The sequence below is a fragment of the Balaenoptera musculus genome, chromosome 12 (genome assembly GCF_009873245.2).
Source record: "Balaenoptera musculus isolate JJ_BM4_2016_0621 chromosome 12, mBalMus1.pri.v3, whole genome shotgun sequence".
Lineage (NCBI taxonomy): Eukaryota > Metazoa > Chordata > Mammalia > Artiodactyla > Balaenopteridae > Balaenoptera > Balaenoptera musculus.
In genome coordinates this window covers 47,083,607-47,227,785 of record NC_045796.1, presented here as the reverse complement: position 1 = coordinate 47,227,785, position 144,179 = coordinate 47,083,607, and the positions used below count along the sequence as shown (strand labels likewise).

Here is a 144,179-nt window from a genome sequence, read left to right as displayed (position 1 = left end):
AAAAGATGTCACTTTCCCAGGATCACAAAAGTGATCATAAAAAAGTGGCCAGGTCAAGACTCAAACACAGATCTTCAGATCCAGAGTCTCTCCAAAATTCTCTCCATAGTTGTGTTAAGAGGCTTATTCTAATAATTATGCCTCAATGATATTTTCTTTATGTGAGGAAATCATTTCAGATGAAAACAGATTATTGATTTAGGAGAGTTATCTTCTGCTAGAAAGACAACAAAAAGCAGAGAGAGATTCAGCACTCAAGTATGTGAAATTGAGGGAGAGTGGGAAATGAATCAGGGTACAAAAGTAGCCGAAAACAACCCGCTTAGGGAAAAGGTGCGGGGAGCACATATTTTAAATGCTTTTCCCTTAATTTACAATCATGTCTCCTGCAGGACCCAGTGGGAAACAGTATATTAAAAGAACTGTGCTAAATTTTGATCATAAAATGTTCTCATTTTATTGTTTCTCTCACATGAGACCCTTCCTTTAAAAACCCCAATAATTGTAGCCTGGCAGGTGACTCTGGAAATACAAGCGAGAAACAAGCAAACATTTGGTTCTCAAGAATCAAGAGCATTTCTTATTTATCAATATCCGTTTCCTCTTTCTATATTTAGTCACTGATATTTAAAACAGTTTAAAAAAATGAATGACTAATGTAAAAACAGTTTTTCAGAAAAAAAAAGAAAAAATCTAATGCTGCTTGAAACACACACAAGTCCTGGAAACTTATTGTTGACTATCCGTTTTCTTTTGCCTTTTTCCATATGCACCTAGCTGAGCACTAAGTCAGTCAAGACAAGCACCTCAATCAAGCGTCTTCAATTAGGTTGAAGCAAACTTAATTTATTCCCAAGAATGGAATTAAACACCATTAAGTAAAATCAGTAGCATCTGAATTTCACATTATCATCTGTATAATGCTATTCTTTATAATTACTGCCATTTGTCCAAAGTACTCAACTACGATTTCAAACAACATATGCTTGATACACTTTGATTAAATACTGGTGACTTATCATGCTCATTCCTGCACATGGAGGAAATTAGAGTATATACCAAACCGCATGGTTTCTCCAAAAGAGTTTAGGCAAACTAGGGTGGCTCACTCCATCAGGAAAATGGACACTGGATCTCTCAGGAGAAAACAGCTTTATCCTGGGGCAATGTTTCCTCTAGGACTCCATATTTGCCATTCTTCCACCGCAAATTAGAGACAGGAATTGAGTCAGAGCCTACGTCAGCAGCACCCAATCAGAACCAACCTTCTGGTTAGCAGTCCAAAACAATTACAAATTCTAAACTCATCAGCACCCTCTTCTTAAACATCAACAATGTTTCATCTGATTTTCCACTCTCTATCTTACTAGCCTGGATCAGAAGAGATGACCAGAGACTACAGAAATGGAAAGCTTGCTTTTCTCCTGAGATCTCTGTTGGGTTTAGCAGCTTGATGGTTCTCTCCTCTGTCAAAGCCAGGCCTGAGGGCTGAGTACCTGGAAAGTGCTGGATGCTCTAGGTACACCTTTTTCCTCAATCCTCCAGAAAATCAATAAGACCATCACCAGTATCTCTATGTTACAGATGTAACAAATGAGGCTCAAAGGGGTTAGAGGATTGCCTTAGGGTCATACAGCCTGTCTGGTCTCAAAGCCTCTGACCTTTCCATTATTCCATGCTACCTTTTGGTGATTTTGCTCCATGGGTCAGGGAATCTCTCCATATGCGCTATTCTATCCTCCTTTAACCTTATTTCTCAGTTCTGCTTTCCCCCGTTTCCATCATGTTACCTCACAGCAGAATTCTGCTTGTAGAATTGACAACAACACTTTGGAATTGACACCCTAGTTCAACTGTTTACTTAGTTTTCTCTATCAATTTCTGCTTTACACACTATACTTTAGAAGCTCCCGGGGTTTCAGTCCTGTACCCAGGTCAAGCCCCTAGGACATAAGGCTTATGTCTGGAACAGAGTTTGGATGAGTATATGGTCATCTACTCTCCCATCCTCATCTTCAAGCATTATGATGAAAGTCTTGCAATAGGAAAGAGACAGGAGAGATGTAAGTGCAAAGCGAAGGAGAACAGTGAAAAAGTCTGTCCTTAAAATGCCAATTCTCACTCAAAATGGGTCCTCTGTTATTTGTCATCCTGTGAAACTCAGTGTCATCTGTAAAGTTGGGCTCAAAGTCAGCAGGAGGCTAAGGTCAGATCCTAGCACCTACAAACACACCAGGGCACATTTGAAAACAAACAAAACTTTTGGACCAAAATCACACAACTCTGCAGCAAAGTTGTGCCTCAGGAGCACATGGTCCACTAACAAGAGAGACAATTTATCCACTGCTTACTATGTGCTGAGAACCATGGAGAGAATTTTGCTGACATTTTCTAATTTTCTAATTAACTCTGTGAGGTGGGCATTATTGTACTCATTTTACAGACAATGGAACTGATGCAAGAGAGGGGTTCAATATCACAAATCTCGTAAGCACCAAAACTAGTTTTTTAACCCAGGTATACTGATTTCAAACAGCACATTCTTAGCCATTATGCCATTTTATTCCTCCAACCCACTCTACAGAGCTAACACATTTCAATCAAAATGTTTACCCAGTCTTTAAAATAACTGCATTCAATACACTTTGGGTAAATACAAAGAACCTTAGTCATTTTTCTTAACATTGCCTCATTGATCGGCTTAGGATTTCATCATCTGATTCAATGGTTGCAAATACTACATCATCTCAGACTAAGGACAGGACTTCACATTTATTCAGCAAACACTTGAGTTGACTATGTGTCTGCCTTACCTAGAGCTTGGCTCTGAGGATCCGGTTGTGAAATAATCACAATCTATTGCTCCCGAGGTGCTCACAACCTAGTAGAGAAGACAAATGTGCAAAGAGATGGTTATTATTCAGTGTGGTGACTACCTCTGAGCTACACCCAGTGTGCTGCTGAAAGGAGGTAGCAGCTACCTCTGCAGAGGCAGATCTGAACGGGTTTGCTACAGAGCTAAGGTTTTAAAGATGAACTCTGCTTCACCCAAGAGGCAGAGAAAAGGGCAGTTCATGTAGCAATCTCAGCAGGACCAAAGGTGTGGACGTGAGAAAGGAGGTAGTATGTTTAGGGTCTCCTATCTTCCAGTCTGTGTTTTAGCATCTATTATCTAGAACAACAATAAACACGGATATGGCTACACGCAGCAAGTATTTCCAACTGCACTGTGTGCTTTGGCTCAAAATATTGTTCCCCATCTGTTTTATTTGTCTAGTGCACACAAAAGACATAAAAGATAAGGTGGGAACTTGCCCAGGTGAGGTCATTAACTAACCAAACAAGGCCTCATCTAGAAGCCTCCTTTCTATACGGAAGAAATAGGGATCTGAAACAAAGGTTTAATGAAAGAAAGAAAAAAAAGTGGGGGAAAAGGAGGTAAAGAAGTGATTGCTCAGCTAAAACCTAACAACAACTCAGGTGAAACAATTAATTTTATCTCAGTATCTTCTGTTGTCAGTCACAACACGAATAAAACTGTCTTAGAAATCACCATATATACATTTATTATTATAAATAACAATATGAAACAGTCTGTAAACCAACAAACTATGAGTAAAACTTTGTAATCCATTTCTTTTCTTTCTCCTCACTGATCATACACAATAGGGAAGTGGTTCATATTGGATTGTCTTTGTTAAAAGAAATCATAACATTAGTCCAAAATGTCTAATGAGAACTGCATATATTAGTTAAGGACCAGAAATTAGACTATAATTGATTTAGATCCAGCAGTTACTTGAATAAAAATTGAAATGAATAAAATGTGATTCTTTTTCTACTTTGTTTTTGACTCTTAGAAGGGGCGTAGAAGAGCATGGCGTTTGGAAATTAAATCTTAGTTCTGCCACTGCAGAAGCCTGTAAGCTTGCGCAAGTCACTTCACCTCTCTAAGCAGATTTCTTCATCTCTAAATAGGGTTAATAATAATATCCACAAGTACAGTTGATAAATCAGACAAGGCCACAGCCCTAGAGCCCACTGGTGAGCCTAGACTCTGGACTCTACTGCGAAACAACCCTGACATTAATTTAGTTCAATCTTTTGTCAGGAACATGGTGGCAAGTGTTAATACAGAGACATGTATGGGGTGTTAAAAGGATTTGGAGTCTGGGCACTTAACTCAGAGAGGAAGGCAAAAGTTAGGCAAATAGAAAAGGGTGAACAGGTATTGAAACCAACCTGTGAAAAGAATGCCTGCCAGTCTGGCCCATTCTGAAGACTTCAAGTCATTCATTCATCCATCCATCCAATCATTCATTCATTCATTCAATTTTTACTTCATTACAATGAATTACTCAACATTCCATTCATTCAAGATACACATATTGAGACATAGCATGTATAAGGTATATATTATATCCAAGAGATAAGAATATCTTATAAGAAGCCCGAGGGGCTTCCAGGCTACTAGGGAAACTGGAAATGAAGTCAATGAGGAAAAAATGATGTAATCCATGCTATGGCCATGCTATGCACATGGCGATGGAAACCACAGTGGAAGGAAGGGCACTTAAACCAGGCTGGCTCATCAGGATGCCTTCCTAGAGGAGAAAAAGCCTGAGCTGACTTTAAGGGAAGTCTGGGGGTTAACCAGATGAATCAGAGGAGAATGGGCAGAGTCTAAGGCATGAGAACCACACATGGGAAGCTAAAGACAGTCAGAGACTTTCAAGAAAATCCAGGTGTGATTTGTCGTGGGGAGTAGCAGGAGTTAACTCTGAAGAGATAGTGGAAAGCGGGTCAGGAAGCTCTCCACCCACCATGCTGTGGAGGCAGACTTGACTGTGAACTCTCCAGGGAGCCACTGAAGAATTTAAATTGGGTCCAGACAAGATTAGATTTGCATTTTAAAACTTTATTTTAGCTGTAAGTGGATCAGGGAAACTGTGACAATGATCCAGTCAATAAATAAGGAAACCATGAGACTAGATGGAGGTAATGAATCTTAGAAAATTTTAGAAGGTTAAATCAATAGCACTTCGTGAACAGTTGTATCATGGAGTTTAATTATAGGGAGAAAAGGGTCCAAGATGACTTCTAGCTAAAGAAATTAGGAACAAATTAAGAAGAGCCTAACACTTAATAAAGGTTTTCTATGTACTAGGCATTGTGCTAGTTGTACATATCCTTGACCTTATTTAATCTTCATAATAACCTTATGACATAATTGTTACCACCTCGACCTCAGATGAAGAAGCTTAGAGTCAGAGATGTAATTTTCACAAGAGCACCCAAAATGGCAAAGACAAATCTTGGATCCAGGTGTGTCTAACTGTTTTATCTATCAGACAACAATATCATACCATCCATACCATCTTGGGTGGATGGGTCCTCTCACTAAATAAGACAGCAGATCTTGAAGAGCAGGTTTGAGAGGCAACCCAATATAGAAGCGTTGAAGAAAGAGGACTATCCATGGGGTTAAGAGGTAAACAAACACTGAATGTTAACAGAGGAGCCCAGGGGATGGAGTGAGTCACAATGTTGACAGCTTGTGAACAGACAAGATACTGATTGACAAGTGTTTATTGAATTTGGTGACAAGAATTTCGATGGTTGGTAACCTTGAAAAGAACAATTTGGGGGCAGTCGTAGGAACAAAACCATATTGTGTGGTTTGAAAAATGGCAATCTACAAAAAAACTAAATCCAACTTGAAACTCTTAAGTGCTGAGGGGATGAAAAAGAATGAGCTATTGTTAAGGTGTCAGCCTCATCAGGGAAGGCTCCCTGTTGGACTAGGGTGGCAAGCACAGATTTATTGCATCTTGACCCCTGAATAAGGTGTTGATATTAATCTTAAAGGAAATGTGGGAAGGTTGCTTGTTTTGTACAGCTGAGGAATGCCAAATACACTAGACATATGGATTTATCCCAAGGATTCATCACCAAATGTAGCCCCAAAATCTTCCCCTTCAACTCTTACATGGTTTATACTACATGGAATCTCAGGGAAAAAATAGTGTGATCAGGTTCACAACACACATAGAGAGAATCAAAAAGAAATGCTAATTATAGAAAGAGAAAAGTGTGTGTAATTGCATGTGTATGTATATCCATATATATGTACGTAACATCTACTTGTACCTTTAGTATATGTCACCTGCAAAGGTCACAATGTTGCAAATAAGCATCACTTCAAACTTAAACCTCCTGTGTTACTTGGATCCCCAAGCTTTGAGTTTTCTAAGCTCTGCCCAATCTAACAGCAGGTGCACACAAAGAAAATAAGAAAGTTTTGCAATAAACAGTATTGCTTTGAGTTCTTTTAGAAACATCTATAGAGGAACTGCTTTAAGTAACAAAACAAAACAAAAAATTCTTTCAAACACATAAGTTTCAAATAGGTTTACAAATGGGGATAACAATCCTATCTACTAAGGTCTCCTTAAACTATGAAAGATGTCATCATCACCAAAAATTTCAAAATATCTTGTTTAGAAATTGAGCTATAGAAATTGTGACAGTTTTGCATTTAAACTGTTCTTAGTAATATATCTTAATATAACTAATTTTAATAATTTCTATTTGGTTGCAGAAATAGAGACACAGACGTAGAGAACAAATGTATGGATACCAAGGGGGGAAGGCTGGTGGGATAGACATATATACACTACTATGTATAAAATAGATAACTAATGAGAACCTACTGTATAGCACAAGGAACTCTACTCAGTGCTCTGTGGTGACCTAAATGGGATGGAAATCTAAAAAAGAGGGGACATATGTATACTTATAACTGATTCACTTTGCTGTACAGCAGAAACTAACACAACATTGTAAAGCAACTATACTCCAATTTAAAAAAATAAAATAAAAAAATAATAATTTCTGTTCGGTCACCTGAGGTCAGTGGCTTTAATCTCTATTTTAACAGTTATAACTGAGAATTTTAAAGTACACTTCCTTAGATTTCATTTCAAAGACATAAAGTAATACCAACTGAGCTTTGTGGCTTATTTTATAAGAAATTATGTAACAAACAACCTTGAAGATGGCAAGAAAAAATATTTTAATTAGCAATATTTGATATGAGAGAGCAAAGCCTGATTATAGTGAGAGAACACTGTCCCATTGTTTGACACTCTTGATGCTACAGTTTATGTATAAAGTGAGTCAGAAACAATAACAAAACTACTAATCCCATGGAGTGTTTTCAGAGTGTACATTTTCTGATTAATTAAGGGCCTTTTTAGATTATAGGGAAGAGTCCTAGAAAGACAATAAAAAAGAAAGACTTTAAATCAGGGTTTCCTTGGTTTTATTCTTTGTACCAGTTTTGATACTAAATCATGCTCATTTTGTCCCCAGAGATATTAAGTTAGTTTTTCATCCTTTTGTGAACTACCCACATACATTTTCCCACTGTGTTCTGGACATACTCTGTGTCTTAGTTCAGACTGGGTGGCTTAAACAACAAGCATCTATTTCTCATAGTTCTGGAGTCTAGGAAGTCCAAGACCAAGGTGCCAGCAGGTCTGGTGAGAGCCCTATTTCTGGCTTGTAGACAGCTGTCTTCTCGTACATATCCTCATATGGTAGAGAGCAGAGAGAGGAAGCAAGCTCTCTTCTTATAAGGGCACTAATGCCATGCATACGGGCTCCACACTCATGACCTAATTACCTCCCAAAGGCCCCACCTCCTAATACCATCGCATTGGGTTAGGATTTCAACATATTAACTTGGGATGCATATAATCATTCAGTCCATAACACCCTACATTATTTTTATTTTATTTTAGGCTGCCTTAAAAAGAGGCCTAAAGCCCACAAGGGGCTAGCACCATGGAGACTTGCCAGATCTGCTTAGTGAATCTCATCCACCCCGTCACCTCAGAAAGCCTGCCAGGAAAGCTGGAATGTTCGCATCTTTCATCTTGCCACCTTTATGTCTTCTTGTGCCTGTTTGTTCCTCCAGAGAGAGACCTTCCCTAGACCTCTGCAGAGGCTGCCAACATTCCTCTCCAGGAGGTCAGCTTGTACTGTGAGGGGTCACTAAGTCTTCCGTTCCCTGAGTCAACCTGGGTGATAGCCCCTCCAGACCCTGTGATGTCACCCCCTTTAATTCCTCACAAGCTTGGGAGCCTCAGGAGAGACTGAGATTCAGGAGCACTTACACAGCCAAATAACACGCTGCAAAGCTTTGCCTCGGCATCCTAGCCCCAGGGCCTGAACAGCTCTTTTATACTTGCGCGATCTCCGGGTCTTGGAGATCTGATGGAGATCCACACTCCATACCATGCTCCCAAGGGGTGGCTGCAGCAGTAGCCCTGAGGCATTAACCAGAAAGTGGCTTCCCAGAAGCCACTGTCCCCACGGGCAATCTCTATGAGGAGGGCTTTCTTTTTTTCATAAACATTAGTTTTTAAATTTCTTAACTCTGCAATTTTTCCAAATTTTTCCAAATTTTCTATTCCTTTATCTCATTTTGTCTTTAGAAAGAAAATGAAGAAGGCAACTTGCGATATTTGTAAATATTGATTCCCCAGATACCTAATGGAGATTTTGAGGATAGCTGTTCAGTTGATTTGATAAAGCCCATGAGGAAGTGACCAGAAGTGACCTGACACTAGAGAAGAAGTATCTCCAAACTTCTGACTTGTCACTTTCCAAGCTCCTAGGAGACGTACCGATCATAGCCATAACAATATAGAGACAGGAAAGAAGTTCATTTGGGTCACGGACTAGTCAGATCAGTTTCCAAGCAGGGCACTGTATTACCACCACATTTTTAAAACATGCATTGACTTTCTGTACTTGAGGAACAGTTTTTCTTTTCCGGTTTCCAACAAGCCCCAAATGAGCAGCCATGGACCTTCTATTTTCTCGTTTAGCCTATTCTGCATGCCTCTTAAAGTACAAGTCTTCTCCGGGGCTTGAGAGTTTACCAGCAGCTTCTCTTTGGCGCTAAGAGCCACACTGCAAGAGGTTTGGGTTCCCTTACACTTTCAATAAATTTATGTCCAGCTTTCCTTTGGCTTAATCCTTTTCCCCGACCTCTGGTTATCCATACTATTTGACCACACCCTAACCGAGCTGTTATCTGCAGGACATACTGCATTCGTAAGTTCATAATCTATTATAATTACAGTGGTTTGCATATCATGATAACTCAAACTCACGTAAGAAGTCTCTGGAACACCTTATAAAACAGCAAGTGACAAGATCCCTACCCTGAGGCACTTACAATCGAGGTATATAGGTCAGTCAAAAATTAGAGTGGCTAACAAGTAAAGCAGAGTTGCAGAAAATTGTTCAGGAAATGAACATTAGAAAGATGTAAAAAAAAAGAGACTACTGGATATGTAAATGAGAGCTACATTTTCTGTGAGTAATATAAAAACAAAGCATGAAAATAAATATATGTATATAAAAAAAACAATAGTCCCAGAAGCTGACACAAGGGTAAAATCTATGAAATGAAGTAGAAGATCAAGCTGGATTCCAGACTGTGCAGAGTCCCAATGAGAGCAAAATCACTGAATTCAATTTAGAAAAAGAACTAAGTTAAAGAAGCATGTCACGGAGCAGAGTGACATCTTATTTGTAGGAAGAAAAAATAGCATGCCTGACACAGAGATTTAGATAAATTTTTAATGTAAAAATTTAGAAGTTGAAAATTCACAGTTCCAAATAGATTTAAAATTGCTTTTACCTCATTGTAATAAAATTTTAGATAACTGTTCATTGTTCACATTTCATAGATGGTGGTATATATCTAAGGTAACAAGGAAACATTAATGGAATCAAAATCACCATAAGATTTTATATAGTTTTTTTCTCTCAATTGTTCAAAATCCCTTGGTAACTAGAAGACATACTCTCCTTTGGATTTTGTTTTTAAAATTATTTTAAAATAATTGTTCTACATCAGACTGTACATGTTTTAGCTTGGAAAGTCAGCTGCCTTTTTATTCTTTTTGTTTTACAGATGACAATTTCAGACTTTGGCACTGGGTGTCTTTCTTTTTTTTTCTTTACTTTCAATTATCCCACACTGAAGTTGGCAGGAAAACCAAGTCGATAGTTTATAAACACAGATAAAGTGCCACAGAGTAAATAACACACTATGAGAACACCCAGCAATTTACTGTTGAAATCCAGAGTAAGCATGTGAAAGCTGATCGGCTCTATGATGGCTCTCCTCTTCTGAATTGATGATTTGCTTGGCTCTGTGTGTCTAAGGCGGTGCTGCAAGGGCGTGGGTCAGGTGGGACCTCGACCCTCCCCTGGGCTGGGAATATTACTCATTAGTAATTACCCTGTGCCTCTCCCCCGGCACAGAGAGCCTGAGCCAAGCTGGAACTGGCTTTGTTGGGGCGGAAACGGGGAGGGGGAGTGGATTTTCTCAGTTTGCCTCTGGCGATGATGGCGCTACCCCTCCTGGCTCCCCTGTCTGTGATTTCCCAAAGGAGAGTCACATTTTTCTAGCCTTTTCTCTGTGGGGTGAGGAATGAGTTTCCCCACAAGTCTCCTCTGGCCACTGCAGAGACCTGCCAAAAACGGGTCATTTCCTCTCAGTGTGTCAGGAACCAGTGCTTTGGCTCTGGTAGGAAAGTCTCAGAATCACTTGTTACACCTAGGAGAGCTGACCATTTAGTCAATACCTAAGATGATCTAACATGAGGAAGACCCAAAAGATCACAGTTATGCGCTGAATTGTGTCCCCTCCAAATTCACAGATTGAAGTCCTAACACCCAGTACCTTAGAATGGGACATTATATAGACAGAGGGTTTTTACAGAGGTAATCAAGATAAAGTGAGGTCACTAGTGTGAGCCCGAATCCAATAGGACTGGTATCTTCATAAAAAGGGGAAATTTGAACACAGAGACACACACAGAGGGAAGACGACATGAAGAGACAGGGAGAAGACGGCCATCCACAAGCGACAGGCGGAGGCCTGGAAGAAACCCTTTCCCTCGCAGCCCTTAGAGGGAACCAACCCTGCCAACACCTTGCTTCAGACATACAGCCTCCAGAACTGTGAGACAATATATTGATATTTCCATTGGTTAAGCTGCCCAGTCTGTGGTTCATTGTTACAGCAGCCCTAGAAAACCAATACAATCACTAAATACAAAGGTCACCTAATACAACTCTTCTTGACTGTAGCCGAGGAACCCTTGGCAGAGAGATAGAAAAGGAGCTGTTCTTGTCACACAGCCTGTCAGCATCAGTTCCAGGAGTGGATCCCTGTCTCCTGACACCGAATTCGGTGTGCCTCACCGCCCCAGGTGAGTGACCTCACCATCAGGAGGTCATTGAAGGGTCACTTTAATCAGTAGAGGTCACACTGAAGGACCCACACTCACTCAGCAACTCCGCACCATGATGGGAGCCGAGTGTGGATGGACCCAAGTGTCCACCAAGAAGATGGATCCTCTGAGCTCTCAGCACTTCACTCGCCTTCGTGAGGTGAAGCACCCACAGCAACGGCCCTTTGGGGTAAATCGCGAAACGATGGAGCCGTGGGGGAAGGTTTTAAAATAAATGTACCCATGGTTTATTTTCACACTCCTATTTCAGACCCGCAACTCCAGGGCCCAGGACTAATCTTCCACCAGCATAATGTAAGCAGTCTTTTTTCACCCTCTCCAACTCAGTGTGGGAGGCCATGGAGGAAGCTTGTTCCAGGGATCTGGAGGATGAACGGTCCAAGAGGAAAAGCTGCTCTGAGGGGTGACCAGATCTCACATCCAACACCTGTCTGCAACTTCACACAATCAGTCTGTAAGGTGGGCAAGTAAGAGGTCAGGCACCCAACACTGCTCTAGGGCAAACAAGAGTAGCATCTTTGTGTGTCAGCTGCCCTGCCATGTGCTATATTCAGTATAGTCTTTTTCTCTAATTTATTAGGAAGAAATTTCTTAGTAGTGACATATTTGAACTGGGAAGCAACAGAAGTTTTTACATGACTACCATCTACCTCTTTTGACAAGGGCAATCTTAATCTTAAGTTCATGAACTCCCTGATGAGGAAAAAAAATCACATCTTTATTTTTGATAACCTCTAACTAATCTTTAGCATTTCCTTCTACTTTGAATGTAGGCAATAAAGCAGTGGTATTAGCAATACCAATAATAGAAATAGAAATCATTAACACAATCACAGATACATCAATTGTTAAGGCTATCAAATTTTCATTTATGCTCATCACAGCATTGAAATGTTGGTAGTTATTACATCTACCACTCAGTATTATCATTTTATATATTCATTAAAAAAGGCAGATATTACATTTTTCCTTTGGTAACTGCGTTTCAGTATAATTGATTTTTGGTAATCCTATGTGTTTTATTTATGCATGTATAAACACTATCCTAAGAAAGGAGTCATAGACTTACCAGACACCCTGTGGGGTCCATGACAAAAAGTTAGGAACCCTCACTGTGGCAGCAAGCACAGTCACTGGGAAAAACGTGATTGGCCAGAACTGTGGATGTTCCAGCATGTCATTTATAATTAGAAAAGAATAAAAAGATCCACAGTACACTACTGAATCATGGGAATCTGATTAAAAATGCAGATAGTAGGGGAAGGTTGGGTGGAGGAGGGATAGAGTGGGAGTTTGGGATTAGCAGATGCAAACTAGTATATATAGAATGGATAAACAACAAGGTCCTACTGTGTAGTACAGGGAACTATATTCAGTATCCTTTGATAAGCCATAATGGAAAAGAATATGAAAAATGTATATATACGTATAACTGAATCACTTAGCTATACAGCAGATACTAATACAACATTGTAAATCAACTATACGTCAATTAAAAAATTTTTTTAATTAAAAACAAAAAATAAAACAAACAAACAAAAAACAATGCAGATAGTTATCCCGGAGAGTTGAGTTCAGGTAGTCCTGGGTGGAGTTTGTTTGTTTGCTTGTTTGTTTTTTAAAAGAGATTTTGAAGCAGGTGGTGTGAGGCCCACACTTTGAAAAACACAGATGTTGATGTTCTCCTAACCTAACCATTTTATGTTAACACATACCTATCCTGGATTATTTCTTTTTCATCCCTGGCTTCTAAATCCATGATTAAGTAACATAAGCAAAAATTTCTTTTACTTTTTTACTTTACTTTTGGCAGCAAAAATAATTTTAAAAGTATTTTCACAAGTAACACGGTTTAGAATAGCATTTATGCTTCAGCACTTTTCAAAGATAGAGGCAAACAACGTCAAAAAGAGAAAAGTTAGAGAGGCATACACAGGTCAGGGACCTAAAAGGGATTAATATCTTTTTTGAGCATAATGTACTTTGCTGATGTGAAAGATGAAGGAACCAAAGGCTGTAATGCTTGCAGGCTTGTCTAGCTCTTTGAAAGTTTGCTTTTGCAAATTCTTCTACCTTTCTTGAGTTACATGATTCATCTTGTGTTCACATTGACAGCTGACTGCCATTTTGCCAAGAAGTTGACAGAATTTGCAAAGCAGTAATTGACATCTCTCCTGGAGAGGTACACAGCCCTTAAGTGATGGTGGCTTTAGTTAGCGGCCCTGTAAACTCGGCTCAAGTGTTCCAAGTAAACAGACTAATTACAGTAGCCCTGGAAGGACCAGCATGTTTGCTCTGGGCGTGAAGCAAGCATCGTCTTCTCAAAGCTACTGCAGGACCTTGGAGGCCTCTTAGCTCAGCAGCTACTATAGTATGAAGTACCAGAAAACACAAAATAAGCTTTAAAAAATGATTTGCATAGTGTGTATTTTTTCACCCTGGTCCGTTTCAACTGCATATCATTGTATCTGGGACAAAAATGCATCCAGCTAGTAAAAAATTTAAATTGTAAAAGTTTTCCCAACTTACTTTATTGGTAGCTTTATTATAGACCTTATTAGAGCCTACCTTGTACTCTCTCCCCCTGGACTGAAAGCCCCTGGAGGGTAGGAATATCATTTCAGGGCTGGCCTGGCTCAGAGCTTTCCTGATGCAGCTCGATGTTGGAGACCTTTCCACAGCAGGGGCTTACGTGGAGCAACTCAAGGACCTTACTGTGATCTGTCCTCCTGGCCCAGCGTCTCTACTCATCAGGGCTGGGGCCTGGGCTGGAGTCCTGGCTCTGCCACTTACCAGCTATATGACCTGACTTTAGGCCAGTAAGTTACTAGAGATTTCCAAACCTCAATTTCCTTGTCTGTGTAAAGGAGATAATAAGGGCCTCTTCCTCTCAGATTTGTTGTGGGGATCACAAGAGAGAGATGATGTGTGTGAAGCACTTAAGACAGCACCTGGGAAGTGCTCAGGAATTGTTAGCTACTATTATTTTCAACCAAAAACATGGACAAAACATGAAAATGATGCTACTGTGAAATCTTGAACGAAGGAAGCCTCAGATAATGGCAGTCAACAATCTGAATAATAGAACCACATGACAGAGTAGCTCTTAGCCAGGGCCACTCATCAGAATCACCTGGAGAGCTTTCTCAGTGTTCTAATAAGCCAGAGTTGCTGGGAAGCTGTGAGAAACCTCCGCCTTTTGAACACTTATCTTTTTGTGATAATGACCCTGGAGCAGTATTTCTGGGCAGATGGTGCTGGGAGAGTCTGGGATCTACAAGGCCTCTGGGAGCCGCAGATGGGGTCTCCTAAGAACAGTTAATAGCTTGCTGCTCGTTTACAGAAGAGTCCATGTTAGCAGGTCTTTTCAACTGGTCTTTTATATTTCAATTCTTTTTTTCTTTTCAGATTCATATTTACAAGCAAGAGATAAGTCACAGAATTCCCCTGTAAAAGATGATTTAAAAACTCTGCATTCCATATTCACTTAAAAATGATCAAAATGGCAAATTTTATGTCATATATGTATATATCTTGCTACAATTTAAAAAAAATAATGTAATATGCCAAAACCCAATATACTTTAAATGGGTGCATTGTATGATATGTGAATTATATCTCAATAAAGCTGTTTTTTAAATCTCTATTCAAAATAGGGGAAAAAAATTTCAATCATTTTTGCATGAAAGAGGCCCCAACAAATGTCTTTGTCCTCAGTAGCTAGAACTCATAACTAACTTCCTCTATGCATGTTTTCAGCCAAAGCAAAGCTTTTGATCCCTTGGGACTCAGGGATTTTCCTTAGAAAATGGTAACTTAGGTCTCCTAAGAAGAAGAAAGAGGGGAAAGAGAAGAAGGCGGAGAAAAAACTAAAAATAAATATGTAATTATAAGGTGTTTCTTCCTATCTAACTCAGTAATCCTATTTTTATCATTAGGAAATAGCAAAATAGCTCTTTTGCCATTATTCTTCTCCAATCTCCTTTTTTCCCTTAATCTTGCTTTCTCTTCCCTGAAATAATAAGGTTCTTCCTTGGGATGCCCTTGGGGAGGACAGAGCCTTTGCATCAACTCCCCACTGCAGCTTGCCCTTTCCTCAGTCACACATAAGATTGTTCTTCTTATCTGCATCCAACAAAGTCACACGAAGGTGTGAGGGGTTATCAAAAAGAAGCATCTCTGTATATGTATATGTATAACTGATTCACTTTGTTATAAAGCAGAAACTAACACACCATTGTAAAGCAATTATACTCCAATAAAGATGTTAAAAAAAAATTACTAGCAAGGCAACGCCATATCCTGTTTAATATTATTTAACCAGTAGCAAGGAGAGTCTTGCATATAATAGGCCTCCAATAAATATCGGCATGATCACCATTTAAAAAAAAAAAAAAAAAAAAGAAGCATCTCTGGGAAAGTTAACTACAGTGAGTTAACTTTCCCAGAGATGCTTCTCTTTGAAAAGTTTAGCTCCTTACCTGAAATGGATGACCGTCTGGGGGCTGTATATATCCAAGGTAAATTTGATCAGATGGGCTTTTCCATCCATCTCAGATATAACCACACTACACTGTGTGTGTGTGCCACAGGCTGTCACCATCTATCTTTCCCTTGGAGTTAAAATCCTCCATTCCAGGTGGATGCCACTGAGGTGAATGATATAGTTGGCCTTGCCTTCAAACTCAGTCTGCTCGACCTGAAGATGGTATTTTGGAAAATTTGTCTCACTGGAGAAACAGCAAAGCCATTTGTAGATCATGTGTCCATGTCCTTCACTGTTTACAAAGCAGGGATGGAAGATTAAAAGTTTTTTAAATGCATTGCACTCAGAAAGTACTGCTTTAGTGTTTTAAAGGTTAAGAGATTCATCTATGGTCAGCTGGTCAACTAATGGCCAACAGAGCTGGAAATGGAAACACCCAGTTACTCAAGTCCTCAAATCACTGCCTGGGCTTTAATCTCCTTATCTGTCTGTTAAGGTTGAGAAGCCAAGAAGGAGATTATATGACTTTCAAGGTCCTTCCTAGGTCTATGACTACAGTTTTACATCAGGGAAAGTCTCATCAGCATAGTGACAAATTAACCAACATTGCCCCACCTAAGGGTGACTCAGGATCATTCTGCTTTTTTTTATCTAGGGTAGTGGGTAGAAGATTCCTCCCTCTTCTGAATACAATATTAGATATACAAATGCACAGATCAGAATCTGTGATCATCATAGAAAAACATCCAAGGAGTGACTCAAATGTGTGTAGTCTTATATAATGATGTCATTGTACCAATGGCAGATTGAGAATGGCTAGGCAGTAGGGGGTGACAATCTGGTTGTTAGCTGAGAATGGCCATTACAGTCAGCTTTTCTTTCTCCCAGCAACCCCCGTGGTGGTCTCACTTGCATCAGGAGAACAGGAGTCACGTTCTCCATTTGCTGCTTGAGAAAGAGCACAGGCTTTGGAATCAGTCCACCCTCCACTGATCTCTTGTAAGTCAGAACCCTTACTTGAAATAGCCCAAATCTCTCCCACCAGTCCCCCATCCATCCTCTCTTTTACTCATACTTATCTTTTGAGCTTCCCTACTAGTGTTTCCACCTCACCTTCCCTTCCTTTGGCGCCCCTCCAGCCCCTACACAGATCTCACTGCACCCTGTGCCTCCCTACTTTTCCCTTGGGAGGTAGTGACTATTACTATCTTCATCTTATGGAGGAGGGAGCTGAGGCACAGAGCTAGTCTAGTGATATTGACTTGAAACAGTAGTGGGGATTTCGAAGTGAAAGAAAGTGTGATGAGGCTGGAGAAATAAGGAGGTTGACCCAGAGGGCAGGAAAGGGGAAGAGACTTTCTTCTTATTGCCTTTTCTCCACAGCAAGGCCCACTTGCCCTGGAACTCAGGATCCCTGGAAGGACTCAGTCAGTCAGTTAAGAAATCACTGAAGGTACATCTTTTATGTTGCACGGCCCAGCTTAAAATGAGGATTTGGCAGTTTGCTGCTGATTCCACACTTTTTTTGCATCATTCAAGGGGTTCAGAGGCTGCTTTGGGCACACATGTTATGGAGACAGACTCATGTGGCTCAGTTCTGTGCCTCTTGCTGTCGATATTCCCTGAGATACGAGGAGCATAGCAGCCCTTGGGTGATATTTTCCCAAACTCCCATAAAATATAGGTTTGTAACTTGAAGGGAAAACCCACCGCACATGCTTCGTATGTGAACCCAAAATTATACCTCATCCGTGGTCCTTAGGTATTCAATTAATATACATAATTTTCATTTATGAAATCCTGGCGATGATTGAACTGAGAAATGAATTAGCTTCTTCCTGTTGTATCATCTTTGTTTGAATACTGACCCTGCCACTTTCAAAATGTGTAACCTGTACTAATTACTTAAACTTTCTGAGCCTCAGTTTTCTTACATGTACAATGAGGATAAAAATAGTTTCTGCTTCTAGGTTGGAAAAATTAAATGAGTTAATACATATAAACTGCCTAGTCCATAGTAACATTCAAATATTGCTGTTATTTTGTTGTGTATTAAACATACATTTATTGAGTATCTTAGTACTGTCCAGGTACCAGTGGTATGTTAAGCCCTAGGAATACGCAGATGAATATTTTCCTTACTAAACCTTCCAAGTTTAAAATTTTTTTCAGAAGATTTACTAAGATATAAACAATGCTGCCAGATAACAGGAATTAGAAGTAGATAAGATAGATAAGGCCAAGGGAAGAAGAAGGGGCAAACTTGGAGGCAGGAAAACTTCCCTGAAGGGTCACATACTTGCTAAGGGTGGGCCACCTTTCTGGCTCTGGACTTCCCTGCAGCCAACAGGAAGCTGCAAAGTTGAACAAGACGAGATTTCCGACCTCAGGGAGCTCTGAGTCTAGTTGAGGAAACAGATGTGTAAACAAACAATTACGGTGCAATGTGATGAATGCAAAAGTGGAAGTTCTCTGGCAGGCTTTACAGAGGAAGTGATATTTGAGATTGGTTTTCAAGGATGGAGAGGGTTATAGATACTAACCAGGAAACAGGACAGCACAGACAAAGGCTTGGAGCCTTGAAGAGCACTGTTGTCAGCTTGGAAAACGGGGTAAAATTTATTAGTCTCATCAGAGAAGTTCTAGAAGGCATCCAGGTGCTTAATAATTTTTTTTTCCCATGAAATGACAGGGCTCATGATAAGTGTTCCATGCCAGCAAGAACAATAAACACAGCTTTATTAACACAGAAATCAGAGTGAAGTTTAAAAATCAGGCAAAATGCCAAGGAAAGAAAAGAAAAGAAGCCTTAAAACTCTACCTCTCTCACTATATGTCCACTAAGATTTGGATTTCCTCAGGAATCTGTTGGGAAGGAGAGGGTTCTATGCTTAGATATAAATATTTAGCAATTCACTGTCATCTAAAAACAGCATCAGAAACAGAGAACTAACAGGATAGAATTTTGGAACGGTGTCAGATCATTAGAAATCAAAGAAAAGAAGCATAAGTAATTAAAAAAAAAATAACCGGATAGTGGTAAAGCCGAGATGAGACCACTTTCCTACTTTCATTTTGAGTCTCTTTCCAGCTGACCACGTGGATTCACCCAATAGTCAAGTACATTACAATGTTTTCAAAATTCTTCCAGCTTGACATAAACGTGTCCTCACATCTACAGATACCCAATTCAAAAATAACTTATTTTCAAAGAAGAACAAATGACTGAAACTTGACAGAAGTTTTCTTTTTGCACATTGCCATGCCATTGACCCCACTGGCTTAAACTGTCTTCCCAGAAATCCTTTATCTTCTTGGTTGATTAATGATCTTTTAGCAGTGAATCCTAACACCGTATTATGGGCTGGTTCCATCTGGCTCTCAATCAAGAGACTGAGAACAAATTGAGAACAAATCTGGTGAACAAATTGTAAGATAAATGGTCAGGACTAGGGCAACACAGGTAAGTATGGGATGTGTATCTTTGGTAACTCCCAACTTCCTTCTCAGTTTTGGGGGGTGTTTTTTCTCTCCCCCTGAGATATCAATTACACATTGCCCAACAGCTGCCCAAAGCCTCCACTTTCACTTTTCACTCTTATGAACATCAAACACTCTCCATTATTATTAGCAGTATTAACATATACTACTATACAGTGTAAAAAATCCTTTCTATTATCTCCTTCAAGCCATAAGACAAGCAAGGATTACTACCGGGACACACGCACAAGGAAGCCAGGAGCAGGAAGCCTGAAGGACCTGGCCATTAGCACATGGTCTAAGTAGCACTGGTGTTCCCATCTTCACGGCCCTTTGCCCCTTATCCTCGTTCTACAAAAGTAGCCCTTATTCTACGCCCTACTTTCACTCCACATTAAAATATCCATAGCTTAGCTAAGTCATTCAGGAGACTCTTAAGATAAGGAGGTACAGCTTAGTTTCAAATCCATTCTCTACCACATACCCAATTGCCTAACCTCTCTGAATCTCAGCGGCCTCATGTATACACTGGGTTCATATATAATTTCTTGTTACAATGAGCGTATATTCATTCACCATCTCTGCAACTTAAAACATTTGAATACAAATATAAGTAATAAATAAGTGACGGTTCATTGAGATGTCATGTGTAAAGTAGTTGGCAGAGAATAGGTCCCAAATGTTTGCTCTCCTCCTGCCCTGAGCAGTTCCATTACCTCGTTAACAAGACTGATAAGCTTCGCTATGACACATTTGTTGCACAAAGATGTCCACAACTGAGTGACTTTCTAGTTGGTGGAATCTGTGAGAAATAAGCTCACCTGCATTCCCTCTTACCCTGTCCTCTCTGCTGGGAGGAGGGTTGGCCTAGGGGACTGCCTACGGGGAAGAGTGCACTGGGATTGGGTTGATCTCTGGGCAAAAAAGCGAAGTAGGGTACATTGGCCTTTCCTGTCCTTTCACTTTCCTCTCTGATTACCTTCTCACATTTGGGTTTTTCCCCTCCACCCACTCTACCTACTTTCCTAGATCCTGTATTTTAGCCTTCCCCTTGCAAACTAATAATTACAAGTTTGTCCGTTTTTAAGGCTAACCATTCCACTGCATTAAATATCCCATGTGCCAAGAATATATATTTGGTTTCTATCCTTTAATGCCTAGTCGACAACTAACTATAAATGCTGAATCTAGGGTTTAGTATCGTAACTAATATATATATACATATTTAAACTTGGCCACAAATAATTCTTTATAGCTAATGATTATAGGTACAGAGCTTCAAGACTCATTCTCTTTCAAAAGGAATATATCCTTCTACTTCAAGAATGTTCAATAGCTTTTATTTATCATAGATAATTATTCTGGTCTCTCCACCCTGGGATGGCAGTCAGGAAGCTGTACTCTGCTGTGTGCTAAGGCCAGGATTTTTACTGATACTTCCATGGCATTATGACTTTCATTAAACGGCAAGGCCCCTCATCTTCCAGAGAACACAGGGACGCATAAACAAACATGCCAGTGAGTATGTGTACACAAGAACACACACACACACACACACTGACCCTGAAATAAGATTTCCTCCTTCCTCTGATTGAAATATATTTCCCCAAAGTGGAAAAGTCAGAGAAGGGAAAGTATTTTTTTTCCATTTGGTGGTTTTTAGTGATTGTCAATTAAACCTTAACTTTGATGAATAATGCAATGCTATGTCTAGTTCTATCTAAATATCATATATCTAAACTTTTTGTAGATGTATATTTTTATATACACATAACCTGAGGAGAACCTATCCAGATCTAAAAAGAGTTGGATCATTCTTTGTGATTTTTAAATATGGAAGAATTGACTCCAAATCTATGACCTGTCTAAATCTATGCTGTCCAAAATGGTAGCTACTGCCCACATATGGCTACTGAACACTTGTCTGAGTAAATATAAAATACATACTCTTAAGTATTGAATACACAGTGGGTTTTGAAGATCTAATATGAAAAGGAATATGTAATATTATAATCTTTATATTAATTACATGCAAAAATGATAAAATTTTGGATATACTGGGTAAAATAAAATATATTATTAAAATTAATTTCACCTGTTTCCTTTTCCTTCTTAATGCCTGTGTAGCTTAAACTTGTAGCCTGCGTTATATATCTATTGGACAGCACTAGTCTAGATGTTAATTTAGTCCTGAAAAAGGAATGTTTTCTTATTCTAGAGTATATGGGGCTAGCTGAGAAATAATCTCCAAGTGGCCATGTAACATCTGACATATCATATATTCACTTGCCTATTTGTTCATTATATCCCTCTCTTCCCCCACTAGAAAATAAAGTTCATATAAATAAAACTTTATGGTCTGTTAACCCACAGTGTGTGAAATAACTGAAAATTCAAAATGCATCTGCCCTCCTCCTTTATGAGCAAAGCTTTGTAGGAAGGCTTTTCAGCTTTTGCCCTTTGAGACCTGTGGGTTTCCTGCATGTGGATGCATGCCATACAGCAGTTGTGTGAATGGTGCCGTGCCGGAGTCTGACCACCATCAACTTCTTGGAAAAACTGCCACCTGTCACAGAGTGTCTGAGAAATCTGGGGGCCAACTTTGGAGACTGTGATTCAGTTTTGGTTTATGGCTTTCCCACTGTTCCCTTCTTTCCTCCTTCCTTTCTGGTGCTTAAGCCAAAACCCTCTAAGTTATTCTTGACCCTTCTCTCACTCTCCACTTCTAGTTCATTAGCAAATCCTGTTGGCTCTTCCTTCAGAATATTCCAAACTCTGCCACTGCCACCTTGGCCCAAGTCACCTGCATCTATGTAAATGGAAGTCAGATCATGGCGTTCCTCCCTTTAAGAGCATCCGATATCTCTACTCCTGTCAAAGTAAAAGTTCTTACAATGACTTCAAAGGCCTATCTCACTCCCAGATTACAGCTCTCAATCCCCTAATGTTCTCCCACTGGCCCACTCTGTTCAAGCCTTACTGGTTTCAACGTTGTTCCTCACACCCCAAGCATGCTCCTGCCTCAGGGCCTTTGCACTTCCTGTTCCTGTTGCTTGGAATGCCCTTCCTCCAAATCTTTGCCTGGCTTGTTTCTTCACTTCTTTCAAGTCTCTGTTCAAATGGCATGTCTTCTTTGACCACTTGTGTAAAATACCATCCTCCCCCGTTACTTAATTCATTTTTCTCCATAGATCTTATCAGCATCTGACATATCATATATTTACTTATTTGTTTGTCTATTATGTCTCACCATGAGAACTTTAGGTTCAGAAGAGTGAGGATTTTGCATTGTTGTATCTCCAGTGCCTAGACATAGCTCATACCATAGGTGCGCGATGATATTTGTTCAAAGAATGCATGCAAAATAAATATTTTGTAACTAACTCCCATATTTCATACTTTTAAACATTCATACCTACAATTGGCAAAGTACACCAGAGGTTTTCCCAGAACCCTGGAAAACAAACCATTTCTTTTAATATTCTCCCCCTCACTGATAGTCTTATAAATTATTTCATGTACAAACTATGTATATATATACACACATATATATAGTAATCTGGTTCAGATTACAATACATATATGAATGCACTCATACATATACAAATTATATATATTCATATATATATATATACTAATCATGCTGTTAAAGTTACATTTACATATTAGACTTCTGTGAGTTAGTTGGAAAAAATAACATGGCTAGACATTTCCAGTCTTAACTCATCCTGCTAACTGGACCTGGAATACCCTTTCATGGATTAGAATTCTATCCATTTTTCAAACTGTACATTGTCTATATTTTAAAGCTCCAAATACCTTTTAAAATACATGTTAATTGTGGGACTTACCTTCTTTTGCCCTGAAATAGAGGTTTTGGGTGAGGTCTCATTTTTTCTTACCTCTGTTTTTTGCAATTAGCCTAGAAGCACCTCAAGAAGGCTCTGTCTTATTCATCTGTATTCCCTGCAGCCGCTAGCACAATTCTTTGTGCATAATAGGTGCTTAATAATATTTGTTGTATAGGATTTAAGTATAAGAATATTTCTATTTAAAAAAAGTTTCATCAATGTTTCTTAAACAAAATTTGAGGCAAACTTCTTAGACAGAAATAATTTCTAAGTTAGAGTCTGAACTACATAAACCGGCTGTGTTTTTTAAAATTTTTATTTGTTTATTATTTTTGGCTGTGTTGGGTCTTCTTTGCTGCGTGCAGCCTTTCTCCAGTTGCAGCGAGCGGGGGCTACTCTGCGTTGCGGCGCACAGGCTTCTCATTGCAGAGGCTTCTCTTGTTGCGGAGCATGCGCTCTAGAGCGCGTGGGCTTCAGTAGATGCAACGCGTGGGCTCAGCAGTTGTGGCTCACGGGCTTAGTTGCTCCGCGGCATGTGGGACCTTCCTAGACCAGGGCTCTAACCCGTATCCCCTGCATTGGCAGGCGGATTCTTAACCACTGCGCCACCAGGGAAGCCCCCGGCTGTGTTTTGGTATACTTAAGTTTATCCTGTCAATTTAAGTTTCCCACTTGGGAGAACTTTCCTCACCTCCACTACCAACATCTCTTTTGGGGGCTTAGCACCTCCAGCCATAGCATCCCTTTAGCCAGTTTATTTACTCTCTTTCTCTCAGAAGATGTTCTGTTTGGTGAAACTTTACTGTACACCACATGGTCACACACAAAGACAGTGTCTAGGGCTGAACCAAATTACTTTCAAATTACCTTCCTTCCTTATCCATCCCTGCCTTAACTAAAGTATGTGTTTTTTATTATTAAAAAAATAAATTCAGCTCTAGAGAAGAACCTATTTCTTTATTTTTATTATTGAAAAGAAGTGAAGGGAAAAAAGCACAACTGTCACGCCATCAAGGTCTTCATCTGTTAAAATTGTTCTGCAAGCAGAAAATTTAGGATTTTTTTTTTAAGGACCTTCCCAAAATTGCTTCTGCTTAAGAGAAATTGAAAATGATTCCCAGCCACCTCTCATTGTCTTACCCATCATTCAGGCTTTCTAACTTCATGTCATCACCACCTTTAAATGAAACAAGCTTATATGAATGACATGTTACTGGTCTAACTCAAAAAAATCCTTCTTAGACAGGATTTTAAAATGTGTTCTCTCGTTGGGTAAATGCTCAAAGAATACACTGAGGTCTTTTAAGCTTAGCTGGAATCAATTTATTGGGCAAGTAATGAATCTAATTGTTATGCTAGCTTCCATGTCAGCAAAATAACAGATGTAGAGTATAATGGAGGGGAAAAAAAGTTGCTTTGGGATTGCTAGAGCAGGTGCGACATTAAAAAAAAAAAAAAAAATCACATGGAACTTTATCAAGTGCATTTGGAAACAGTTGGAAATCAGCCAGGAGGAATGTTCTCCTTCAATCCCTTAGACATCCAGTTGTGGGCTGGGATTAGGCTCCTGAACAGCTGAGTCAGGAGGACACTGACACCTTGTCACTTCTTCAAGCTCTTTATTCCGTCCTCACCCTCCAACAAAAGCACCCGAGATTGCCCTCCCCCAACTAGACACACACACACACACACACACACACACACACACACACACACAGTCCCGCTGCCAGATATGGCTTTCAGAGAACACTAGACAGCGTTGAGTCCAGGCAAGTTACCATGGTTCTCTGGCTATTATTGCATCCAACACATCAGGGAATGGAAAGAAGTGTGCACATGTTCTAAAACGCCCTTTGGGAAAGATCAGTGGGGCTGCATGGGGGACACAATGGCAGGCTTTGTCACAGAGAAAGGATTTGGGCTGGCAGGCAGCAACAGTCCTGCTGGACACAGTGTTTGTCAGTAAGGGCAGTGGGGGAAAACCACGTGCAGGTTTACAGAATATCCTCATTGGGAAAAGTAGGGCATTTAGTGTAATTAAAAGTCATCCTGAAGACATCAGGTAAGAGGCTGCTGTTTTTAATTAATTGCTTCCGTGATCCTGTGACCTTAAAAGTGGTGCCGCTCAGAGAGGTTTAGAATTATTCCAGAAACACAAGTTATTCAGATGAGGGCAAAGCAGAGTGTATCTGAAAGTTTGATAAAGGCGAAAGAGGAAAGAGAAGGAAAACTATGGGGGAGTGAGAAAGAATTGAAAGAACTGAAAAGTATAAATAGCGACCTATCTATAATTTGCTAAAATAATCGAGTTCTCTTTTCATCTCTGTGCCTCAACATCCTCACGTCCGAAGTACACCTCCCCATTGACCTGCATCCTGCCTTGATATATAAATTATTTGGGGGAAAAATTCCCAGAGTCAAGGTTAACAGAAAACAGCTGGCAAACAAACTGAGAGCCATATGTCATAGATTCCTCCAAGTAGAGATTATTTTTTAAACTCTGTTTTGAAGAGTCAGCGTGTCCACAACAAGCAGGGTGAACCAAGGACTTTACATGGTCTCCATGATCATGAAAATAAACATGGTGAGGACTATATAATTGTGTCAGTTAGGAAAAGTGAGACTGGACAACACAAGAAATCTGATCTGAAATGTCTTTTCCTTTCTTAAGTATAAAATCCCCAACTAAGTTATCTAGGTAGTTACTACTGCTCTCTGCTTTTCTTGCGCATCTCCTTAAATGGAGAAATGGTTACATTTTAAAGAATACATCACAGCTCATGCCTTTAAAATTTATAAGATATATAAGCCTCTACTCTTTACAGATCTTTTGGATGAAAGAACACTGGTGGCAGTAGAATGGCCTCTGGATGACATCAGGTCCCACCACCCATCAAAAAGAAGAAATCTGGGACCTAAAACAGCACCGTCTGTGTCTTTTCTTGAACTGTCTACCCTGCTTTTTTTCACAAATCATGATAATAAAACAGTTATTCTCAAAAAAAAAAGAATACTTTTACTTAGACTTCACTATCTATAAGGTACATTATATAAAGTAGTATCAGCACATGAGATAGAATTTGGTTATATTAAAGGTTAGAAAGGAAAAATAGGAAGTTCCCTGGTGACCTACTGGTTAGAATTCCATGCTTTCACTGCCAAGGGCCTGGGTTCAATCTCTGGTTGGGTAACTGAGATTCCACAGGCCATGCAACCAAAAAAAAAAAAAAAAAGAGCATTAACTCACTGACTAAATCAAAATGTATTTTTTAATTTGTATATTTTCTCCTAATTTTCTTCCATAGTTTTGTGTTTAAACTTGTATTCTTCTTTTCTCACTTAATATAGCAAATATCTAACAAACTTGAGGACACGGTGGGGAAGGGGAAGCTGGGACGAAGTGAGACAGTAGCACTGACATATATACACTACCCAATGTAAAATGGATGGCTAGTGGGAAGCAGCCGCATAGCACAGGGAGATCAGCTCGGTGCTTTGTGACCACCTAGAGGGGTGGGATAGGGAGGGTGGGAGGGAGGCTCAAGAGGGAGGGGGATATCGGGGTATATGTATACATATAGCTGATTCATTTTCTTGTACAGCAGAAACTAACACAACATTGTAAAGCAATTATACTCCAATAAAGATATTAAAAAAAAACAAAAATAAATAAATAAATTCTGGACAGTGTAGAGGATACTCCATGCAAGATGCCTGAAAATTATACCTCCCTCTCCTCAGAAGCCTCAGAGTTTTCACCAGGCTCAGAGCTCTTTGTGTGTGTGTGTGTGTGTGTGTGTGTAGCCAGGCTCTGTGTCGTGTGGACCTGCTTCCACAGCCTGGTTCAGAACTACAGTTGACACTGTACTCAACACAGACGCCTCTGTTCTATTAGGATTTGTCAAATCTGTCAGATTTTCTGTTACAGGTTAGAGAAGGTAAGAGTTGGTGGTTGGTGGAGTGATGCGGAAGCCCAGAGAAAACCACAGAAAAGGCAACACAACTCATAACATAGACAGTGGGGTAGAGAGAAATTGTGGCTCATTGATTTAAGCTGAGTCACCCTGTTGTATAAACTACTAACAGAGCCAATAGTCAGTTACTTTCAAAAAATGATCAAATAGTTGAGTCGGGAGAGATATATTAAAATGTCAGTAATAATAGTTAACATCTAAATAACACTTACTGCAGGTCAGGCATTGTTCTCTGTTCTCCACCTGTGTCCTTCGATCTAACCTTCCCATAATTCCTATGGTGCGGGTTCTATTATCATCCTTATTTTAAAAATGGGGAAACACCTGAGCAAAGCTGTTAAGTGATTTGATAAAGAGTCAAACTCAGAGGAGGGGTAGTTCCATGGCTGTAATATTGTTTTTTATAATAAATATATTTGGTCTTCATCCCCTTTGCTGGCACAGAGCTCCTAAAACTCTTGGAATTTCCTAAGTGATAAGAGAGATTGGAGGACCTTGATATTCATAACAAACCCCTTTCAACCACAGCTGAGTTTATGTTAATGAGGCAATTTTGAGATGCACCTAAGGATGGGGGCTGGTTGCTGGAGGAACCAATCATGTGATTAGAGGGTTGGAAGTTTTAGTCCCACCTCCCTGACCTCTGGGGAGGGGAGAAGAAAAAAGGGTTAGAGACTGAGTTCAATCACCAATGGCCCATGATTAAATCAATTGCACGTATGTAATGAAGCCTCTATAAAAACCTAAAAGCATGGGGTTCAGAGAGGTTCTGGGTTGGTGAACACATGGAGATTCTGGGAGAGTGGTACATCCAGAGAGAGCACGGAAGTTCTGCATCCCTTCTCACATACTTTGCCCTGTGCATCTCTTCCATCTGCCTATTCTTGAGTTATAGCCTTTTATAATAATCAGGTGATCTAGTAGGTAAAATGTTGCTCTGAATTCTGAGCCACTCTAGCAAATTAATGGAACCCAAGGAAGGAGTTGTCGGAACCTTTCATCTACAGCTGAAACCTCATAACCTCAGATGGGATTCGAACCCAGCCAGAACTCAGACTGGGACTTGAACCCATGGGCTGGGACTCAAAATCACTGTCTTTTAATTGAAATCGCACACCTGGTCTCAGGACTTACTGAAGCTCAAATTCTTTATGTCTCAGAGCAGAAGGAATTCAGTGAGAGGGAAAGTGATAGGTAAGAAGTAGATTTATTGAGAGACAATACACACTCCATAAACAGAGCATGGACCATCTCAGAAGGCAAGAGGCCCTGGGAGATACACATTCCATAGACAGAATGCGGTCCGTCTCAGAAGGTGAGAGCAGCCATGAAATATGGGGTGGCTAGTTTTTATGGGCTGGGTAATTTCATAGGCTAACGAGTGGGAGGATTATTCCAACTATTTCAGGGGAAGGGGTGGCGATTTCCAGGAATTGGGTCACCACCCAATTTTTGGCCTTTTATGGTCAGCCTTGGAACTGTCATGGCACTGGTGGGTGTGTCGTTTAGCATATATGCTAATGTATTACAATGAGCATATAATGAGGTTCAAGGTTTACTGGAAGTCAAATCTTCCACCATCTTGAGCCTAATTGGTTCTAACCAGGTTTTGTCATATCCTCCATGACTACGTCATTCTTCTGAAGGTTGTGCCCTACTCCCTCTCCTCCTGTTTCATAGTCAATGGGTCAGAATCACAGATGACAACCTGGACTTGCCATAGGAGTCTGCAGTGTGTGTGCTGGGAGGGGAGCAGGGAGGGGGAGTCTTGTAGGACTGAGCCCTTAACCTGTGGGATCTGATGCTACCTCTAACACCTGAATGCACATGAATGCCTGAATGCCTGTGTCTCCATTTTTGCCATCTAAAAGAGTTTCTCTCATACAAAGTCTTTGTACATACATATAAATGTACATATGTGTATGCACGTATTGTGTATTTGTGTGGATGTCTATATAGAGACAGACAGAATGTGTACATGTTTATATATATATAATTAATCTAGTGCCCATTCCGGTATGGGTATAGCCCATACCCATTCCAGAGAGATAGAAAGATAAGTGGTTGCCAGGGATGGAGATGGGGGAGGATGAGGAGTGACTACTAACATGTAAGGGGTTTATTTTGGAGGTGATGAAAATGTTTTAAATTAGTGATGATGGTTGTGTAATGCTGTAAATATACTAATACAATACCATTAAATTGTATTCTTTAAAAGATGTGAATTTCATGTATCTAAATTATAGCCAAATAAAGCTGTTATTTTTTAAAAGTCATCCTACGCAATCATTTCTCCTGTAAATAACATTTCCTACCTCTGCACATCAGAAGTCATACCAGAGAAATGGAGAACATCTTGAGAGGTTATCTACTTGCCTGCAGGTAACCGACTGCTCAGTTCCCGGCAGAAGCTTAAAATCCTATCAAACTTTAGAATAATGTCAAAGAAGATGTATCTTTCATCCTCATCACTCTTTAGTGAAATGTTCACAAGTATGTAGCCCATGATTTGAATAAAAGGAAATAAATAATTCTAGTTAAAAGTTGATCTAAAATTCTGGGGACTTCCCCAGTGGTCCAGTGGCTAAGATTCCGAACTCCCAATGCAGGGGGACCAGGTTCGATCCCTGGTCAGGGAACTAGATCCCACAGGCATGCAGCAACTAAAGACCCCGCATGCCGCAACTAAGATCCCATGTGCTGCAACTGAGACCGGGCGCAGCCTAAATAAATAAATACTTAAAAAAAAAAAGGTTGATCCAAAATTCTCTCTAGATTTATAGCATATATCTCCTGATGGAAAAAAATATTTTTAATATATTTTATTATTATATATTTTAATATATATATACTTTTTTCAAAGCTAAGCAATGCTAATAAAGGAACATGGATAAATGTGTTGCACCTTTGATTCTACCTACATGTTGTAGGGCTACTAGCTGTGAACTCTAAAGTCATCTTATAATTTATCTCCAAAAAGAGAGGGCAAATGTTAACTCATGGTTCATTTCATCACTCCCCAAAACAACCTGTTTTCATCAGATGGAGGTATAGAGCCGGGATTCACTGAGACCCACTTCTATTCACACTCATCCACAATGGCCAATAATACATGCTCCTGTCTGTGGAGTGTTCCAAACCACTTCCCGTGTGGAGCTGCCCACTTTGAATGGATGTTTGCTCAAGTAAACTCTTAAAACTTCTAACATGCCTCCATTTATCTTTTAGCAAAGTAAACCTCGCTAGCCTTCTGTGAGATATTAATGGGAGTTTCACAGAAGAAAACAAAACAAAACCTTCTCAGCATTAGCAATATTTCCTCTCAAATTACTCTAGAAGATGTATAAGAGAAATATCAAACACGTAGGTATCCCTTTTTTGTGTGTGTGATAATTTCCCTTTAAAAAGAGTGTGGCAAGAATGTCAAACAGTCAAGTGAAATGACGTAACCGTCAAGATCATGTGATGTCAGGTCCGCCATTGCTACACAAGCTATACCTACCCAGCAGCTGGTGCCAAACTCTGTCTTCTATTATTATTACCAGTCTATGTTAGGTATCTCATAATTTCAGCATGTATTTTTGATGTTACCCAACATCAATTGTATATTTGCATATAAATCAAATGCTGATAGCTTCTAATTGAAATTAATTTTTTCATGAGACCCTTTTATGATTTCTGTTAATCCAAGTCTATTTCTCATGAGCTCCAGTGGCCGTCCCATCACTATGTTATACTTTTAAAAGTATTGTACTGACAAATGAATTTGGGAAATTCAGACCTAAACATACAAGAATATTTGAGCTTAGAGAATCCAACAACTCTGGGTTTTAATCCAAACTCCATCAGTTATCACCTAGTGAAATGAGATAATCCAGTTAACTGTAACCAGCTATACCTGTCATTCATCGTATCCTAGGCACTCAAAGGAGCAGAGATAGAATGGAGATCCCTGCCTTTAGGTCATCAGAGTCCAGAAGCAACATTCCTTTCTTGTAGCCAGATTCTGACAGCAAATAGAAATGACTATTTCCCAGAATCATAGAACTTCAGAACAGAAAGGATGATGGAGGTCATTTAAGTCCCACATTTAATAGCTGAAGATCAGAGAGAGTATTGTGTTGCCTATTCAGGAAGCAGTGATAAAATTATGATTAGAACTTGGAATAGATTGTACCTCTGTTCCCAAATATTCATTTCCCTTTCATATGAAAGGATTAATTCATTCCACCCATTGCAATGTAACATGCAATGCCTCGTACAGAAGTATATGCCTCTACCCCACTGACATTGGGCTTGGTCATGTGCTTTGGCCACTGGCACGTGAAGGGACATGGCTTGCATATGCTGTGGCCAAGCAGAAGCTTTAACAGTCATCATGTGGTTTTGCCAGCTCCCTATTCTTTTCCCTCTGCCACAGACTCACATGTCCTGGAGGAGTCAGCTCCTTCAGCCTGGAATGAAGAGGACACTGGCAGCAGACATGCATATGATCCATCTTCTCACATGTCAAGAATGTGAAAAACTGTTTATTTTCTGTTGTTGTAAGCCACTGAGATTGTACAGTTATTCGTCCCTAGAGCAAAGCTGAATAATTTAGAAGACAGAACCAAAAAGGATAAGTGATTTGCTCAAGTTTACACAACTAGGCAGCTAAATAGCAGAACCAGAATTAAATCTCAGTTCTTTTAACATGCAGTCCAGTGTTCTCTCCATATTTCAGAACTCCTTAAATGCCCATCTACACAGAACATCTACACAAAAACATCTACACAGGAACTTCCCTGGTGGTGCAGTGGTCAAGAATCTGCCTGCCAATGCAGGGGACACAGGTTCGAGCCCTGGTCCGGGAAGATCCCACATGCCGCAGAGCAACTAAGCCCATGTGCCACAACTACTGAGCCTGCACTCTAGAGCCCGCAAGCCACAACTACTGAGCCTGCATGCCACAACTACTGAACCCTGTGCGCCTAGAGCCTGTGCTCGGCAACAAGAGAAGCCACTGCAATGAGAAGCCCGTGCACTGCAACGAAGACCCAACGCAGCCAAAAAATAAATTAAAAAATTAAAAAAAAAACTAAAAACATCTACACAGAATATTTTACTGAGATATTTAAAACATCTGCAAAAGCAATTTACTCCAAGACTACACCTTTGTCCAGTTAATCATTCCTTACATGCTGAGGGCAACTAACAGGCTACTAACAATGCATGAAACTCATACTCGTTGTGGTCATTAGTGACCATACCAACCAGGAGCCATTCCTCCTGAGTGAACTGGGTGGTGTGCAGTTGCAGACTGAGTGAGGTTTGCCCTTTTCATCTGTTCTCGTTGGCCTGGTCATCTTCAAGTGCCTGTTATCTGGGGTGAGATACAGGATTCTAGCAACAGCTCCATTGTATAGTCTTATCTTTGGAACATATGGGCTCTTTCACACTTGGTTTCCCTAAGTAGGCCTTTAAAAGTGATGGCAAATTCTGTCAACAAGTCACACCTGTTTTTTGCCCCCTCCAGTAAAAATCTGTCCGGGAGCTTCAAGAAGCTCTTTCTACTACAGGCGCACTTTGTGGCCCTGTTCCATTTGCTCCTGTAGCCATCTCCCTCAGAAGTATTGTCAAAACGTATGTCTTCAGTAAGCCCTCCCAGTTACAATTAGAACCTTTTATCTAATGATTATGCTCTTTTTTGGACCTTTATACCCCATTTGAACTATATGATATAGTTGTTCTAGATCTAATTCAATGTTCTGTATTCACTTTTGGGTGATCTTGATCTTAGTCTAATAGTCATGTTAGACTATTGGAATTTGAATATGGAGCTCAAACTAAGTAATTTATTGTGTTTAGTGCTATAGACCTTTAAAGGCATTCATTATATGCTGAAAAATTATATAATATGATTAATTAGGTTTGTCTTATGAGGGGCTACTCCTCTTTGTTAATTCAAAGTTGGAATCTTGAGTTTGGAAAAGTTGGAAGTTATACAGATAATATGCAGTAAAAGGGATTTTTGGTTGAGTAATCATTGTAGACAACCAATATGAGCCATTATTTAGTAAACAGATTCAGTTTTTATTCCAAACTATAGGAAGGTTTTATCTTAGTTTTCCTGATTATGTCAAAAGATAATTTATTGACCTATATCTGACACTGTACACCCAAGATAAATTCCAAAGGGATCAGAGATTTAAATATGAAAAATTAAACCACAGAAGAATATTTTTAACTTTGGAGTGTGGAAGGCTTTTAAAATATGGCTCAAAATTTAGAGACCATAAGAGAAGCTGATAAATTCAACAACATTTAAAAGAAATTCTGAAACACAGACACACACATATGCAAGCCAGTCATTTAACAAACTGGCAAAAAATTTTTTCAAGTTAAATTGAAAAATAATTTTTCTAACATATAAAGAACTTCTAAAAATCAATAATAAAAAAAGGCAACCCAAAAATGGGCAAATTATATGAACAGTGTGTTCAAAAAGTAGAACTATAAATTACTCTTAAACATATGAATAGATACTGACCTCACTCATTATGAGAGATACAAATTAAAATTACACTCAGATATTATTTTTCATCTAGGAGATTGGCAAAAATTCAATGACTTGAAAATATACCTATAGGAGTGTAAATTTAGACAAAAATCTCTATGATGACAATTGTCAATATTAACAAATTAATAAATGCACAGAGAAAATTTTCCAGTAATATTATTTTTGAAAATTTACTTGACTAATATACTTGCCAATTTGCAAAATGACATTTGTACAAATTTATTCATTGAATAATTGTTTATAATACTAAAATAATGGAAACAACCTAAACGTATACCAATAGAAGACTTTATATTAATTGTGGTACATCCTTACAAACAAATACTCTGTAGCAATAAAAGAGAATGAGAAAACTCTTTATGCACAATATGAGAAGATTGCTGAGCAATATTGTTTAATGAAAAAAAAAATAGGGGGACTTCTCTGGTGGCACAGTGGTTAAGAATCCGCCTGCCAATGCAGTGGTTCGAGCCGTGGTCTGGGAAGATCCCACGTGCCACGGAGCAACTAAGCCCGTGCACCACAACTACTGAGCCTGTGCTCTAGAGCCTGTGAGCCACAAGTACTGAAGCCCGCGCGCCTAGAGCCCATGCTCTGCAACAAGAGAAGCCACCACAATAAGAAGCCCGCGCACCGCAATGAAGAACCAACACAGGGCTTCCCTGGTGGCGCAGTGGTTGAGAATCTGCCTGCTAATGCAGGGGACACGGGTTCGAGCCCTGGCCTGGGAAGATCCCACATGCCACGGAGCAGCTGGGCCCGTGAGCCACAACTACTGAGCCTGCGCGTCTGGAGCCTGTGCCCCGCAACGGGAGGGGCCGCGATAGTGAAAGGCCCGCGCACCGCGATGAAGAGCGGTCCCCGCACCGCGATGAAGAGTGGCCCCCACTTGCCGTTAACTACAGAAAGCCCTCGCACGAACCGAAGACCCAACACAGCCAAAAATAAATAAATAAATAAATAAAGTAGCTAAAAAAAAAAAAAAAAAAAAAAAAGAACCAACACAGCCAAAAATAAATAAATTAAATAAATACACTTACTAAAAAAAAAAAAAAAGAAACTACTTCTTAAAAAAAAAATAGGGATGGGGGTCAGGAAGACAAGGATAAGGATAGGAGACATCACCAAATAGTTTTTATACCTTTCAGTTTTTGAACCATGGAAGAGTGTCACCTATTTAAAGGGTCAGTGAATTAAGAGTTAGGAAAGCAAATTAGATGAGTTAGCTTTCAAAGTCTAGTTGGCATTAATAAGTAGAGCCTTAGACATTTTTCTTCTTTTTTTCTTCTTAAAACTCACTCTAGAGAAATATTGTGGGTTGAATTGAATTGCATCTCACAATGCTGCTAGGCAAAAATCCCAAAAAGCATGTTCTAACACATTTTAAATATATGGGGCCTGAACACTATTTCCTGGTACCCTCTTAAGAGTAACTATATGAGAAGAATTTCAGGATATAGCAATTTATATTTTGGTATTCTGATACATTTCCCACAGTGTCTGAAGAAATAACGGCATTTTGCATTTTTGGTGAGGGGGAAGCTGTATTGGCTAGAAAATCTATTTCCAACCACACGGTTTCACACTTGATGGCTGTATAGGAGGAGGACTGTTCTGTGTTTCTTTGGAAATTATTGTGGAACCATGACGTGATATATTTTAAACACTAGGGGTAGAGATTATTTTCTAGTCAGATCATTATCCAGGTACCTCATAGAAGAAACTATTTGGTGAAAAAGAAAAAATAAGGGGGGCAATAAGTAGAATACATACGTACATACATACATACAACAAATAGATAAGTCCTACGTATTGAATTTCTATGGAGTGCAAGGCAGAATTATAGGCACAAAGAGATATAGAAATTAATAGAATATGATTCCTACCAAAAAGAACTTAAATTTAATACAGCAAATAAGTTATGTAGACAGTTCATCAAAATACAAAGTAGAATGTAGTAAGCTGTTAAGGAACAGATTTGCAGAGCACAGAGAAATCACTTCCACCTGGATAGCTGCACTGTCAAGAAAACTAAGAATTGCAAAGTAAAAATTTACGAGTATTCCTTCAGCATTGTGTAAGGAAGAGGGACCTTCTGAGGACTTCAAGTGACTTCCAGTCACTTATGAAGACAGGACAATTTCCCTGGCTCTACAACTGCCTGGACAAAATAGCCCCTAAGATTGGCCAGCTTCCTTCATTATGTGGTGATTGTTTTCACCATCAGAAATCTTCCGGTTACTGACCTAGGATGTCTTGAGACCCAGGAATACTTTTTTGGAATCCCAGACCAATTCCAAAAACGAACTATCTATCTCCATTGCACAGTACAAATTACTAAGTCTGTATGAACAGGTCTGTCATGAGTAGACCAGCATGAGAAAGGGAGTCACCTCAAAGCCCTACCGACTTTCTATCAACAGAAAACCTCACATTTCAGAACCTGGGAAGATAAGCTCCAGGAACAATACCTGCTGGGACCTCAGGGAAGTGCCAGCACCAGGAGCAGCTCAGCCAGAAACAAACAGGAGGCCACGCCCAGCCCCATCCTCTCTGACGTCTTTTCATCTGATAGTAAATTTCAGTACTTTGGAAAATAAAATTCAGTGAGCCAATAAATATGAAAACAGGAAACTACTTTCTGAGGCAAATGCATGTTTTTACAACAGTGTGAGCAAGGCAGTTATACTAAGTCCCAGGGCACGCCATCTAAAATATTTGCCAGGAGAAGACTGTCCAACTTAAAAACACGGTTCAGTGAAGCTCCATTTTTTAATCTCATCATTAAATATTGATGAACTAGCTTCGGGTTGTTTTTTGTGTGTTACTATTTTTTTAATCGGAGCATATAAGCTTATGTATAAATATAGCTTAAGCAGCCGTTTCACAAATTTCTATAACCATAAAACACCTCTAAAATTGTTATATGGTGGATTAGAAATTTACAAAGAAATGAGTTCTTGGATTAAAGTGGATAGCAAAATAAAGGTCTAATCTGATCTAATTTCTGAAGTAAAATACATAGCATTATGCTAAAAGCAATCTAACTTCATACAAGAGACGCATTCATGCGGGTACTTCTGACATTCACTTCTTAGCACTGGTCTTCCTGTCTTTGAACATGTCTGGAGGACACTGTGGTGATAGTTGAAGTTCTTGTGCAGAGTCTCCTCCAGAGAACTCATCTTCCTTTCCCTCCCCTTCGCCCTTTTCTCCCTGCCATCCCTCTGCACACCCTCTCTCTCCATTCACATTCTTCTTCCTGTGTCAGCATTATGAATCCTCAAACCAAACTTTAAATTTTTAAGAAATATTTTCATTATTAGGTCTCTGATTATACACCCTGCTCAGAGTTACATTTTCGTTAGAGAGTACAGGTTACTAAAGTTCAACATGTGTTTGGCATTATTTTAAAAGGCGTTGCTCTCTGGTAAGCTACAAGGAAAATTTAAGACTGCAAACCTGCAAGCTAGCAGCCCAAGCATCTACTCCATGGATTTGTTGCTTCCTTGCAATAGAAGCCTTCACTTTCTTTCCTTCTGCTTTTGGTTACATCAGCTTAAAATAGGAAAGGACCCATAACACCATCACCAACAGCAAACTTCAGTTATGAACTGAGCACTTGTGCAAGATGTGGTCTCTGCCCTCCAAGGAGGCAGACGACATCAAAATGCCTTCAGCCTACAAAGATTCGAGGAGATCCTAGAGCAGCGCGGGGAGGATTCTAAACCCTAAGAACGTGTGGTGGAAGAAAAGTTTGATACCAAGCCTAATATGAAACAGGGAAGCAGTTTTCATTCTGGCCCTGGTATATTCTCTCTTCCTCCCCACCCCCCTTTTTAAAAAATATTTTTTAAAATTTCTAATTGTGCTGCCCTGGTATATTCTCTTCCTTTAGCCAGAGACAAATCATTAAATGACTTACAATTCTCTCTCTCTCTTTCTCTCCCTCTCTTTTTCCTTCTTTCTCTCTTTCTCCCTCACCCTCTTCCTCTTTCTATTTTAATAATACTTAGCTACCTCAAAGTGTTGCTGGAAGGATTCTTAAGTATATTAAGTGCTTTGAAGATGAAAAGCAATATATAAATGCTCAAGTATTACTATAAAAGTTCAAGTAAATGAGCTCAGAGCATGTGATTTAAATGGAATGCACGTGAATATACAATCCACAGACAGCCAAACAACTAAAGAAGCTTCAGCTAAGACTAGTAACCCACATGACAATAAGCCTTAAATATCACAGAATGTTTTCAGAGCTGAAAGGTTCTCAGAGATCATTCAGTGCAAGGCCTTCCTTTTACAGGCTGAGAAAAGGGAAGTCACAAACGACCCGTCCAAGGCACATGGAGGGATAGGGACAGACTTGAAGAAACCAAGCCTCCTTAGTGCCCACCAGTGTTTTTTATACTGCTCCAGCTAACTACAAAATGTCAAATATGGGGAAGAAAATAGCATGTGCAGTTGAAATGTTGGTATTTGTTACCACACATCTGGATATTGGTAAATATACTGATTTAAGATTAAATTCTCTTTTATTGAGAGTAAGTGTTCTTCTATAGATATATCTTGACTCTTATTTGTATATTTGAAGCTGTTTTCCCATTAGAAGGCTAGTTACAAGGATCTATAACTATACTCACATTCTAGTGACCCTCAGAAAATTGGTAAATGTGAGTGAGAAAGGAAGTGAAAATATTTTCAGCTGACACCAAGCACAACAACAGGAGCAGTTGGTAAGAGAGTAAATAACCATTGATACAATCCCTAAACTGACAGATATTCTGTAGCAAACTTTTCAAATGAGACTCTCCATGCTACTTTGGAATTATAGCTTTTTAAATGAAATATACCAGAGTATCTATTAACAGGGTAATGATACCCAGCACCATTTGGAATGTCGCATAACCAAAGCGCTCTGGCTCTGGATGCTGGTAAGGTATTCATCTTATTACCACCCCAGTAGATCTGTTCTGGTTTAATGAGGCTGCCTTAAATTCTCTTCAAGTAAATTGGGGCCCTCCAACTTTTAGTGGGCATCAGAATCACATGGAGGGGCTTGTTAAAACAGATTTCTGGCTCCATTCCCGGAGTTTCTGACTAAGTAAGACTGGGGCGGGCCATCTGAAATTAGCCCATTTGGGAAGGGCAAGTCTAATTTGTATTTCTATAAGTTCCCAGAAGATGCTAATACAACTTAGGACCTCACTTTGAGAACCAGTGGGTTAAAGGAAAGCCATGCAAACAGCAGTCAGTAATTTGTTTGGCTCTGCTTCAATTAGCTGCCTGGGTAGAAACCTACTCAGAAGGCAAAGAGGAGTTGGTGATTAACCAGGAAAAATTAATTCCTGAAGACAAGTTTTCAAATTAGCAAAGCCAAATCTGGCCCAAATCTGTTTTGTTTGACTCACACAGTGTTATTTATTTTAATTGAATTTGTTGTCAACATTTAAAATTCATAACATTTTGTATAAAAATTTGCCCTAGCTTCTCTCAATAAATCAACTATCTGACAGCACAGGGCCACGTGCTCCCCTAAGACAAGGTGCCATGTCAGGGGACCACAGTCTCCACCTGACTTTCTTCATTTGCTCAGACTGCCTCCTGCTTTTGATTTTGTGTTCCTGTGTAGATAATGAATCTAAACATTTCAAGCCTCTAAATCATTTTTTCAGTTTAGTTATCTACTGTACACAGTTTTATTAAATAAACCAGACATGTCACCCCTCATTTCATTTTACTGTATTCTGTTTGAAAGCAGTCTATGCATATACGGAAGAGCCAAATGGAATCTCACATCATTAGCCAGTATCCCTAGGATTGGCCAGGCAATTTTCCTTTTTTACTTTACTTTAGAGCAGCTAAATATTATATTATCTAAGTTTCAAAGGAATTCAGAAGTAAGAAAAGCTCAGGAATGATATAAGATTTGCTATATAGAACTGATACTCTCAAATGTATATTTTGTTAAATAGTGAAATATATCTCATTTTCTGTATCTTACTTTTTAAAATACCTTTTATATGTATGTGCTGTTTGATTTTATTTTACTACTCAAACTTTACTTTTCACCCAAATTTCCTTACCTTTTTTTTAATTTAAAATTTTAACCTATTATGTATACTTTTAGAGAATTGTTCAAATCCATTTTGGAATAAAAATAATACTAAAGTAAATATTCACATTATTCTTCACAAACTTATAATGAGCTTTTGGGGAGAGGTGTTCAAGTTCTACTTTAGTTTGCTGTGGTCCCAGGACCAGCCTCACCTGGGAACTTACTAGAAATGCAAATTATTGGATCCCACCCCAGAGCCATCAAACCAGAAACCACAGGAATGGAGCCCAGCAATCTGGATTTTACCAAGTTCCCTGGGTAATTTAGATGCACAATAAAGTTTGAGAACCACTACTTCTTTAAACCATCAAATGGGTATGGAAAATAATTGTGCCTGTGCGAATAGTAAAATATAAAGCCAAAAGATTTGTGAAGGTGATTCCTGAATCATTTAAAAGTATGGTTTTTGGTCAATGTTGTTCTCTATTTGGTAGTACTCATCAGAACATAGAGATTTTTCTTTCTCATCTTTCTGAAAGAGATTTCTGTTTTAGAATTTGCTTTCATAACTAACTTTGAGAACTATAAGGCATATTTTATTTGAGACAGGTATACGAGACCACAGTGCCATTGGAAAGGGCAAGAAGATAGACCTACGCTGTCATTTTGCCTTATCTCTTTTTGATATTCTTAAAAATCAAACGTCTGTGGATCATTTGGACAACGGAACTGAAGTATTTTCCATCTTTTTTATACTTATCATCATCATCATGATAATATCCATGATGAATCCAATGATTCTCAACCATGGATGCTTTCAAATCACAAGGGGGCTTTTAGAAAATATCCTGGCCTCAGCTCCAACCCCAGAGATCCTGACTTGGTTGGCCTTATATGGGACCAGGGCCACTGGTACACTTTTAAGAGCTCCCTAGGTGATTCTCATGCAAAGCTGGGGCTGAGAAGCCTTGTTTGCATCCTTCTTCAGTGTTGGCAGTGACCTAAAAACCAAATCTCTGATCTTAGCCCTTCTCTCCCAGTGGAACATGAAGCTACCTCTCTTCACATGAGCAGAGACAAGTCTAGGAAGTCTTGAATAACTATCAATTGAAATGGCCTAAACACAAAGTCACTCTGTTTATATCAAGCAAAGATAAAAATATGTCCAAATAATTCAGGTTTCCAAACACTTTCTACCAGATAATTAAAGCCAAATCACTTTTTCTTTGACTTGAAAATTTGGATAATTGGCTTATCTCTCCACCTTGCTCTGGGGTGTAGACAAAGTCCACAGCAAAAGTAGTGGATTCTGCGGCTTGCTTGACCTCAGGAGAGAAGGGGAGGGGTGTAATCAATTCTTAATTTTACTTTGTGGGTGGAGTGTTGATACAATCAAATCCAAAAGCCTTCAGTCTTTTGCGGGATGAATTGTTATTTGTGAAAACATTAGATTTGGATCAGAATTCAGAAACAAAATGTTAATTTCTTCTCTCCATCCCCTTCAAAACCATTTATTTATTTATTTATGCAACTTCTGGTGTTTTTGTGACAATACTCTCTTCCCACTATTTCCTCATGGATCTTTGTTTTTTGACCTTCTGATATGAAAACAGGCATTACAGCCATGTTTCGTGGCTCTTTTTTTCTTTGATTTAGGGAAGTGACAAGAATGTGTGGAACAATCACAGAAGTTAACGTTTCCTCTTATAAACAAATGAAAAGGGCAACTCACCAAAGTTTCTCACTGACTTCAGGGACCTTTTCTTTAAAAAGAATGAGAAGAAAATTTAGAAAATCTTTAATTTTATGATATCCACAAAGACCATGACATTAGGGAAGATCCAACATTTACTTTCAAAGTTTCAGCAAAATTGTTCTATTGTGTTTAGCAGCATGAAGATCTGAGATGGAATTTTAGTTCTATCCACAAACTAATTGTGTGATTTAGGGAAAATTACATAACTTCCCTAAACCTGGTTTTGTCTTCAGTAAAATGATCTCATGGGATTCTTATGTAGATTAAATTAGAGAATATGTGTAAAGCATTTGCATAGTACCTGGAAAGGAGTATAGAATCAACAAGTGGCAACTCATCATTATTATTACTCTGGACAGATTCCCTGAAGCCTAGCTTTGGCTACATTTCTCAAACTCTTCTCTGTCTACATCAAACTGAGGTATTAAACAATTAAGAAACAGTGACTTGAGATGTTTCCGCAGTAGATAAAGTTATTAAAAAATTTTTTTTAAAGAAAAGAGGGAACTAGCAAACTCAAAAGCCACAGGATAACTGGATAAGCAGGCTTTTATACTGCAGCATTCACTTTGGAGAAATAACCCATAAATATGAGGGTACTCTATCCAAATGGACCAGTAATTACAGAACATGAGGGCTGTGTCATCAAGAAACTAAAGGAGCGTCTTTCATCCTAATTGCTTTGGATTCTATAGTGCCTGGACTTGGACTGAAACACCTGCACGATGCATACACCTCAGCAGACAGTACAGGGCAAGCCTGCGTAAGGCTGTGTTGCAGAAGCCTCCCAGAGCACCGTCAGAGGAGTCAGCCCCACTGATCTATCGGCTCCGAGGCTCTGGGCAAGCAAGCAGCAACCCCACTTCCTGTTACACTCCGGATTCCTCCCCTGGGCTTGCATTCCAAGCTGCCCTGACTCTCCCTCCCAGGGATTCCTCCAGGTCACAGCCTGAGGAATTCTACGGCTGCAAGAAGACACTCCGAGAAGACTGAGGATGGGAACTATTTTAACTCACAAACAAATCTAAAAGGGGGATGGGGCTCTGCACTCCCAGATGAAAGAGATTCAGGCTTGTGAATCACTGAAAATAGCAGGAAATCAGACAAGAAGGGCCTTGTCCCAGAGTAATAGCCTCACTCAGAGATTAAAATAGGTCTGACCTTTGTCTATGGGACTGTGTTGTCTCAGTCACATTTAGCTGCTCCAGCTGAGGACTTCTGGAAACCTCCATCTGCGTGTTGCAAAACCACATCTCTGGGTCAGGGGGTGGTCTCTCCCTCAACACAAAGGAGCCACTTATTCAGGGTGGCACTTAACTGGAGCTTGTGACTTCTAAGCCAAGAAAATGGAGTTCACTGAAATTCCAGTTGTCTTTTCTCCCTGCTCAAAGGAAGTTAGAAACAGAGAGATGTGACAGTGAAGGAAACTGAGGTTCACCAGCCAACACTGAAGTTATGTGATGGTCATCCACACATTTGCTAGCCTCTGGAGGGGCCTAAAGGTCCCAGTCTTCTTGTATGGCTTCTCTGCTTTAAAAGCTTATTTGGGGAGCCAACTGTTGCCATGTTTGGGGACATTGGGGTGCAGCTTTGTTGGGCAGGATCAACAGAACAGAAGGCAAGCTATTTATAGACAGGAGGCCCGGAGATCAGGAAACTAAGCCTGTTTTCTATTCTACCCCTGCCAATGAGGCACTGCTTCAAACTCAGATTACTTCTCTGTGCCTCAGTTTCACCTTCTATAACTATAAACTGGAGATAATAATACCCATTCCTCCCTGGTTTCTCAGTATATTGTGAAAAGAAATGATTGCATATGTGAGCCCTGGGGAGAAATGGCTTAATTCAAAGCATCATTATTGCTATTTCTTATTGCCCAATAGTCTCCAAAGTAATCATAGCTTTCTTTTACTAATATCCCATGCCATCTCTGGCCTGGTAACCTAAATGTCAAAAGGTGGATATTCCATTGCAGGTTTTGAAGGTTTCTGTTCTTCCCAACTTTGCTTTTAATTCACATGACATCCAATTTGCTTACTTTATTTTGCCAAACGTCATTTTGCACAAGCAGCCTCCATTAAGATGCAACAGGAGCTGAAGTGAACATTCAGATCTTTAAACATGACGTAGATGAGTTGGGGATGTAATCTCTCCATCTCAGAGGGTACCATCTAATTAGACAGTAGTGGCCATTTCCTTTTCTGATTTACTCTTCTGTTCCTCTCTTTGACCTGGAAAGAACAAGGTAATACTGCTTAACCATGTATTGTATTCAAACCACGCCAACCACCAAGCATTATTTCAAAACTTACCTGGGATGAGCTAGAGCATGTGGCCCATGCCATCAGACTCTAAGTCCCCTAAAATAGCTCTCTGTTATTTTATATGAAGAGTGATGTGTAACAATCAAACTTGAAATTCTATTTTTCAATTATCTTTTATTGTGGTAAAATACCCATAATTATTTTTCACATGCAGTTTTCTGGGATTAAGGTGTATTATGTTGTCAGATTTTCTTTTTTTACTGAGGTTAAAAACATGTAACGTTAGATGATTTATCATCTTAACCATTTTTAAGCGTACAGTTCAGTGGCATTAAGTACATTCATATTGTTGTGCAATCATCACCACTATCCATCTCCAGAACTTTTTTCATCTTCCCAAACTGAAACTTTGTACCCATTAAACAACAACTCTCCATTTCCCTCTCAACCTAACCCTGGGTAACCACCATTCTACTTTCTGTCTCTGAATTTGGCTACTATAGGTATCTTCTATAAATTAAGCTATACAATATTTGTCTTTCTGTGACTGGCTTATTTCACTTAGCATAGTGTTCTCAAAGTTCAACCAAGTCATAGCATGTGTCAGAATGTCCTTCCTTTTTAAGACTGAATGATATTTCATTGTGCGGATATATCACATTTTGTTTATCCATTCATCCATCAACAGACTTGGCAGCTTCTACATCTTGACTATTATGAATAATGCCTCTATGAACATGGGTATGCAAATATCTCCTCCTTGCTTGCAATTCTCTTGCCCAGAAGTGGAATTGCTGGATCATATATTAACTCTTTTTTATTTTAATTTTTTTTTACATCTTTATTGGATTATAATTGCTTTACAATGTTGTGTTAGTTTCTGCTGTACAACAAAGTGAATCAGTTATATGTATACATATATCCCCTCCCTCTTGAGCCTCCCTCCCACCCTCCCCATCACACCTCTCTAGGTCATCACAAAGCACCGAGCTGATCTCCCTGTGCTATATAGCAGCTTCCCACTAGCTACATCTATTAATTCTTTTTAAAATTTTTTTAGGAACTGCCATACTGATTTCCATAGTGGCTGCACCATTTTACATTCTCACCAATGGTGCACAAAGGTTCCAATTTCTCCACATCCTCACCAACACCTGTTATTTTGTTTTTGTTTTTTTAGTAGTAGCCATCCTAATGGGTATGCTGAAATTCTATTTTTGATAAGAGAGTAGGAGATGGAGGGGCCAAGATGAAATAGATTACAGGGCATTCTCATATATTTGTATGAGATTTCTCTTGGACAGAGTGACGAGGGCTAAAACAGAATGGCTAAGAGCCATCTCGGAGAATTGTACTTCTTGGTTACCCTTGCTCTAACTGGAGAGGAAGTGTATAAAAATGCCTACAAAGGATGTTGGAGGTTTCCCTGCTGACTCTAAGTCAGCAAGAGAAAACTGAGCCTGAGAAGAGAAGCATGTCAGAAAGAATTTAATGCAAAGTACTCCCTACTTGTACCACACATCTGGCATACAAATGTTCCACATGACCTGAGATGCATTTTAGTGTTTCACCATTATGCAGTTTCACCATAAAATTTCCAGATTATTGACAGAAGCAGATAAGTCACTGAAGGAAGAGGAGGAAGGGTTTTCTCAGGAACTGAGCAATAGAATGGGGAAAACATGTACGGCTAACCCCGGTCAAAGGTAGAAATTAAAAGAATGAGATGGGAAGTTAAGCCTAGAGAAACTCTCTTGCTTCTGCTCTTCCCACCAGCAGCCCATGACAATCACCGACAGAACAAAACATCAGTTCTTTGTTCTACTGCTCACTTCCCCTTCTAAACTGCTGATGTCCTTGTTCTGCTGCCCCCAGGGACCTGATGCTGGCCTGCTACTGTCCAATGCCCGCAGCCCCCTTCTGAGGGATTTCACCCATCCTCCACTCTCTCTCCTCGTTAGGCATTCAAAAAATATGTATTGGATACCTGAAAACCATGGAAGTCAAACTATAATGGATAACTTGAGATTTTTAACTTTTTTTTTTTTTCAAAAATTTTGTTCAAAGCAAAATTAGTATCCTCCACAGTGGTGAACCCAGGAGAGGGAAATGGGAATGGTCTGCCCCAGGTGCAAGCAAGTCATCACTGTCTATAGAGAAATTTAAAATTTTTAAATACTATTAAGAATTTTTCAGTAATAATCTAAAAGAAAAAACAAGCTCAAAGGCACACTGCTTTTTATTTTCCCTATGCTCTGCCAACTCTAAACAATGTCAATGATAAAATACTCCTCCCCACTTAAAATATCTTTCGCTGGTCCAAGTTCTAAGCAATTGCTGTGGTTACTGTTGAGTTTTAATAATACATATGTAATCTTCATATAGATAGAAACATATTAGTCTTAAATAAACATCGTATTCTGGAACCTCCATTTGTATACCCAGAGACTCAGCTGTCCACATCCACTTAGAGAGTAAGTTCAAAATGGTTTGGAATCCTTTGAGCTTGCCTAGAGGGCAGTTAGCAGCTCCAATTCCTAGGGTACTACAGCTTCAAGTGTTTAAAACAATAGACTCAAAACAAACAATGATTGTAAAGGCAAAGAAGGCAAACTTAAGTCACTTCAATACTACCTCTGGAAGCAATGGAATAAATGGCAGTATAAAATATTTTCCTTTTTCCCAAGAAATCATTAATGTATTATATTTTAATTTATATGTATATATATAAAACTAAAATATTTTTATTCTGTAACATTTGTTTTGTTTTTATTTTTAATTAATTTATTTGCATGATTATCTGTTAAGTTTAATAATATTTTATTGTCTATATTTCTCTTCTGGCTGTTATTACTCATTTCATTGCACAATTATTACTGAAACACATTTTTCATATAAGGGTATTGAAAATGATTGGCGCTGGGTGTCAAAAATACTAGATTCATGGCTGCTCTCACTACTTTTTTTTCTAATTAGTGCATAATTCACTGGATTCAACTATCTAACAAAGCGCTTGATATCTGCCAGGCACGGGCTCAGCCATGGACATACAGAGACCAATAAAGCACAGATCAAGCCTCAAGGTTGGTGTCTCTGGGATACGGCATATTGGAAATCCCAGTTTACGGCTAGAGCATGAAGCTGAACTGAACATATTAGTACAAGTCTAACTTACTGGAGAAGTTCTAGACAATCCAAGACCAGACTGATCTGGTTGTTTATTTCATTCATTTTCCCATAAATGAGAGACCTGGCATATGCCCAAAAGAAGGGGCCTAATATTTTTTATACCTACTTAAAAGAATATTTATGAACTTTTTCTTATCCAGTTCTGTGATTATGTTTAAGAATCACCCACTATCGTTATGCCTCCTTAGGCCATGTCAATAAGCACACAGTAAACAAAGCAGACTTATGCACATCAAACATAAATGGACCCAGATCCCTTTAATTATTTTGAGTATTCCTATCAAAAGGAGCATCCTGCAACCTTCTGTGAAGAACCGTACAGGTGGTCCAAGGGGTAACAGAATGAAATTGAGCAAAAAAAAAAAAAAAAGTTTAGGTCAAAAATCAGGTAAAAAATATACCTGCAGCAAGTCCCATTATTCTGTGGAATAACCTCCCAGGGGAACCTGTAATGGCCCCATCATTCGTGTACATCATTCTAAACAAGGATGGAAAAAATACTTGAAGATATTCTGTAAGGAAAGCAGCCTGTATTGGAAAAGGAAAATGACCTAATTTTCCATCTGTAATTTTCATGATTCTGCCTTGAATGGCCTGTTCACACATAATATCTGACAATTTGAATATAAGAGACTAAAAAACAAAAAAATGATCTTTGGCCAACCCTTTAAGGCAAGAGTTTAAAAGCTCTTAAATGGAAACATTCTTGACAATAAAAATCAGACTTAAAATTATGATAAGGCACTCGTACTTATTTCATATACATTTACATACTTATTCAGCGTGTGTGGCTTATTTTAAGATCAAAATTCAAATGTGTTACAACGTGCTAGTCACTGCTGCAGCATCTCTGTCACTGCAGCTGATGCTGTTACTGACACTTCCTGTTAAGAGTCAAATCCCATTTTTTAGGCTGAGACAGGAAATACCACTCAGCACTGGAATACATATGAAAATCAGGACACTTTCAAAGATGTAATGCAGGAAATCAACCCGAGAGAATATTCAAATAGTCACAATGGGCCTAACATTTTCAACATTTTCTTCCTCCTTTAAACAAATGTTGAAGCAAAGCTTCCTGTGACTCAAAAGCAACATCAATGGACTCTCAAAATGGCAAGTCCCACGTACGTATTATTCCTTCTCTTTACACTTAATTTTCCTGGCTTGATGTGAGGTTTCTAGGGCTTTAAAGATGGCCTATAGAGCACATCTATGTATTTACATTTAAAATTCCATCTTCATGGAGTAGACAGAAAGTAAAACCGGCCATTAACATCAACAATTTGCTCCTTTGAGTTCCTACTGCATGTGGGGAAGCTAAGATACCAAGAGATAAGAAACCTGTTTGCAGTTCTTGAGAGGATTACAAGTTAGATGGGGAGAGGTGATGTAATCTAATAACATAAATAATAATACAATGTTACCTGTGTTTCCTTACCTGTAAAATGTAGGTAACAGTACTTACCTGGTGCTAAGGGATTAGAAGGAATGATTATGGCAAAGCACTCAGCACAGAGCTTGGCACCCATAAATGCTGTATCGAGGTTATTGACCTTACAGGAGAATTGCCAGATAAGCAAATTTTTTAAATAAAGGTGAGTTAGGGAGAAGCAGAGGTCAAGGAGAGGTGAGGCTGTCCGTGGCAACTCAGGAAAGTTTCTTGGACAAAGCAGGACTTAAACTGGGCTTTGAAAAATGAAGACGACCAACCAAAAGGCAAAAAAAGTCCCCATTCACTTCCGAAAATGGCAATTGGCAGGACTATCCGAGGTGATGACACATTCTTTCAAACTCCTTTCCTGAGTGAACCGATGGCTCTATTTCCTGGATCTTTTAAACCTGTTTTTCCAGGTAAGTACAAACATCTGAGCATTAGCTTATTTACAATTTAGTCCTCATTCAATTTTGTTCCATTTCGAACTCCTCTGTAGCACAACCTAAGAGCACTCACCAGCCAATGTTTCCTGAAAGACATCTAGGAGACAATACCAGAAGACCCTTGGAGAACAACAGGGAATGGGGTTTCAGAGTGGACTTTCGCTACCTTTTCAACGGAAGTCAAAGCAAACCAGGTGATTCCTTTCTAGTCAGTATGGACCAGTGACAGCCCCACACCCTTTGAGTCAGTGGGAAATGGTTTCTTAACTCACTTTTGGGAAATGCTGCCGGTGATTCAGCACTACAGGCTGGCTCACTGGGATACCATAAGGCATATTTCCCTCACAGCCTCCCCACCCCCTCGGTGAGAGGCAAGTTTCCCAGGCTCCAGTGTTACCTGTAAGCACTGCTGCTACAATGGGAAAGCGTATCAGAGGGTCAAAGGCAGTCTTTCCTTTACCAACATGATTGAGACTCTAGAAGGCTCTTTGAGTAGATACCGCATAATTTATCATCCAAACTGGTAACTTTTTGAGAATAAAATGTGGCACTACTACTAACTGTACTATAACAGCAGGTGTAAAAGGGAAATGTCCCAGGAAAATTGGATGCATGATCAACCTATCTCAGGGTCTTGGGTCCTTGCATGCTAGAGATACTGTGTTGATTGTCTTTGCCCTAGAAGCCTCAGATTAGTAGGGAAAATAAACACATACATGGGCGTTCATAAAGCATTGTAGAAGTCAGGGAACCAGGAAACTTCCTGAGGCAGCTTTTAAGAGTGAGAGAAGACTTCTGGGGAGAGGGGCTGAACTATCTCCATCTTCATCAGACAGTGAGGAATAGGACCCAAATTCCAGGCAGAAATGTCATTGAAAAACAAAAATATCTAATATTTATCAACCTCTTACTGTGTATTAGCCCCCTTATAAAATATGCATTTAACCCAGACTTCTAGTACCTCCATTTTACCTCCAAGGGGAAACAGTTTTAAAACATTGAAAGAATCTATGTCCCTTCCCTTGAATCTTGCTACCATCAATAGAGTACAGTGGACGTGACACTATGTGACTTCTAAGGCCAAGCAGCTTCCACCTGGTTTGCTGAAACAAACATGTTGGATCCCTGAGCTGCCAGTAAAATGTCCAGCTACCAGCAGAAACCATTCTTCAGCCATCAGCCCAGGCACCAGACATGTGAGGAGTCATCTTAGAAATGGATCCGCCAGACCCAGCGTTCAACTGTCCCCACTGGTCCTTTCCTGAATCTGGATCCACAAAATCTGGCTTTAAAATGGTTATTGTTTTACATCACTAAGTTTTGGGTGGTCAGTTTCATAACAATAGTAACTGGGTCAGAAAAACAAAACAAAACACAAGCTTAATTAGGCAATGAAAGAGAATTCAACTCCAGAAAGCTTGGTATCAAAAAGCACTCTTTTAATGACTTTTGTATCCATACAAGCACCTGTAGTAGCTGACATAGGAAGTTCAGAAAAGAAAGTGCTAGAGATGGATTTGGAGAGAAAACAAGAATCTATCAAGTTATAGATTTCCTTATAAACCACGTTGATGAGTCTGGAGCAATAGGGAAGCCACTGAGAAATTTTAAAGCAGTAGAATGTTGTACTCGGCTTTGTGTTTTAAAAGGATCACTCTGATGTTTATGTGGAAGATCTTCAAGGGAACCAGATCTGTGGCATTTAGGAGCCTGTTAAAGCAATTCAAGCAAGAAATAAGCCAACAGCAGTGGCAGAACAGATGAGGGGGAAGGGGGATAAAATGAGGAAACAGTAGCTAGACTGAGGACAATTGTTGAACGTTATTCTCTAATTCCACAAAATATTCTATAATCATTCTACTACCAAACCTGGAGGTGGAGAGGAACTGCAAGACAGGTAAAATGATTAGGAAATACTTCTAGAGATGCACTGTACTGAATGCTCAGGGCCACAATTGCTCCATAAACTGAAAAGTATAGATGCTTTCATTTTCCTTCCCTCCCCTTGAAGATGGTGGAGGAGGAACAAAGCATGATAGGAAGGTTAGTTACAGACAATCACTTTGAGAAAATGTAACTATATTGTCAATAATGAGAGCCAGGTTCCTCACTGTCAAAGGAAGTGAAAGAAAAGAGAAAGCTAGAAATAACCCTGAGATTATGAACTGGAATTAGAAATATTAGAGTGAACTTGTAGTTTTAGATAATAGATGATAAATATAGATTTGTGTGTATAAATATATATACATACATATATATGCACCTGTATGTATATATATACATATAGAAGTTCAGCTCTGTTTTCCAAGAGAGTCTAGAAGCAATGACACTCCAGTAGCAATGAGAAGTCTGAGAGCAGATTTTGGTTTCCAATAACATTTTCCACTAAAAGGAACCAGGACTCCTTAGATAAACAATTGATTCCAGCACTTGGGTGGGGAAGATACAATATGGGCTTGGATTATCTTTTTGTCATAGAACAGAAGGAAGTGTTCAAAGAATGATATAAAGATTGTCAAAAAGACTTGGGAGCAAGTTTACAAAGGTTCCAACTGGACAATTCTGGAAAACTGAGCATCGGAGTAATGATAGTAACAGATCACAATCCATTGAATAAAATAGGAATCCATAAATCTATACTGATATGAAAAAATAACTATTAAATGAAGAAATAACTGAAGGAGAAGGGAAAAAAATCTATCCAACACTAGAGTGCCAACTGATAAATAATGGAAATAGAAAATTGCCATTTGACAGTCATATAATAGTCATTAATTCAGGCAGGAATTAGGAAAAGATGCTAAGGCTGGTGAGTGGAGGCTTAATGAGTTTGAAGCCTTTGGCATAGCCCTGAACTAGCTCAACATAAAATCTTTATCAATTACAAAAAGGGGGAAATGGTGATTTTAAGGTGGAGAAAGCTGGCAACTTGACCGAGTGCTCAAGGTTGGCATCACCCAGGGCGGGATAGATGCTCATCCTGAGCTTCCATTGTGCGACCAACTTGGGAAGAGCACAGTGTCATTTCTGAGGTCTTCCTGCCAGGAAGGAATGATCTGAGTCTGGTCATAAGAAAACCTCATAAAGGCCCAGGTTGAGGGACATCCTATCACATGAAATGTCTGTACTCTTCAATCTGTCAAGGTCATGAATCACAGGGAAAGACTAAGGAAATGCTCCAGATTAAAGAAAAGTAAAGAGTGGTAAAAATTACCACAATGCATGATTCTGGTTCATAAAGGAAAAAGACTGCAAAAGCTGTCAAAATTTGAATGGATTGAAAGGTAGCATTGTATCAATTTCCTAATTTGGAGGCTTGTTTGGGATTAAGAGGAGAGTATCTTTGTTTTTGAGAAATGTACGCTGGAGTTTTAGGCATCGTGTCTACATGAGATATGGAAGTTTTTTGAACTGTTCATGCAACTTTTCTATAAGTTTGAAATAGTCATTTTTAAAAAAATCTTAAAGAAAAGTTTTTAAAAAACTGGGGGGGAGAAATTTGCAACACAGATGGAAAAAATAAAGTATAAGTGCTCAGAGGTTCCTTCATAACAGGAGCTAAAATAAAAGGGTTTTAATTCATTATTAAAAAAAAATTAAGTACCATTCCATATGAAAATTACCAAGTACAGATGACAAAATGCTTAGTAGTTTTGATTCACAAATATCACTGGCATTTGAATAAGTAAAAAAAAAAAAAAGTAAGGTTATGCTTTTCAAACTGTCTTTCTGAGAATTTCTGGGAGGTGACTCAACTGTTCTATAAATACTGAGCTCAAATTTCATTATAAAAATATGCTTTCAAATAAATTAAAAAATAAATAAAATATAATAAAAATACATTCAATAACATATAAGAATTATAATTTAAAAAGAAAATCTATACTACACTGAAATATGTTCTATACCAAATAAGAAACCATCAGTATGTTCACTTGACCCACTTTCTCTTGCCACCTCTATGTAGATATTTGAATTTACTGCAAATGTGTCATTTATTAATAATTAATAAATGTGCCTGAATTTTTTCTTTTAATTCTGGAAAGATTCTGGCTGTATAGCTAAAAGTGTAAATTCAGATATTAATCCCTAACAGTATGAACTATAACTTTTCTTGAGTCAATTTTTTTTTTCAAATAAAGAAAAAAATTGGATGGTAAAACTGATATAAACCTGCCACAGTCTTTCCTAACTTTTTTTTTTTAATCTTTCCTGTTCATTTTGAATACCAATGTTCATAGGAACAGTCTCTTAACATGACTGACTATAATAAGCAAATAGTACAAATTGACCTTACAGCTGAGCATATTACTAGGGTACTGTTTTCATCTATTTTAAATGCTAATTTTTTTCCAACAGATGTCTAAGGAAGAGAGTTCTGCTTGCTTAAAAAAAAAAAAGTTGAGGGCTTCCCTGGTGGCGCAGTGGTTGAGAATCTGCCTGCCAATGCAGGGGACACGGGTTTGAGCCCTGGTCTGGGAAGATCCCACATGCCGCGGAGCAACTGGGCCCGTGAGCCACAACTACTGAGCCTGCGCGTCTGGAGCCTGTGCTCCGCAACAAGAGAGGCCGCGATAGTGAAGAGGCCCGCGCACCGCGATGAAGAGTGGCCCCCGCTTGCCGCAACTGGAGAAAGCCCTCGCACAGAAATGAAGACCCAGCACAGCCAAACATAAAATTAAATAAATAAATAATTTAAAAAAAAAAAAGTTGAAAACAACAGTGTAAGATATTGTTTTAAAATATGTTGTGGGACAAGATACATTTCCTCTTTCATTTTGTTAGGTGATCAATAACAACAAAATATAAAGTCAGGTCATCCTGGAAAAGTGGGCTCCTATCTTTTTAAATGGCATATTTTGCCTGATAATCTGGAAGAGGGTGCAGTTAATGACTGATAATGAAACACAACTGTATGTCATTTGATGTCTTTAGCTCCTTTGTAATACAAAAACCTGCATTGTTTGTATCAAAGTCAACTGATCAGCTGTAAATAGAGTCTTTCAACATCTGAGAATCATGTGCTCAATTAATTGGTTTCTCCAACACCTGAAGATATAATATAGCAAAAGAAAACAGTAAAGACCAAGAAAAAGTATTTTGTTAGGGATTTGGACCCACCAAGCCCTCCCAGAGCTTTAGAGCATTGGTTTTCTACCAGGGCAATTCTGCATCCTGCCCCCTCCCGATATTTGACAATGTCGAAGACACTTTATTGTCATCACACGGGGGATGCTATTGGTATCTAGCAGGTAGAGGCCAAGAATGCTGCTAAATACCCTACAATGCACAGGGGATCGCCTCCCCAACCCCCAACAAAGAACCATCCAGCTCAAAATAGCAACAGTGCTGAGGTGGAGATATTCTGACCTATAGCACATATTCTCTTACAGAAGAGTCAAGGGTAAATTTTTAGACTGTTCTAGATTCACACCTGAGCTTCTAAATGCCTTTTCTTCACTCTTCCCTGTTTTTTTTTTCTTTTTGGTCACACCACATGGCATGTGGGATCTTAGTTCCCTGACCAGGGACTGAACCCACGCCCCCTGCAGTGGAAGTGCAGAGTCTTCACCACTGGACCGCCAGGGAAGTCCCTTCCCTGTTTCTTCATAGTTCTCCAGTGATGGATTGATCTTCCAACTTCACTTCCTGGTTAACTCAGAAATGGGATTTATTATACTATTGTTGCCGGAAGGGGGACCCCTTCCAGGGCCTGAGAGTGAGCTCTCGTCTAACACTCGGAAATGAGTTGTCTGAGGAGACATACATACTGACAAAGCAAAAGACTTTATTGGGACGGGGTGCTAGAGTGGAGAGCAGCAGGGTAAGGGAACCCAGGAGAAAGGCTCTGCCGTGTGGCTTGCAGTCTCAGGTTTTATGGAGATGGGGTTAGCTTTCTGGGTTGCCTCTGGCCAATCATCTTGTTTGTGACCATATTTGGTCTGACTCAGAGTCCTTCCTGGTGGCGGGAGCATCTCTCAGCCAAGATGGATTCCAGCGTGAGGGTTTCTGGGAGGTTGGCAGGACATATTATGGGCTGGCATCTCCTCCCTCTTTTTGGCCCCTCCCAAATTATCCTGGCAGCACTGTGTTCCTTATTGGGACCTCCTGTTGTGAAACAACTCATGCAAGCAGTTCTTATCCTGCCTGGCCAAGGTGGGCAGTTTTGGTCAATGGTTCCCTAATAACTCCCCCCTGAGAGACTTCATACTCAAGATACTTCCCGGGAATTGGGGCAGAGGTCTTTTTCTTCTGTAACTACTGCCAGTAGGAGTGGGTGCTGTCCTATCTAGTAGAGTAAAAGTCTCTCTCCACCTGATCTAAATGGACGTATTCTGTATCTAAACCAGCTTCCACCCACATAGAAACAACATCTTAGTCTGAAACTGTTGGACCCTGTCAGACATAAACTTTGTAAGCAGCTGAAACAGGCAGTGGCCAAACGGGAGACCTAACAGGATGGTCACCTCCAGATCCAGGGAAGGGAGAGAATGCAGAAACAAGGGAAGAGCAGTCAAAGGCAAAATTTGGGGTGAGGGCTGCAAGGTGTGTGACTTTCTTCTGATTGGTTGGTGGTGAGGTAACAGGGCGGTGCTCTAGGTATCTTGGGCTCAGCCAGAAGTTACCATCCTCCATGGCTGTGGGGGGGCCTTAGCTCTGCGGAAGAGCTCAAAGATACTGTCATGTATGTTCCTTGAGGAACCAGGACCCTGCCCCAAGTCTGCACTATAGTTTATTGACTGCTCGTCCCTTGTTTCTGCATTCTCTCCCTTCCCTGATTAGCAACTGTTTGAATCTGCCCTTTGGAACTCAGGGAAGGTCAAGGAGGCTAAAAGAAGCCGATTTCCTACAAACAAGAAATAGGGTGCACAGAAAGGATTTGTACCCAGGAGTCCCACAGGGTCCTGCTCGGTTTCAATTATACCTAATTAGGTAGAGTGGTTGGCTTACTGGTGTCCAGATCCTATGGCAGAAGTATTTAAGAATCCTGAATAGAAAATGTAAGGTCATCAACCTGTATTTAATTTTGTGAAAAAAAGTGTGTAAGTAACTTAAATTTAAAAATATATAAAATTATAAAAAGGCTATCAATGCTGTGCAAAATCAATGTTTTATTAAAGGACTCCGCTTGCACTATTAAAAATACTTTAGTATAATTAAGATTTTTTTGATGTCATACAGACCCAGGTTTGAATTCCAGCTCTCCAACTTATTAATCACCTTGGATAAATTATTTAGCTACCATTTCCTCATCTGTAAAATGAAGATAATAGTGGACTTTTTCCTAAGGTTTTGGTAAAAGTAAAGTACAGATATATATGAAAAGTATTTAGCATAATGATTAGTATGTAGTAAATGCACAAAAGTGATATATCATTAACTGATATTGTTAAAGAGAAGTGCAAATATTCTTGTGCACCTTTCTGAAAAAAAATTTAATTTTGGTAGAAACCAAGACAGCATATTTGTCTCTTCAAGAGATTACTGTTGACCTTAAGCAAGTTATGTAATCTCTCTAACCCGTGGTTATCTTATGTTTAAAATGGGAAAGTAGTACTAGAATGTTGTGAGAATTAAATAAGTTATGAAAGAAATTCTAGCATAATGCCTGCCACAAACACAGTTTGCTTTAAAATCATTGTGAATGCAATTTATCACACTTAGTGAAACATTATTTACGTTTAACTCTTTGAGGTATAAATATTTACCCATTTTTTTAAAAACATGAATAGATGAATGTTACTTAGGGTTGTCCTTGTTTTTTTAAGGGAAGAGTAGAGCAGAAGAATAGGCCTGTGATTTGAGAAGTGCTAGAGGATGGCTCTGAGTGATCCAGAGCTTAATCTACTTTCCCTGATGAGGTCATCTGTACAATAAAGAAAGCATCTGCTTGTTTGTAAAGTGATCAGATTGAAAGTACCAGGCATTGTTTGTTGAAATATTTCTTTTCACTTGTAGATCTCCAATCTCTGCCTTTATATGCAGCCTGACAAGTGAAGTGGAATGCCAACAGCCTTCTCTCAACAAACTAAGAGGCGACAGAGCAGAGAAGAAAAGGAATGTAGTTAAGAGAAAGGGTCCAGGACTTCACACAGATGACACCCACTTAGGAAAAAACAACAAACTTTAGCCTTAGCAGAGGCACGACAAGCCCGAGGGCTTCTCAGAGTGAGAAACTGGGATCTATCCCAGGCTGGATCCAATTAATATAACAAATTAATCCTGATTGGTTCACTCATCTTACCTAGAAACATACAAAAGTCAGTTGCTTAGAGGGCTTACCTAGCTAATTGTTCACAGGTCATTAAATAATTATCCAAGAGTAGCAAGTACATCAAAACCACCACTAATGTGTGTAAATGTGCAATAATTTTTAAAAAAAGAGTAACCAGCAAGATTGTTAGATATATTATCTATACTTCCTTAGTTAATTGCCACTGCTTCCCACAAACTATTCCCCCAACCCTGCTACTGGCACTAGAAAACAGCTAGCTGTCTCTTTCACCTACGAAATTCTCGTAACTGTTGCTTGCCTTTACCCAGGTCTTTATTCTTTTGGCCTTTGCTCTCCCTTTCCCTACTGTAAGCAAGCGAAGAGATTCAGTAGAGCATAGAGCACTGAAAAGAATCCACGAATGCTGTGTGACCTTAAACACATCACAAAATTCTCATCTGAAAAATGAGTATAATTCCTACCTCATAAGGTTTGAGAATTAAGCAAGTTAATTCATGTAAAGTGTTTAGAATAGGACCTAGCACAAGATAGGTGCTGTTTCAATTGGGGGATCACAAGTCCCAGTTTGCCTGGGCTGGTCCAATTTATGACTGTTGTCTCAGCTTCCCAATTAGTTTGGCATTTGTCATTCTCAGGGGGTCCTGGTTTGGATGACAATTCATGTGTTCAACCTGTGTGAAAGTGGTAAAGCTGCTATTATTATTGTTATTAGTAAACTGTAAACTTTTTTTAGTAGTTTAGTGAAGTCGATTACAAATGCACATATATGTTGAGATATGTGTTGAGATATTCCAGAATCATTATTATAAATGATTATAATAAGAGTATGATAAAAATAAAATAAAATGAGTATAATAAAAAGAACTAATTCTTACACACTCACTTGCTGTATGATTTGATGGAAGTTACCTCACCTTTCACAAACTCAAATCCTCTTCAGTAAAGCCAGATAATAATAGTCTCTGAATGGTTTTAAGAACCCAATGACATAATATATATGAAAATACTTTGTCAATTATAGCACTTGATATAAATGAAACATAATTCTTGGACTAAAAGTTGACTTAAAGTATCATGTTTCCATAAATGCCATATTTAGAAGCTGGCTTAATATTTCCTCAAGCCTTCTATGTACCTAGTAGTACAGATGTACTACTGGATTTATAATATTGGTTTAAAAAAAAAGCATGAAGAAATCAGATGACCTGTTTGCTCAACCAAGCACTAGAAACTCTAGAACTTAGTTCTTCCTACTTCTTGACTTGCTTTGGGCACCTGAAGAGGCACAATAGAATCAGTAGTTAAGTGCACGGTTTCAAGTCTTTGGTTTGCCATTAATGAGCTGAATAGGATTAAGCAAATTCCTTAATGAATCTAGGTCTCAATGGGGGTAACATTATTACCTATTTTAACAAAACTATGAGAGATAAGTAAGATCATGATTATAAAAGTCTTAGCATAGTGACCTTGCTGTGCCTGATACATGGTAAATCTGAATAAATGTATTGTATGTAATTTTTTTCTTTTTTTAATTTAATTGTTATTTTATACTGGAGTTTAGTTGATTTACAATATTGTGTTAGTTTCAGGTGTGCAGCAAAGTGATTCTGTTTATTGTATGTAATTTTAGCATACTACTGCATGTAAGTAGTTCTTAGCAAAGCACTGAGGTCAGTTCAATCTATTTTAGATTGCATTTTATCATTGTGGAGTGGGAAGAGGTCAACAAGCAGATGACTTAGTTCCTGACCCTAAGAAAATTCTAAATTGTATCTTAAGGTTGGCAGGAGGGCAGCTGTTAACTGAGGTCAACAAACGTTTATTAAATAATTGCTATATGCAAAACCCTCTGTTAGGAACAGTGGAATACAAGAAAATGAGTAAAAGGTCAACAAAAATTATAATACTGAGGTCTCATGGAAACAGGCCCATGGATGGTGACCTTTTGGATTGGCTCTGAAGGTTGGGACAGGCAGGGGGGAAGGCAAGAACAGTCTAGGTGGGGCTGAGGAAAGAAATAAGGATTTATTTCCACACATTCAGCTGACTGTTGGAGTAAAAGTGCATACATGAGCTATTGGTGTGAAACTTAAAAACAAGACAATAGATTTTTAAAGTCTCTGTATCAACCTTCCTCACGATAATCTAAAAAATAGTAACTATTCACTCACTAAATTTACTGTATCATGTTTAGCTGTATTGGGTGTTTTAGAGGTCAAAGGCATTTGGACCATACTGAACCTATGAAAACCATTTCAAGTAGGATGACCCAGCTTTTTATATTATGTTTTATTTATATAAGCCCATATTATAATCATGATACCTAATTGCCCTTTGCTCTTACAGTGACAGAACAGAGGATGTCTTGAAGTGTCTTCCAGCTTTAAGATTTGGGCTCCCCACTTTTCAGAATGTCAGAGATCTTTGGGGAGTAATGAACAAAAGAAGGTTGCAGGTGTAGAAAATACAGGTATAGGAAGGGGAAAAACTAGTGTTCATTATCTTCTGGTTTATACGGGTTGAAACCTGCTGAGCAAATAATATTTACTCTAAAAGGCACTTTGGAATAGAGAGAACTAGAGCAACGTCAGTCGTACTACTGCTTCTTCCAGCAACTCTGTAATGTGTAGGAATACAGTCGGCCCCCGATCTTGGAGTTCCATATCCACAGATTCTGCGTTTGGTTGAATCTGGGAATGCTGAATCTGCGGATGCAGAATCGGAGGATCCAGAGGGCCAACTGCATTACACCATTTTAGTTAAGGGACTTGAGCATCTGTGGATTTTGGTATCCGCGGGAGGTCATGAAACCAATCCCCCCCCCGCGCACACCTATATACACACTACACAGTCTGTGACCCTTTTCTCTCAGTTTCAGTGGCCTGTACATTCAAATGTGGTGGGCACTGACTGCCATGGTCTTTTCCTCCACTCTATTCTGTTTCCCTTTACTCAAAGGGAAAGCTAGAGACACCCCTCCCTGACTAAATGGCCTCTATATCCAGCAAAACATATAACTACTGTAAGGAGGGAATAAAGACCCCAGTGTGCCTCTATTTCTGTATTTACTTTTTTTCTAAAATCTGAACTATACACTCTGTGAGCATAGACATTCCAACATCAGAGTTAGGTTCTTTAATTCTGTACCACTCTATTACCTGCCAAGGAATTCAAATTTAATGTAGTTTGCAGCTTAAAAGTGGCATAAAATAAAATTCCAGAAAATGTCATGGCAACACATCAGACATTTAATGTCAGGTTCCCTTACGTTCATTGCATTGCAAAAGGCAACCACCAATCATGCAATTTTGGAATGATATTTTACTTCGTAATTAAAAACCAGGTTCCTTGTATTTGGTATTCGTAGAGCATATGTGCAAGGCAATTGCTCCTTGGGAAGGAAAGATGGTATGCTTGAACTCTGAAAGAACTCTGCCTGCAATGCTGTTGTAAATAAGCTGTTCTCCTTCGTTAGCATTCCTCACCTAACTTCACACTTAGAGGTGTTGTCGCAGAGTCACCAAAGAGTAGGCAAACGTGAGCCCATGGTTCAAAACCTGGGGTAAATTTTGTTAGACAGTTTCTTTGTTCAATATGACAAACATTACCTTCGTTTAATTATAATACTGAGAACTTCATCTGATATGATCTCGGCCTTTGTTTTTCAATCCTAAACTGACATTATTGGACTCTTTGAATATAATTTGAATAACAATGCACCAGTTGATCTGATGCTGAGAGAAAGAAGATATCTGAAACACTGCTGAAAATATACCACCTTGTTTATGGTCTCTTGCTTCTCCTTTAGCTGTAGAGCTCCAAAAATGAGAGGCGTACATTTTAATAAAATCTCTTCACTCGAAATCCATTCATCTTGGTGAACTTCTCCTGTATGCTGATATTGTGGGCGTCCCTTATTCTGCCACAATACAGCTTTCAATGTGCCTAAATAAATAAGAGTACTACAAACATTTAAGTATTGCTTCATAATTTATTTTCAGACAGTGGAATAAATGCCTTGTCTTATGAAGTAAGGTCTGATAAATTAAGGTACAATCATAAATGGAGGCATCTTAGCAAAGGAAATACTTTAATTGGGGTATTAATAAAACCTCAACTATGTAGAGACCAAATTTTTTCCTATTACTAAATCTTTTCCTCTGAAAGTGCCAAATCCTTTTGATATTTGAACTTTTTTTTTATAAATTTAAAAAAAAATATTTATTTATTTATTTATTTTTGGCTGCATTGGGTCTTTGTTGCTGTGCACGGGCTTTCTCTAGTTGTGGAGAGCGGGGGCTACTCTTCATTGCAGTGTGCGGGCTTCTCATTGCAGTGGCTTCTCTTGTTGCGGAGCATGGGCTCTAGGCGTGCAGGCTTCAGTAGTTGTGGCACGTGGGCTCAGTAGTTGTGGCTCACAGGCTCAGTAGTTGTGGCGCATGGGCTTAGTTGCTCCGTGGCATGTGGGATCTTCCCAGACCGGGGCTTGAACCCATGTCCTCTGAATTGGCAGGTGGATTCTTAACCACTGAGCCACCAGGGAAGCCCTGAACAACTTTAAATGGAAATCATTCTTAAATATATTATGCAATTTTCTACCACCTTAAACAGGGCATATTGATCACAATAATTTTTTTTTCAAAATGACTCAGGGCCACTTTGAGCATCAATTATTATATCACACTCTAATATAAAAATGACCTCAAGACCTAAAGAACTCTTTTTTCTGTTATTAAATGACTCCAGGCAACTGTTTTCAACTTACTGTAGCACTTTATCCTTTTTGGTTCCCTCCTAGCCACTGAGTTTTTAAATTTTCCTTCTGAGTCTGGTCATCGTGCATAGGAGGAGTAAAATGCCCCCTTCTTTTTATGACTTTTACTCTGCTTTGGACTTAGGAACTACATCAACAAAGTTGTTGGAACTATATACAAAGCGTGAGTACACAGACATCAGCTGAGGACTCAGGGACATGTCTGTCAATAAAGCTTTGAGCTTTCTTGTGTGGACTTTGTAACATTTGTATTGTTTATTCAGAGGTCTTTATATAGCTCAAGTCCTAGACTATTATATTAGGTAGGAGAGCTGCTGGTTCACTGAGTTCTCCATCAAAAGGGTATCACTCTGCTAGAACTGACTCAAGCTTCATATAAGGCAGATAATTTATTATTGACTCCTAGGAAAGAGTTTTAATATGATGTAGTCAGTTGTTTCTTAACTATAACAATATTTGAAGTAGTAAACAAAACAAAATCAGGAAAAACCCCAAATGAGAGTAGATTTTTTAAAAATTCACTCTTGGTTGGTAATATACTAAATTCTAAACATGTGACTTAGTATAGGATGGAATTTAAAATAACAGGCCTACCTATTTCATGGCCTATCCATGGTGTTGCAATAAGAGAAGTGTAAGATCCTACTTATTGTCCCACAGCACAGACTCTAAATGTGATGTTTTAGCAAAACTACAGTATCAGGCTGGAATCTTATTCAAGTCTGTACAGTGTAATATTAAGAATCCAGCACTGTAAAAATACAATGCTAGATTTCAAACAGCTAACCACTAGGGAGGTAATTAAAATTGGGGGAAGAGGAGTGAAGAATGACTCTCATTTTATATTTTATATTTATATATAGTTTAATTTTTTAAAACAACATGTGTGTGAATATATATGTATATGTCATTGTTTTTAGTTAAAATTCTTTTGATTACAAATAAAAATCACAAAAACTCCCACTAATTCCATTTCAAACAAATAAAATTTCACTTTACTCTGTGGAATGACTCAAATGCAATCAGGATTTCTGCTGCTTATTTACTCCTTAAATTTATTCAGGTTGGGTGTTGTATTAATTTGCTAGGGCTGCTGAACAAACTACCACAAACTGGGTAGCTTAAACAACAGGAATTTATTGTCTCCTGGTTCTGGAGGCTAGAAATCCAAAATCAAGATGCTGGCAGGGTTGGTTCCTTCTGAGGGCTGTGAGGGAACGATCTGTTACAGGTCTTGCTCCTTGGCTTGTCGATGGCCTTTTTCATGTTCACGTGGTGTTCTCCTTGTATGTGTGTCTGTCTTCAAACTTCCCCCTTTTGTAGGAACACCAGTTATACTGGATTAAAGCCCACCCTAATGACCTTGAACTTGATTACCTCTGTAAAAACTCTATCACCACATGAAGTCATATCCTGAGGCGCTAGTGGTTAGGACTTCAACAGACAAATTTTGGTGGCATTCCGTTCAACCTATACCAGGTGTCAACAATCTATAGCCGTCACAGGGCGCTGGTCAATCAGACCATTTTCTGAAGCAGTTTTGGGCCCACTCCCTCCCCAGCCACACTGTGACACTTCCCCTGTCCTTCCTCAGGTTCTGCTCTCAACTCCAGCAAAGGCGGAAGCAGCCACAGATCACCTCTGCCATCAAGCAAGTCTTGTGACAATTCCATTTTCATAGCCTTTTCATTCTCAGGGGAGTAATTCAAAGGGTAGCTGGAAAATATCTTTCTATAAAGACAGAAATTTTCCTGAAAGTTAAGAGTCCTGCCTACACACTTCCTACACAGACAAAATTGGCATTTAATTTTTTCCTTAGGGAAAACATTATTGCTTGAAAACTCATTTTGTTAGTGCTGGCACAACGGTATATTAAACCATGTTAAAACCAAAAAATACACAACACATGCAGATACTGAGGCTGGGATTCTCATTTTACCTCGTTCTGAGTGAATATTTTTATGATGAAAGCGTATATCTTAGGGTAACACCCATTTATATGTTCCTGATTCCTATTTTCTTAAGTTCTTATTCTAAAAGATCCCAAATTTCCCACATTTCTTATTTTAAAAGGAAATTTCAAAGATAATTGTCTTTATATAATCATAAAGAGGATCTTTAGCAATTAGCCATTGTAAACCTTCAACTCTCAGATCAGGAAACTGAACCCAAAGGGTACTGCTTGGTGATGCTGAGTTAATCACCAGTAGAAAAAGGTCTTCCTTAGATGGAAGATCCCCATGCTCTATGCATGCTTTCATAATATTTACAATAAGAAGGAGACCTTATAGAATCTTTACAAAAGTAATTAATTTGTGGGAAAAAAAAATACTATAGCATATATGCCTAAAATCCAGAATGTATTTGTTAGTTTTAAATAAGTCCTGGTGTAAGAGGAAGGTGGAGTTTACTGCCAATAAGTGCATGTTCATATACGGAGCTTGTGCATGAAAATATTATAGAAGATTACCAAAGGACATATAGAACATAAAATATAGATATATTCAATGTTAATACAGACCACATAAATCAACTTAAAGAGATAGCTCCTATTTTTAATTCAATGTTTTTATCAGCTTTCTATATAGATAGTATATTTTAAATGTTTTTTGAAAATATCTACTCATTTTGACATTCTGTTCTTCAATCTGTAAAACATCTTCTTCCTGTCAAACCTGTCATCCACACCAAATCTAGAATGGGATGCCTGGCTAAATTTCCTTTGTTATGGATATCACAAAACCAGGCAGATAATATTTTTCCAGACATTTGGGAACTTCCTTGTTGAGTGAATTAGCACTGATAATGGTAAAAACAAATAAACAAACAAAAAACAGCACATACAGTATACACAGTATATACATGATCATTTGATCATGACTACATTTATAATTAATTTGGGAGCAGTTAGTTTAAATTCCATGACACTCTTATTTTGAAACTTTTAATTTTTTCAGAATTTCAGGAAAGGGTTCTAGTAATTCCTAAATAGATTATGCTTTTAGCTATTGAAACTCATTTCAGAAGTAGCAATACCTAGACCGAAACAAAATGGAACATTAAGTCAGTGATTTCCTGAAGTTAGAGGAACAAGATCTTCTAAATAATGAAAACCTCAGAGGGACTCAAATGAAATCCTGTTTTTGTTTCAAACTTAGTGGTTGATAATTTTTCTAATATTTTTTAATAGATTCCCTACTTTAATAAACAGAGTAAAAATTGCTTTAATCCCTTTTATGACTGAAAATGTTACAGTGCGTTAGAGTCATCGATGACAATTACAATTAAATGGCTGTGCAGATTTGACTGGGAAAGTACAACATACTGATGTTAATCTATGTTGACCCCAAGAGAAACCCTGCAATTATTCTGTTGCCTTTTAAGGTCTTTGAAGTGAGTTGTTTTTTCTTGTTTGTATTTTAGAGCTACTCATAGACCCTTAGCAGAAGTATGGTGTAGTCACATTCTTTTCTCAATTGGACCACCATGCATCCTGCCAATTTCTGTGATTTGTCTTTCTTCTTCTTATAGAGAAATCCTAAGAAAGCAAATGATGTTTCCTTCACTTTACTGAATTCCAGTTCATTAAGGGTTTCTAAATCCAAATCAAGATAATATACACATAAAATAAAAGGTTTCTTTATTGGTTCATCCAGTTGAATCCTATTGTACAATTACCTACACTTATTATTCAAGTCCTTTATATAAAAATTAGGATAGCTCATTCCCTTAAGTCCTGAATATTTCCCTCATGTTTTTCCTTTGGTTATTAATAGTTTAAAGAATAATTGTATTTTTTTCAGATATTAGAAATAATCTTTTATGTATTTTGACATCTAAGAAAGTCTAAGTTTATAGGAGGTCAAAAGAGCATTAAAGGAAAGAGTGCTTGAAATAAACAAGCTGTCAGAACAGTTTCATCCCGTAGAGATCTACAATCTAACCAGTTTTATTGCAATGGACTTTCATATACAGACATACATACATATATGCATATACATATGTACATACATATATACATGCCTTGATTTAATGGGATTAATCCTGAGCACAGTCTAAAAAAAACAATGATATTACTCAAACTGTGCCCATAAAACACTTCAGAATAGCAGTGGAGGAATCACCATGCTAAGTGAGAGGTTACTAGCATATTGTGACAGAGTACCCTGACTTACTGACAATACTACTTAGCTACAATTGGAAGAAAATGTCACTTAAAAGATAAATATGTAAAGTAAATGACCCCTGGTTTCATTCCCCTGACACAGAGAGGACAGAGCTTGCCTTTATCACTCCTGTTGATGGTAGGTTCCACTGACTGCAATTAGAGGATGCAAGGACCCTGATGGAAGAAATGCACACACTAGTCTGGTAGCGCTTGCAGGACACAAGATGACTCCCAGGAGGGCAGGCACTGTGGTTCCACCAGCCACATGTTGGTAGTGCCAACCACCCCAGGGCCAGGAATGCATTCTCAGGCTTTGTCCTGAGCTTGTTCATCAAGCAGAAAGGTTTCCATGCTCCCATCATTCACTGTTTTCTCTCTAGTCCTGCTCCACTTGTGTTCGGCCTCACAGGTTTTCAAATATTAAAAGATTGCAATAATAAACATAGGGGCTTCCCTGGTGGTGCAGTGGTTAAGAATCCGCTTGCCAATGCAGGGGACACGGGTTCAAGCCCTGGTCCGGGAAGATCCCACATGCCGCGGAGGAGCAACTAAACCCGTGCACCACAACTACTTAGCCTACCCTCTAGAGCCCGCGAGCCACAACTACTGAGCCCGTGAGCCACAACTACTGAAGCCCACGTGCCTAGAGCCTGTGCTCCACAACAAGAGAAGCCACCGCAGTGAGATGCCCACGCACCGCAACAAAGAGTAGTCCCCGTTCGCCGCAACTAGAGAAAGCCCGCGCACAGCAATGAAGACCCAACACAGCCAAAAATAAATAAATTAAATAATGTAAAAATAATAATAATAATAAATAAAATGATAAATGTATTTCAAATACTAAAAGATTTCAGTCCTCTGCCAAATCAAATATTACTCAATGTCATAAAGTCTTGATGAAAATTCTCAGCCACAGAAAATTCATAGTTTGAGGCCTTTGAAGGGTTAACATTTTCCAAAAAGCTTTTTTCCCCAATTGGGTAAAATAATATCTTCTCTGCTTAGTTTCAAAGAAACATTATTTGAGGCAGACTCAAACATTACTTTTGTTACTTATATTCATGACTTTTCACTGGCCCAACTTTTCATTTCAAACATGTGCCAAGAACACCGTGATATGCTCTCTGGTGATGTATTTGGCATATTCTGTGACTTTGCTCAATCTGATTCTTCTGCCTTTGTGTTCCCCAAACCCATTCCTGTCTGCTAGCCATAACATTACTTGCCACATCAAATCTTCTCTTAGAGCTATCTGTTTACATATTATTCTCCCCTACAAGACTGACAACTCCTTAAGATAGAAACAGTCTTTCTTATCCTTGTACCTTCTAAGTCTTATACTTAGTAGACTCACAATGAACCAGAAGACCTCTTTCAAGCTTGTACATTTTGTTATGTGACATCTTGCCCTGCTTACCTTCAGGGATGCTGTGGAGATCATGCGAGATACAGATGTGAAAGTATTTTGAAAATGGGAAGAAAACCTCAATCCAAAAGCAAGACACAATATTAATCTATAGCTAATAAACACTGCAAACTGCTTTCTTTGAACAATGTTTAATTTTTAAGGATGATTTCTTAAGTCAGTTATTATAGCTCTGTATTGATGTCTTAAATATATTAATCAATATGGAAAACAGAATGAACATTTCTAAAAACCTTTCTAAAAAACTGTATGTGTCATAGAAGAAAGACACAGAATTGAAGTAGAATATTGCTTGTTGGCTCATGTTATGTGAATCTTAATAAGCAAAATTAGTCAACTAGTAGCATGTTAGATTGGTGATAATATGGAGAAACCAGCTGTGATGGTTAATTTTATGTGTCAACTTGACTAGCCACAGGCTGCCCAGATTAAACATTATTTCTGGGTATGTCTCTGAGGGTAGTTTCTGGATGACAGTAGGATTTCAATCAGCGGACCTAGTAAAGTTGATCACCCTCCCCAATGTGGGTGGGCATCATCCAATCCATTGAGGTCCAAAGGCAGTGGAAGGAGGAATTCACCCCTTCTTCCTGCCTAACTGACTGAGTTGGGACACCTCATCTCATCTTCTCTGGCTCTCAGACTGGGATTTACACCATCTGCTCCCCTGGTTCTCAAGCCTTTAGATTCAGCCTAAATTACACCACTGGCTTTCCTGGGTCTCCTGCTCACAGACAGTAGATCACGGGGCTTCTCCGCCTCCATAATTATGTGAGCCAATTCCTCATAATATTATAAAAACTTCTCTCTTCTTCTCTCTCTCCCTCTATCCCTCTCTCTCTCCCTCCATCCCTCTCTCTCTCTCTCCCAGTTTTTCAACCAACACTAAGCTAGGTGTGGCTATGAAGGGATTTTACAAATGTAATTAAAGTCCCAAGTCAGTTGACTTCAAACTAATACAAAGAGAGATTACCCTCAGGGGACCTGGCTTCAACAGTTGGAAGACCTTTAAAAGAAAGCTTAGGACTTCCCTGAGCTAAAAGACTTCAAAACAGCAGCTGGATGTGCAATTCCTCTCCCTTTCCCCTAGGTCTTCCTTCCTGAGTGCCTGCTGCCTAAGGACAAGCTTCAGCCTGTGCTCGCAGGGCTCCAACCTGCTCATGACCTTTCCTTCTTGCCTGCCTGTGCTGTGGACTTCAGGCTTGCTTAGTGACCCCCACGAGAGCATACGTAGGTCAATTCTTTGTAAATAATACACACGCACACACACGCGTGTGCACACACACGCGTGTGCACACACACCTCATATATATATTCCCTTCTGGTTCTGTTTCTCTGGGTCAACCCTGACTGATGTAGCAAGTGTTAGTGAACATTTGTCAAATGAAAAAATAAATAGAAAAACGGGAAGAATATTCTACTACTTATCTATTGTGTAATGAATCATGCCAAAACTTAAGGGCTAACAACAATAATCAATTATTATCTCTCATGGTTTTTATAAGTCAGAAATTTGGGAGGAGTGGAGTTTGCAGTTCTTGCTGATGTTCTCTCATGAGGTTGCAAGCAGATGATAGCCAGGACTGTAGTCATCTGAATGTCTGACCAGGGCTGGAGGATCGACTTCCAAGGTGGCTCACTCATGTGGCTAGCAAGGTGATGTTGACTGTTGGCGGGAGGGCTCAGTTCCTCTCCCCACAGGCCTCTCCAGGGTTGCCTGAGGATCTCCAAACATGGTGGCTGGACTCCCAAGACAGCAAAACAGCAGCTGTGATTTCTTTAATGATTTACTCTCAGAATTCACACATAGCCACTTCCAAATGATTTTAATGCTCACACAGATCAGCCTGATTCCACAGGCAAGGAGACTACACAAGGGTGTGACTATTGGGAGGTGAGGATTGTTTGGTGCCATCTTGGAGGCCAGTCATGAATACATAGCAAAATAGTAACATCAGATATCTCTGGACATTGGGATAAAGTGTATGTTTTTCTTCTTCGTGCTTTTCTGTCTTTTCTAAAATCTCTACACTGAACATATATTTTTTTAAATTATTTTTATTTTTATTTTTTTGGCCAGGCCACGAGGCTTGTGGGATCTTAGTTCCCTGACCAGGGATCAAATCCGTGCCCCCTGCAGTGGAAGCATGGAGTCCTAACCACTGGACGGCCAGGGAATTCCCATACATATATTATTTTTAAATCAGAGAAAAATATGTGCTTTTATCTATCTTATGTAGAGGATTCACCTGGTTGTGTTTTAGAAAAGAAAATTAATGCATTGCAATAAAATAAAGTTTCAAAGATAAACTCATGTTTTAAGGTACAGAGTATTTTTAACAATAATATCATCTATACTCACATAATCAGATGACAATATAATTAAGAAAATATTTGGGGAGCGGATCTGGGAAATGGAGAGGGCAACATTTATTTAGAAACTAGACACTGATTTTCAAGTCTACAGAGTTGTTAAAAATAATCACCAGTTAAAATAAGCCACATGAAAATTTCTTTTAATTTCAGGACTTCCATTGTTTTATCTTGAATCAATTTTTTAAGTTTGAGCTCATTTTTGAAATTGTTTGTTATGGACTGATTTGTGTACCCCCAAAATTAAATAGGTTGAAGCTCTAACCCTGATGTTACTGCATTTGAAGAGAGGGCCTTTAAGGAGGTAATTAAGGTTAAATGAGATCATATGAGGGGGGTCCTAATCCAACAGACTAGGGTCCCTATAACATAAGGAAGAGACACAAGGAGTTGCAAGCACAAAGAGGAAAGGCCATGTGAGGGCACAGAGAGAAGCGGGCATTTGCAAGCCACGGGGCAAGGCCACAGGAGACACCAAATGTGCTGACACCCCGATCCTGGACTCCCCACTCCAGAACTATGAGAAATGAAATTCGGGTTTAAGCCACCTAGTCTCTGGTATTTTGTATTAATCCTAGAAGATTAATACACTACAAAAATTAAGACCTATGTTAACGGAGTAATATCTTAAACAATAAAATATTGTGAGTACTGATGTCAGCCACATTAGCCTCTATCTGAAAATATTGAAAATTATGAAAACAGAAAAAAAAATAATGAAATAAAGTCATTTACAATCCACCACCTACTCTTCACTTTATAGAATTTCCTTCTGTCCTTTTTCTACATATATATACTGTTAAAAAAGTAAAATCAGAGCCACTCCCTTATGTATGTTTTTTAATTTTAGTTATATATGCTTTGTATGTATGTGTGTATATGCATATGTATATATATATGCAGAGTATATATATGAGTATATGTGTGTGTATATATATATAAAATGTGTGTGTGTATGTAATGAGCATATAATGATTCTTTCCTCTATTTAGAAATACTCTTCAGAGATGTGATTTAGTAGCTATGTAGTATTTCACAAATGTACATATAGATGCTCATTAATGGCTGCTGAGTGTTCATTGTATAGATATGCAGTACGACATGCCACGTCCATGTATTTATATGTATTTGATATAACACACTTCTCTCCTACTAGACTATATCCTTTAAGGTATAGATGTAACTCTCCTCCTTTTCCGCCAGCATATAACATTGTTTCTTTGCACAAGGATGGCACTTAATAAAGTTGAACTGAGCTGAACAAGATTACGGTTATCTTCTCATTTCAAGAATCAGTGTTTAGGGACTTGCAATTGGTAGCTCAACCCTAATTTCTCGATCTCACTTTAAGGAGGTGCATCCTTGGACCACGAGAGACACAGAGCACATGGGGCAGTGCCTTGCAGTGGTGCTACCAGCACTGAGGCTGGGGGTAAATCTGGTCACACAACTTCTCCTGCCGGTTTCTCCCATGTTTTACATAACACCCTCTCCTCCAGAGAAGGACTGAATCTCTTTTGCAGATCCAGTTAAAAAATTCCCGAGGAACAAACTGTGGGAAGGAGAAGGTACATAGCTTACGTGGGGGAAGGACACTTACCAGGAAAAGGGGAGCTGATTCTAAAAGGGATGGAAGGGCAGAAGAAAGTGTATGTTCCCCTACAGAAGATCTGGACAGGATGATACACGAGTGCCTCTTGTCCCTAAACAGTCTTTCATTTCTCCTTCACACATTACCTGAAGTTCTTACCAACTTTCCAATTCAGTAAATTGAAGATAGTTATGGTTTCTGACATTACTAAACTAAGAGCATCAAGTGTAGATAGAGAAGAGGGAGGGAAATTGATTCTCTGACAAAGTGATTTCTTTGGGGAAAAAATATGCTAAGATTTTTCCAGCTAAGATTTTTCCAATCTGGTTTTAAGTGTAATTTTATTGACATTTAATTAATACTGAAGCCAAAAGTCAGGCTCAAACCTTGATTGGTAATAGACACTGGGATCGGGTACTGAAGCTGGTATGTACCTGCTCTAAGAGCCAATTGTTAAACTTTGGCAAGGAATTTGGTGAGCCAGTTTTTAAACACAGATATTATTAAAAATTAAACTACACAAACTTACGGTTAAACAAATGACATTAAGAACAAAGGTAATAAGGGACTTCCCTGGTGGCTCAGTGGTTAAGAATCTGCCTGCCAATGCAGGGGACACGGGTTTGAGCCCTGGTCCGGGAAGATCCCACATGCCGCAGAGCAACTAAGCCGTGCGCCACAGCTACTGAAGCCCGCGCGTCTAGAGCCCATGCTCAGCAACAAGAAAAGCCACCGCCATGAGAAGTCCATGCACCACAACGAAGAGTAGCCCCCGCTTGCCACAACTAGAGAAAGCCCGCGCACAGCAACGAAGACCCAATGCGGCCAAAATATAAATTAATTAATTTAAAAAAAAATAGTTTCTTAAAAAAAAAGGTAATTCAAAACTCTCATCACTTCCTAATAATTTGATTATGTTTGACTATTACATATGCTCTTGAAGTTATTTATATTTATTGTACCTGCATGGTAGAAATACAAAATGGTAGCAAGTTATCATGCTTCTCTCCCCATTGGCAACTAGAAATCAACCAAGGCAGGAGTATGTACACCATGGAAATTAGCAAACACCACAAACAGGATTTTTTTTTTTCTGAGAAAGCTGATTGCTAAATATTTACCATCACACCACTGCACACCATCTTTGAACACTAAAGAAATAAATTTGATTTGAAAATCTATGGAAGGACTTTTGGGGGGCTTAGAATGGCCTGAAGCAATCTAAAATGATTTAAAATTATTTGCTCTGGTCTCCACTGGCCAAGTTCAGGGAAATTTGAACACTAAAATGTCCAAAACAGATTATAACACATTAAATTAAAAAATTTTTTAAGAGTCCATGATACTAAAATAGAGAAGGAAGAAAGAGAAAAGCACTGTTGTGCAGAAGAATACAGCTAATAATAAGTATAAAAAACAGGACAGAATTACAAAAATCTCCATTTTTGTAACCATCACTGTAATAAATGAGTCAGGTAAGGATCATTAATAAATGTCAAAGCTATCGGATGAAGGGTTGGACACAATTGGAGGACACAATATTCATATGATCACCCTACTGATTATTTTTTAGTTTCAAAGAATGATCTGGTGAAAATATATTAACCAAGAGATCAAGATTAACTTCACCAGCAAAGGAATAAACTGACATTATATAAGGCAACACATTATACACATAACTTGTAGTATTCTCGCCAAAAATGTTAACCTGAACTTAATCATGAGGAATTAATCAGACAAATCCAGGCTGTGGAACATTCTACAAGACAATTGTTTTAGATCCCTCAAAATGTCAATGTATGTCAAACAAAAAAGGTAGAGGGACTGTTCTAGAGTAGATTAAAGGAGACTAAGGAAATAACTAAATGCACTTCATTATCTTTGTTTGGATCTTGAAACAACAACAACAAAAAGTATAAAGGAAAGTTTGGGGTCCATTTGGAAAATTTGAATATGCACTCTATATTAAATAATATTATTGATTCAATGTTAAATTTCTTGAGAGTAATCATTTTATTGTGAGTTTGCAGGATTTTTCACATGCTGAAGTAACATCTGCAACTTAAGAAAATGTATGTGCCTACACACACACACACATACACATACACGCACGCACACATGTGCACACAGCATGCAAATGTAGCAAAATGTTAAGAACTGGTGAATCTAGGTGAAGGTACACAGGTATTCATTATACTCGTCATTCATTTTACTTTTCTATAGAATTAAAATTTTTTTAAATAAAAAATTAGGTAAAATACACAAAGTGGGGGAGTTCCCTGGTGGCCTATTGGTTAGGATTCCAGGCTTTCACTGCTGTGGCGCAGGTTCAATCTCTGGTTGGGGAACTGAGATCCCGCAAGCTGAGCAGCATGGCCAAAAAAAAAACCCAAAAAAAAAACACAAAGTGGGAGAGAAAGAGAAGGAGGAGGAGGAGGAGGAAGAAGGAAGAAAGGGAGGGGGGAAAGATTCAGCAGGAAACATCTAATGATGAAAGACCATTAACCTTCATTACCTAATCAGGAACACCAGATATCCTTGAATTAAAAGCTTAAATATAATGTTCCTATGCTCACAAATGCACACAAAACAAGATGCTTAGAGATAAAAGAAAATTTACTCATGCTTATTATAAAATTTGAGACTAATCTTAATATTTATAAATTAAATATTGATATATTCATATCTTGATATATAATTTTATTCATATCATGATATTTATATTTGTATGGTGTCAATATCCTGAAACAATATGTAGCCATCAAAACACTTTCTCAAAAAGTAATAAAGGGAATAGAAAAACACTCACAATGTAATTTTGGTCAAAGAAGCAGTAAATAAAACACTATATGATCTTCATTTTTATTTTTTATTACAGCATTATTAATACAATAAAATGCACAGATCTTAGGTGTTCAGTTTTATGAGTTTTGGAAATTGTGTACACTAGTGTAACTACCATCCATAACAAGAAATAGAGCATTTTCATCCACCCCATAAGATTCCCTCCTGCCCATTTCCAATTGATCCCTTTCCTCCATTCTCACTAGGCAATCATTTTCTTATTTCTGTCTCTATAGATTAGTTTTGTCTGTTCTTGGACTTCATATAAATGGAATCATACAATATTTACTCTTTTATGTCTACCTGCTTCTGCTTAATAATTAATTAGATTAGGTAATTACATTTTGAGATTCATATTAGGAGTTCATTCTTTTGTATTGCTAAGTAATATTCAATTGTATAAACATACATTTTGTAAGCATTCCACTGTGTAAATTTGTTTTTCCTTCTCCCTGTTAATAGACATTGGGTTGTTTCCAGTTTTAAGTGTTTATGAATAAACTTAATATTGCCGTGTTTAAGGCTTTTTGTGGACATATGTTTTACTTCTCTCACGAAAATACTAGAAGTGGAATGAGTTAAGTGTAAACTTTATAAGACACCGCTAGGAAATTCACCAAAGTGTGTGTACTATTTTACACTCTCGCCAGCAATGATGAGAGTTCCAGTTGCTCTGCATCCTCTCCAACATTTCGTGTGGTCAATCTTTTTCATTTTTAGCCCTGCTAGTGGGTTGAAATAATATTTCACAGTGGAGTTTATTTGCATTTATCTTATGATTAATGAAGTTGACCACTTTTGTTCCTATACTTATTACTCATTTATATGCATCTTCTTTTGTGAAGTGTCTGTAGTGCTTTAAATTTGATACTCCTCCATTCAAAAGGTGAAACCAAACTTCTTAAATCTGGATTGTACTTAGTGACTTGCTTCTAATAAACAGACTATGGTGGAAGTAATGATGTGGCTGTCTCAATTAGAACATAAAAGGCACCGTGACTTCCTCCTTGCTCTCTCCCTTGGATTGCTCACTCTGGGGGAAGACAGCTGCCATATCAGGAGGACGTTCAGGCAGCCTATAAAAAAGCCCACGTGGCAAGGAGCTGAGGCCTCTTGCCAAGAGCCATATGAGTCACCTCTTGGAAATGAATCCTCCAGCTCCAGTCAGACCTTCAGCTGACTACCGTCCCAACTGATATTTTAATTGCAGCCTCATAAGCAACACTCAGTCAGAACCATTCAGCTAATTTGCCCCCAAATTCCTGATCCTCAGAAAGTATGAGATAATGTTTGTTGCTTTAAGCTAAGTTTTAGAGTGATTTGTTATACAGCAATAAATTGCATAGTAAATACATTGTATAGTATACAAATATATAAAAGTATATAAAAGTATATAAATATAGTAAATAAATTGTATAGTATTATTTTATTATTGATTTTGGGGGTTCTTTATATATTCTGGATGTAAGTCTTTTGTCATATATACATGCTGACAATATTTTTTCCCAGTTTATGACTTGCCTGGTCATATCTGGATGGTGTCTTCTAATGAGCAGAGAAATTTTGCACAATTCAGTTTAACATTATTTCTCTTATGGTTAATGCTTTCTGTGTTTTTTCCATGAAATCTTTTTCCCAAGATCATAAAGATAGCCTCTTTTTATTCTCCTTGAAGCTTTATGTTTCTGGTTTTAAGTTTAGGTCTATGATCTATCTCAAATTAATTTTTTGTGTATGGAGTGAGATATGGGTCAAAGTTCATTTGTTTTCCTCCATATGGATATTCAGTTGTTCCAGCAGCACTGGCACATTAATTGATCTTGATTTATTTTTTAAAAAGATAATATACACCCAAAAATGCTAAAAGTGATCCTAAAAATGTTAACAATGATTATTAAGTGGTAGAATTAGAAGTGGTTTCTTGTCTTTTTTTTTAAACATTTTTTTTAATTTATTTATTTTATTTATTTTTGGCTGCGTTGGGTCTTCATTGCTGTGCACAGCTTCCTCCAGTTGTGGCGAGCAGGGGCTACTACCTTCGTTGTGGTGCACGGGCGTCTCATGGTGGTGGCTTCTCTTGTGACGGAGCATGGGCTCTAGGCGAGTGGGCTTCAGTAGTTGTGGCTCGCAGGCTCAGTAGTTGTGGTGCACGGGCTTAGCTGCTCTGCAGCATGTGGGATCTTCCCGGACCAGGGCTTGAACCCAGGTTCCCTGCATTGGCAGGCGGATTCTTAACCACTGTGCCACCAGGGAAGCCTGTTTCTTGTTTTCTTTACAGTTTTCTGTATTTCCTTAATTTTTTTTTTTTTTTTTAAGGAAAGCCAACGTTGGGGGAAGATGTGGAATCTTTTTTTTTAAATTTATTTATTTATTTATTTTGGCTGTGTTGGGTCTTCGTTTCTGTGCGAGGGCTTTCTCTAGTTGCGGCAAGCGGGGGCCACTCTTCATCGCAGTGCACGGGCCTCTCACTATCACGGCCTCTCTTGTTGCAGAGCACAAGCTCCAGACGCACAGGCTCAGTAGTTGTGGCTCACGGGCCTAGCTGCTCCATGGCATGTGGGATCTTCCCAGACCAGGGCTCGAACCCGTGTCCCCTGCATTGGCAGGCAGATTCTCAACCACTGCGCCACCACGGAAGCCCTATTTCCTTAATTTTTGACAATAAACCTGTAATACTTTATATCTAAAAATGAATAAAACATTTAATTTTCATGTTTATTTTTCCTTCTTTAACTGTAAAATAAAATTTATAAAATTATAGCTTAAAATGCATGTAAATAAAAGTATCTTTAGAAAATTTGTGTGTATCACTCAAATACAGTAATATTTTACTAATTCAGATAAAAGACCATCTGAATAAGTGGACAGATTGTAAAAAGTATTATAAAAATTGCTTTATATTTAAGTTCAATTTTTATTACTTTCATTTATATTGAATAATTCTGAAAGTCCATAAAACTTGCCAAGTAAAAAACTTTGGACTCTGCTTTTACATATAAATATTTTGTCATTTTGATTTTATAATTATTTATATTCAAATTATTTCTGGTAAAGTGTTTTACAAAGGCCCAGATATCCCTTTTCTCTTACATGGGTTAAACATTTATCTCACAAGCTTGTACGCCGTTCTTTGGAAACTCTTTCTCGTCGGGGCAAAAGTAAACATCAAACTCTTTGGGTATCACAAATGCAGTCAAAATGAAAGCAGTTTTACTGTAACGTGGTATTATTCCCAAAGAGATAAATATATTCTGGCAAAAGAGGAAGACAAGCTAAGAATCAACAGTAAAAATGTATAACTCATCAGTTTCCATCAGAGCAATGTCACATAAAACTTTCTTCTTTCTGTTTGAATCGGTTTTGGATTCCCTAAGTTTTGCTTGAGGTTTAAATTTCAGCCTTAAACGATCAAACACCAGTTCTTTCGGCCTGGCTTTCTCACTTTTACAGCAATTCAAGCCAGCTTAGAAAATTTAACTTAACCAAAATATAGTCAAACACTTGGAAAACTCTCAACACACCTGGCCTACATTTGAGCTGTATGACAACCTGGGTTTCAAGCTTCACTGCATTAATTTGTGGTACAGCAGTTAGCCACATGCTTCTGGGGGTTGCAGGGGGGGAGCTGTATCACCCAAATGCTGAGAATGGGGGTACAGAGGGGGAGTATAACAGCAGTTCTTCTATGTAATCAAAACATTTCAATGCTAAAGTTATTGTGTCAACTGAAATGTACTGATGAAACTGAGTAGAATATTTTAATATTTTTTAAAACTACTGTATGGAAAGCAGCACTATCAGAAATATATCTAACAGGAGGGACCTTGTAACATGGAACAAACAGTTAACATGAATAAACTCTGAGGGGGAAAAAGAATCCTGGAAAAGCCATCACAAAACTGCAAAACGACTATTTAGGACTGAAAGATTTTATGTGGAAACTTCTCTGCAGCTGTGACCGTTTGTCTGTATTAACAACAGACCTGTTTTGTTTTGTTTGGGGGTTTGACAAATTACAGTATCCTGTGCTGTTCTCCTGTCTTGTGGAAAAATACAGGGAACTGTAGCTCTATAGATTCTTCATCCTGTATTTTTACGTTTTCCCCACTTTTCCTTAAGCTCTCCCATAGCTGTAGACTACATGAGAAAGCCTTTGACCTTCAATTGCAAAGTCAGAGGGAAAAAGGTTTGATCTTGGCGACTAAGTCATTCACTAATGGAAATGAAAGCTGTTGGCTCTGGAAACCCTGGCTTCAGTGCTGGGGGATCATGTGCAAACTGCAGAGTAAGTGGTGAGGCTGGAATCTGGACCAGCGTTCCCAGGCCTTTGCCCAGTCTCCCACTCCCACAATTTCCATAACTGCTTATCCCAACCTTACTTCTTTGCTTGTTCTCATCCAATACAAATTCATATTCTCATCAAAAGTATTTAAGTGCCTAATTGGTGAAGAAGGCAAGGTACTATAACAAGAAGTGAAACAGTTCCCTCTCTTCCAGGACAAATGTAAAGTGACAAGAAAACTGAAATCAGTTCAGAAAGTATTACTTTTCAAAGACAAATAGATGAGATCCTTTCTCTTTCTGCTGTTTTTTTGCTTGTTCTTTTGAAGCTTAAGGAGGTTTGGTCTGATTTAGGCAGAAAGGAGAATATTCTTAGTGCTTGACCCATGCCCCTCAAAACACACACACACATGCACACACATGTACTTTTTTTTTTTTTTTAAGAAGATCTTGTGGTGATAACTGGTTTGAAAATAATTGGAAAAAACAGAGTGCACCTCTACCACCTTCTATTCATTGTTATTAAGTGGGATCCAGAGGGCAGAAGAGGAGTTTCTGCATCTTTCCTATTTCTACTTATGAATACCATCCTTATGTTTTTCATAGTCACTGTAGTGGGTTGAATGGTGGCCCCCAAACCACCAGAACTTGTGGATGTGGCCTTATTTGGAAAAAGAGTCTCTGCAGATGAAATTAAGTTAAGGGTCTTGAAATGAGATCATCCTGGATTATCCAGGTTGCCCCCAAAGGCAACAAGTGTCCTTAGAAGAGGAAGAAGAGAAAAAGGGAAAACGGAGACAGATTTTGAAGTGATGCAGCTACACGCCAAGTAACAGCTGGAGCCCCCAGCATCTGGAAACAGAGAGGAAGGAATCTCTCCTAAAGCCTCCAGAGATTGTGCGACCCTGCCAACACCTTGATTTGAGACTTCTGGCCTCCAGGACTATGAGAGAATAAGGTTCTGTTGTTTTAAGCCACCAAATTTGTGGTCATTTGTCACAGCAGATTTGGTAAACTAATACAGTCACCCAAGGTCTTTATCAGTTGCTGTTTCCTCAAACTCTGTTATTCATTCATTTGTTCAGAAAACAAACAGGCAAATGTGTCAGGCACTGAGCAATGCACAGGGACCCTGAGTTGGAAAACTAATTTTGCTCTCAAGAGCTTTATAAGCCGATAGAAAGAATCAGACATGTAAACTAAGAAGTACAAATAAAGGATAGCTGATGTCATTATAATGTGTGGGCACAAGAAGAAAATGGTCACTGCTTCCTGGCATGGTCATCCAGGGTTCAAAGGGGAGGGACATGTGAAAGTTGAGAAGGTGTCTGCTGGCTAAACGGATATGGGAAGGAGGGAATTGTTGGAAGAGAATGGAGCATGAACAGAGGTATGGAGGCATGAAGTCATGTAGTCTCTACTGAAATTGGTTGTTTTTAAGTATGTCTACTAAGATTCCAAAGTAGGCGTGACAAGAGGAAAGGGTAGATAAGAACTAGATTATAGAGGGCCACATTAGCCAAGCTACAGAGTTTGGAATGCATCCAAATGGAACAATGGGAACAAATGGGAAGCTACTAGAGGGTTTTAAGCATAGTGAGAATATCACCACTCTTGTATTTTAGAAAGATCACTCTGGTAGAGGAGGGAAGAGGGGCTTAGAGACTCAAGGCAGAGAGATTCATGATAAGAGCACTGATGTGGTCTAGGTAACAGAGGATAAGAGGCTGATGTCAGGCACAATTGTGAGATTAAAGCACAGGAGCGGATAAAAAGAGAAACTTACAAAGGAATCTGAGATAGAATAGAGTCTGAGTTAGAGAAGTAAGAAGGAAACAAAGAAAATTCTATGAGAGTAACCAAGAGAGATGAGGGTATCACGAGGGGAATAACAATAGTCAGAAGCCACTGAGAAGCCAGGTAATGTAAGACTCAGAGAAGTCCATTGGATTTGTCAATGAAGAGACCATTGGTGACTTTGTCAGAGACATTTAAGGGTAGATCTTAATGACCAGCAGTGTAAACTTCTGGGAAGTCAATGAGCATCAGCAAAATGAAGAGGTTGGTCAGCAGATTAGCAGTTGTCAAAGTGTGTTCCCTGCACTTTCCCCAGCATCATCTGAGGACTTAGAAATGCATATTCTCAGGCCCCACTCCCATTAAACCCGACACTCAGGTGTAGAGGCCAAAAATCCGTGTTCTAACAAGCCCTCCACTGATTCTGATGCTCGCTAAGTTTGAGAACCACCCTCACACACCATACAGGGCCTTACTACTGAAAATGTGAGCAGCAAACTGGCAGCATCAATATCACTTGGGAGCCTGTTACACATGCAGAATTTAGAACCCAACACCTCACCCACTGAATCAGAACTGGCATTTTTAACAAGATCCCTAGGGATTCAGATGTACATGAAGTTCAAGAAGCACAGCTGAAGGATTTCAACTCAATAGCTTCCTTGCCCAACATCTCAGATTACTTATTATAGACATCCAGTAAATTGCTAACCCAAAGAATGAGAGAGAATTCAATGTAACACACCAAAATATCCTCCTTTCAAATGGGATCACAAATACGAGACAGAAAATGGGCTGTAGTTTAGATGAGACCAGAAGAATTCCAGGTGTAGTCAAAGAAATACAGGTGCTTTCTAGTTCTTTGGCATTCAATTCCAGATTACAGAAATACATGTTTTTCTTCAAAAAGCTAAAAAACTTACTGAAGTTCATTCTGATGGAAAATAATATCAGGCCACTAGGACTTTATTCAAAAAAGTCTCTTGGTATCCTTGACAGAGACAGTATATGGGAACAGGTAGATATTTTTATGACCTAGTAGGGAGTTACTTACGTTAGGAAACCAAGAACATTAATATCCTTGCGATTTACTGTATGTAAAATATAACTAAATAAAAATGACACTAAAAGCTATTATACTTACTTTGTGTGAATACGGTTTAACCCAAAGGTTCTCAGTGTCCCCAGACAAGCAGCATCAGTATCACCTTTCAGCTTGTTAGAACCTGCGTTACTGCATTACTGGCCTCCACTCTGACCTACTGGATCAGAATCTCTGCCGATGGGACCCAGGAAACTATTTTAACAAGCCCCGCAGGTGATTCTGATGCACATTAAAGTTTGAGAAGCACGGGTTTAGGCATCAGAAACACTTCAGATAAAACAGTCTCCTGTTTGCCTAAACTGCCTCTTAAAGTCTCTTCTCCATTTAAATGTTTTCATTTATCTTTCATGTCCTTTCATGGCTCCTTCTTTCTTCCTTCCTCTTTTTTCTTCCTCTATCTACCTATGTCTTTCCGTTCTACTTTTTCACTTCCTGTTTCTTTCCTAGCTCACTTTAGCTTTGAACTGCCTCATTCTTGAAGATGCATACAAATCTAGCACTTCTGCTCACAAGTTTGCCAGCCTAAGCAATTCTATCAGATACCCATGCTCAGCATTATGAAAGAAACGAAACAGAACATCAGCCGCTTTGTCCTTGAAACAATGCAGCTTGCAGAAACGACAGCATAGAACTAGTCACTGTACAGCTCTTTGGAATTAATGAGACTTTAATTAGCAAGAGCACTCATGACAGTCATGTGTTCACCGTCCACAGAACGTCTGCAGGCATGGAAGAGGCCAAGACTTTCAGTCTACAGGCCACTTACCGGAACATCTGGCCCGTTTTAGGATTAAGTATTCATGCCTTCACCATAGGAGGTGGCTCAAACCACAGCAGGAACAAATATGAAAAATATTAATAAATACAAAATTTTAAAAATATTAATGAAAAATGTTCTTTTATTTAACTGAAATAGTCTGTCTTTATTACACAGCCTACTGCTCATAACAGTAATTGCTCATAGTTATTTAGTACTAAATACGGTCCAGGCCCTTTTCTGTGAGCCTTACCATTATTATTACATTTAAATCTTCCCATAACCCTGTGAGTTCAGTAGTATTGCCATCTCCATGTTACAGATAAGGAAATGAAAGCATGGAAAAGTTAAGTAACTTGTCAGGGGTCACACTGCTGGGAAGTACTAGAGATGGGATTTGCATAAAGGCAATCTTGCTCCGGGGTCCTAGATCAGATCCACTCTGTTACACTGCTTCTCAAGTGAGAATGCATTGTCATACAAGGTGCATTTGAATTTCATACTCCACATTTCACACTAAGAGATTTATTAAACATCTTCATGTCCTAACACTTTCAGTTGGAAAGAGTATGGTGTAGTGGAACTACTGCTAGACTGGGAGCCAGAGCTCCTCAGTTGCAATCTTAGTGTTATAGGCAGCTAGCTGGATGATGATGGAGAAACTCAGGGTTTTAATTTCAATGGGTAACGATTTCTTCTCTTGTAAAAAGACAGTACTAGACTTCATTAGATTATATTTATGCTTCTCTCCAGATCCAACATTCTATGAATTCTAAGAATAAAACATAGTCCCAGGAAGTAAACTTAGGAATATAATGGTACACAGAAGCATAATTAATTAATTTTCTAATTAGTCCTTTAGCTGTAATATAAACAAATAGCTCAATATAGCACAATTCTTGGTTATTTAGGCAGAACAGTGTTTGCTACTATGTGAACAACATGATAGAAATATGAGTTTCCTACCACTGCTTGTAACAAATTATCACAAACTTAGCAGTTGAGAACAAAACAAATTTATTATCTTACAGTTCTACAAGTCAGAAATCTAAAATGTGTCTTATGAGGGTAAAAATCAAGGTTTCAGCAGAGCTGCATTCCTTCTGGAGGGTCTAGGGGAGAATCCGTTTCCTTGGCTTTTCTGGCTTTTGGAGGCTGCCTGCATTCTTGGCTGAGAGCACCCTTCCTCCATTTTCAAAGCCAGCAATGGCAGGTTCATCCCTCATATCGTATCATTCTGACCTCTTCTGCCTCCCTCTTTGACATATAAGGACCCTTGTGATTAGATTTTGCCCGCCTGGATGATCCAGGATAACCTCTCCATCTCAAAATCCTTAACTTAATCATATCTGCAAAGTCCTTTTGTCATGCAAGGTAACACATTAACAGATTCCAGGGATTAGGACATGGACATCTCGGGTTGTGGAGTATTATTCTGCCTACTATGGGGATATTTTATAGTTCTCCAGGAAGCCTTCTATGTCATATATTTAAAAACAAAAGTACTTCCCTGGTGGCGCAGTGGTTAAGAATCCGCCTGCCAATGCAGGGGACACGGGTTCGATTCCTGGTCTGGGAAGATCCCACATGCCGAGGAGCAACTAAGCCCGTGCATCACAACTACTGAGCCTGCGCTCTAGAGCCCGCGAGCCACAACTCTGAAGCCCACATGCCACAGCTACTGAAGCCCGTGCGCCTAGAGCTCACGCTCCACAACAAGAGAAGCCACCGCAATGAGAAGCCCACGCACCGCAAGGAAGAGTAGCCCCAACTCGCCGCAACTAGAGAAAGCCCGCGTGCAGCAACGAAGAACCAATGCAGCCAAAAATAAATAAATAAATAAATATTTTTAAAAAGTAAAAACAAAAGTGTTCAGAACAAAGAGGAAAAATATTCAATTCTGAAATATTGTAATATTAATGAAGTTTACATTTAATTAAACAATGAAGTGCATATGTCCACCTATTGAATATTTTCTAGAGTTGCTATTGTTTTGAGTACAAAAGAATGTTAGAGCCCCAAAAGACCACAGAGACAACCTGGTGAAGTCAAACCTCCTTATTTTAGGTACAAAGAAACGAGGGCCCAGAGAGGCTAGTTACTTGCCAGTGAGTGAGAAGTGAGCCTAACACCTCCTGGCTTGGTTCCAAGATCTAAGTCTCTTCCATGACACCTGTAGGCTGCTTTTCATTTTTTCAATCTACCAATAATTTCTAAGACTTTAGCTTAATGCTCAAGGAAAAATCTTAGCTAAATATCCTTTGGCATACCAGGCAAATCAGACACTCTTTTGTAGCCAATGCTAACGATCAGAACAGGCCTCTTACTCTTCCTTCTTCTTTGGGGAAGTATGTAAAATAGTAAAATACTGCAGAAGGAAAAAAAAAGTCTTGGTCTTTTGATTGCCATGTGACGATAAAGAGTAGGAGGAAAGCTATGCTGTGGTAAGGAAAGTAGCTAAACCACAGATGAAGAGCTCATTGAAAAAACATCTTGTAAACACCCTTTCTTACCCTTAAAATGTGTCAAATGAAATGCTTTAGACGACACACTTGTAAGGGATATAATTCCATTTGGGCTGTTGATAAAGCAAAAAATTATATTAAACCCAAAAAGTCTAAGAATAACAACAAACTTAGTTGACTCCTTAAAATATGTCATAGCCTTTCTAGGGTCAAATCCTTGCTTTGAAAAGTAAACTCTTAACTTCTGCATTGCATAGAGCAAGGAGAGTGCAACCCCAGACCTAAACATGCGCAGCACGGACAGCAGTGTCTGCCTTCCCACCCCAGTTTCCCCTTTTTTAGCAGAAAATTTTAGCTTCTCCTTAGAGAAGGACAACAAAGCCCTTCTGAAGTACTGCTGTTAGAAACCCTGCCATTCAGAAACTACATTAACAGATTAAACGTTAAAGAGTACATAACGATTTCAATAGATGCCAAGAAAGCACTGTTGAAATACAAAATCCATTCTTTTTTTTTTTTTATTTCATCCTAGCCAGCTAGTAACGGAAATAAATGTTCTTAAATAAATGCATTGTATAGAACCTACCAGAATTTTACAACAAATATAATGGTGAATCCCACGTTCCCAGAGATTCCAGTTAGCTTTTTAGTGACTCACTCATAATATGAATGAATAGCCAAGGATCCTTAGACATTTGGTTAAAATTCCTAACAAGATCAAAATAAACAAGCACATAGGGAAGAAATGCAGGGAGCAGAAGAACAATAAAACGATTTTTTTAAAAACTGTAGAGGGGACTTCCCTGGTGGCGCAGTGGTTAAAATCCACCTGCCAATGCAGGGGACATGGGTTTGAGCCCTGGTCCGGGAAGATCCCACATGCCGCAGAGCTATTAAGCCAGTGCGCCACAACTACTGAGCCTGCACTCTAGAGCCTGTGAGCCACAACTGCTGAGCCTGCGTGCCGCAACTCCTGAAGCCCATGCGCCTAGAGCCCATGTTCCGCAACGAGAAGTCACCGCAATGAGAAGTCCAAGCACCGCAACGAAGAGCAGCCCCCGCTCGCCGCAACTACAGAAAGCCCACGTGCAGCAACAAAGACCCAACGCAGCCAAAAATAAATAAACAAACAAATAAATTTATTTTAAAAAAAAAACTGTAGAGAGGAGGAGGGAAGAAAGAAGGAAGAAAGGGAGGGAGGGAGGGAGGGAGGAGGGAAAGAAGGGAAAAAGGAAAGAAGGAAGAAAGGAAGACAACCTTGGGACTTCCCTGGCAGTCCAGTGGTTAAGACTTTGCCTTCCAATGCAGGGGGTGTGGGTTCAATCCCTGGTCGGGGAGCTAAGATCCCACATGCCTTGTGGCCAAAAAACCAAAACATAAAACAGAAGCAATACTGTAACAAATTCAATAAAGGCTTTAAAAATGGTCCACATCAAAAGAAATCTTTATAGAAAGAAAAAGAGAGGAAGACAACCTTCAGAGAACATAAAAATGATCTGGAAATGTAAAAATATATATGGAAAGCAAAACAAAGCAAAACCAAGAGAAAGGTTGGAGGATAAGATTGAGAAAATCTCCAAGAAACTAGAAGAGAAAGATAAAGGGTTTGAAAATGGTAAAGAAAAGATAAAATAATTAGAGGATCAACCGAGGAAATCCAGTATCTGAATAATAGGAATTCTAAAGAGAGCTCAGAGAAAATGGTAGGGAGGACATTACTAAAGAAACAATGTAAGAAAATTTCCAGAACTAAAGTACATGGGTTTCCAGATTCAGTTACAAAGCACAAAGGCACACCAAGGCATATCACTGTGAAATTTCAGAGCACTTAGGACAAAGAGAAGATTCTGCAAACTTCCAGAAAGGAAAACAGGTTACATCAAAATGGCATTGGACTTCAAATAATAACACTTTCAGCAAGTAATTAAGGAATTAATGTCTTCTAAATTTTGAGGGGAAAATATTGCTAACATAAATACCTGAATTCAGCCAAGTTATAAATCATATCTAGTGTGACACATTTCAACATTTAGGGTCTCAAAAACTTTGCTTTCCACGAGTGTTTCTAAGGAAGCTACTGAAGAATATGTGCCACCAAAACAAGGGAGTAAAATAAGAAAAAGGAAGACTTGAGATTCAAAAAAACAGGGATGAAAGAAAATGAAAAGGTCAAAGGGCTTCCTAGATTGGTGGCAGAGGCAAAGCATGGGATGACTGAAGTTCAGCCTGTGACAGAGCAGTTATTTTTACCTAAAGGAATATTAGTCAATACAGGCTAAGTTATGTTACAGTAATAAACAACCCTCCTCAAAATCCGTTAATTAGACCGAGATTAATTTCTCTCTCACTCTACATGTTCATTGTAGATTAACTTTGTTAGCAGACAATCTATGCTTACTACGGTCACTTAGAAATCAGGCCAAAAGGGAAGATTTTTAAAAGAAAAAGTGAAATATACATATTACTTTAACTGACCATACTGAAATAAATTTTGTAGCTTTGTTGGGAAGTCTGAGGCTCAATTAACGATAGGTATACAAAAACCTCAGCAAATGAGAAAAAATAAGATTGTACAAGTACACACTTGTGTAATTATAGTACATAGTGTAGCTTAGCTGTGAACAAAATTTTTACGATCATGTCAATATTGACATTGAATATTTATTTAACAAAAAATTTATGATGTAACAAATAGGAGTATGTGGGGATGGAGCAGTATGTGTGGGGGTAATGTAAGAGCACTAAATTCTCTCCTAAAGCATGAAATAATTAGGAAATAAAATCAATGGAAAAATTAAAAATAGCAGCATAAGAATGATATTAGAAATATGAAAATAAATATTATTAGAAATAACTTAAAGATTGGAAAACATTTGTTGTAGCAGAATAGAAAATAGAGATGGAGAAAGTTGGAAGAATACTGTTTTTGTAATATCATATGACAAATTATGTACATGTGTTCATTGATAAAAATTAAAGTTGAATTAAAAATAAACTTAATATAAAATATGCAAGGCCTACGTAAAAAAATTAATCTGTTTATGAAGGACATTAAAGAAAACATGAAGAAATATAAAAATAAGCAGTGATCCTGGAAAAGAAGGCTCCATATTGTCTACACTTCATGAATAGTATTAGAATCTCCCAACAGTGTACATACAATTTCCCTCTCCCAGGCTTTGTGCTATTGTTTTATATATTGTATATCTACATGTGTTGCTGTTGTTATAAAATTCACAATATGTTGTTATTATTTTAGCTTTAAGCATTCAATTATCACTTAAAGAGATTTGTTTAAATGTCATTTATATTTATCTACCTATTAACTCTTTCTGGTGTTCTTCATTCCTTTGCGTAGATCCAGATTTACACCTGGTATCATTTTCTTTCTGCCTGAAGGGCTTCCACGAATGTTTCTTACAGCACAAGCCTGCTGGCAGTAAATTCTTTCAGCTTTTGTTTGTTTGAAGGAATCTTTATTTTTGAAAGATAATTTGGCAGGTATGAAATTCTACGTTGATGAATTATTTTTTCAGTACTTTAGAGATGTTGCCCTGTATTCTGTACACAGAATACTGTATTCTGCTTACATTGTTTATGGTTTTTTTTCTCTTACCACTTTTAAGATTTTTTTATTATCAGTTCTAAACAATTTGATTATGACATGAATTGATGAAGTTTCCTTTATGTTTCTTGCCCTTTGTGTTAACTGAGCTTCTTTGATCTCTAGATTTATAATTTTCATCAAATTTGGAATATTTCAGACATTATTTCTTAAAAAATTTTTTTCTGACCTCACTTCATCCACTTCTCCTTCTGGGACTCTAATTAGACACATATTTAGCCTCTATACATTGTTCTAGAGCTAGCCCCATGAATCCTTTGTTCATTTTTTTTCTGTATGTTTCATTTTGGACAGTTTTTATTGCTCTGTCTTCAAATTCACTGGTCTTTTCTTCTATAATTTCTAATCTGCTCTTAGCCCCAGCCACTATTTTCATCTCTAAAACTTGATCTGTAATTTTTAGAATATCTTTCTTTTCTCTCTTTATAAGGTTCATGCTTTCCTCTACCTTATTGAACATATTGAGTATATTTACAATAGCATTTCAAGGTTCTTTTCTACTAATTTTTCATCTGTGTCATTTCTGGATTAATTTCAATTGATTGATCTTTTTCCTCATTATGAATTGCATTTTCTTGCTTATTTGTATGCCTGTTAATTTTTAAATTGGATGCCAGGTACTGTGAATTTTACTTTGTTGGGTCCTGGAAGTTTTTGTATTCTTATAAATATTCTTGATCTTGCTCTGGGACATGGTTAAGTTACTTGGCTCTTTTGAAATCTGCTTTTTAGGTGAGACCAGAACAGCCTGTTGGTCTAGGACTGTCTCACCAACAAGTACCCCTTGTGAATATTCTACTTGATATCCTGTGTGTTAGGTCTTTTGACACTGGATGATGGGAACACAAACTATTCTTGGCCCTGTATGAGATTTGGGGACTGTCCGCTTGATCTTTTCATGAAGTTCTTTCCCTGGCCTTAGATAGTTTCCTCACACATGTGTGCCGATCATTACCCAGCTGCAGATCTGAGAAGAACCCTCTGCAGAACTCCAGAGATCTCTTCAGTTCTTTCCTCTGGTACTCTGCCTTATGAATTCTAGCAGCCTTGGCACCCCTGAATTCTGAGCTAAAAATCCAGAATTCAAGTAGCCCACCAGGCTCTGTGTGGGTTCTCTTCCACTGCATGGCAGCCTATTTGTAGGGCCCTCTTCATTTATTTTCCTCTCTCAGGGGTCACAGTTCTGCACTGTTGTCTAATGTCTGAACATCATTATTTTACATATTTTGTCCTGCTTTTAGTTGTTTAACACAACGGGTAAATCTGGCCCCTGTTACTCCACCATGGCCAGATTGTATAGGTGTCAGTTGTCCCCAGATTAAACCTTAAATTTAATATAACCCAATCAAAAGCCCACAGGATCTGTTGGTTTTTTTTTTTAAATGAGGGAGGGCTGATTTAAAAATATATCTAAAAGCAAAAATGCAATCAAACAGCCAAGACATTTTTGAAAAAAAATAAAATAAATCTTGCCCTATGTGGCATTTAAGCAATCTTATAATCCTGGAATAAAATAAAAATGATATACTTTGGGAACAGAAATATACATATAGATTGACAGATTCTGGAGAGAGTTTGGGCAAGTGTGGGGTCCTGAAGCTTAAATTTTCTTAGCTTCACTATAAATCTGACACTGTATATAAAAGATATTATATAAAGGTCAAGTTAGGTTTACCACAAGAAAACAAATAGTTTAATGTCTGAAAATGTGATTTTATTTGCCACATTAACAGACGTAAGGGAAAAACTATATGACTATCTCAATATATGCAAAAAAAGCACTTGAGTAAATTCAATCCATTCATGATTTGTTTAAATGGTCATATCAAAATGGAAAAAAAGGAAACCTCCTTATCCTATTAAAAGATATCTATAAAAAATACAATAAACATCATAAGCAATGGAAATCCTTTTAAAACCATGAACAAATACATATATCAGCTCCTCTTAAATCTGTTCAACATTGCCCTAGAAATCCTAACCAGCACAGTAAAGCAGAAATGAATGAAAACACTGAATACATAAACAAGGCATAAGGATTGTAATGGAAAAACTAGGCTTTCATAATTTGCTGATGATACAATCATCTATACAAAGAATCCAAAAGAAACCACAGAAAAATTAACTATAGTAAGAAAGTTCAGTGAAGTTCCTATACAAAATCAACAGGCAAAATCAACTGAATTTCTAAACTCTAGGAAAAAAAAGGTAGAAAAATCTAATTTTTTTAAAAAAAGATAACATTACAACATGGATGAATCACAAAACATAATATTGAATAAGAGAAACATGACAGAAGAATGCATAAAGATTCCATCCATATGAAGTTCAAAAGCAGGCAAAACTAAATTACATCATTTAGGATGGCATATCTTGGTGTGAAAACTAAAGTAAAAATAAAGATCTGATTACTTTAAAGGCATTATGGTGGTTACTTCTTGGGAGAGGCTGGGAGGTTGCAACTTGGAATATTTTCTACGGGGCTGGAAATATTCTATAGCTTGACTTGAATAGTGATAACAAGGGTGTTCATTTTATAATTATTTGTTAAACTGCATATGTGTGTGCTAGGGTCTTTGTAAACATACACTAGACTTCATGATTAAAATAGTTAAGAATATATCATTTATATAACAAAAATATGTTTCCTGTAAGTAATCTAACAAATAAATTATAATACCCTCATAAAGAAAATTATAAAAGTGTATTAAAAGACATTAAGGAAAATCCTATAAAAAAATCTGCAGAGATACACTACACATATCTATAGGAAAATCTAATATTATAAATTTTCTCATTAACACAACATTGTAAGTCAACTATACTTCAATTAAAATTTTTTTAACTTAAAAAATAAATAAATTTTTTCACTATATTACCTTACAGATCCAATATAAACCAAACAAAATCCTAACAGAGATTTTTGTGGAATTGACAGATTTATTCTGAATTCATATAGAAATGCAAATGGCCAAAAATTGCCAAGATATTCCTAAAGAAGCCCAGTGTTGGAGGTTTTGAAGCTATGGTAATTAGGGTGGTGTGATCCTGACACAGGGATAGACAAACAGACCAATGGAACAAAACATACAGCCTAGAAGCAAACCCATGAGTATATGGAAAGTTAATCTGTGAAAGAACTGGAATAGCAGCTCAAAGAAGAAAAAAGGGACTATTCCATAAACTATGCTGGGACAATTGGAATATACACAGAATAAAATATAATTGGATCTCTACCAGTCTCAAAAATCAGTTGCAACTTCATTAAATACTTTAATTCTAAAAAAAAAAACCTTAAAATTTTGAAAGATAAAACTATGAAACTTTTAGGAAATAATATGAAAATGCATCTTTATTACCTTGAGTTAGGGAAGACATTAAAATGTGCAAATTATAAAGAGAAAGACTGTATATCTGACTATATTTAGATTTAGAAATACTATCTATCAAAAGGTACATAGAGAGGACACAAATATACTAATAGGATGAAACAGAAAGCATAGAAGAGATCCACAGACACAATTATCTGATTTATGACAAAGATGTCACTGCAATTCAGTAGGAAAAAAGTGATCTTTTCAATAAATTGTGCTAAGGTCAACTGGATATCAATATAAATAAATAAATAAATAAATAAATAAACCTGGACCTCCTCATACCATATACGAAAAAAAATAAAATTTCAAAATGCATTATAGACCTAAATATGAAAGCTGAAACAGAGTTCTAAATGAAAACATACAACCTTGGAGTAGGCAAAGATTTCTTAAACATGAATCTTTGTGTAATGTTAAGTATTATAAATTTTTTAAATTTATAAATTGGATTTCATTAAAAAACATTAACCATAAAAAATTTTATAAATTGGACTTCGTTAAAACTAAGAACTTCTGTTTACCAAAAGACATCATGTAGAGATGAAAGGGCAAATCACAAGCCAGAATAAGATACTACATATGTCTAACAATGGACTTGAATCCATAATATATAAAGAAATACAAATCAAAATCAGAAAGACTGACAATCAAAAAAAAAAAACAAAAAAGAGCAAAAAATAGTAGCACTTCATAAAAGAAATTTATGAATGGCCATTAAGCCTACAAAAAGTTGTTCAACATCATTAGTCACCAAGAGAATGCAAATTGAAGAAAAACTGAGAGTATATTAGATTAAACCATATAAAATTGCCTATGAGAAGATGATTTCATATAGACCAATCTAATAAAATGTGGTTAAAATTCAAGGAATGACCCTACCAAATGTTGATGAGGACATAAAGCAGCTGAAACTCACACACTGTTATTCCAAGCATATATTGGTGCAACCACTTTGCCAAACAGTTTGGCTATACCTACTAAAGCCAACCATACATACAACTATGCCCAGAAATTCCACTCCTGACTATAAATGCAGGGACAGTAAGGACTATTGTCCATCAAAGGATAAGTACAGGAATTCTTTTTTTTTTTTTTTTTTTTTTATAGATTTATTTATTTTTATTTATTTATTTTTGGCTGTGTTGGGTCTTCATTGCTGCGCATGGGCTTTCTCTAGTTGCGGCGAGCAGGGGCTACTCTTCATTGTGGTGCGCGGGCTTCTCATTGCGGTGGCTTCTCTCGTTGCGGAGCACAGGCTCTAGGCACGCAGGCTTCAGTAGTTGTGGCACACGGGCTCAGTAGTTGTGGCTCACGGGCTCTAGAGCACAGGCTCAGTGATTGTGGTGCACAAGCTTAGTTGCTCTGCAGCATGTGGGATCTTCCCAGACCAGGGCTTGAACCCGTGTCCCCTGCGTTGGCAGGCAGATTCTTCACCACTGCGCCACCAGGGAAGCCCTACAGGAATTCTTATAGCAGGAATGTTTAATAGTCTAACACAAGAACCCATGTGTGCATCAACTACAGAATAGAAAATTGTAAAATGGTCACATAGTGGAATACTACATAGCAATGAAAAAGAACAATATTTTTACATACAGTGTCTGGCAGATATAATATTGGGTGAAAGAAGCCAGTTATAAAATAGTACATTTTGTATGATTATTGTATGATTGTACAATTGTACATAACATATTATACAGGTGGACTTCCCTGGTGGCCCCTTCCCTGGTCTTCTACTTCTAGTAAATCAAAGGATTTTGAACTTATCACTAAAACTCTTTCCGCCTAACTTTAATATTCTAGTTATTTGTGCATTCCCAAATCGGAAGCCTGAGAAGTATTACCCAGAACATGGACTAGTAGGTAGTCTTTCTTTTGTAACACAGTACTTTCCAAAACTCATTTTGTACCTTTGCCTTTCTTCAGAGGATGTGAACAAAATGTTCAAGGTCAATGAAACAATTCACAAGTTTTACCAAACAGGGGAGGGTGGGGAGAAGGAAGAAGAGAGATAAGGTTTGATTCCCAAGGACGTTCTGATATATGAAAAGTCTGTTGGAAAATTAGTATCTTTACAAAGTAAATAAATACTTTAGAAATCAGTCCACTCTGTTGGTGTTGCAAAAGCAAAAGACAGATTTAAAGGGAGGGAGAAATGAAACTGACCAGCTGAAGCAGCACTGTCCTTTCAGATTGTCATTCTCTTTAGACATTACACATTTAGAAGACAAACTCTAAGCAAATAAAATTTAATGTCACAAAAATGTACTTTTCTACCAATAGCTATAGAGACATTACCAAAAACTCATTTAATAAAACCTTTGGAATAATAAACATCTCTGACTTGAGCATAATATTAACCAATGGACTAAAAAAACATGACACAAACAATAATTCAAACTCTTAGGAGGACACTCTGATTGGTATATAAATTATAATTTTTATTTGTTTAAAGGTATAATTTAGTGTAGGGATCTTATGGAAATTGTCTATTTCTGCAGGGTTAGTTAGCTTTGGCATTTCATTAAATATTATTTATCTCTATCATAACTAAATTACACAAATAAGCCTTAATATATATTTTTACTTTTTCCCCTCCTTCTATCCTCTTAGCCTGCAGACTCAAAACTCAGCTAAACTTGTAAAGTAAATTGGATATTTATGTACATTTCACTTATAGATTCCACCTGAGAATCATTCCTTACACCTTGAGCTTTTGTTAAACATTTACTTGCAAATGTTGTTTGAGAGAATCAAGAGAGTCAAAAATCTTACTGTTTTAAAATAAAACAAAAAAAGGCCCCTTAACTGTAATTCCTTACCTATGATACCTCATAAACGTGAAATTCATGTTCCTTTTTTAAATTGTTTTTCCCCTTGTTTTTTCCTTTCATGAGAAGAGGGTGGTGGTTGGTAAATATTTGTGAAAGCAAAGATAACTTACTGACAACTTGACACTTCCTGGTTCACAGCACAGAGCTGGGGCTCTCCCAGACCTGACTGCACAAGGCCAAGCAAAGGTGTGTGTTCACTCAAGGGCTTACCACCTGAGGATTTCATTAGTGTGGCCCAAACTATTATTTTGATTCAGCATATTTTCTATTACTTTATCTCATTTACAATGTAAATGGTGGCTTCTTGGTTAAATCATGGTCATTTTTCTGTCAATTTTTGTGCCTTTTTGCTCAGCCATTTTGACATTATATTGACCTTTAAAATTGGGAGTCCTTTGTAAACAAAAACGGAATTTCGAAGAAGCAACAGTGTCCTTGGTCTCTCTTGACACTTATTAAGAGGGAGAGAGAGCTAGTGGTGAGGCCCCCCAGTACAGTTGAACTGTATAGTTTCTGAATAGAAAAAAAATGCTTTTGATCTCCTTGAAAACCTCTATCTAGGTGTGTATCACGTTTATGCTCTATTATTAAATCCTTAATTTCAGTGTTTGTTCTAAAATCAATGGGGAATTTCAGCTATAAATTCAGGTCAAATAAAATATTAAAAACATCATTCTAAAAGGAAAATCAAAGTTGTAGAGTTAAACAAAGTTATTAAGTGTATTTTCTGGAAGGCTAATTATGTTCTAGTATAAGTTAGACCCACCCTCTCTCCCCCACCACCTTGGAAATTGCATTTTAAATTATAATATTTCAAAGTAGGCACCATAAGGGTAAGAAAGTGGGACTGAAAGGGTAGATGTGAAGGAAAAACAAAGAAAAAGCTTGATGGCCTGTTTAACCCACTTTTGGTGTTCATTACACAGTAGACATCTAGTGCACAATACAGTTTTAAATAAACAAAGTCATAGAGTTTATAAAATATTAGGTACAGTATGATCCAATTTTAGTTTTAAAAATTTATGCATACATGTTCAGGAAAATATCTGAAAAAATAATATATATACCAAATAGATATTTCTGGTTATGGGATTGTACACATTTTATCTTTTTTTATAATTTTCAAAAGTATATATATATAAAAATTATATGTATATAGTTTTACAATATATATACTTACCAGATATACTATATATTGTACTTATATTTTGTATGTGTATATATATTTTATATTTATATATAATGTTTATATTATATATTACATATACTATTATTACTAATAATACAAATTATTTTTAACTTAAAAATAAATTATATTATTTCTTTGTGATCCAAGAGGTTCCTAAGTTAAACTTAGAGAAATTTCACAATTCACTTCATTCATTCATTTATTTGAGCATTTACCATATGTCAGGCCCTCTTACAGGGGCCAGGGACACAGTATAAGACATATGACACATGACAATGACATATGATTGTTCCATTCTCAGGCAACTAAAAGTCAAGTCCCAAATCCAGGGAATTCAGCTGTCTCCCAACACTGTCTAGATTATTTCAACAAATATTTGTTGATCAACTTTGATGTGCAGAATCTTATGCTCGATCCTCAGAGGATGAAAACGAAAGGGATTGGGGAGAGAGATGCGGCCTTAGACTGTAAAAGCCAGTGAAACACTGAATGTGGGTGAATGATAAGAGCTAACACGTAAGCAGTGCTCACTCTGTGAAGACACATTCTAAGCACTTCGTGTGTGTAAACTCATTCACTCCTCACAGCAGCCTTATTAAGTAAGGTCTGTTGTTATCATTCCCAGGCTATAGATGAAGAAACAGGGGCTCAGAGATTGTGTCCTGCACAACATGAATTACCTAGTAAATGGCAGAGCTAGAATTTGAACCCAGGCAATCTGGCCCCAGCACCCAGGCTTTAAACCAGTACCCGGCATAGGTGTGGGTTTGGCAAAGAAAAGGAAGGAGTACGCTCCAGAACAGAGGAAAAGATGTTAAACACATTTGGAAGTAAGCCTGTGGAAGCAATGTGTCCGACAGTGGGCAAGACTTTATAGACAAGGGACAAGTAGCACAATGAAGAAATTTAAGTAGTGGGAATCTGGGAGCTTTGCCCTAAAAAATATGTACAGATAAATTAAAGATAAAGATGAGAAACATCTGATGAATTTGAAGCAAAGCGGGCTGCAAACACACCAGAGAGAAAAGAAATTTTTGTTCTGAAATATTTTGTAGTGATCAAAGTTGAGAAACCTCAGACTGGGAGAACAAGTGAAAATATCCAGGTGTGAGAGAACTAAGAATGGGAGGGTGAGCCGTCAGGGACACAGAAATGCCAGAGTTCTGGAACGGCCAAGTGAGAAAAGCTCAGCGTTTTGAGGAGGGTGGCAGACTGTAGGAATTGAGTAAAGTGAAGAACTTTCTGTAAAAAATGACTTGGGCTGTGTAGACTGACCCATCAGGCAGCTATTGTGCAGCAGAGGCCGGAAGTCTGAAGGAGGAGGAAGTGGAGAGATGGACAGATATTTGGATGGTGCCACGGTCACCAAACCAGGATGACGACACTGTACGGTGGGGAAGCTGTGCAACAAAAAGAGTGTGGACTTGTAGTGGAACCTCATTCCATAGACAGGGGGGAAGTCTCCAAAAGAGGAGTAAGGGAGTCAAGAAGGGAAAAATAAATAGGAACAGAAGGAGGAAAATAATCAATGCCATGACAGCCCAGATCAAAAGGAAGATTTCAAAGAGTTTTTAAAAAAATCAGTATTGATTATTTCTTTTCACACACCTTCCATAAAATCTGAAATACGTCATTTCATTTTATTGTGATCTTAAACTACATACATTGCCCATGTTAAAAGTGAAAAAAAGTTGAATTTTGATGTAAATTGATTTTTTGAGAAAACTGTCATTGCAGTTATGTTAATCACAAAACAAAAGTATGACAGCAACTTAATTATTCTTGGAGATTTCTGAAGTCAAAACACACAAATCACATATGCTGATCTACTTATGTAGCTGAGCCCCGCAGTTCAAAGGTATTGAACATTAAGATCCAAGATCATTTCTGCTCTGTGGAAATACCGTGCAGTAGAATTATTCCGATGCTTAACATGCTGCAGTTCTCACTTGCTGTACAAATGGCTTCTGCAGGAATGAATGTGACTGGGGAGGAAACAGCTATTGGAAGGCATCCCCTGTACTCTTCCGGAACACAAAGAGCCATCACATTCAGGATAAAATAAAAAAGAATCCTTTGGGGATACAGATCTCAGGGTGTAGCATAAGCAAATTAGTTAGTTCTTAAGAATCTTTTTATTTTTTAAAAAGCCTTACCCAATAAGAAAAGGCAGCAGGGAAGAAATCCTTTCAAATGTACAAACTTCTGTTACATGTAATAGACAAAGAGTCTGTAGTCTTTTTCTATCTTTAGGATTATCACAGATACACAAAAAAGGTATCAAACTTTTAGTGTTCCAAAGAGTGATCTTTTCTCCCCACAGCTGTTTACTTACTGATCATCTATAAACCAGTTTGTATAATGCTCAATTAAAAAAAAAAAGTGTTTATAAAAAGGGAGTAAGGTGTAGTGACTCTCCTCTGGCACAGTTTCATTTCAAAGGATGCTGGTGACCAAGCAGATGTGATCAACTACCCCTTTAACATGCCCCAAACAGACACCATGACCTCTTCAATCCTGACAGACCATATTCTTTGTAGCTTCTGTCCTGTAGCACTTTGGATGCCTGTTAAATTGTTATTTGTTACAAAGCATGCTTTTGCTATGACAGATGCCCCCAACTCCTTCTCCCTGCTGAGCTCATGGAATCACAGCTGTGTTGTACCACAAGCACAGTGTTGTCAAATCTTTGCTTTGTTTAATTATTCAAGTTGGTTCTACCACAGAATTAAACTGCCTGGGGACATTATGGGATTTCAGCACAAACAATGCACATGACCCTATAGATACCAAGCCTTGCCAAGTATCCACGCGGACCCTGCTGCTCACAGTGGTAACTGACAGCATAACCCCTAACAACCACGAGCAAAGCTAGATGGAACAGTTTAATCCGAAGCCAGTTTGCCTCCTTACTGTACCACAGTCCTTCAGGCTGAAGCTCTTGCTTGTTCAAGGCCAGCATAAGTCTGAAATTCAGCCTGGAAGTGGTTACCTCCTCAGAACTCAAGTTCTGGCCAATTTAGGAACACTACTTCAAGGTTGTAGTTTCCTGAATTTAATGGAATTGTCTGGATCAATTTCATCCTCTGAACTTTACTTTTTCTTTACTCTCTTCTTCCCAAAGTACTTTAAAAAGCATAAAGAAGTGTTTATCTGTGAGCTAGACATTGCCCAGTACTCCAGTGGGATTATGACAAGACCAACTTGGAATGTTTATTCTCTTTCATCCCATAAAATTTTTAAAAACTAGAATATTAGGAGAGGAAATAGGCTTTAGAGATCATCTAGTTAGAGTTGCTCACTTTGCAAAGAGGAAATGGAGATAGAGTGGTAGAGAAACTTAAACAGTGTCACACAGCTAGAAGTAGCAGACCTCCTGCTGTGCCCTAATCCAGGGCTCTGCCACTGAAGGGACACCCAAAAAAAAGGCCCTTTTCTACTATCCTATCCTCCTTCCTTCTCTGCACTTCGGCAGGGATGAGTGTCTCTCTCCTGAAGAGAGAAAAGACAGCTGCAGTCTCTTTGCTGTGTTACAGTGTAAACTGTAGGGTTGACTAAAGCAAGGAGGAGGAGGGGGCATCTCCAAGGAGGCCATATTTATAGGGCAGAGGGCCTCCCGAATCCCTGCAACATCCTGGTGCCTCAATGTCTACGGGCTAAGAAATCAGTGCATAGAAAGGGACTTTTCTTGGTCACCGTGTAACTAGGAACGCAGCTGCACTGGCGGCCGTGCAATTCTCCAGGGGCGACCAGGCACCAGTCCAGCACCTCTGAGAACTGACAGAGCTGGGGAAGCTGACTTCTTCCCTACACACTTGGAAAGATGCATGGCTTAAGCTCTCCCAGGCTGGGAGAGGAGAAGCAGATGAAAAAGCTACAGAAGCTGAACTAAAAAGTACCCTTTCTCAAGGCTCCGCAATCATTTCTCAGTACTGGATGAATTTATGGGGAAACATGGGGGAAAAAAATAGAGATGTTCAATGTAATGGACACTCTCAATATTTCAAGGATTAGTAGATTTATCTAGGTGGAGTTTTTTCCACCTAACTTAGAGAAACATAGATTTCTTAGAAGTTTAAGGGAGCTGAGAAGTCAGCAAGTACAAAATACCAATTAACCGAGGGATCCTACCTGTAACAGGCTTAAAGCCTTTCAAGTTATTTTATATTTAAATCAAATATAAACTTTAATTTGGTAACTTGTATTAATAAAATATTTCCCAGGAGACAGAAAAGACTGAGACTGTTTCCTGAATATTTCACTGTTACGCGAATTTCACATGTGTTTCCTTTGCACCTCAATCACAGGCACAGGGAGCACAGAGTTGCTTATGACTCTAGGTAGCTTTCAAGCAAAATGATTCACAAAATGCCTACTGTCTGCCAGGTAGATAGCAAAAGCAAACAGTACTTGGTCCTGCCATCAAGGCGCGTATAACAAAGGCAAGTAGCTGGACAACTCTATTTTATCTGTATTTACTTCCTAACCCCTGACCTCCCTCCTAAGCTTCAGTCCTGACCTTTCAACAAGCTGCTTAATTCCCGCCTCCTGAGCACCCACAGAGTCTAATGCATTTCTCAAGCTGAAATGCCTAAAGCTCAATGCATTGTTTTCCCTCTTAAATTGATTTTCCAATTTTTATAAATGGTATCACTATTTTTTTTAATATAAATTTATTTATTTATTTATGGCTGCATTGGGTCTTCGTGGCTGCATGCCAGCTTTCCTCTAGTTGCAGCGAGCAGGGGCTGCTCTTTGTTGCAGTGTGCAGGCTTCTCATTCCGGTGGCTTCTCTTGTTGCAGAGCATGGGCTCTAGGCTCACGGGCTTCAGTAGTTGTGGCACGCAGCCTCAGTAGTTGTGGCTCGCAGGCTCAGTAGTTGTGGTGCCTGGGCTTAGTTGTTCTACGGCATGTGGGATCTCCCCAGACCAGGGCTGGAACCCATGTCCCCTGCATTGGCAGGCGGATTCTTAACCACTACGCCACCAGGGAAGTCCCGGTATCACTATTTTCAAAGTCATCCAAACACAAGACTTTGTAGTCAGTTTTTATTCCACCCTTTTCCTTATCCTCAAACTCAATCACATCTTCCTATTGATCCTTGCTTCATACTCTTTGGAGTGCACTCTTCTGCTCTAGTCTCACTGCCTCATGCCTTTATATCTGTGCCCAGGTGCTCACATACTCTCACGTACTCTTGCACTAGTAACAAATTCATCTAATACCCCCCCGTTTCCAGGCTGTCTCGCTACCTTGCATACTACCTGAGGAATCTTCCTAAAATATCTCTTTGATCTTGTCACTTACTTGCTCAAAAATTTTTGAGTAGTAGCCTTTGCCCTCAGAAGAATCTAGTTGCCTTAGCTTGGCATTTGCAATGTCCCATCCTCTAGTGGCTACTGTCTGTCATGTCCCCTGGCTCCCCAAAGATGTATTGTTTCCATATGTGCCAGTTGTTAATGCCTTTCCACTACTTGGAATGCCTTCACCCCAACTCCACCTGTTACCACCTTGACTACTTCCAACTGTCTTTCCCTGCTCATCAATTCACCTTCTCTTAATTCCCTAAGCATTTATTACATGCAGCACTATATGTCCATATAACATCATATACTGTCTTATACTATTGTTATTTTTCTATATGTCTCCTATTACATATCTATCTGTGAAATACAAGGGGATGTGCTAGGCAGTTTAAGTATTTAATGATATATAAGAATTATAGTATAAGAAAGAAACATGTACATAAGTAACATTAATATGTATCATTATGTGGTAAGTACTATAAGAAAGGTAGAAAGTAGGAAACCAGAGCAAAGAGAGATTACCTGCAACTGAGAGTATCAGGTAAAAAAATTCATGGAGCATTAGACCTGAACCCTAAAATTAGGATAGCATTCTATGGTGTCTTAGACATACTAGGTTCTCCAAGAATATGTGCTGACTGAATAACAATGAATGAATTAATTAATGAATAATGAAAATGGACACCAAGTACAAGGTGATTTATCAGAAATTACCCACAAATTTAATGACAAAGATTAGAAAAGCTTATCTAAATGGCTCATGAGCAGTTATCAATCCAATAGACATTCCAGCCTTTTGTGTTTCCTTAAACTTCAAGTCTGCCCAGATCTTGCATCACGATCTACTAGAGGTATGTGACATAGTTGTGCCCTTCCAGAGGTGGGCAGTATCTGAGAGCCCGTGGAATGATGGATACAGGCATGCCTTTCCAGTACCTGTAACTCTACGCTGCTCTTGGAAATCTCTTCTTTCCACGGGGAGGAAGATATTCTAGTCTTAATCTTTCTGAGAGCAGGAGACCTTGAGGGCAGCTTCACAGACGTACCATTTGTCCTATTTATAATAAGCCCCATGTAGACACTTTCCATGTTACAGTTGGGGAAATAAAGGTATCAAACATAAGGGAATTGCCCAAAGTCACAGAGCAAACCAATAGCAAGTAGACGTATCTGCAGAGGGCTGGGGTATCCTGTCCCAAGTCCAGTGGGTCATGAGAGCCCATGAGTAGTCCAATTTTGACTACTTAGAGCAGATAGAACTAGTCCCAGGGCTTCCTTTGACAGTGGGACCTTTTGGCGACCCCAGTCTCTTTATGCATTAACTGACTGTATCAACTCTCCCGCCCGCCGTGTACTGAGCTTCCCACCTCCACAGGCACTGACATTACAGGTTCCTAAAGAGGAGGTTATAAACATTAATCAAGAGAGTGAAGTTCATGCCTGAGAATGTTATGACAATCAAAGTAACACATAAGACAGAAATTGCTTTCACTGAATAAGGAGACATCTTTTCTCTGCATGAAGCCTCTGCCTGCAATGTAATTTCCTGTAGAGGTGGCAGCATGAAGGAAAGAGTAGAAAAGCAAACCAATATGGTTCTTTATAATGAATACACTGAAGAGGTCTTATAAAAGTAAATAAAGTCCCTATAAAACACTAGGAAATTTCTTTGAAAATAGCCCATAAACTGGCTATAAAGGTTACTTCAGCCTGAAAGCCAAGGCATGAATATAATTAGGACTCACTAAAAGAATCCAGACCAAGGGTGAGGATGGGTCTAAGTACTGCACAGTGTGAAGGGAGCAACTGGAGAGTGGTCAGGTAGGAATGTTAATTGCCTCCTGAACAGACCCCTGAGGAGATTCTGCAGGCCCTCTCCATTCTTTTGGGGGGTGAGGCCCAGGGATGGGGATGAGAAGTTAACCATAAAAATTTCACTGCTAGATTAAGTTCCTGGCCCTGTACAGTCATGAGCAGTTGTGATTATTCCCAGACTTGGAATTTTTTTTTTAATTTATATATTTATTTGTTTTTATTTTTAGCCGTGTTGGGTCTTAGTTGCTGTGTGCGGGCTTTCTCTAGTTGCGGCAAGCAGGGGCTTCTTTTGTTGTGGAGCACCGGCTCTAGGCATGCGGGCTTCAGTAGTTGTGGCACGTGGGCTCAGTAGTTGTGGCTCCCGGGCTCTAGAGCGCAGGCTCAGTAGTTGTGGTGCACGGGCTTAGTTGCTCCGCAGCATGTGGGATCTTCCTGGACCAGGGCTCGAACCCGTGTTCCCTGCATTGGCAGGCGGATTCTTAACCACTGTGCCACCAGGGAAGCCCAGAATATTTCTTGAGTATTGATGAGCCTAAAGAAATAGGAAAGGTACAGACAGTGGTTCCAAAAGTCCTTGAATTTTTATAAATCTAGTAATTAAGAATTTAAAATAATTATGTTGGCTCCTCTTAATGGTATTTTGTTAAGGCATGTTTATATTAATAGCTCATGTTTCTATAGCTTTTAAGGGTCTACAAATGATTTTTACCTACATTACCTAATTTGAACCTCCCATCAAGCATGTAAGGTATTGCATTGTATGAAAGTACAGGCTTAAGGAATTTTGATCTCTCACTAAAGAAATCTTTGGGAACCTACTTCTCCCTGATGCTATACATTGAGTGCGTGGAAAGTCCACAAGTTCTGTTGGAGAACCACGCCTGTGCAGAGTGAAATAAAAGACATAAGGTGATACGTATATATACGTATATATATACTCACACACACACATATATATACATATATATGCATAATTTCAGTATACATGTGTATATAAGATAAACCAGTTTTTTGTACAGTAAAATGGATGTAGGAATTGTTAATATTTAGGATCCAAAAAAAATCTGTGAAATACAGCAATTCTTGTGATATTCAGTAAACATATAAGTGTGCCGTGGAAACAACTGAACATACGTATTAACAAACTTCAGAAATGAAACACAGACAGAAAAAGAATTCACTAAGTTCTTAATGAGAGTATCATTTATACACACATTTTTCCAAAAATGAAAAAGTACCCATCTTCAGACTTTTCATTGAATGAGAGCATGATGTATATGTGGTATGGCTTAAAGAATTACAGAGGTCGCTAATAATTACTTTTATTTGTCCCTTGCTGCATTAAATGATTAATGGAGCACCGCCAGAGACACCTGGGTACAGCTTGGAGGCATGGCTACCAAAAGAACTAAGTCCAAAACCCCCCTCTCTTACTAGGTAAGTGATTTTGAGTAAGATTCTTAACACGTATGGGCATCAGTTTACACAGCTACGAAATGAGGATAACGATCTAATACTTACCTCACCAAGAGGCTTGAAAGATTTTTTTAAAAAGCAATATATGTGAATGTACTTTGTAAAATGTGAAGCAATACAGAAATGTTAGTGGATTTTCTTATTTCCCTTCTTAAATTCAGCCTTCTAAATTGGTAGGTTTTTTAAAAAAAAATTTTATGGACTTAGCTTGTAGTAAATATTGTATGTGAGTGTGGTAATTTTTGAAGCCATAGAAAGCTGTGCTCACTGTTATAACCTCTTATTGAACACGTAGGATAATTTCTACAGTGATTGGCTGGGATCAATTTCAAAATGATCACAAATTTCTCTGAGTCCTCTGTTCAAGCCCTTTTTGCTGTTCCTCCCATCAAGAGATAGAGTCTATATTGTCACCTTTGAATCTGGGCTTTGCTGTATGATCTGCTTTGGCCGATGGGATATTAGAAAATATGACACAACAGAGACTTGAAAAAGGCACATTGGTGTTTGTGTTCTTTTGCTGTTGGGACCTTATGAACAAGTCCAGACCTGCTGGCCTGCTGGATGATGCCATATGGAGAAAGGCCTAAGGCATTTCAATCGTCCAGGCCACCCAGATGAGGCCCCATACATGTGAGTGGGTGAGGCCGTCCTCAACCTTCCAACCTCAACCAGGCCAGCCCATCAAAAAAGGAGAAGGAATAAATGCTGTTTTCTTAAACAAGTAAGTTTTACAGTGGTTTGTTATGTAGCAAAAGCTAACTGATGCCTTGGCCTGAAGTGGCTGCCATAGCTACAGAAATTTCCAGAAACTTCTCTTCAGTGACTTGTTTAGGGAATAACTATTCCTATGCTCAAAAGACCTCTAAGACTTTAAAACACTATATTTGTGTGCAGTTATCATGTTATCTGAAAAAAGTTACTCAACTAATGGAACCAAGGGACCAAGCAAATCCTTTAAGACTCAGAATCCCTAAAGATGACTCAGGAAGTAAACAGTAGTTTGGTGAAGTTTTTTAAAACCAATTGCAAAAATGTTACCAGAGACCCCCTTAGCTGACATTTTTCTTCAACTAAACCCTGACATTGACACTTTACGCCACCCTCTTCGCCCACTCCTCACCTACCCTTGTCCCTAGCACAGCAAAGTTCTGAGCAGCTCCGTCCAGCCTATCTAAATTTTCTTATTTCTGAATTGTGGATGATCCTGACTGATATACATTAGTGAATGTAAATAAGAAATCCTTTTTAACAAAACAAAGCCTAAAATATCTATAATCAGATCATATTCAGAATTATATCACAAAGTTGTAAGATTTTCTGCGTAAATGCAATGCAATAAACATGCCCCAGTGATAACTCCATGAAAAACCATGAAGAAAAATAATAAATCATGGAATCAACAAAATAAGAAGGAACGTGGAAATATGGTTATGTTAGGATAGCAGGTCTAGAGCAATAGACTGAAAACATATTATTTTCCAAAGATGATATAATTTAGATTACACTAAAAAGAGACACATGGTGGGGCTTTTTAATCACACGCACACCAAAAAAAATTCTATAAGTCACCTCAACAAAATCAAAAACAGGGAATAGACAAAGGTAGTAAAATACTGAGTACATGAGACAAAATTTCAACTGGATATGGAGATATAATATAATTAAATAAGGACACATAGTTATGACAGTACAGACTATTCCCCTTGCCCAATTACCAACCATCAATATCAAATTTATCTGGATTAAGTCCCAGGAAAATGAGTCAAAAAACATTAATCAGATTGTAATGGTGAATTAATAACCAGAGACCTATAATAGTAATAGAGGTCAATAAAGTCTTACTGTACTCTATGGAACTGCATAAATTATTATGTCGTTCTAAAGTTTCATATCAAAAGTAACTCTATAATAACTGGACCACTGTATAAAAATATTAGGCCAGTATTTATTCAGCTCCTACTATGTGTAAATCGACCATTATAAGGAGTTTCTTTGTACAATCTGGGTTCCAAATGTTTATTTTGGCCCCGTTATTTTGAAGTTGTACCATATTTTATCCCCAAGCAGTACTATAAATGGTAAGCAGTTTCCCAAATCAGTTCACAGAAGCTCATTTATCCCCTTATGTACGTTTAACTCTCATTAGTACTCCAGCTACCAGACAATGCATGACAGCATTTCAGTTGAATAAGAGATGCTGCGTTACATCCTCTGGTCTCACCTCTTCCCACAACCCAAACCACATCAAACTATCAAAGCTGCCATGAATATGCCATGTTTTAACACCGCCATCACTTTTGCACAGGCTATTTCTTTTATCTAAAGTACTACCTCCAACAACCAATCCCTTCCCAAACACACACACACACTTAACTGCCTTGCAATCTTCAAAATATACTTCAAGGCTAGACTCAAATATCATGCTGCCTCTGTGAAGCCTTAATGGCTCCCCAAAGCTGAGTTAGACAACTATCTCAACTGTTTTTTATAAATATGTATAAAATCATTCCATTATAGCCTCTAAGAAACTGACTGATAATTTATCTGTTTATACATTTGTTTTCCACTAGACTGTGAGCTTCTCAGCACATTCTATATGTTATCTCCTTTATCTTCTCAAGGTTCAGCACAATACCTGGAACTTAACAGGTACATAATAAATGGTGAATAAAGAATAAATGGATGAATAAATGAATAACAGAAAGAAAACTGAAGTAAGGATCAGAGTGTCAAAATTATCCTTTCTGGTCTGCCACCAACTACCTGAGCAACCTAAGAGCAATAAGCCTTCTGAATCCAATTTCTTCTTCTGTTAAATAAGAGGGTTGGATTCAATCATCTAAAGATCTCTCAAATAGTAGCAATAAAAAAGAAATAACATTATTTGAGCTCCTCCTAAATGTGAGACACTGGCTCAGTGCTTTACACACACAGTAACACTAATCTTTACAACACTCTTTACAATAGTACCAAAAGTGGGTACTATTTATACCCATTCTGTAGATAAGAAAACCAAGACTCAGTTTTTAAGGCTCCCATAGATAATGAGAATAAAGTTAGGATTCATGCCCAGGTCTGTCTGGCTCCAAAGCCCATAAGACACTGGTAACAGAGTATGTTGGCATCTTGTAGGCATATTGTAAGTGTTAAGATTATCTACCCATTTTGTGTACAAGTGGAGGATTATCTATCCACTTTTGTATACAAGATTTCCATGTCATCTAGGAATAATGATAATTCAACCATTCTGCTCTGGGCTGCTAAGTGCATAAACCACACCAGTCATCACTGAAATCCACTTGAGATGCTGGCAATCAACTCTTCCCTACACCAAACTGAAGCTCACAGGATTTTCTCAATTCCCAACCAGATAAAACCTCTACTAATATGTTTTATGGATGGTAAAACCTCATTAAAATGTTGATGTCATCAAAGAAGCTGGATATCTGTTTAGAGTCTCTCTGTAGTAGAGAGAAAAGATCTATCACTGAACCCAAGGCATAGTAAGTTTCTGAATAACAGGATTTCACTATATATATACATATATATATATATGTATATATATATATATATATATATGTACAAGTTATTATTTACACTGAGTCATTCTCTACTTTTTGGAAACAAAACAAAACAAAAGATATATGTCTTAAGAACAGGAAATATGACTTTTTCATATCCTATTATCAGCATACTATGAGTTTAATGTGTAATTAGGTATTTATACCTAATCATACTTTGCTCTTTATGTTCATAAACTTTGTCCCCAAATCTCTTGAAACATGTAAAATATCTGTTCAGTATACTTTTTCATTTGCTTTCACAATTACATGGGGTGGAAAAATAACTACCAACATCTCTTCAGAAATTATCTCTGGAAATTGGGATTATGGGAAACTTTCACTCTTTATAATATTAATTTTTGGAATTATTTTAATTGCTACAAAGATCATGTATTGGTTTTATAATTAGAAAAAGCAAATATATAATCACGATCTTTAATAACAGCCTCAACAAATTTTTATCACATAAATTTTACTAGAAACAATTTTCATGATAAACCAGAATGTTTAAATTTATTTTTACCCCCGGATGACTTAACAACTCTTAGCATTAGAAGATAAAGTCTGTTCAGATGTGCAGAGTATTATCTAATAACTGGCCTTGAATGAGTATCTAGGGATTGACAACATCTCACCAGAATGCCATGTCGAACTAAGTCACAAAATGCCTTTAATTTAAAATCACCTCAAAAGCATACTCAAACATTTGGCACCGGGAGTACTATGAGCCCATGAGGGAAATGCTCTAATCCTTCAACATAAGGACTCCAGGTCATGTTCTTCATTTAAGCGTACATCACCTCTTAATCTTGACAGCAAAATCCTCACCAAAATTTTGGCAAGCACACTGGGAATGATGCTGCCAAACAGGCATCATTACTGATCGGTCTGGTTTCCTCTCTGCTGAAACACGAAGCTATCTAACAAAAATTGCTTGATGCAAATCACAAACAGATTGTCTCAGAATTTGGTTCTTTTGTTTATGAGCAGAAGGAAGAAATATTACCCTATAGTTACCTCTGTCTGCTGACCAACACTATATATCAGATGTCGACAAACTATGGCCCATGGGTCAAATCTGGCTGTCCCCAACCCCCGCCTGTTTTTATACGGCCCACAAACTAAGAAATGTCTTTTAAATTGTTGCATAAAAATCAAAAGAAGAACAGTGCTTCAGGACATGTGAAAATTATATATAATTCAACTTTCAGTGTCTATAAATTAAATGTTATTGGAACACAGCCCACTCATTTGTTTATGTATTGTCTATGGCTGCTTTTGTGTGACAACAAAGTTGAGTAATTTCATGGCCCTCTGCAGTGGGTTCAACAGAAACAAAATATTCATGTCATCCTGGACCCTCACAATGTGGTCTTATGTGGTAATAGGGTCTTAGTAGATCAAATTAAGATGAGGTCATACAGGAATAGAGGAGACCCTAAATCCAATAAGGTGTCCTTATAAGAAGAAAAGACACAGAAATACACGGAAGGAATCTTGTGGCGATAGAAGCTGAGATTGGAGTGAGGCATTTACTAGCCCAGGAACACCAAGGATTGCCAGCAATGACCAGAAGCTCAAAAAGAGGCATGAATAGTTTCTTCCTCAGAGCCTCCAAACTGTAAGAGAATAAATTTCTGTTGTTTTCAAACACTAACAGAAATGAATTTCTGTTGTGTAGTGGTATGTTTAGTGGCAGCCTAGGAAACTAATATATCTGACCCTTTCCATAAAAATGTTGCTGATTCTTGGTACAGAAGATTGTGCCCTGGAAGAAAATTCCTACAGGCTAAGTTACCACAGGCCAACCAGCGAGGCCAAAACTGGGCTTAGAAAGGGCATAAAAGCACTTAGAGACAGCAGGGCAATTAGAAGAGAGGGCAGTTCTTATCACATATGCTCGTGTTATAGTTTTTCTTAATCTCAGAGAAGAAAAGAATACTAATCATTTATTTCAAGTGTTGATCACACACCTACGTCACAGTGCATGAATTTCAATAATGGTACTTCAACTTAAAAGTTCATGAGCACCTCATGGTTCTATTTTCTGTGAGCATAACAGGAAGTCAATGTTTTAGTGTGTGAGGCCAATGATCAAAGGTAGGGGTTGAGGGGAGGGGTTGGTTAGCTGACTCTCACTAAAGAATGATCCACTATAACTGCACTCAAACTGGGCGCAGTGAGAATGCCATCCCTTCCAGGTTCTAGGAAGCTCTGTTGCCATCACGACAGAGTCTGACAGCAGTACTTTAAAATCTTTAAACTCAGAAGCATTAAATAGGGACTTCCCTGGTGGTCCAGTGGGTAAGACTCCGCGCTCCCAATGCAGGGGGTCCAGGTTCAATCCCTAGTCAGGGAACTAGATCCCACATGCATACCACAACTAAGAGTTTGCATGCCGCTACTAAGAAGTACGCATGACGCAACGAAATGATCCCACATGCTGCGACTAAGACCCAGTGTAGCCAAAATAAATAAATAAATAAATAAATAAATATTAAAAAAAAACTGGAATGTTGCAAAAAAAAGAAGCATTAAATAAATACATGTTGATTGATTTACTGAATATCCATTTCTATTTTTTTTCCAGAATACTTAACTGCTTTATTTTACTATATTTTCTTTTCAATGTATATACAAAAAATGATATGTAAATAAGAAACTATGTCTGTATAAGTCTAAGAAAGCTGTTTTGATATGCACACTTCAATGAAAAGCTAAGTAATAAGAGAATATTGTGTCAAAATTTAACTGGCAATTTTCTTTCAATCTTAATGGTACATAAAATGATGGTTCAGCTTATAACTAGTAGCATCTTAGATTCAATGAACTAAGGTAAAAACACTCCCTGGTTTGTTACAAGAAATAAATGAGACAGTGTATGGGAGAATACCTGGCATGCAGCAATCATCCAAGACATACTAACTGAATCTCATTCAGAACTGGCAGTCAGAGACTCTTAGAGATAGAAGTGACCTCAAAGGTCATTCTCCTGGAAGGGTTATTTCTTCTGCCAGTTACACTGGTGCCAAGTGTGTCCACAGACCACTTTGAGGAGTTTCTCCAATGTAGCCATCACGACATCAACCCCCTGGCCACGTTTGCTTGGGGCAGAGCCTGGAGCAACTCCTAAACCAGGATAACCATCTGTCTCTATGCTGGTGCTGACCTGATGCTAGAGCCCAGTCCAACAGATGTGCTCTATGGGTAGTGACTGACTCTCTAGAAGATCCCCTGACTTGGGGCATTTGAGATGCATAGACTCAGCCAATAGTAGAGTGGAGAGAAATCCAGGGGACCCACCAGACAGTAAAAGCTATGAGCAAGAAGAACTACAAAAAAGCAGTGCCCAACAGAAGACCTAAATGGACATTTTTCCAAAGAAGACATACAAACGGCCAATAGGCATATGAAAAGATGCTGAACATCACCAACTATCAGAGAAATGCAAATCAAAACCACAGTGAGATATCACCCCATGCTCATCAGAATGGCCATCATCAAAAGACCACAAACGACAGATGCTGGCAAAGATGTGCAGAAAAGGGAACCCCTGTACACTGTTGGTGGGAAGGCAAATTGGTGTAGCCACCATGGAAAACAGCATGGAGGCTCCTCAAAAAATCAAAAATAAAACTACCATATGATCCAGCAATCCCACTCCTGGGCATACATCCAAAGAAAAGGAAAACACTAGTTCAAAAAGATACATGCACCCCAATGCCCACGGCAGCACTATCCACAACAGGCAAGACACGGAAGCAACCCAAGCAACCATCAACAGGTGAATGGATAAAGAAGATGCGGCGCACGCACACACATACACACACACACACACACGTATATGAGTGTATATACATATATATGTGTATCGAATATCACTCAGCCATAAAAAAGAATAAAATTCTGCCATCTGCAACAACATGGATGGACCTGGAGGGTATCACACCCAGTGAAGTAAATCAGATGGAGAAAGACAAATACTTTACATTATCACGTATATGTGGAATCCAAAAAAAATAAAACAAATGAATGAATATAACAAAACAGAAACAGACTCACAGATATAGAGAACAAACAGGTGGTCACCAGTGGGGAGAGGGAAGGGGGAGGGGGATTAAGAGGTACAAACTACTATGTATAAAATAAATAAGCTACAAGGATATATTGTCCAGCACAGGGAATATAGCCAATATTTTATAATAACTTTAAATGGAATATTCATTTCTATTAATTGGTAATGTCTAAAGAAGATTCAGGTTCTTAGTGAACTTCTATCATACTTGATTACAAGAAACTCCATTACTGGTGCTCTACTGGGTATAAAAACCCAGTATAAGGGTAATGAAATGCTTCTTTCTCAGTAATCACTTAATTTTTGTGCAACTTGAATTTATTTGACTCAAGACTAAATTTGTATTCTCTTGGTCTAACTATTCAAATAAAGGATGAAACATACCTAGTGAGAGAAAGATGAAACATAATATATAATTGTAATATAAAAATACCCATGGTGATGGTTATGGAAGTCTGGGAACTCTGTGCCCAGGATACCAGACAACTCAAAAGGAAACATACATCTCAGTTAAGAAGTCAGTTATAATTTGCCTTGCATGCCAGAGAACTTCAAAGACCTTGCTGATTCTTACACCAACCATCATGATTTTTCAAGTGGAGTAGCCGAAGGTTCAAATTTGGTTTGATGAACCCCTTGCTTCTTCTTGGCTAGGAAAGAAACAAAATTGCCAACGAGGCAAGTTACATGATGCAAAGCTCTCTTCCAAATGTTCTTTGGCAGAGAAAACAGGGGTCAGCCAAAGAAGCATCAAATCCTCTGTGAAAAGCTGGGACACTGGTATCCTGAGAGGGCTACTTCCACCTCCTGTCTGGATACCAGATCCCAAGCGCTCTCATTCCAGGTGTGGCTGCCTCATGAAAGAGTGCAGGTTTACCTGATTGAGCTTGAGGGTTTCAGGTGAGCAGCAATGAGAACAAGGAACAAATAGTAGAGATATTGAAGCTGACATGTAATTATTATAAGCATTTTCGTTTTCAAAATGAAACACTTCTTTTTTAAAAATAACAAATTTCCTAAAAAATAAAAAAATAATAATAATAAATTTCCTGTGAAGAGGACCTGGATGAAAGACAGCAAAACAAAGAACAGAAATAGTATTTAATGTACTGGATCACTTTCTGCACCAGGCTTTCCCAGGCTCGATTTCACCAGAGAAGAGCCACAGACACCAAAAGTCAGAGCCAAAAAATTCTGTGAGACCCCTGTGTAGAGTGATATAAGAGTTTCACTAAAATACAATACTTCTTTAAGTCCCATCATTCACTTGTGGGACACTCCACTTGGCTTCTGCATAACAGGTATCAAGGAAGCTTCATAACTGATTCATTATTAAGATAGGAGCCACCCCTGAAAACAAGGATGTCAGAATCCTCATCCTCACATACGGCTTCAAGAAGACACCCAGACCCTCTCCAGTATTTGATGAGTATCTCCACAAGCACTGCAAATTCAGGCACCTCCTGAGCCAAAACAAACCATATTTTCTTTATTTTGTGATCTTTACTTCAACTGGCCTCCATTCTGGGTAACCTGGATCCCCTCATCTTTGATCCTTTCAGTCAGTGCCTTTCCTACCCTTTCTGTATTTAGAACAAGCCAGATTTTTATCATCTACTAAATCTATATTTGACTGGATCAACATTTAAATGGGCTGACTACACTACACATTTCAAATTTTTATCGTTACATTTGATCTAATCTAACAGGCATAACTGCATTTTACTTAAGGCCCTGTGCTTAAAAATATAGAAAAATGATACAGAGGTAGTTAAATCTTTCAGAGTTCTTCTCCTTGTGATATGGAATTATCAATACCTACCTACTTATTCTAGAGAAACTGCTGGAGACTTTTGTATAATCAAGGGATACAATGCATCAGGCTTCCTCCTGACTATCCACCTGTAGAAATTGTTAGGATGCATCACTAAGCCAGAATCTACCCATTTACTTCCATTTAAGTTTTTGATAAGAGAACTCTAGTATCACTTTTATTTATTGATATTTGCAGATTTATCCTAGTGTCAAAGCACTTGATGATAGAGTCATGCTGTACTGATAATTGCTAAAACTACTACTATGCTTTTGCAACCATAATAAATAAAAGACAAATGCTAAGCTTAATTATAATGTTTTTCAATTTTATGAATGTGATGACATCTTATAGCTTTATTTTGTAGGTGAAGTTTGAGACTAATATTTAAGAAATTCTGCTGAGGTTTCACTTACGTGAGGCCTTTAAAGAAATATTAGTTTAAAAATAAATCCCAGAGACTTCCCTGGCGGTCCAGTGGTCAAGACTCTGCGCTTCCAATGTAGTGGGCGCAGGTTCAATCCCTAGTCAGGGGACTAAGATCCCACATGGCACGCAGCACAGCCAAAAATAAATATATAAATAAATCCCAAAATTCTAGCAATGTAAGTATTACTCCAATTTGAGAAATTTTAACCTTATAAGAGTCTATTGCTCCAATTTCTTATGATTCAGAGACTTATGAGATTATGCTACATTTCCTTCAGTCAGATTCATTATTCAACATGAAAGTACGTTTAAATTTGGGCTAGACATCAACCCTGAATCACATGATACTGGTGGCGCTGCATAGCAAGAACACAGTTTGAATGTGATGTCCAATCGTCCATGAAGTTCTAAGGTTCTTGCTCTGTAAGGGAAAGGGCACTTTTAAACGCAATTTCCAGGCCCTTGAGAGTACTTTTGCTGCTTATTTTCAGTATGATCTAAGCAAAATCGCTTCACCTTTCCAAACCTTGGTATCTTTCCCGTCATTGAAATGGTACCAATGCTTGCTTCACAGAGGCTAGACCCAAAACTAAGTTTATTTGATCGTAGAACTCTTAACTGCTACACCAGGCAGAATGAATGATGTTTCCTGCCTCCTGGTGTACGCGTGTTTCACATTTTGTAATCATCATGATGATGATAATCATTGTGAGGATCATAATTGTTATAAATTATGATCCTCTTTTTAATATTTTTTTCAAAATTGGAGGAAAAAGCAAAAACTGCAAAAATAAAATTTGTATATGGATAACAAAATACTGCCCAAAGAAATTCAGGGCATAAATAATTAATAGATTGCTGCTAACAAGATTTTTAATTAGCACTTAGGAAAAAAAAGAGAGAGAACCTGAAGATACTCATTACTCTATCTGGACTTTTTCTATGAGAAGGATGCGATTAAAAAAAATCTATTGCAAATTTTTCAAATTGTGGTTTATTCTGACACCTCTCTGCTGGCTAAGCCTCAGATGAAGAGATGTCCAAGGAAGGAGGGCAAAACGCCGACTTATATTAAACAGCTCTGGTTTGTAGCATATTTCAGGAAAAGCACAGATTGAGAAAAGACAGTTATAAGAAAAGCAAAATGTGGAGATATAGCATTTGCTTAATCATGTAAAAGTCTAAACATCAATTAAAATTAACATTAATTAAGAAATATAATCCCACCTCCCTCATGAGAGCAGCTGGCTTACTGGAAGAAAAAGACAACTACCAATTCTACTGCCTTCTAGCACCTTCTCTAGTCTCTAGTCAGCTTCTCTCAGAATTCCTTCAGGAATTCTGCCCAAGAGAGAAGTCAAGATATGGGTTCACTGCAAATCCTTACTTAAACGAGTACTTAGTAACAGCTCTGCTGATATATGTTTGCTTATTTCCCTTTTACTTCAAAATCTCTTCTGAGGTTTTCCCTGATTCCCCCTTATTCCAAGAAGAAAAAGAATCCCTGCATTTATCCAGGACTTACTAAGTGCTGGGTCCCAGGCTATTACATGTATTATCTCAAAACTTTTCTCTTATCTCCTGCCTATTTTCATTCAAATCTCAACAGAAAACCTCTTACAGAGTACATCTTAAACCAACAATAATACATTACCCTAAAAACTCTTTAAGATATGAATTTTTATCCATATCTTGCAAAGGGCTCAGAGAACCTCAGTCAACTGTCTAAGGTCACAACATAGCTACCAAGTGTTTGAACCTGAAATTGAACCTATAGCCTCAAACACCGCAGTCCCACTACACCACGGCTGCTTCACCCCAAGAGTGGCACACTCTCTAAAGACAAGTATTAATTTTAAAGACAGCCAAAAGCACAGTGAATAAAATTATATTTTGAAAGTTAACTGAACACTTTTTCATGTACCTAGAAGGTGTTAGTATTATTAAAGTCAGTGATCAAAGTGGTATACAGTTTAGAGTAATAAAAATTATCATCATAAAACACAGTTATAAAATATTGAGGCAGAGTTTCTTGTGTGGCTTGTGAGGCCTGACCCAAAGAGGAATGTTCCCCAAACTGATTTGAAGATTGGCACTTGTCTGATGGGTGTTCTGACAAAGTGATCATTTCAAAGGATAGTTGCTTGTTCCTATGAGTGCTGATACAATGACAATGAAAATCAATGTTCTCAACTTCCTATTGTACCCCATGCATACTACACTATAATAATCATATGTGATATATAACATATATAATGTAAATATAAATAATATATAATGTAATATATATATTCAAACAGTGACATAAACTGCATCTTAATATATTTTATGAAATCATCCGAAGACTCATTAAGGACTTAAAAAAGAATTAAGTTGAAAGATATGGACATAACAACATAAGTAGATGTTTGCCTATCTGGTGTCAAATAATGTTTTACTGTTTTCTACCATTAAATTGAATGAATCAAGTGAAAATCAAATTCTTTTCAAAAAAGTAGTGATGAAGTCTAAAATCTAAAATATAACAATTCTTTCTTGCTTATTATGGGATACTCTCAAGAAACCACAATTATAATAACATGGATTTTGTAAATTCAAAAGTTGCAGATAGTTTTTGCCATTTAGTGAAAAGAATATAAAACAAATACGGGGGAAATATTACTTGTTTTAGTCAATTAACAGACACTGTGTAGTTTAAATTCACTAAAAGTAGTTAGGACATTTAAAGTATGGTGGGGGAAGAAAAAGACAGGAGATCCAGCCAAGGAAATTAAGTGTTAGTGTGAGAAAATGAAATGTTATGGACATGAAAAAATATTTTCATCAGGAAGGAAAAACTGGTCTTGTCTACATAATCAGGAGGAAATGTCTATGATTTACCAGTTGCTGTTTTCTCTTCTCTCCCTCTTAGGGGGTTTTTGCCCCTTCTGGTGCAATGGTTCTTGTGGTTGGGTCAAACATACGAGACTGGAAAAGGACATGAGAAGTTCAAAGTCAGGACTCTCTCTTCGACAAAAAGGGAGATCAGTTCACCATCTCCTTGAAATCTGCTCCTTTTTCACCCCTAAGAAGAGAAGCTGGTGGAGAACTGGCTTACTAAGTTGTTTTAAATCATGAAATACCTTGAAGAAGAAGTTCTTCAACCTTCTCTCTATAAAGAATATTTAATGGGGCTATACTAACAACTCGTAATTACTAGTTCTTTGCCAGGAGGTGGATGAAACAATTACAGGGAAGAGTTTAATAAATTGTCCCTCAATGACCCAAACTACTCCTCTGCCTGGAGATTATGGGGACAGATTATAAAGTATTTTGGAAGTCAGGAAAGGAGGGTTAGATCCCAGGCAACTGAAAGTCAGTTTTTGATCAAGGGAGTTGGAGGGGAGACATTTGTGGCATAGAATGCCCTAGAGAGGGGAGAAACTACCTAGGAGGTAATTCGGGCAGAACACATCGAAAACCTTGATTTCAATTTTAGCACTGGTTGAGAAAATACCAAAGATGTTTGAAAGGAAAAAATCTACATAATTTGACAAAGATGATCCATGGGGTGTTCTGAGCTGTAATAAATCATACAATGAGAATTCCAGAACTTTCCTTGCTACTGAATTATTTTTATATTTTGTAAAGTCTAACGAATGGTAATTTTAAAGAGAGAAAAGGTAACATAAGGAAAAATGTGTCCAAGATGTGAAAGAAAGATGTGGAGATGGAAAGAAAAGTTTATGAGCTGACCAAACAGGCAAAAGCTTCAAGCTTTGTTTTCGTTTGTTAGTTTGTTTTAAATTCTTTTTTTTTGTCTTTTTTTTAATTGATGTAATTGGCATATTAACATTGTATTAGTTTGTGTACAATGTAAGGATTTAATATATGTATATATTGTGTAGAGTGGCCACTGAATCCTAAAGGAGGTCTTATATCTGGTTCTATTCTTAGCCTGGAAAGTGAGGGAGAAAAATGAGTCAAAAAAGTCTCCAAGAAAGCTAAAGAAATCCTTTCAGAATGTGATGCTGGTTTGGGTGGGAAAATGATAACCTGAGTTTGAGGGAGTGGTGAGAAATATACACACAGCAATGCCCAGATCAGTAAGGAGACAGCAGAAAATACAGATCTGGAATTTGGGGTGGCAGTTAGGACAGGTATTTCTGATTTTAATGTCACTGGCATAGAAGTAGTATTTGAAGCAATGAGAACAAAACGCGAAATCAATTAGAAACGCAGCATGACTATCCTTTTATTAAGTATCAAGGTGGAATGGGAGTGGAAAAATGCTACACAAGGGCAGAGACAGCAGGATGGGGCAGTGAGAAAGTCCCTGTTTGTCCCAGCCGATCACAAGACACTGGCTGGTCTGAGCAGCTATAGTTAGGACCTGAAGCAAATTACTTAACTCTCTTATAATTGGGAATTAACTTAATTGATGCCTTAATTTACTGTGGGTATTAAATGAAGCATATGTAAAATTGCTTTAAATTTTGAAACCTACAACCACAATGTAAATCAAATTCCAACTGCAGACTTAATGGAAGAATGCCCCATTGGCATCACCCCTACATTCTCTGCTGTGATTTTCTTTCTTTCCAGGAATACTTAGTCTTCCTACAGTAGTCCTGCACCTTCTCATCTCTGATCTCACCTCCCATCTCATATCTTGGTTTCCTTCCCAACTGTAACTTCCTCTTTCTAGTTCTACACTCTATTTTACCTACATTCCAATGGCTTCACTCTGCCCTCAGCCAGACTCACACTTCTGCCTCCAGAAAAGATAGAGGTGAGATCTGAGTGCAACTTAACCATGTTTTTATTTAATTACACCAATATCTGATTTGCAATAACTATATTCTGGATAAAGTTACTAAGGATGTTTCCAGGTTCAAGAATCTGATCTGTCAGATTTTGAGTGTGTGTGTGTGTGTGATTTTCTGAATGCTAATTCTCATTTGATAGACATGGTCTTAAATACTTCTCTCACAATGCATAAATGAAGTTGAATGCCTTTTGGTTAATTTTTAGTGTCTCTTGGGCATTTTTGTAACCTCCAGGAGAACTGGAAACAGCCCATAAAATTCTTACTCTAAGACAGCATGGTATCCAGGGAAACAGTGCCACAATCTTTGGAACCACTAAGAGCTGGATTCAGAACCCAACCCAGCCCGGACCACTTAAAAGCAGCAAAAAATTGAGCATGTTATGTAACCTCTGCAGGACTTGATTTGTGAAGACATAGGAAGCAATGGTTTCTACCTTATAAAATTACTTTGCGGATTCAGTGAGCTATCGTAGGCAAAGCACTATCACCCAGTGCTTGGTATAAAGTAGGCGCTTAATAAATATCGGTTGAACAAATGAATGTCATCATCCTTCCCAATCATCCCATCAGAAAGCCTAACAGAGCGCTAAAGGCACTGAAATGTCCATCAGACTGGAGGGGGCCTTAATGAAGTCTGGTTTAGCGCAGCTTAATAAAAACTTGTCAATTTACTGGTTGCAACAAGTGATTTCTAAAGGTTAACATATCCTTTTCTTAAAACTCCATTATCATTTGGAATAAAGAAAAATGTTTGATATGATTTTATGCTTTAATTTCTTGAGCCATAGAATAGTTCAAGTATCTCAGGGATTTAATCTACTTTTTAATATCAGAAAGTATTTATGACTTTATTTTTATTTTTTTATAAATTTATTTATTTTTGGCTGTGTTTGGTCTTCGTTGCTGCACGTGGGCTTTCTCTAGTTGTGGCGAGCGAGGGCTACTCTTCGTTGTGGTGCGCAGGCTTCTCATTGCGGTGGCTTCTCTGTGGAGCATGGGCTCTAGGCACACAGGCTTCAGTAGTTGCGGCACGCGGGCTCAGTAGTTGTGGCTCGCAGGCTCTAGAGCGCAGGCTCAGTAGTTGCGGTGCACAGGCTTAGCTGCTCCACAGCATGTGGGATCTCCCCAGACCAGGAATCGAACCTGTGTCCCCTGCATTGGCAGGTGGATTCTCAACCACTGCACCACCAGGGAAGCCCCATGACTTTGAAATAACAATGAAAAACTAACCTTTGCATGGTTCCTATGATGTCACACTGAAAATTCAACTTTTTTTCCATTGAATTTTCTACTCTCATTCCTGGCTGACTAGTTAGATAACTCTATAAGACTAGGAACCATATCCTTTTAATGTAAACTTTGATTGTTTTTCTTTATTTACTTGCCTGTTACCTCTGGAAACAAAGATGGGAAGGGAATTATCTCCCTCTCCCAACTCAGCTCTTTCAAAAGCTGATATGGAAAGTTTTCAGCCTGTCCCTTAGAGGGTAAATACTGCAAATTCTAGAAAATGCTACTGTAGATAAGCTTTGATTCAAAATTTCTGGAGAAAACGTTTTCTTTAAAATTTGGGGGTTTTTCCTGCTTTTTTTTTTTTTAGCCTTTCTCTAATCTAGAGTGTATCTTACCCTTTGGGATTTTTTCAAATATAAAAACTCTTGCTAAGTCGATCAATACACCTGAAGAGCAATAATTAAAAATATACGCAAGCTTCTAGTGGTTTTGTAGTAATCACCTAAGTATCTGGAGGGGATCTAACATTCCAGAAGCTTCATTCCTATTCTAGGTGTTAGTCCTTGAGCCTTCAGATCAGATAATCAGTGACTCTGATGTTTCCTAACCATGAAAGAATCTTTCTATTTGAGTGCTATTGGATAGTTAATAAAGAACACTAAAGCAAAGTTTAAAGTTAAAATTTCAGTACATGGTACCAATTAAAAAATTAATAAAGCTCCTACTATGAGATCCCACTTTGCTATTACAACCATTTGAGATTTTATTAGATTCCTAAAATCAGATAGCCCTCAACACACAATGGTTAACACACTAGTTGAATTTCACTTTCCAAACCTTGCTGAACATCAATTTCCAAATCTATAAAATGGGGATAATGATTCAAGTCCATGGGTTTGTTGTAAGGGTGAAACGCAAGCCTAGCACAGGCTCACGTGGTGCAGTGCCTAGCACCCAGTAGGTTCTCTTCCCTTTTCCATTCTGTTTATACATATCTGTACAAAATCATACAGGATTAACTGAAATGGAGTTTTATAAAAGCAGACCTAGTTTAATCAATATTTTTGTGCAGATATTGACTGTATAGGCATAATACAAATTGGATAGCAGCACTATTCATAATAGCCAAGAGGTGGAAACAACCTAAATGTCCATCAACAGATGAATGGATAAAGAAGATGTGGTACGTTTATACGATGGAATACTACTCAACCATAAAAAAGAACAAAATAATGCCATTTGCAACAATATGGATGCAACTAGAGATTATCATACTAAGTGAAGTAAGTCAGAAAGAGAAAGACAGGGACTTCCCTAGTGGCGCAGTGGCTAAGAATCCGCCTGCCAATGCAGGAGACATGGGTTCGATCCCTGGTCCGGGAAGATCCCACATGCCGCGGAGTAACTAAGCCTGTGTGCCACAACTACTGAGCCTGCGTGCCACAACTACCGAAGCCCGTGCGCCTAGAGCCCACCTCTTGAGCTTCGCAACAAGAGAAGCCACCGCAATGAGAAGCCCGTGCACTGCAATGAAGAGTAGCCCCCCACTCGCCGCAACTAGAGAAAGCTCGCGTGCAGCAACGAAGACCCAACACAGCCAAAAATAAATAAATTAAAAAAAAAAAAGAAAGACAAATACCATATGATATCACTTATATGTGGCATCTTAAAATATGACACAAATGAACCTATCTATGAAACAGAATCAGGGACATAGAGAATAGACTGGTGGTTGCCAAGGGGGTGGGGGATTGGTGAGGGTTGGACTGGGAGTTTGGGATTAGCAGATGCAAACTGGTATATACAGAATGGATAAACAAGGTCATGTTGTATAGCACAGTAAACTATATTCAATATCCTGCGATAAACCATAATGGAAAAGAATATGAAAAAGAATGCATATATATGTATAACTGAGTCACTTCTCTGTACAGCAGTAAGTAACACAACACTGTAAATCAACTATACTTCAATTTTAAAAAACTGGGTATAGGCTGGGAAAGTGAATAGCTGGTAATCTTAAAGAGGATTGTAATAGATACTATTTTTCACTTAAGAGTTTATTTGAGAGAGAAACTTTGATATACTGACTAAGCATCATTGGATTTATCAACCTCAAATGGGTACTCATTATTGCTCTAAAATCTTACTATGCCCAAAAGTCTCAATCCTATGCTTCCCAATTATTATTCCATACCTTCTATAATATAATCACACCCCGACTTCTCTTCCTTACCCTTAGCTGATGAATTTCAAAGGCAAGTAGAAACCATCAGGAGGGAGCTCTCTCATCTTCCAGCCAGTCAATCTTGACCACCCTCTTCTTCCCCTGTTACAGGAAAGGAGTAGAGTCTTTCAAAAGTCAGTATCTCAGCATGTGCTCTACATCTCCATTCGCTCCTGCATTCGTAGGGACCTCATTGCATTCACTATTCCTTTTCTCTCTTATATCTGTAACATTTTCCTTTCTACTGGATTAATTTCCAGAGTAGTTAACTTTGCTCTAATATCTTCCATCCACGACAACACAAACCCAAACAAAAAACATTATACCATCCCTTTCCAGCTACTGCCCTGTCTCTCTACACCCTCTACCCAGCCAAGCTTCATAAAGAAGGAACTATTTATGCTGTCATCTTCTTCACCTCCCATTTACTCTTTAACACACTAAATCTGGATTCCACTTTCAACATAGGATAAAAACTGCTCTGGAGCCCATAACTAGTAACTTCTTCTGTATTCTGTATACAGAATGCTGTTCTGTAACCAGCAACAGCCAATGGAAACTTTTCAGTCTTTGACTTCTCAACAGCATTTGACAAAACTAACCACTCCTCCTTGAGACACTGTCTTCACTGATTTTCCAGACACCACAATGTCCTGGTTTTCTGTCTCCTCCTTGGAGGTTCCTTCTCAGTCTTCTTTGCCAGCTAGCCTCCTTTTCTACCCAACCTCTCTCTTTTTTTCTATTCATTGATTTTTATTTTACGTTATTACTTTATGTTATGTTATGCTTTATTAAGGTATAATTGACAAATATCTACCTAGCCTCTTAAGGCAGAAGGTATTTAGAGTTATTTAGGTATTTAGGTATTTCTGCACTCTCTTTGTATACTTTCATGACTTGGCTTCAGAAAATATTTACATCTGGAATGATCACATATCTATATTTGCATTCCAAACCAGTCTTTGAGCTCCAGACTCCTACATCTGCACATTTAACTTTTCCACTAGAACATTTTATAGGCACCCAAAAATATGGCCAAACCAATCTCTTGACGTTCCCCCCAAACCCATTTGAACTCTTCCCTCCTCAGGGGCTTTCCTCCAACTGAACACAATTTTCCACCACTTCACCTGGCTAATGCCTACTTATCCTTTAGGTTTCCTCTTAAAATGTCACTCTTTTAAAAGGCCCTCTGAAACCCTCTTAACTAAATTAGACTATCTTATAGCACCCTACATTTCCCTTCAGAACACATATGATTATTTATAATGACTTATCTATTTGTGATCTTTTTGTTCAACTCTGATTTCTCCTTCTCTTGCTAGGTTAGGTGCACCTTATCAATTCCCTCACCTCCTCAAATCTGCTCAAAGTTTATCTTCTCAATGAGGCCTTCCCTGACCTCCTATATAGAATTTCAACCCTGCACTCATATCCCCCTTACTTTGCTCCCACCCCAACACTTACGTACTACTAGTATTCCATATAATCTGCTTACTTACATTTATTAAAGTTTGTTTTCTCCCTACTCTAGAATGTAAGCTCCATAAAGACTTCTTGTCTCTTTTGTTCACTGATATGTTCCACATACCTAGTACATGATAGGAACTCAATAAATACCTGTTGAATGAATGACGGGCTGTACCTGCTTTGCTCCACACTGTATTCCACACTAATCAATTTCTGTGGAATTAAAGTTCAGGTAATATAAAACCTAAGATGAAAAACGGAGCACCACACCATTAACACAGTGCGATCTTGTACTTTGTGAATGAGTGAATGTTGAATGAATGCTTTCAAATGAAAAAGGCATATTTAATTTGGAATCTAGAAAGTGGCCCGCATCTTTGTTATTGTTTTTTTGTTTGTTTGCTTTCTTCTAAGCACACAGTTAATCCCATCCTTTGTTCTCTTTCTTCATATTCTAAGAAGTTTTAAGAGATAATAACGCGAAGTGGAAGTTACATGAGAGGACAGACGTGTTCATCCTCTTCCCTGGTGTCAACTGATGTCTAGCCCCTTCCTAGTACTTAGCAGGAGCCGAAGAAATAATTTAGTTATGAATAACCAACCTATCCAATGAATCTGTGCCATCAAGGGAAGGTTAGTCAGCACCAGGAGTAGTGGAAGAAGCTGGAGATGTGGAATCATCAAGGGGGTGAGCCTCTATTCCTGGCTCTACCAACTGACAAAATCTGGCAACTTCCCCGGGGCTGTTTCTTCATCTGGTAAGAGACTAGATGAAACTAGATAATCCAATTCACCTAAAGCAATCTACTAAAATGCAAGCTCCTAGGGAATTCCTTGGCGGTCCGGTGGTTAGGGCTCCAGGCTTCCACTACAGGGAGCACTGGTTCAATCCCTGGTTGGGGAACTAAGATCCTGCAAGCCACGCGGCCAGAAAAAGAAAGTAAGCTCCTGGAGGTCAAAGATTGCTTTGCATCTCTCTTGTTCACTGATGGGAAAACAAGGCCTTGAGAGATACAGCAGGCCCTCAAGGAATTTGTGGAACTATCTAAAAATTCCCTTCTACTGCTAACATTTTAAGGAAAAAATAACTTTGAGGTATCCTAAAGAAATCGTTCTTTTTCTAGAGAAAACCATATACAGATTGTCATCCTCTTAGAAATACCCTTGTGCGTGGTGAAAAGAGAATAAATGACTGTTTCCTCCTGGTGAGTTGGTTACAGGCATTTACCAGTTTTACATTTTCACTGTGACCACTTGGGTTCTTTAGTCATATATATATATATATATAATCATATTTATATACTTAGAACTTGATTTGAAACCTTTAGCTCGGGGTGTAAGAACACCGAACTCCTGAGGAACTATGTACTTACACTGTACAACTTCCTACTGGTTCCAGTCTTGTTTGGAGGTCCTTCCCAGTCGTTATGTAGTTTCCGAGGCAGAGTGACCTCTTCCCATTTCCCAGCCCCTTCCTTCCTCACCCACCCTCCGCCTTCACCCGCCTCGCGCATTCTCGGCTTCCCCCCTGCTGGCCCGACGCCGGGAGAGTTTGAGGAGAGGTTGACCCAGCGCCCCCCGCCCCCGCTCCCACGCCCCGGCAGAGACCCGCAAACCGCCTCCCCCTGCCAGTTACTGGGGACTGTCGGCTTTCCAACCGACGCTAAAAATGCGCTCTCTTATCGAAAGAAAACCAACTTGACTACCCTAAACTAGGGACCGCTCATGGGTAGTGAATCTATGTATTTACCCTTGTTTTCTAGCCCCGGAGCAGCTGAGGGAATTGATTGGCTCCGTCGAGCTCGCGACGTCCACGCCCCGCCGGGACTCCGCCCCCTCGCGCGACCATCTGCTTCGCTGTCTGTCTCCCTGTCTCTCGCTCTGCGTCTCTTTCCCTTCCACCACCTCCCTGCCCACCCCCCGTCGGCTCCGCCCCTTCCCCCCTCCCCCCCGCCTGGGGCTCCGAATCTTCCCTGGCCGTTGCCAAGGAGACAAGCCGATACCAGGCAAATAGGCATTCGAGAAAGAAAAAGACGGGAAAGCTACACCGCAGCCTGGTAACAAAGGAGCAATAAAAGCAGCCCCCAAATGGAGGGCTAAGAACACGTCAGGAGAAAATCCAAAAGCGAGCTAGCAATCACCCCAAGTTTAACTGGGAGGGGGATGCAGAGGAAGGGGCATGATTCACGTTGGGGGTAGGGGGAAATCAACAGCTTAAAAGAGCTTTTGAGAATCGCCTGGATTGTGGTTTTGGATCCGCCCCGTTGGCTTTTCAAGTTGGAACGACGCTAATACAAGGGATTCGTAACCATCGCGGCGGCTGGGGTCTTGGGCCAGGCCAGCGGGCTCCCTTAGGGTGATAACAAGTTTGGCAAGATACACTTCTACGGAAACGTCTTAACGTCGGCTCTGGGGAATATGACTTCGTGATTGAATAATGACGCATCTGAAGAAGTGGACAGTGAGAAGACGAAGCTTCATGTAACGATCTGCAGCTTGGTGATTTTCAAAGCAGTACTTGAACAAAGAGTTATTGGCTTGAATCAACCGTCTTTTTCACTCAGAGTGTGACCCATTTCCCTACAATGAGCAGGAAAATAAAACTTTCAGAATTCAGAGCCAGCACCGGGAGAAGTGAACCATTCCTCCGACTGCTTCTCACCTCCATAAGCTAAAGATTATTCATTTCAGGATCACTAAATGTAAACGAGAAAAAGTAGTATGATTTGGACACGAGTGAAAACTTTGGGAGCAAAAATGTAGGTGGTAGGAGAATGCTTATAAGGGTGTATCCTTGATTTTTGCCTCTCCCCCCTCCCCCTCCATTCTTTAAATCAGTGCGCTGTCTTTCACGCACAAGAAGCGTCTGGTACTTCGGTGGCAAGGGGTGCGGATGGAGGTACCCTGGATTCCCTTATAGAAGCCTTTTCTCTAACCCAAGTTAGACTTGGAGCGTTCAGGGATTTTCTTGCTATCTCTCAATATGTAATTTCTCCTTAGAACTGTAATAGTCAATCCGGTTGTTCAGAGTTTCGTCGCGGCTGCCTCCCTCCCTTCCAGGAGCCCACTCGATTGCGTGCACATTCACACATGTTCAGGAAGAAAAGAGTCCCTCCGATCCTGGCAGTAGGCTGAAAAAGATTCATACCGACGCGAATTGCATCCCAACTGTAAATATGGATTCGTACACTCTAGGCTGTGTCTCATTTCACCATAGAGGAAAACTGTCATTTCATACAATGATAAAATGCAGACCTTTTCGATCTTTTGTACATGGCCCTCACTTTATATTGTTGGGGGGAAAATCACTAATTGGGAATGGGGAGGGCGGGGGGTTGATGAGCGCCGCAGGCCAATCTCGAAATATTTTGTTTCATGCCAGTGTGGGATAGAGAAGGGAGTGTGGCTTCGTCTGCTTGCTGCTTTTGCATTTTCTACATCTGGCCTACAGACCTAATTCTAACTCGCGATCTCGTTTGATGAAATTCGATCTTCTTGGTTTAAATACCTTTCAATTTGGGGCTAATTCACATTTGCAACCGTTAGAAAAACAAACCCTGTGCAGTATCTGTGAAACCAATATGGAACACAGAGACAGAAAACATGCTGCACACATATCCCCACCATTGTCTTAAAAACTCGCATACATACACACATACACAGAAACACACGGGAAAGATGGGGGAGGGGAGGGAGGCGAGGGAGGGGAGGGAGACAGACACGGATATAGACCGACAAGAGTCAAAGCGAGTCAAGTTAACGCTTTCTCCGCCCCCATCCACAAGTACCACCCCTCCCGCGTTAATTAATTACAAACAAAGCAAGCCAATCAAGTAATGCATTATTATTTTCAAGCAGAGGGAGGCGAGAGGCATGTATTTTTTAATTGATTTATTTATTTGAAGGACATTAATTCTCGGTCTGAGGCTGATTTTCAAACCGTTTGCAAAGCGCGGCTCCATTGTTCGCCGGGAGCGCAGACCCCGCCCCCTGCTTTGTGTGCGGCGCGCGGATTGGCCGGCGCGCGCGGGGGCCGCGTCAGCGCCCGCGAGCCCATTCATCTGTGCACTTGGGCGTTGGACCCCGCATCTTATTAGCAACCAGGGAGATTTCTCCATTTTCCTCTTGTCTACAGTGCGGCTACAAATCTGGGATTTTTTTATTACTTCTTTTTTTAAAAAACTACACTTGGGCTCCTTTTTTTGTGCTCGACTTTTCCACCCTTTTTCCCTCCCTCCTGCGCTGCTGCTTTTTGATCTCTTCGACTAAAATTTTTTTATCCGGAGTGTATTTAATCGGTTCTGTTCTGTCCTCTTCACCACCCCCACTCCCCCCTCCCTCCGGTGTGTGTGCCGCTGCTGCTGCCGCCGCTGCTGCTGCCGCCGCTGCTGCTTGCCCCGTCGTTACACCAACCCGAAGCTCTTTGTTCCCCCCTTGGATCTGTTGAGTTTCTTTGTTGAAGAAGCCAGCATGGGTGCCCAATTCTCCAAGACCGCTGCGAAGGGAGAAGCCGCCGCGGAGAGGCCTGGGGAGGCGGCTGTGGCCTCGTCGCCTTCTAAAGCGAATGGGCAGGTAAATTCTACCTGTGGTTCTGGTCATTTCTTTGGTGTCTTTCTCTAGTCCCGACGCTTCCCCTTCCCTTCTGGTCGTGCCCGAAGCGCCTTCGGCGGAGAGGACCGTGACCAGATTCCAGTCTGAAAGTTGAATGGAAATCGATAGCTTAAATTGTCAATTTCTCATAGGTGGGGTCTCCCCCCACCCCAAAGTAGTGGTTCCCGGAGAATCCTGGTGAATTCTTGTGTAGACGGGCGGAATGAAGGATAAATCGTCTAAAATGGCGTGTTTGGAGCTTGGCAGAACGTGACTAGCTAGGTGCTACCCCACACCCCCGCACCCAGCCAGGTTGCATTTGTGTTTAGTGGGCACAAAGGTGTTTGAGTGTCTCTCGTGTTTGTTGTCGAGACTGAGTCGCCTTCAAGATTTCTGAACTGGTGTGATTGTGTGTATGTGGGTAGGGAAGGGGGGGAGGGCGAATAGGGATGGCGGTGGAGAAAGGCGAGGAGGGAAGAAGGGCTGTCTTATTGTATGCCGAGGCGGCGTGCCCTGGGTTCTTGAAAAGGTTGCTGGCTGGCTGGCTGGCTGGCTGGAGCTGGGCAGAAGGGCTTCACTACCTTTCGGTGGGCTTTTCCCACTGTTCTAAATCTTTATTCGTAGTTGTCTCTGGAATTACACACCCATCTGACTTTTAAATGGTCTCCCTAGGGTGGGAAGACTCTGTGGGTCCTTGAAGAACCTGTCCAGATGGTCAACAAGAGGCAGTTCTTGTGTTTCGGTCGAGATTGTTGGTGTGCGTGCCGCCTGGACCACTGCGGGGGCTGCCCCTGCGATGCCCGAACCCAGGCTGATGGCTACGGTTGGGTGGGCCCGAGAGGTCGGCCAAGGGTGGCTGCTTCACAAACACCGGGCACCCACCACGCCTCTTTTCCTAGAGCAGAGGCCGTGTTGCTTCGCCTGCCCTAACCTAGTAGGGAAGGCAAGCTCTGCCAAGAGGCTTTGAACCCGTTAAAAATGCAAAATGGGCCCCCTGGGCGCGCCCGGGCTTCGCAGAATCACTGGCGAAGGTGGGCGTGGAAGCAGAAGCGAGACCTCTGAAATAATCGGTTTCCCCCTGCCTTGTTAGTTTTATCCAGACCAGGATGCCACCTGAGCTTTGTTTGCGGACACCGGGCTGCGCTATCCGGGCTTGGGGGCGCCTTGGCCAGCGGGCAGGGCCCGACCCGGCAGGGCGGGGTGGCCCGGCCGCCCCGCCCCTCCGCGCCCGCCTGCGCCCCGCTCCGCGCCGTGGAGCCGCAGCGCCCCCTGCCGACCCCAGGCCCTTGGCGGGCGTAGGGCCTTTGCGCGCGCAGCCCAGGCGCTTCTGGCTGGAACGCTGGGATCCCCCTGGGAGTTCTTGGTGGTTTGAAGGCGCCCCTTTAGAGTTTAGGGAGAAAGGGGGATGTGTAACCTAGGCGCAGATCACCCGCTCGGGCTCTGTGCCTCCTTCCAAAGGGCGTTTGGCGTATCATATATTACTTGACTCCTTTATCCCAAAGCCCTTGAGGCGAAGGTTGGAATGGGTTACCCTTTGCTTTCCACGTTTCAGACTCGGCCCTTTTAAGGCCCCGGGGGCATTTATTGCGTAGTCGAGGCTTCCTCAGTGCCTTCAGGCATCCCAAACGGCACTGCCCCCAGGTCTTCGAGGAACTCTCCTCTGGGCATCCAATTCCGCCTCCCCATGAAGGAGAAGGTCTCCAAAACCAGAGGGGCCCCGGGGGACGCTAGTCCCTCCCGGTCCAGGAGTGGGGGCGGGGATGACATGCCCAGGCCCCCTTCAGTGACCTCCCGCTTTCTCTGCCCCGCAGGAAAATGGCCACGTGAAGGTAAACGGCGACGCTTCTCCCGCGGCCGCCGAGCCCGGCGCCAAGGAGGAGCTGCAGGCTAACGGCAGCGCCCCGGCCGCCGACAAGGAGGAGCCCGCGGCCGCCGGGAGCGGGGCGGCGTCGCCCGCCGCGGCCGAGAAAGATGAGCTGGCCGCCGCCGCCCCCGAGGCCGGGGCCAGCCCTGCGGAGAAGGAGGCCCCCGCGGAGGGCGAGGCCGCCGAGCCCGGCTCGCCCTCGGCCGCGGAGGGGGAGGCCGCCTCAGCCGCCTCCTCGACGTCTTCGCCCAAGGCCGAGGACGGGGCCACGCCCTCGCCCAGCAACGAGACCCCGAAAAAAAAAAAGAAGCGCTTTTCCTTCAAGAAGTCTTTCAAGCTGAGCGGCTTCTCCTTCAAGAAGAACAAGAAGGAAGCGGGAGAGGGCGGTGAAGCCGAAGGCACCGCCGGCGCCTCCGCCGAAGGCGGCAAGGACGAGGCCGCCGGGGGCGCCGCTGCGGCCGCCGGCGAGGCTGCGGGCGCGGCCTCCGGGGAGCCGGCGGCGGCGCCGAGCGAGGAGGCGGCCGCGGGCGAGCAGGGGGCGGCTGGGGGCGACCCGCAGGAGGCCAAGCCCGAGGAGGCCGCCGTCGCGCCCGAGAAGCCGTCCGCTAGCGAGGAGGCCAAGGCGGCCGAGGAGCCCAGCAAGGCCGAGGAGAAGACCGAGGAGGCCGGGGCCAGCGCGGCCACCTGCGAGGCGCCCTCGGCCGCGGGGCCCGGCGCGCCCCCGGAGCAGGAGGCGGCGCCCGCGGAGGAGGCGGCGGCCGCCGCGGCGTCGTCAGCCTGCGCAGCTCCCACACAGGAGGCCCAGCCCGAGTGCAGTCCAGAAGCCCCCCCAGCGGAGGCGGCAGAGTAAAAGGGCAAGATTTTTTGAGATAATCGAAGAACTTTTCTCCCCCCCGTTTGTTTGTTGGAGTGGTGCCAGGTACTGGTTTTGGAGAACTTGTCTACAACCAGGGATTGATTTTAAAGATGTCTTTTCTTATTTTACTTTTTTTTAAGCAGCAAATTTTGTTTTTAACCACCTACCCACAGATCCCATCTCAGATCATTCTGTTACCACCATTCCAACAGGTCGAGGAGAGCTTAGTTACCTTCCTCTGCCTTGTTTCTCTTTTATTTTTATTTTTTGCATCAGTATTAATGTTTTTTGCATACTTTGCATCTTTATTCAAAAATGTAAACTTTCTTTGTCAATCGATGGACATGCCCATATATGAAGGAGATGGGTGGGTCAAAAAGGGATATCCGATGAAGTGATAGGAGCCACGATGGAGAAATTTAGTGGTGCATAACATTGCCAAGATAATGTACCACTAGAAAGGATGGTGTAAAGGCTTAGTCTTTTTTTTTTTTTTTTTTAAAGAAAAGTTATTACGATGTATTTTGTGAGGCAGGTTTACAACACTACAAGTCTTGATTAAGAAGGAAAGAGAAAAAAAAAAAAACACCAATACCCAGATTTTTAAAAAGATCATAGTCTTAGGAGTTCATTTAAACCATAGGAACTTTTCACTTATCTCATGTTAGCTGTACCAGTCAGTGATTAAGTAGAACTACAAGTTGTATAGGCTTTATTGTTTATTGCTGGTTTATGACCTTAATAAAGTGTAATTATGTATTACCAGCAGGGTGTTTTTAACTGTGACTATTGTATAAAAACAAATCTTGATATCCAGAAGCACATGAAGTTTGCAACTTTCCACCCTGCCCATTTTTGTAAAACTGCAGTCATCTTGGACCTTTTAAACACAAATTTTAAACTCAACCAAGCTGTGATAAGTGGAATGGTTACTGTTTATACTGTGGTATGTTTTTGATTACAGCAGACAATGCTTTCTTTTCCAGTCGTCTTTGAGAATAAGGAAAAAATCTTCAGATGCAATGGTTTTGTGTAGCATCTTGTCTATCATGTTTTGTAAATACTGGAGAAGCTTTGACCAATTTGACTTAGAGATGGAATGTAACTTTGCTTACAAAAATTGCTATTAAACTCCTGCTTAAGGTGTTCTAATTTTCTGTGAGCACACTAAAAGCGAAAAATAAATGTGAATAAAATGTACAAATTTGTTGTGTTTCTTTATGTTTTGATAAAATACTGAGACTTTGAGGTTCTAGTTTCATTTTGAAGAAGATCTCGCATGCCATCAAGAGTAAATTTTCTTGTGGTTTTTAATCTGAAGTTTTCAAACTCAGAAATTTGTAATCAGTAGTATCAGATTACGTACAGGAATATTTTACAACATTCCATGTCAAATCTGTTACCATTTATCTGCATTTAGTTTTCATTTAAAAATTGAACAATTATTTTTATTGTAGTTAATAGCATGTCAGGATGAATCACTTAATACAAAAGTGGTATGATCCAAAGACTGTTTAAATGTCTTATGTGAAAATGTCATAAAACTACATTTTTTTTTTTTTTGTCATGCAGATCCCAAAACAAATTTATACTGAGTGAGAGTCTATTTAATCCAAACTGCAGGTGGGTCATGAAAAGTGACCAAATGTGTTTCAAAAACTGATGGTGTATTACCTGCCATTGTAATTGCTTAGTGCTTGGCTAATTTCCAAATTATAGCTTAGAGTATGCATTATACTTAGGAAAACAAGCTTATGTAAAGAAGTAATGGTGGTGAATGGACGACTTTGTCAGTTTATGGGCCTTTAGTACTTGCCTCAATTCAATAGTTGCAAGCATTTTTTTTTTTAATGAAAGTAGTGTGTTAGCATCTTGTTATTCAAAGGAAAAAATAGAGAATAAAATTTCCTTGTATAGTAATAATCCTTACTAGTTTACCTTCTTTGCTCTTTACCACCCATAACTGGATTTATTTTCTTCACTGGACCCTAAACTGAATGGAATTTTAAGATAAAGATGGGTATCAAATATCATTACTTCACTAAATGCAAAGAAAAGCGTTTATGCACACCTGCTTTGCTGTTTTTGAGCAGTGTGCCTTGTAGGGTTCACAAGTGAGTAGTGAACCACGTTTGTAATAACTGAATGTCAAATCTTAAACTCATTAGAAAAATAAATTAGCTTTTGACATACGGTTTTAATTGGAATAATGGATTATAAATAATAGTTCATGACCTCTTTACCCTCCCCACTATTACCCTCCCCACTAATAAAATCAAATAACACTTGGAGGAGTGTGTAATTTTAGTTGGTGTTTCTTGATCTTGGAGGATGTTGGAAAGTTAAAAGTCAAATCTGGTAACCAAAGGACCGCTTTATGTGGTCTTCCACCTTACCAACTTCTTCTCAAATACCCACTTGGACAAGTATAGCACTTGGTATGTGGTAGGACTCAGAAAAAAAATAGATTTTAAAAAGTAACTCCTGAGTAGTCAGAAATACTATGTAGCAAACTATATTGCTAGGTTTGTTTTTTTAACAGCTGGAATTGATTAAGATGCTTACTTTGATTTTAATCATTGCCTAAAACACTTTGGGTGGTATTGATGGAGTGGTGGGTTTTCCACCAAATGATTCAGTGAAATTTGACATATATCTTTTCATCCAAAGTTTTGTACATCACATTGTTTTCTAATGGAAAAATGTTAATATGGCTTTTTGTATTACTAAAATAGCTTTGAGATTAAGGAAAAATAAATAATTCTTGTACAGTTCAGTATTGTCTATTAAATCTGTTTTGGCAGTATGTATAATGGCATTTGCTATGGTTATAAAATAATTCCTCTGAATTATAATAATCATTTGATCCAATTCCTATTGCTTGTAAAATAAAGTTTTACCAGTTGATATAATCAAGCTTGCTAAAATAGGATTTTTTACAAATTTAATTTTAAAATGCAAGTTTTAGAGAAATTTTTAAAATCTTCAGTGTTGATGGTAAGTATAACTTATTCAATTTAAGGAATTTAGAAGGTATGCTTGACATCATACTTAGGATATAAAATTATATCCATTGAAGGTGAGTTAAAATGCTCACAAGTCAAATAAAAATTTTAATGATAGAACTTGATAATATATTTGAGAAAACGTAATTTATTTATATTTCCCCTTATATGAATATAAACTTAATAAAACTCTGCAGTTAAGGTTAAGGATTTGGGGGAAGGTGCTTTTTGCTTTTATATATTTTAGGTAGGTCCAACTGGGAGGGGCATGTAGTTTAACATAGCCCAAGTTAGCTTTGAAAATTAAAAAATTAGTTAAGTAACAGGGCTATTAGCTTTTATCTTTCCTTTAATCATTCACTGTGCAAATTGAGCATTTTTTTCCCTCTCCACTTCCCAGCTATATGAAAGTGCTTAAAGCAGGGTGTAGCAAACAGGAATTTTAAAATGCTTTCAAATGCTCCAGTCCCTGCTGGGTATTCAAGTTCTAGCACTCCTTTAAATTACACCCAACAATGCTATTTTAAAAATGGAAAATAAATACTTCTAAAAGATGTGAATGTTAATCATGTTTTATGTTCCTGAAAAAGTGATAAATTCCTGATCCTGAAATACTCCTATCTATAGTTCTTCCTCCCAACTGTTCAACATCAACTTTAAAACAAACCAAAATATCTATTCCATCATAAGATCTAGCAGCTGAAAGTATGTAAAATAATTCCTTCAAAATTTTTAGAAACCCTGATAATCTCAATTCTAGTGGGTTTTTTTTTCTTTTAATAAATTTATTTATTTTATTTTTGGCTGCATTGGGTCTTTGTTGCTGCGCGGGCTTTCTCTAGTTGCAAAGAGCCGGGGCTACTCTTTGTTGCTCTGCACGGGCTTCTCTTATTGCAGTGGCTTCTCTCGTTGCGGAGCATGGGCTCTAGACGCGCAGGCTTCAGTAGTTGTGGCACGGGGCTCGGTAGTTGTGGCTCGTGGGCTCTAGAGCGCAGGCTTAGTAGTTGCGGTGCACGGGCTTAGCGGCATGTGAGATCTTCCTGGACCAGGGCTCAAACCCGTGTCCCCTGCATTGGCAGGTGGATTCCTAACCACTGCGCCACCGGGGAAGTCCTCAGTTCTAGTGTTTTGATAAAACTAGAGCATAACACTTCTTCGTACTACTAGTAAATGCGAAATGAGAATATCTTTGTCAATTGATCTTTTTACAATTTCTCTCATTTCCAGGGAAAGGTGAAAGGCAACAGGATTACTCATCACTTAAAATTTCAATGAATATAACATTTCAGTTGAATTTGTTAAGTTGGCATTACAGATTGTCTTCCTAACAATTGGGCAAGTGTTCCTTAGTTTTGAAATGTGTGTTATGGACTGGATAAAGTGCTAGAATTCTGTACCTGGGTAAATTAGCGGGGGTGACAAAAGGAAAGGGATCCTTGGGGAGAGTTATAAATCAGAAGTCTAAGAAAGCCCTCAAAGCAAGTCTTAATTCAAATGACACATACCTGCATTTTGGGAAAGCACCATCCAATAAAAATATAATTCTAGACACATATGTAATTTTAAACTTTTTCAGTAACCATAATTTTTTAAAAATAAGGAGGAACAGATTAAATTAACTTCAATAATCTATATATCCAAGATATTTGAACATGTAATCAATATAAAAATTACTGAGATAGTTTATATATTTTTTTCTTACTAAGTCTTTGAAATTCAGTGATTTTAGACTAACAGCACATCTCAATTTGGACCAGCCACATTCCAAATGTTTACTGGCCACATGTGGCTACCATATTGGAGGGCACATGTCTGGAGAATTAGGGTGTGAGAGTCAAGGAATGATTAGAAGTGTTGGGCTACAGACTATTTGCAAAGTGTAGCTTTGTAATTAATTCCATGAGCTTCAAGGGCTTAGCTTTTGAGTCAACATTTGTTTCTCTACTCAACATCAAGTTTTTTCTAGATTTCAAACAATTTTAAGCAGTTAATATGGCATTGATGTTACAAATAAACATGGTTATATTTTTGAAAGAACTTGTTATGGGCTATATTGTTCCCCCCCCCCCAAAATTCATGTTGAAGCTCTAACCTCCAGTACCTTAGAATGTGACTGTATTTGGAGACAGGGTCTTTAAAGAGGTGATTAAGTTCAAATAAGGGTGTTAGGGTCAGCCCTAATTTAATGTGACTGATGTCCTTATAAGAAGAAAATAATTGGACATACTGAGAGACACCAGAGGCACATGTGTATAGAAAAAAGACCATGTGAGGACACAACAAAAGGTGGCCATCTGCAAGTCAAGGAGAGGGGCTTCAGAAGATGCCAGACCTCTCAACGCCTTGATTTTAGACTTCTAGCCTCCAGAACTGTGAGAAAATAAATTTCTGTTGTTAAAACCACCCAGTCTGGTATTTCTTATGGCAGCCCTAGCAAACAAATACAGGACTCCAGGGTAAGAATGGAAAGATTGTCTGTCCTTAGCTGAAGTTGTAAAGAATTTTACAGGCTTGCTTTTTCTCCTCCTTCAGTGGAAGAGAGACTACTTTCTAGCTTGAGATTTTTATAATTATTATTATTGTTTTACCCTAGAAAAGAGAAACAATAGTTTCAAAATTAGAAAGATAGATTACATCTCTATCTTAATTCTTTATTAGTAAGTTGATGGAAAAATCTCTGAAACACGAATAGTAAAAAAATATTGTCTAAAAATACAATGCAATGTTATGTCTGAATTTATCCATCTCTTTGTATTTTCCTTGCAATTTATTTGTGCAAGAAACTGAGTTATTTGTCTTATAATTTCCAGTGTGAATTTTGCCAATTGCATCTCATGCTGTCATTTAATACATTCCTTCCTCTTTTCTGTACTTCTTGTATTTTCTGTAAATTGATCAATAGATCTAGAGGCTTGGTCAGATTCAGGTTCAAAGAACTATATCATAGGTGATGGCATATATTTCTATCAGAAGACACATACGCCTGGTTGTTTCTCTTTTTGTGATGTTTGAAGTCATTGATCTTTGCTTAAATCCATTAATTTAACTTAGAGTTGTAAAATGGCATTACTCTAATTGTCTTTCCTTTTTCTATTATTTGTGCAGCTACTCTATAAAAAGAAACTTTCCTTCATCAACCATTTGGTTGTTCTGAGGTACATTTCTTTATGGAAAGGCAGAATAAATGTTTGATTCTTTCCCTTTATTTACTGATATTCGGAATAATGAGTTGGTTCCTTAATATCCTACAAAGGTGACCAATGATGGTATTTGTTGTTTAGTATCCTTACACATTCATCAATTTAAGCTTATTTGATATAAGCAATGTAAATAATGCTCTGATTGACTCATGGTAGATTATCTTTTAAAGTTACAGAATTCAATAGATGCAATCAGTTTAAATTTTATTAAGATGCTACTTGGGAGTGTGCAAAAAATAAATGGAACTCGATATTTACTCAAATGAATTGGATTTACATATTTAAATGTGGGCATGCCCCTAAATTTTAGTTGAGGTGTCATGTCGAGAAGGCTTCTGTTTACATAATTTCAAAGAAATAGGAAGCATTGCAATTTTTTCTCTTACCCAATAATTACTGCTGGGTAATCATTTAAAATGTCATCAAAATCCATGAACTTAACCCTTTACTCCATGTAGTAAGAAACATGTCTGGAAATTTACAAGCTTGAGGAGCCTCAGCAATCACTAGTCGTGGAGACATACATTTTAGCGCTTGATGAAGCAGTACACTAAATATAACATGTTGGTCGGCAGGCATTACTAATTTCCCCGGCAGAATACTAAAACATCTGTGATGGAGCATAGGTCAGTGAAACTGGCAATTTTTAAAGAAAAATTATACTCACTGTAGAGCCCAGAGCCCCCTATGGCAGGATTAATTGGCTGCTTTTATACAGAAGTTTTGAGGAAGTTGAATTTAAGTACCGTAAGGTTATATTCTCTTTCAAGGAAACTACCAACTAGAGCTACTCATTTTAAGGTTTTTAAAAAATTGGCAAGCGCTGGATGAGGCAATTGAGTATTTAAAATAGATAACATTTCAACAGATATGAGAACACAGTGAAATTATAAAGGAAAAGAAGACTATGGACTTGGTCAGGTCATATTACCAAATATTAATTTTTAACTAGAAAAATTAATTATCTTGACGATGTCATTTTCCTCCCATTTCTGGGGCACTATTATAGTTTAAGTATTGGAATATACTGGTACAAATAATGTCTTATTTTCTTTTTAACATATATGTTTTGATATGTTAAAAACATAAGTTATTGGTAGAAATTTTGGAATGAGAATTTTTAAAAATTTTAATGAGAATTTAAAAAAATTTATTGGTATATACCTTCTAAATTTAAAATTCCATTTGATCCAGAAGTGAAATTTGTCAGCACTCCAATGATGTATTTATTTCAAACAAACAAAATAATATGCAAATACTAGAGTTTATTCTCAAAACTATAATGAAAGTTGTCATTCATATCTCTTGAGAAAAATCTATATTTTTCAACATTCTTACACAGAGCACAATGATTTTTCATGCTTATTTTTTCAATTTAATTATTTTTTTATACAGCAGGTTCTGATTACTTATCTATTTTATACATATTAGTGTATATATGTCAATCCAAATCTCCCAATTCATCCCACCACCACCCACCCACCCACACTTTCCCCACTTGGTGTCCATACGTTTGTTCTCTACATCTGTGTCTATATTTCTGCTTTGCAAACTGGTTCATCTGTACCATTTTTCTAGGTTCCACATGTATGCGTTAATATACGATATTTGGTTTTTTTCTGACTTACTTCACTCTGTATGACAATCTCTAGGTCCATCCACATCTCTACAAATGACCCAATTTCATTCCTTTTTATGGCTGAGTAATATTCCATTGTATATATGTACCATATTTTCTTCATCCATTTGTCTGTCGATGGACATTTAGGTTGCTTCCATGACCTGGCTATTGTAAATACTGCTGCAATGAAGATTGGGGTGCATGTATCTTTTTGAATTATGTTTTTCTCTGGGTGTATGCGCAGTAGTGGGATTGCTGGGTCATATGGTGATTCTATTTTTAGTTTTTTAAGGAACCTCCATACTGTTCTCTATAGTGGCTGTATCAATTTACATTCCCACCAATAGTGCAAGAGGGTTCCCTTTTCTCCACACCCTCTCCAGCATTTGTTGTTTGTAGATTTTCTGATGATGCCCATTCTAACTGGTGTGAGGTGATACCTCATTGTAGTTTTGATTTGCATTTCTCTAATGATTAGTGATGCTGAGCAGCTTTTCATGTGCTTCTTGGCCATCTGTATGTCTTCTTTGGGAAATGTCTATTTAGGTCTTCTGCCCATTTTTGGATTGGGTTATTTGCTTTTTCAATATTGAGCTGCATGAGCTGTTTATATATTTTGGAGATTAATCCTTTGTCCGTTGATTTGTTTGCACATATTTTCTCCCATTCTAGGGTTGTCTTTTCATCTGGTTTATACTTTCCTTTGCTGTGCAAAAGCTTTTAAGTTTCATTAGGTCCCATTTGTTTATTTTTGTTTTTATTTCCATTACTCTAGGAGGTGGGTAAAAAAACAATCATGCTGTGATTTATGTCAAAGTGTGTTCTTCCTATGTTTTATTCCAAGAGTTTTATAGTGCCCGGTCTTACATTTAGGTCTTTAATCTGTTTTGAGTTTCTTTTTGTGTATGGCATTAGAGAGTATTTTAATTTCATTCTTTTACATGTAGCTGTCCAGTTTGCCCAACACCACTTATTGAAGAGACTATCTTCTCTCCATTGTATATCCTTGCCTCCTTTGTCATAGATTAGCTAAGAATAAGTGCGTGGGTTTATCTCTGGGCTTTCTATCCACTTCCATTGGTCTATATTCCTGTTTTTGTGCCAGTACCATATTGTCTTGATTACTGTAGCTTTGTAGTATAGTCTGAAGTCAGGGAGTCTGATTCCTCCAGCTCCGTTTTTTTCCCTCAAGATTGCTTTGGCTATTCGGGGTCTTTTGTGTCTCCATACAAATTTTAAGATTTTTTTTTCCTAGTTCTGTAAAAAATGCCATTGGTAATTTGATAGGGATTGCACTGAATCTGTAGATTGCTTTGGGTAGTAGAGTCATTTTCACAATATTGATACTTCCAATCAAAAACATGGTATATCTCTCCATCTGTTTGTGTCATCTTTGATTTCTTTCATCAGTGTCTTATAGTTTTCTGAGTACAGGTCTTTTACCTCCTTAGGTAGGTTTATTCCTAGGTATTTTATTCTTTTTGTTGCAATGGTGAATGGGATTGTTTCCTTAATTTCTCCTTCTGATCTTTTGTTGTTAGTTTATAGGAATGCAAGAGACTTCTGTGCATTAGTTTTGTATCCTGCAAATTTACCAAATTCATTGATTAGCTCTAGTAGTTGACTGGTGGCATCTTAGGATTCTCTATGTATAGTATCATGTCATCTGCAAACAGTGATAGTTTTACATCTTCTTTTCCAATTTGGATTTCTTTTTTTTCTTTTTCTTCTCTGAATGCCGTGGCTAGGACTTCCAAATCTATGTTGAATAATAGTGGCGAGAGTGGATATCCTTGCCTTGTTCCTGATCTTAGAGGAACTACTTTCAATTTTTCACCATTGAGAATGATGTTTGCTGTGGGTTTGTCATATATGGCGTTTATTATGTTGAAATAAGTTCCCTCTATGCCCACTTTTTGGAGAGTTTTTATCACAAATAGGTGTTGAATTTTGTCAAAAGCTTTTTCTGCATCTATTGAGATGATCATATGATTTTTATTCTTCAATTTGTCAATATGGTGTATCACATTGATTGATTTTCATATATTGAAGAATCCTTGCATCCCTGGGATAAATCCCACTTGATCATGGTGTATGAGCCTCTTAATGTGTTGTTGGACTCTGTTTGCTAGTATTTTGTTGAGGATTTTTGCATCTATATTCATCAGTGATATTGCTCTAATTTTCTTTTTTTGTAGTATCTTTGTCTTGTTTTTGTATCAGGGTGATGGTGGCCTTGTAGAATGAGTTTGGGAGTGTGCCTTCCTCTGCAATTTTTTGGAAGAGTTTGATACGATGGGTGTTAGCTCTTCTCTAAAGGTTAGATAGAATTCACCTGTGAAGCCATCTGGTCCTGGACTTTTGTTTTTTGGAAAAATTTTAATCACAGTTCCAACTTCACGACTTGTGATTGGTCTGTTCATATTTTCTATTTCTTCCTGGTTCAGTCTTGGAAGGTTATACCTTTCTAAGAATTTGTCCATTTCTTCCAGGTTGTCCATTTTATTGGCATAGAGTTGCTTGTAGTATTCTCTTAGGATGCTTTGTATTTCTGCCATGTCTGTTGTAACTTTTCCTTTTTCATTTCTAATTTTATTGATTTGTGTCCTCTCCTTCTTTTTCTTGATGAGTCTGGCTAAAGGTTTATCAAATTTATTTATCTTCTCAAAGAACCACCTTTTAGTTTTATTGATCTTTGCTATTGTTTTCTTTGTTTCTATTTCATTTATTTCTGCTCTGATCTTTATAATTTCTTTCCTTCTACTAACTTTGGATTTTGTTTGTTCTTCTTTCTCTAGTTCCTTTAGGTGTAAGGTTAGATTGTTTATTTGAGATTTTTCTTGTTTCTTGAGGTAGGATTGTATTGCTATAAAATTCCCTCTTAGAACTGCTTTTGCTGTATACCATAGGTTTTGGATCGTCATGCTTTTGTTGTCGTGTGTCTCTAGGTATTTTTTGATTTCCTCTTTGATTTCTTCAGTGATATCTTGGTTATTTAGTAACGTATTGTTTAACCTCCATGTGTTTGTGTTTTTTAGGTTTTTTCCCTGTAATTCATTTCTAATCTCATAGCGTTGTGGTTGGAAAAGATGCTTGATATGATTTCAATTTTCTTAAGTTTACGGAGGCTTTATTTGTGACCCAAGATGAGATCTATCCTGGAGAATGTTCCATGTGCACTTGAGAAGAAAGTGTAATCTGCTGTTTTCGGATGGAATGTCCTATAAATATCAATTAAATCTATCTGGTCTATTGTGTCATTTAAAGCTTGTGTTTCCTTATTAATTTTCCATCTGGATAATCTGTCCATTGGTGTAAGTGAGGTGTTAAAGTCCCCCACTATTATTGTGTTACTGTCTATTTCCTCTTTTATAGCTGTTAGCATTTGCCTTTTGTATTGAGGTGCTCCTATGTTGGTTGCATACATATTTATAATTGTTATATCTTCTTCTTGGCTTGATCCCTTGATCATTATGTGGTGTCCTTCCTTGTCTCTTGTAACATTCTTTATTTTAAAGTCTATTTTATCTGATATGAGTATTGCTACTCCATCTTTCTTTTGATTTCCATTTGCATGGAATATCTTTTTCCATCCCCTCACTTTCAGTCTATATGTGTCCCTTGGTCTCAAGTGGGTCTCTTGTAGACAGCATATATATGGGTCTTCTTTTTGTATCCATTCAGCAAACCTGTGTCTTTTGGTTGGAGCATTTAATCCATTCACATTTAAGGTAATTATCGATATGTATGTTCCTGTTACAATTTGCTTAATTGTTTTGGGTTTGTCTTTGTATGTCCTTTTCTTGTCTTGTGTTTCCCACTTAGAGAAGTTCCTTTAGCATTTGTTGTAGAGCTGGTTTGGTGGTGCTGAATTCTCTTAGCTTTTGCTTGTCTGTAAAGCTTTTGATTTCTCCATCAAATCTGAATGAGATCCTTGCTGAGTAGAGTAATCTTGGTTGTAGGTTCTTCCCTTTCATCACTTTAAATATATCATGCCACTCCCTTCTGGCTTGTAGAGTTTCTGCTGAGAAATCAGCTGTTAACCTTATGGGAGTTCCCCTATATATTATTTGTCATTTTTCCCTTGTTGCTTTTAATAACTTTTCTTTGCCTTTAATTTTTGTCAGTTTGATTACTATGTGTCTTGGCATGTTTCTTCTCTGGGTTTATCCTGCGTGGGACTCTCTGCACTTCCTGGACTTGGGTGGCTATTTCGTTTCCCATGTTAGGGAAGTTTTCGACAATAATCTCTTCAAATATTTTCTCAGACCCTTTCTCTCTTCGCCTTCTGGGACCCCTATAATGTGAATGTTGGTGTGTTTAATGTTGTCCCAGAAGTCTCTTAGGCTGTCTTCATTTCTTTTCATTCTTTTTTCTTTATTCTCTTCTGTGGCAGTGAATTCCACCATTCTGTCTTCCAGGTCACTTGTCCATTCTTATTCCTCAGTTATTCTGTTATTGATTCCTTCTAGTGTATTTTTCATTTCAGTTACTGTATTATTCATCTCTGTTTGTTTGTTCTTTAATTCTTCTAGGTCTTTGTTAAACATGTCTTGCATCTTCTCGATCTTTGCCTCCATTCTTTTTCCAAGGTCCTGTATCATCTTCACTACCATTATTCTGAATTCTTTTTCTGGAAGGTTGTCTATCTCCACTTCATTTAGTTGTTTGTATGGAGTTTTATCTTGTTCCTTCATCTGGTACATAGTCCTCTGCCTTTTCATTTTTTCTCTCTTTCTGTGAATGTGGTTTTCATTCCACAGGCTACAGGATTGTAGTTCTTCTTGCTTCTGCTGTCTGCCCTCTGGTGGATGAGGCTATCTAAGAGGCTGTGCAAGCTTCCTGATGGGAGGGACTGGTGATGGGTAGAGCTGGGTGTTGCTCTGGTGGGCACAGCTCAGTAAAACTTTAATCCATGGACTTCCCTGGTGGCACAGAGGTTAAGAATCTGCCTGCCAATGTAGGGGACATGGGTTTGATCCCTGGTCTGATCCCACATGCCACGGAGCAACTAAGCCTGTGCTCCACAACTACTGAGCCTGTGCTCTAGAGCCCACAAGCTACAACTACTGAGTCTGCTCACCTAGAGCCCGTGCTCTGCAACAAGAGAAGCCACCACAATGTGAAGCCCACACACCGCCACA

At 38.8% G+C, this 144,179-nt stretch overlaps 1 protein-coding gene and 1 long non-coding RNA gene across 2 annotated transcripts; one reads left to right on the top strand and one right to left on the bottom strand.

Annotated features, from left to right (window-relative positions):
* Positions 1–43,549: 43,549 nt before the first annotated feature.
* Positions 43,550–125,375, bottom strand: LOC118905387. Its single transcript, XR_005022213.1, has 3 exons — positions 125,273–125,375; positions 122,439–122,531; positions 43,550–43,734 (listed from the first exon to the last, which is right to left on the bottom strand). It is a non-coding gene; the product is annotated as an uncharacterized LOC118905387 (long non-coding RNA).
* Positions 125,376–127,945: 2,570 nt separating this feature from the next.
* MARCKS (myristoylated alanine rich protein kinase C substrate) lies at positions 127,946–131,879 on the top strand. Its single transcript, XM_036871863.1, has 2 exons — positions 127,946–128,471; positions 130,301–131,879. The coding sequence occupies exons 1-2, from the start codon at positions 128,370–128,372 to the stop codon at positions 131,201–131,203; spliced, it is 1,005 nt and encodes a 334-aa protein (XP_036727758.1). The 5' UTR covers positions 127,946–128,369; the 3' UTR covers positions 131,204–131,879.
* The last annotated feature ends 12,300 nt before the right edge of the window (positions 131,880–144,179 follow it).

What these genes read in the sequence shown, in the direction of transcription:
- MARCKS (XM_036871863.1), top strand. Translation starts at nt 128,370, where the DNA reads ATGGGTGCCCAATTCTCCAAGACCGCTGCGAAGGGAGAAGCCGCCGCG. An exon ending in CTTCTAAAGCGAATGGGCAG is followed by an intron (nt 128,472 to 130,300) that starts GTAAATTCTACC and finishes TCTGCCCCGCAG; the next exon opens with GAAAATGGCCACGTGAAGGT.